Genomic DNA, 121,896 nt, shown 5'->3' with positions numbered 1-121,896 from the left:
CTGTGAGTCTGTTTCTATTTTGTGAATCAGTTCATTTGTATCATTTTTAAGATTCCAGATATACATGATATATATAGTATTACTCTTTCTCTGTCTGACTTACTTCACTTAGGGTGATCATCTCTAGGTCCACCCATGTTACTGTAAATGGCATTGTTTTGTTCTTTTTATGGCTGAGTAGTATTCCACTGTATATATATATAGCACATTGTCTTTATACATTCATCTGTTGATGGACATTTAGGTTGCTTCCATAGCTTGGCTGTTGTAAATAGTGCTGCAGTGAACATTGGGGTGCATGTATCTTTTCGAATTATGGTTTTCTCTGGATATATGCTCTGTAGTGGAATTGCTGGATCATATGGTACTTCTGTTTTTAGTTTTTTAAGGAACCTCCATACTATTCTCCATGGTGGCTGTGCAGATTTACATTCCCTCCAGTAGTGTAGGAGGGTTCCTTTTTCTCCATACCTGCTCTAGCATTTATTATTTGTAGACTTTTTGATGATGGCCATCCTGACTGTGAGGTGATAGTTCATTGTAGCGGTGATTTGCATTTCTCTAATTTGCATATCTCTAATAATTAGCGATGTTGAGCATCTTTCATGTGCATTTTGGCCACCTGTATGTCTTTATTGTGGTTTTTTTTTTTTTTTTTTTGCGGTATGCGAGCCTCTCACTGTTGTGGCCTCTCCCGTTGTGGAGCACAGGCTCCGGATGCGCAGGCTCAGCGGCCATGGCTCACGGGCTTAGCCACTCTGTGGCATGTGGCATCTCCGGACCGGGGTACAAACCCGTGTCTCCTGCATCGGCAGGCAGACTCTCAACCACTGTGCCACCAGGGAAGCACCATTGTGTTTTTTTTAATTTGAGCTTTTTTCTCCTTTGTCACGGTTTTTTTTTCCTTTTAAAAAAATTTTATTTTATATTGGAGTACAATTGATTTAATACCATGTTGTGTTAGTTTCAGGTGTACAGCAAAGTGATTCAGTTATACATATACATATATCTGTTCTTTCTCAGATTATTTTCCCATTTAGGTCATTACAGAATATTCAGTAAAGTTCCCTGTGCTATACAGTATGTCCTTCTTGTTTACCTGTTTTATACATAGTAGTGTGTATATGTTAATTCCAAATTCCCAATGTGTCCCTCCCTCATCTATCCCCTTTTGTATCATAAATTTTGTTCTACATCTGTGAGTCTGTTTCTGTTTTGTAAGTCACTTAATTTGTATCATTTTTTAGATTCCACATATAAGTGATATCGTATTTGTTTTTCTCTGTTTTACTTCATTTAGGATTATAATCTCTAGGTCTTTACATGTTGCTGCAAATGACATTATTTCACTCTTTTATGGCTGAGTAATATTCCGTTTGTGTGTGTGTGTGCGCGCACGTGTATACACACACACACACACACACCACATCTTTATTCATTCATCCGTTGATGGACAGTTAGGTTTCTTCCATCTCTTGGGTATTGTAAATAGAGCTGCTGTGAACATTATGGTGCATGTATGTATCTTTTTAAATTAGAGTTTTTGCCTTTTGTAGATATCCGCCCAGGAGTGGGATTGCTGGGTCGTGTGGTAGCTCTGTTTTTAGTTTTTTAAGGGACCTCCATACTGTTCTCCATAGTGGTGGTACAAATTTACATTCCCACCAATAGTGTAGGAGGGTTCCTTTTTCTCCATACCTGCTAGCATTTGTTATTTGTAGACTTTTTGATGGTGGCCATTCTGACTGGTGTGAGGTGATACCTCATTGTACTTTTGATTTGCATTTCACTAATAATTAGTCATGTTGAGCCTCTTTTCATATGCCTTTTGGCCATCCTTATGTTTTTTTTTTTTTTTGAGGTTTTTGTGTCTTGTCACCGTTTTTTGTTTCCTTTATTTAAAATTTTTATTTTGTACTGGAGTATAGTTGATTTACAATGTTGTGTTGGTTTCAGGTGTACAGCAGAGTGATTGTTATACATGTATCTATTCTTTTTCAGATTATTTTCCCATTTAGCTTATTACAGATTATTGGGTATAGTTCCCTGTGCTATACACTGGGTCCTTGTTGATTATCTGGTTTATATATAATAATGTGTATATGTTAATCCCAACCTCCTAATTTATTTCTCCCCCCACCTTTCCCCTTTGGTAACCATAAGGTTTTTGTTTTTGTTTTTGATCCCAGCAGGGTACTCCTCTCTGTTCACTAGAGCTATATGCTGTAGGGGTGCCCCCTGTGGGGGTTGCACAGCTCCTTCTGTTTTGTCAGGTAACTGTTATGGGTAGTCTTGTAGGCGTGGCTGGTCACTGGTCTGGTTGTTTGCTGGCCCTGCCTTGTATAGAGGCTGCTGGCCACTGCTTGCCTGGGCTGGGTCAGGAGGTGGCCGGCTGCACAACCCGGCGGGGGGGCAGGGGCGGTGCACTGAGCCTAGTGCTGGCCTACTGGCAGGCACAGCCAGGTCCTAGGGTCTGGCTGCAGCGTTCAGGGGTCCCAGATCTGGTGTCAAACCACTCGTGATTGGGGCCAGTTCCTGACCCAGATGGCTGTGGGGTCCAGGGTGTCCCAAAATTTGTGTTCACCTGCTGGTGGGCTGGGCTGGGGTCCAGCTGGTCCCAGGGCTAGTGCTGGCCTGCTGGTGGTGGGCCTGGTGTGCAGTTTTATTGGGGCTGGTGTCTGCCCGCTTTTGGGTGAGGCTGGTCCGTAGGCTAGAGCAGGCTCCCTGGTGTGCAGTACTGGCAATTATAAGGTTGATGCCTGCCCACTGGTGGGTGGGGCTGGGTCCCAGGGTCTCTGGGGGTCCTGGATCTAGTCCCTGTGCACTGGTGTGTGGTGCAGGGTCCTCGGCCCTCTGGTGGAAAGGGCTGTGTCCAGGGGTGGCTGTGGGCTCAAGGGGTCTTAGGGCAGCCTCTCTGCCAGTGGGTGGGGCTGTGTGGCCACCTGGCTAGTTGACTGCCCTGAGGTTTCCCAGTGCTCTTGCCTACAGGCTGATAGGCGAGGTCAGGGCTGCGTCCTGAGGCTCATAAGCTAGATGGAGGATTCCAAAATAGCACTTGCCAGCACCAGTGTCCACATGGTAGAACAAGCTCCCAGAATGCCTGCCTCCGGTATCTATGTCCCCAGGAATGTTGCCTCCTGCCTCTCTGGGAGACACACCAAGATCAGCGGGTGGGTCTGACCCAGGCTCCTTTCAAATGACTGTTTCTGCCCTAGGTCCCAGAGTGTATGTGTTTCTGGTCCTTTAAGAGTGGGGTCTCCATTTCCTACAGCCCTCTGGGACTCTTGAAAGGAAGCCCTGCTGGCGCTCAAAGCCAAGTGTTTCCGGGTTTCAGCTTCCTGGTGCAGCACCCTCGGGCTGGGGAGCCTGATGTGGGGCTTGGACCCCTTGCTTCTCGGGGAAGACGTCTGCAATTGTAATTTTCCTCGCATTTGTGGGTCAGCCACCTGGGGGGTTGGGTCTTGACTGTACTGTGACTCCACCCGTCCTACCCATCTTGTGGTTTCTTCTTTCTGTCTTTAGTTGTAGAAGATCTCTTCTGGTAGGTTCCCGTCTTTTTCACTGATAGGTGTTCTCTAAATAGTTGTCATTCTGGTGAGAAGAAATGAGCTCACGGTCTTCCTACTCCAACATCTTGGCCAATTTACTTTCCTTAGACTTTTTGATACTTGTGATTATAAAATTATTACATGGTCATCATAATATAAGAATAATTCTAAAAATTCAGTCACGGTTTAGAAAATAAAGATTATCTGTAATTCCATCAATTGGATATTATGTAAACTATGACTTTTGACAAAAATTAATAATATCACGTAGTTCTTACACAATTTACTTAACCAACCCCATTAGTGGTAAGTTGTTTCTAATTCTTCACTGTGGCAAACAGTACCTTGACTGGATGATACATGCTTCTTTGCACACCTAATGATGTCTTTGTGAAAATTTCCCAGGACTGGACCACATTTAGACTTTGATTAAATGTTGCCAAATTGATCTCTAGCAGTGTGAGAAGGTCCCCGAGCACTGGGTATTATCATTTTTCACATTTTTACTGTAGTATCTGTTCGAACAGATTCCTGTTGAATTCAAGCTAGATTAGATTAGTTCAGCATTTTATAAATTCATGAATTTTATTTAAAGCCAGCATATTAAGTTAATAAACACGTATGGTTAGATTTCTTAGATAAATAAATACTAAGTTTAATGTGTATTATACAAAGGCAATATTTCAAATTCCTTCTTCAGTGAAGTCAATCCTGCTGGTGGTACTTTCTTGTGAAAATGCTGAACATGCTGAGAAATAGTGAAGATCTCTACAAGAATTGAGTAGCTGTAGTAATTACTATATTTTCTTTAATTGATTCTTATGACCTGGACCTCTAAACAGAAAATTACAATGAAAGAAATCACTACCAATGGAAAATACATTAACTATATTACACGTCTAGTTTAAAAGTAGGAAATAAATAAACCACAGGTAATGCAGGGCAGAAATAAGAAATAATGTCACCAGGCAGTTCTGTCAGCAGTATAGGAACTGAGTTTGTGGAACTGATTACTTAATGACCAAAGATGAGACAGTGAAATAAATCAATGCAAGAGCAAAGAATAAAGGGGAAGGGTAGCAGTTAACATCAGGTAACCCTAAATTTTATTATATCCATTAAGCAAGGAAAAGGACCCTGTGAAACTATAATAACCAAATGCTATGTTTTAAGACACGAAAAAAATTAAAATATACAGCTTATAGACACTCAAATATTAAAATAAATTTGCCTTCTAGTAGCTCAAAATATCATAATTGAAGTTAATTTCTCATTCCTTATGTAAGATAATACATCAAATTCAGAAAACAAGGGATTTGCAGTTATGCATTGTTTATGTTCAGTAAAAATCTTTTAGATTTTAATATTCATTTTTAAAAAGTGCATAGCAGGTACACCAGAGGATTCTCAAAAAACTTCTAAAACTCAGTATATTTTCCTTATCTTCAGCAAATTAATCTATTAAAAATGAATCAGGGACTTCCCTGGTGGTGCAGTGGTTGTGAATCTGCCTGCCAATGCAGGGTACACGGGTTCGAGCCCTGGTCCGGGAAGATCCCACATGCCGTGGAGCACCTAAGCCCGTGCGCCACAACTACTGAGCCCATGTGCCATAGCTACTGAAGCCCGTGCCCTAGAGCCCAAGCTCTGCAACGAGAAGCCACTGCCATGAAGAAGCCTGCGCACCACAACAAAGACCCAACGCAGCCATAAATAAATAAATAAATGTAAAAATGAAACAAGTTTTTTTTTTTTTTTTTTTTTTTTTTTTTGCGGTACGTGGGCCTCTCACTGTTGGGGCGTCTCCCGTTGCGGAGCCCAGGCTCCGGCCACGCAGGCTCAGCGGCCATGGCTCACGGGCCCAGCCGCTCCGCGGCATGTGGGATCTTCCCGGACTGGGGCACAAAGCCGTGTCCCCTGCATTGGCAGGCGGACTCTCAAGCACTGCGCCACCAGGGAAGCCCTGAATTGAATTTTCAAATTCTCTTTTGGCAGGATAAAAACACCAAATACCTATTTAAAATTAATTTTGAAAATGTAGTCTCAAAGCAAAACACTGCCCTTGAGTTTCCTCCATAATACTGAGTTCTCTACAAACATATCCATTATACTTCAATAAATTAGTTTTAAAAATTATGTACACTTCAGTTTTTATGAGAACCTTCTATACTTTATTAGAAAAGATATCTCCAGTCGAATATGTTAAGAAGAAAGATAGCTCAAATATTCTAGAACTGTAAAATTTCAATTTTTCCCCCATTGCTTACATATTGGTCTATTGGGCTTACAAACAGCAACACTCTTGGGCTGATACTGTTAAGAACTTTGCTTAAATTTTGAGGACAGAAAAATAAAAATTTCACAAGTCAAAAATGAATCATGAATAGATTATATGCTGATGCACACTATAAGATAGATTCTACTTAAATAAATTAAAGCAATAGTTAATGCAAAATAAAAATGGAATGCAGGCAACTTGAAAATAAGTTTAACGTATATTAAAAATTAAAATAGCACTCTATGTAAAAGTACTGTCATATGCATTCCTTAAAAAGCTGTGTGTATATCTAGACTTCAAAAGCGAAAAGTCAGAACGAGCACTGCACAGTGAAGATGCAGAAAGTTTTACCAGAGATATTTTTGTTTACTAACAGAGACATATAAGCAACTTTCTATTCCTCAGTTAACTGTTCTCCCCAGCCCCCAGTACCCAGCAAATCAACTCTAGTCCCAGCTAAGCACAGCAAGTATCTGATGGAGAACACTGATATCATCTGGTAAAGTCATTTCAGAAAGCCTCAAATCCATAGCTTCCAGTAGAGGACGTTTCCATATGGAATCTTAGCACTGGACTCTAGAGTTTTGCCTAGTCTGAACTTGCGTTTTATGATTCTTTACATTTTTAATAGCTTTGTAAGTACTTCTACATAATAAATTACCTTTCTTATTGATGAGATCATAAGTTTTTGAGCTGAAGTTTTCCCACAGACAACCACCTTTGTATGGTTTCCCCCTGCGTGTTTGGAGTGTGTGAGATAAGAGAACCAGAGACAGCACATGCCTCCTTGTGGGTATGACACCTGTAAGGGTTTCCTTCAGTAAACCTGCGACTGTGAGAGGTCAGCGTGCTGGGACGGGCAAATCTTTGTCCACTCCTATCTTAGACATAGGACTTCTCTCCGCTATCTGTCCATGTTGTTAATCTTGAAATTGTGGAAGTTGTAAGTGGTCAGTGACATACATCACACTTAAAGGGTTTTTTCTCACCACAGTGAATGCAACTGCGGATGAGTACCTGGCACTTTTGAGCAAAAGCCTCTATCACATAATTCATTTATATGGCTTTCTTACATTGAGTTTTCAGCTGGTTATACTGGGTGAACACATTTCCACACGTGTGGCAGAGGTAGAGTTTGACTCCCTTGTATGTATACTCACGTGCCTTCTCAAGCTGCTGGCTTGTAAAACCACTTTTCCATACACGTTACACATCAGCTTGCCCTTGGAAGACCTCTGATCCAGCTCTTTCCTGGAGCTTTCCAGCTCGTAAGGATTCTTGACACTGGCTGTATTAAATACAGTGTGTTTTCCCTCAGAGTATAGTTGAACTGTGATTTTCCACATTTTCGTTTCACTGTTAAGAGTTTGCACAGAGACATCTAGTAATGGAAATGTATTTCATCAACTCAAGTTCTGAATTATTTCTTTGTGCAACTTGTTCTGTTACAAGTGTGGACAATTTACTTGCATCTAGAACTGTTTCAACAGATGCATTCTCTGACCGTCACTGAGGTATCATACTCTTTTATTCTGCCCTGTTTTCTGGGAGTGGAAAGCTTTCTTTTGAGTTTGAGATAACATCTTTGCTAAAGCCTCTTGTTGAGGATTTGCCTGAACTAAATCTGGCTGTTTTTTTTTTTTTTTTCCGGTACGCGGGCCTCTCAGAGTTGTGGCCTCTCCCGTTGCGGAGCCTGTGCTCCGGACGCGCAGGCTCAGTGGCCATGGCTCACGGGCCCAGCCGCTCCGCGGCATGTGGGATCTTCCCGGACCGGGGCATGCAGGCGGACTCTCAACCACTGCGCCACCAGGGAAGCCCCTGACTTTGTTTTTATTTCCAGTTTTTAATCAAGAGCTTTAGAAGTTTTTTTTTCTTCTTCCCCTTTTAGGTGGCTTGATTTGATTCAGTAATTTTTAAAGATTTAATGTCTTGCAATTAGAAAACTGTGGCCTGTATAATTGTTTTAAAAATTCAGGTTTTCTGGGTATATTTTTTTTTGGTTAATGTTTGGTGGACATTTGAAAAAATATTTAGTTCACGTGAGATACAAAATTTTATTATATGGAGATTTAACTGCCGATTATAATATTTCCTATTTTGTCTGTTTTGCATGTCAAAATTAGACAGGTGTGTTCAAGTTTTACACACAAAATTTAGGAGAATTCTGATGTCACCTTTGTTTATTGTTTATCTTGATAATCTTTTTAAACCCTCTCATCCCCATGTTTCTTTTTTCTATATTTCTTGCTTCTTCCCTGTCTGCTATGTTCGTTCCTTGTGGTATGCCTTATTGCATCTCCTGGATCTAGAATTCACATTTCTTATGTTAGCTCTTCATCGCTATCCCTTTCCTCTGAATTCTAGAATAGTTTCTCTATTGACTCAGTTTTGTGAAATCTCACTACCTATATTTTTAGTTTACAATTCCATAAAAGTTACTTTTCATTTGAAAGCAACCATCCCTGATCTGATTAATCCTTTTTGAGAGATATGACATAGCTGTAAATTTCTGTTTGGAATTAAAATTAGAAATCAAAGTTTGCTCTTCTTCTCTGATTCTGTAGAATGAAGTCCTTTTTTCAGGAGGCTAAACGTTTCTATATGTTCGCTGATTTTTAAGGAAAATTTTAAAAGGTTATGTGGGTCACACTGCTTTAATCTTTTAATCCTTAACGAAAAAGCAAGCGTAAAGCTTTCTACTCTTTTCTGTAGCTTCTTCTTAGTTAGAAAATTACTTGATTACAGAGTATAGGAAAGACAGGGAGGTTGAATGTTTTGCTAAGCATTTGTTTCTAGCCAGTCAATAAGCAAACACCAGTGGCTGCTGCTTTTAGGTATTTACAGCAGGGTTGAAAATTGCTCCCTGGAATCTTGAGCTAGGCTAAGGAAGTTTTTCCTCCATGCTCGTATGGCAGCTTTAAGTTACTGGGTGCATCGTGCTCCTTATCAATGTGGCCAAACCAGTTGTATTAAGTACCTCTCTTATTTAGTCAATTGTGGTGCAAGTGAGACAGGAGGCAGTTGCCGCAGTCTCCCTGCTTTCTGACCATCACAGATCCTTCTATTTGCCTGCTGCTCAGAATTTGGGGGTCTTCATGGCCTCCGTTGGGGAGCCCAATAGACTTGAGTTATAGGTTAACTTTCACTGGCAGCTAAAACTGTGGGTTCTTGATATTGGTTGCTACCGCCCTCAGTACACACCCCCCCCCATCTGCATCCTGTCATTTCCTTCTCCCTGAGAGCACCCTTCCCTGTTCTCCAGCCCTTAAAAATGTTTTCATTAGTTATTTCAGTAGAATTTGGGAAGAGAAACTCAAATTCTAATCTTGAAATAGCAGTACCCCTGCCAGCTGTGACCATTTCATTCGTTGTGAAAGTGTAGGAAAGTGTAGAGGGAATGCAAGCTATTTCAATACACTAATCCAATTTTCTCCTCCCCCAACCCCAAATGCCTTTCAAATAAAGACCCTTTTTTTGAATCATGTACACCCAAAGCAGACTATTTTTAGTGACTTAAAAGAAGTCATAATTGGGGGATGGGATTTAGAAATGGCTATGTTAGTGGTTCTTGATCAAGGGACTAGAACTACCTCAAAACAGATTCAGTCCCCAAGAGAATAAATGCATAAACAAGTCAAAAGGAAGCAAAGTAATATAATATATAGTAGGTAACATTTTGCTCTCGAATCGCAATGCAAAACCGAAGGAAGCTAGGCTGCATCACCTGATTTTCCTGCATTCTCTTTTTCTTACCGCTAGAACGTCATGAGAGGCTGGTGAAAAGCACACCCACCCGACTTCCCTGTTGGCACAGTGGTTGTTAGTCCGCCTGCCGATGCGGGGGACGCAGGTTCATGCCCCGGTCCGGGAGGATCCCACATGCCGTGGAGCGGCTGGGCCCGTGAGCCATGGCCACTGAGCCTGTGCGTCCGGAGCCTGTGCTCCGCAACGCGAGAGGCCACGGCAGTGAGAGGCCTGCGTACCGCAAAAAAAAAAAAAAGCACACCCACCACTTTTCCAAAGGGCAGGACAAGTGAGATGATTTCACAGCTCTAAGAGTATGGAACTGGCGAACCAAAAATCTCACCCACATATTATATACCCTATTAAAACCTCTGAAACCTCCGCCACGAAACACCACCTGGATAGTGTCCTAGAAAAAGGCCTGTAGGCCAAAGTCAAGTCAGGAAGTCTCTGGAGGAATTGGGGTAGGAGACAAACCACACCCAGCACACTTCCGTGGGGGAAACTGAGCGGTCAGTACCTGAAGAGAAATCATTATATGGGTAGTGGGATTACAGACAGATGATGCAGTTCTCTCCGATGCCTAATTAACAAAATGAGCAGCACAAGGAATCACTATTGTGGTAACCAGATTTGAAGTAATCTTCTATTTCAAAAACAGATTGTTTAAAAGGGACAACACAGGATGTGAGAAGTGATGAGAAAGGAAAGAAGACAGTAAAAAAATACTTCACATACTATTTTTAGTTATCTTTGATGTTCTATGTGTTACTTTACACTAAGATGTGGTGGAGGGTAACCAAGTACCTGATGAAGTAAAGTTTCCTTGTAACTTCTGAGAGGGAAGGAGGGAAAGTATATATGCAGATTAAAGATGTAAGAAACATAACAATCAATGTCAAGTATTCTATTTAGACCCTAATTTAGACATGCTTATAAAAAAACCCTGTGAGACCAGTTGGGAAACTTAACACTGGATATTTGATATTATCTTATAAGGTGTGATAGATGGTGCTTTTTAATAAACTTAAAAGTTTATTTACAGATGAGTTGCTGGGATGTCTGGGGATTTGTTTCAAAATAATGGTGGGGGTGGTGGATGAGAATATAGATGAAATAAGTCTGCTTATATCTGGATAATTTTGGAAGCCGGGTAATGAGTGGGGGATTACAGGATTCTTCTGTACTTCTGTATGTTTGCAAATTTTCTTATATTTAAATAATGTAGTGGGAGTGATTTTGACTTTAAATATGCCTAATCACTGAAAATACTATCTACCATACTTCATCTGCAGTATTTTCTGTGCACAAGTTGGGAAGGGTGACTACAGACCCTAGCAAGAGGAAGGTGATTATATCCCTTTGAAAACCTAACTACAGATGACATAAAGATATAAGAAAATCACTCATTCTTTGGTAAGTGATATATATTAAAGTGGAATGAAAAATGTAAATTTTTAACATATCCCACTTTTTTTAACATCTTTATTGGAGTATAATTGCTTTACAATATTGTGTTAGTTTCTGCTGTATAACAGAGTGAATCAGCTCTATGTATACATATATCCCCATATCTCCTCCCTGTTGCGTCTCCCTCCCACCCTCCCTATCCCACCCCTCTAGGTGGTCACAAAGCACCGAGCTGATCTCCCTGTGCTATGCGGCTGCTTCCCACTAGCTATTTTACATTTGGTAGTGTATATATCCCACTTTTATATAAAATTTGCTTATTTATACTTTCACCCAATTTTTAAGTTAGAGTAATGTACTAATACTTAATAACCCACATCTAACATTACTACATGTTCTAATAGAAGAATAGAAAAGATTAGATTTCTAAGACAGCATATTTCAGTCCAGAAATATATGAGTATTGGAACTAGGACTGGTTTGATATTGTAAATCATTTCTAATTACACAGAAAGGATGCAGAATGTAGTGTTTGCTTTTAGTTTATTAATTTATTTCTCAGGGATCTGACTTTCCAAATATGTTCTGTTTGGAGATACGATGCATGCATAGCCTTTAAAAATGCCTTTGTACAATTTCGCCTCAAAATAATTAAATTCACAACATACACAGAAATCTAAGACATGGTATTTACAAGATTTAATAAATTCTTGCTGTTTTAGGGAAGAAATTGAGCAAATCTTTTACAGTGGGGAAACATGGACAACTGGGTGTCATTATAAACAAGAGATCTGAATTGTTCAGTGTCAAAGCCACGTTTCATGGCTTTAGAAATTAAAATTGAGTCGTCATTCTATTAATCTCTGAATGCTCAAGCCATGCAGAATCTACTTGTATTAAATATTTGGGGATGCAAATAACAGGAAAAAATATGCACGTCTGGTGAATGAAATCATCATCAGAATTACCTTTTACAATAAGAAAATACTGTTAATAATTCTTTCAAAAAGATACAGTAGTGGTGCAACAGACAGTGCCAAATTTATTTTGATTTTAAAGTAACATTACATTTGTCATTTTTCTCTACGGATATACAGACACACACTGTAACGACTCGTTCAAAGTCTGAACAGTGATTACAATATTAAAATATAAATCAATTTAAACTATAAGGGGACATCTTCACATTCCAGGGTACATCACTGATATTTTCAAAGGACAGTTTTTCTATGCCTTATATTCTTGCTTTTTGTTTATACTGTCAAAAACATTACAATTACCTTTTAAAATACTATATAAAATCGAGTTGCCACAGAAAGTTGGAATATGAACCCCCTAGATAACTGGGACAAAGCAATGTCAAAACTGAAGGAAACATTGATCTCTTTTATAATAAGTACTAAAATTGAGACCAGCTCCTTAAAAATTATTAAACTGCTCATCACACTCCCATTTTTTCAGGGAAATAAACAAATTAGCAACACTTTCCCCACCATCATTAATCTGCTCTAAAACTACCTTTTCTACCACGCACTTCTTATTTTAAATTGCGCGCCTCTGTACTCCCTCAAACAAGGTCATTATTGGAAACATTTTACAATGCTTAGAAAGTTTCTGACTCATCTTTTACCACTTTAAACTTTTAAGAACTACCTCAAAATGTAAGGGGCAATGTACTTTAACAAAATGACAAAGGTGCTTTCTACAAACCCAGTTTACAAAACAGTGAAATAATGTAAAATGTACAGTCAGCTCTCTGTGTTCCCAGATACATCAAACTGGTTGTATTTTAAGAAAAAACCTTTTTTTTTTTTTTTTTACTAGAAACAAGAAGTGCACCAACTGATCCTAAAAGCATAGGCACCTCAGCAGCCAGATCCTTTTGAAAAGGCATCTTGAAAGTTGACTGAATTCTTGTTCAAACTTGTCATAGGCAAGAAGTAGTCTATATATGGGACACAGTTAAATATATCAAATTTATCAGTGTCAAATAATTTTGCTTATTTTAAAAACTGAATACAGCCTATGTTGGCGTATGAAACTTGTGCACAACCAGAAATGAACATATACAAAACTTCCTTAAAAATCAATCGCTGATGTCTCAAACCCCACCCTCTACACCTATCAAATAGACTGATTGCTCATATTTCCTGGCAGGTGAAAACAATGATTTACTAGATCTATCACCAAAGGACTGGAACCATGCATCTACTGTATGATGATAACAGTTCAGTAATCTGGATGTATGTTCATGCAATAGTTTTAAAGTCATCTACATGGTTTTAATAAAGCATCAAACGGTTTTCATACATGCTACTTTCATTCTCAACTGACAACTGCCAAGTTAATTGCTGCCACTTCAGCATTATCACTAAGAATACTGGGTAAACCTTTAGCTAGAACATCAAGCAATATATGTATTTTTCCCCTAAATTGTTACTTAATACCAAGTGGGGTTGACCATCACTAAAGAGATGTGAAACCATACAAAGGCAAAAGCATGGGCATATTACAGGACAGTAGGACTGATTGATAGACTTATTGGAGACTGACAGACACCAGTGTTACTACAAAAGCCTTTAAAGAGTGAATGCTGTTTTCAGGTCAATGCTTTTAAGCCCATCTGCTTTCTCACCTTTATTTTCACAGTTTTACCACAGTTGTTATATGAGAGATGTTTTATCAGTGTAAGTACATAGCCACGCTGACTTTGTGAGACAAGTAGATATTCTTCAGGACATTTTCCACATATGAAAAAATGTTTTCAAAGCAGGTACAGTGTGAAATTGTGATTTTGATGATAAGCTATGATAAGTTATTATGCCTTTGGTTTCATTATGCTATTAAGTGCAGCTTGTTTTTCCAGGTCTGCCAGAGATTACTGCTAAATTAGCACAGTGACAGCGTGAAGCTTGTGTGTGTGTGTGTGTGTGATAGAGAGAGGGAGAGAGAGGAGAGAAGGGGGACGGCTGGTATGGGAGAGTATATATACTCCTCAGGTTATTATATAACCTGAGGTAAAATCCTTTAGGATTAGGAAACCTACCAGTTTCATTGCTGTTTATATTTACCCAAATAGGGGGAAGATTCCAAAATCCAATTCTGAGCTTGGAAGAAAAGTCAACAATGGTAAAGACCTTAATTCAGTGTCCTGTTAATAATTTTCTAGTGGTGCACTTTAGTAAGTCAAATGATTTTATGTCTTCAGTTATTTATACCCTAAAGTTCTAGTTTCATAAATAAAGAGTGCTTTAGTATCACCTGAACTGTCTGAACAAACTCAGTATCATCTCTGAATACAGTATTGTTACATTTTAAAAGTTCTTAGTTTCAAAGTCTGTTGTATTCACCTTTCTCTCAGTCGTTATTTCTTGACTAGCCTTCTCTTCCTCCCCAAATAACGCAGCGTGCAACTTTATGATATTGGCCAACTATAATGTTCCTCACACTATTTTGTTAACATATGTGCAAATATATCTTTATTGAACAACTAATATTAATTTTTTTCAGCTAAATTAGGATTATGGCACAAAGTATTATCTGTGCTGTAAACATCATGGACTCATCACAAATTGGAAGGAGGGGGAAAAAGGCTCTAGGGACTGCACACATTTCTTATAGAACCACAGCTGAGCTCAAGATTCCAAGTGGATTTTGGAATGGATTTACATTCAGCATACGTTCACTGTGCTATTGGTGAAGCGCAGTTTTACGAGAAGGTCATTCATAAAATCATAATTTGTAAGGACTTGGTTATTTTAAAAACCAGTGGCCTAATAAAAGCATGCAGTAACTTAAAAAATATATCTATTATGCGGCATAATTAGGTCTTAGTTACCAGTGTTGGTATAGCTTGATGAATCACTGTACAAGCAAAAGGGATCTTATTGCCTCTGATTGTACTTTCGAACAAAGGGCACGATATGCCTAATTCCTGACTGCTACAAATCACATTTTAAAACATTTTGTTTGTGTGTTTGAAATTACCCCTGAAAAAAGCAGCAATTACAAATACCCTTGTTATTTTGCCCCCCCAGGAAAACATCCTCTGGTTGCTTCTCCCTGTCCGTCCTTCTCTTCAGTAGGAAGCAACAGGAAGAAGCCTGGGGAGCCTGGGTTTTCCAGAGAGCTTGTGACCAGGTAAGTCTGCTCTGGCAATTCACAGTTTGTCTGCATAAACTGTAACATGTCACATCATGAATCAAAGTTCTAGTTTATAAAATAAGGGTAACTTATTTTATAAGTAACTTTAACAGCAGTAACTTTAACAATTGGGGTTGCACAGAAGAGCTCTTGACTTCTCTGTGTACATTCTTTCAGGAGTGAATCCTTTCCCCATTTCAAGTATCCCTTTCGATCTGTAACTCTGCAATGAGTTAAGAAAGGGGGAAAAAAACCCTCCCCATTTTTTCTTTATTGAGCACAAGCGGCTGCATTGTCACCCCCCCCCCCCACCATGTTATATGAAATGAAAAGGCTGGGCAGATGAACAGATTCCCCAGGTTTCCTTTTTTTCTAATGGGCGCTCAAAGCTTCACTCTCAACCTAGTGCAGACTCTTGGGAATTCAAGTGTACCGTGGCATCTCACACTGCTCACAGCGATTTAGTGCGGGGTGGTTCAGAAAGGTGCAGCTATCACAATTCCATGGAGCCCCTTCATAGTCTTCATCTCGGGGTTGTGTCCGAGGACTCTGTTTGGAGCTACTTGGATGCTCTGAGAGAAGGTAGGAATAAAAGAGAGAAAACAGAAAACAGAGTGAATTTTTTTCTAAGTATCATCGAAATGGAAATTCAAAATTACCCCCCAGAAGCAAGGAAAGTGGTATTGTGAAATGACAAAGCCAGCAGTATACATAGCTACTAGAAATGCAGAACTAAATAGTAAGTTTATGATATATTTTCTACTTTGTTCTCAACAATTTACTTTTTTCCTACAAGTAGATAGAAGTCCAGTACAGACTACCTTCCAAGTTAATTAATCATCTCTCGATAGTGGATAGTTATGCTATATTCCAGCCAAGTGAAAACAATGAGAAATGTTATATAGCATGTTAAATTAGTTCTGAAGTTTTCCCTCACAACTTCGGCCCGCCCATGACTCCACGCCCCCGTAGTACTAGTCATACTATATCAAACATCGATTAAATGTGTGCCTTCTTCCATGAGACTTTCAGCTCCACAATATGCATGTTTTTAATCATAATGACTTATAAGTGGTGTGACAGTTCATAAAAAACATTCTATCAATCATAGGGTGGATGGGTATGTCGATCCTTTGATAAATTCAAAATAGCTGTCCCTGTTTTACAAATTCAGGTTTTTCCAGGACCAGAGGCGTAGCTCCAGGAACAATCCAATCCAAAGCCCACAATCCTTCACCATTCCCCAATCCCAAAAACCTCCCCTATTTATCTTAAGAGGCTTGTAGTAGTGGGGGGTGGGGTGGATCTGGCCTTAAGGAACAAAGTCCACCTAGGAGAAGCTTGCATTTCTCCTCCTATGCCTTTGAGATGCCAAAGGTCTAGCCGGTCTACTCCAGGAATGCTTATCTAGGCCATTTTCAAAATGCAGATTTCAAAGGTAACTAACTCTCATCAACAAGAAAAAAATAAAGGGGGGCTAGGTAACAACATGGAACTTGGCTTGTCATACAGACCATAGAGTCAATTTGACTAGAAGTCAAATAAGATGTTACTATTCCTGTTACAAAATTTGTCAGCCAGAAAATAAGTTGATATGATGAAACTTTAAAGGTAAATGAGATGAGAGTTTTTAGGTGAACTCTTGAGGAATAATGTTTTAGGACTGCCTACACAGAACAGTTTCTCCAGATTTTTGGTAACTTTTGAAACTGCTAAATTAAGCAATGGGAATTCACTGAATATTCGGATCATTTCCAAATAAGATACGAGAACATTAACTGCTAAACAAGTCTGTTTGCGTTCACTGGACATGTCTTGGGACCCACTAAAGAAAGAAATTAATTAGGTTATTAAAGAAAGAAAGTAGGTTATAGGATATGTTCATAGTTTGTCATACCAGCATTTCCTGACTGGCAAACAGTTCATAATTACTTCTTAGATTTTGCTAGAAACCAAGGCTTTACGGTTACGAATTCTAATTAAAATATGTAAGTACTAAAAACTCGTAAGGAAAAACATCTTTGTATGCAAGGAAAAAGAAGGGGCATAAGGAATGAAAATGTGTTTTGTTAAGAGAACAGAAAGTAATTTGTCATAAAGCTGGTTATTTCTAAACGGGAAAGAAAATAAGGGAGAAATTAATACGAATATAGAAAGTTGTAGAAGGTTTGTGAGAAAGGAATTCTATGGGTGGTCAGGACTAAGATTAAATTTGAGCGTGTAGCTGATTCGCTTTGTTATGAAGCAGAAACTAACACACCATTGTAAAGCAGTTATGCTCCAATAAAGATGTTAAACAAAATAAAATAAAAAGTACACTAAGAGGAAATCTTAACAGAAAAAATGTAATACTTTAATGTTAAAGGGAAAGTGGTGCAAAACCTGAACTTGTTATCTCTGTTAAGAGTACAAAGTTTTCTTATAATATTAATCTGCTTTTGATAAGATATTGTAAAGTCCAAAACTTTCAAGTTGAAGTTGTTTTTTATTTATTTACTTGGCCTTGTTTCCTAGATACTATTATTTTTAGAGGACTCTGTCCCATGTGGTGGCCACTAGAAATGCAGCCACTCTGAACTGAGGTGTGCTCTAAGTGTAAAAGGAAGATTTAGTATGAAAGAATGTAAAATAAAATACCTCACTAATTTTATATTGATTTCATAGTGAAATGTTATTTCACTTTTCTCTTTTACTTTGGCTAATAGAAAATTTTAAATTATGTGCGTGGCTTCAACTGTTATTTCTATTAGACAGCACAGCCTTAGAAACTCAGTAGAGAGTAATTTCTTAAGGGAAAAAAAAAGGTTGGCCTTTACTTATGAGAACTCTACATGGGTTAACACATGTGTTTGGACATTTTGCACAAACTCCAGACACACAAGTACAAACCATCTGCAGCTGCTGCCTGGGTGTCATGGATGTCCTCCTGTACTCTGGAGGTCACGCTAATTCTTCGGGCTTTCCTCTCAACTGTGCAGGTGTCTGATGAGTCTGCATGAGAAGAAGCAAAGCCAGGAAGAAGGGATCAAGCTGTGCATTAGAAGAGCGGACAGGCTCACAAGGACCTTTCGCAGAACACACACAGTTGAGTATTTACTCTTTTACCTCATGCTACCTTTAGTTCTCCCATGAAGGTAAGTCCCATATTTAATACTGCTCTTACAACCTATCCAGAGCAGTGGATAAGGTGGTATCCACTTTTTCCATCCTCTCTAATTACTTGGAATAAATGACTTATTTCACCAGTTTCCCACTTTCTAGTGAGTTAGGGGTGCAAACTCAGTATAATTAAATGTCAATATGAACACAAAATTCGGGAGATGATACTTTAGCAATTCCCTGATTAAGCAGTAGTTACTAGAAAATTATGGGTTTAAAGTACACCACCCATATAAGGCTAACCCAAGAACACATTGCATTAATGGTAACAGTAAACCATAGTAGCAGTACTTGAAAAATCAGAACCAACTCAAAGTAATACTATATACTGATAATACATACTCCCCAGTCTTTCATAAATTCCAGTTACCTGTGTGTGCAAAAGCCTAGCAGACACTTCACAACATGGACTGCAGGCACACCAATTACCAATTTCTTGCGAGAATACTGTTTCTATTAATGTATAGGCAGTTAGTGAGTAGCGTTTTGTATTAAGTAAAAACAAAAAATGGCAGACTTCATATGATTTACCCTTAAGAACCGAAGAAAGATCTTACATTTTGTAATCAGTTTGGAGCCCATAAGCAGCCCTCTAGTACAACCTACCTTTGGAAATCAGTGCTCCACAATCTTAAACACTGTTATCAGAGTAAAACAAAAGCAGAGTGAACATCTTAGGCTCCAGAGACTAGACTAAGGTAAAGTTCTACTTCTTAGAACTGTTAACCACTTTTATAGCATCACATACCTCCTTCTCGCTGACTCTTACAACAACCCTGTACAGAAGCACCGCTCTGGATCTGAACAAGGTCAGGTGGCCAAGACAACCAGGACCAGCGCTCAAGTTAAGTTGTACCACACCAAGGTCAGTGCTCTCGCCACTATGAGTTACCAATGTCAAGGTTGGGGGTGGGGGGACAACTTTCTGAATCAGCTGAGGCAGCTTATTACACACACACTTGCGTTGCTTAACTACAAAGTCTGGTCCAAAAAGATTTCTCAGTCTCCCTTTCTGTCTTTCCTTCTTTCTCTAATTATCACACTTATTATTCAGATAAACATCTATATTCCACTTGGATATTCTAGGTCTTCTGCATTTCCATATGAATTTTAATTTCTACCAAAAAAAGAAAAAAACAGTAAATCTGGTATTGCACCAATCTGAAAAGAATAGCTACCTTAATAAAACTGATTTAATAACAGACATGGTTTATTTAGGTCTTCTTTAATTTCCTTTGGCAGTGTTTTATAATATTCAATGTACATATCTGGTGAAACTTATTAGTGTCATTTAAGTGTCATTTTTTGGATGGTATTGTAATTATCCTTTTATTTCCACTTTCCAATTGTTGGCTAATATATATAAATATGGTTTTTGGATCCTGACCTTATATCCCAAAACCTTGTTAAATTCACTTATTAGTTCTAATTTTTGGTATCCTTAGATTTTCTTTGCAAATAATCATGTCATCTGCTGAATTTTATCAGATGGTTTTCAGTATCTAATGAAATGATCATATGCTTTTTCTCCTTTACTTTCTTAATATTGCATTCCTGAGGCTAAACCCAATTTGGTCATGATGTATTATCTATCTTTTGTTCTATTGGGAATACTTTATTAAGTTTATGTTATGAGGGTTATTGATCTGTAACTTTGTTTTCTTTTGGGGAGGTAGGTAATGGCTATCAGGTTTTAGAATCATGGTCCTGCTGGCTACATAAAGAAAATCGGAAGCATTCCTTCCTCTTATTTTCTCAGAGTTTGTATGATTGGCATTATCTCTTCCTTAAATATTTGATAGAATTCACCCACTGGTGCAACCATCTGGGTCTAAAGTTTTCCTTCTGGGAAAACTTTTAATAATGGATTCAATTTCTTTAATTACATATATAACTAGTTATAGTTCCCTTTTCATCTTGTTCTCAGTATTTTTCAAGATGTGTCCATTTCATCTACAGTGTCGAGTTTACTGGCATAAAGATGTTCACTGCATTCCCTTATTTTAACAGGTAGCCTCATCTTTCATTGCTGATTTTGGTAATCTGTTCTTCGAGATCAGTCAACCTGAGAGTTTACTGACTTTGTTTATCCTTCAAAGAAGTTTTGGCTTTTTTTGGCTTTGATGCCTTTCTCTGTCGTTTGTATTTTCTGTCTCATTGATGTTTCTTGTATTTTCTTTCTTTTCACTTCCTTTGTTCTATATTCTTAGGGTAGAATTTTATGTCATTGACATTAGATCTCCTTGTCTTATGTGAGCACTGAAGGCTATAAATTTCCTTCTAAGCACTACTTTAACTGTTGTAAAGAATTTGGCCTTGCTCAAAGAAAGCTCTAGCTTTGGCCCCAGCTCCTGGCAGATAACCTCTAAAATCCTGAAATTTCACAAGAGACAGGAGTGTCCTTGTTAATTATGGTGGGCCCTTCAGACCATAGAGTTTATGCTAATAAGGTGGCTCACAGTGGACATATCCCTTAAACAGGGTGATTCCTCCCACAGCCCTTGAATCAATTAACCGGATTACCACTAGGCAATGCTTCCTTAGTAGATACAAATCTGGTACTTGGTAGTCATCCACTAAGATTCTTTGTACCATTTTTAGACAGCAGTAGGCTATTTTAAATGCAGAGCAGTCAAAACATCCACAGTATTGGCTTGGCCTAACAATTCATTCAGGTTTTTCTGTAACATCTTACAGAAAAGCCTGAACGAACTGGCCAACCCAATAGTATTAAACAATAAAAAGAACATGTACTGCATTGCCACCTATAAATGAAATCCTTAAAACACTCTGTACCGAGTGTTGAACACAAAGCTGTTTAGGTTAGGTAACATTATTTTGTGTAGAATTAAAATTCTCTGATTAATCAGTTTGATGTGATTTTAAAACGTTACCCCTGTAGGTAACTTTTGTAAGTAAGGCCTTCTCCAATATTGTATGTCCTCATGATCAACCTACCTTGAGTTCTTTAAACCAAAGAGGATTAAGATATGAAATGCATACTTGACCGCAGGCTTGAGAAGTATAAGAATGATTTTTTAAGATACTGCAATGCTAGTTATACATTTGGTACATAAAACTCAAAGGAAAAGATTTAATACCACACAGAAATGATTTAATAACTATGCAAAAGTGATTCCTCAAATCTTGGTCATGTAGGATTTCCTTTGTCCTAGTCCCAATCTAAGTGTTATGCCCGCCTGTTGAGTACACAAGGATTCTTTTGTGGCCTGTCAATTAAATAATCGTAGATCTACTGCAGATCAAACTTCCCATTCTAAAATAAAACCTTTAAAATTCCCATTACACTGTAAGAATTATCTTTTAGGACTATAGTTTTTATAATGCTGAGTAAATTTAAACTATATTATATACAGTTTCCATTTATTTTGGGGGAAGGGAGACAACAGAGCAGAGTAGAAGAACTTGAGCTCACCTGCTCTCACCAAGCCACCAAAATCACAACAAAATGCTGAACAACAATCAACAAAAAACACTGGAACCTACCGAAAAAGATATTCTACGTCCAAAGGCAAAGAAGAAGCCACAAAGAGATGGTAGGAGGGGCACTTTCCCCATATAATCAAATCCCATACCCACCAGGTGGGAGACCCACAAACTGAAAATTAATTATATGGCAGAGGTTCTCCCAAAGGATGAGGGAATGTAAATTGGCATAGCCACTGTGGAAAACAGTAAGGAGATTTCTCAAAAAACTAAAAATAGAGCTACCATACAATCCAGCAGTCCCACTCCTGGGCATAATATATCTGGAGAAAACCATACTTCAAAAAGATACATGTACCCCAATGTTCACTGCAGCACTATTTGCAATAGCCAGGACATGGAAGCAACCTAAATGTCCATCGACAGAGGAACTGGATAAAGACGATGTGGCACCTGTATACAATGGAATATTAATTACTCAGCCATTGAAAAGAATGAAACAATGCCATTTGCAGCAACATGGATGGACCTAGAGATGATCATACTAAGCAAAGTAAGTCTGAGAAAGACAAATATCATATGATATCACTTATATGTGGATTCTCAAAAAAGGGTACAAGTTCACTTATCTACAAAATAGAGAGTTATAGATAGACGTAGAAAACAAACTTGGGGGTAAGGAGGGGAGGGATAAATTGGGAGATTGACACAGACAGACACACTACTGTATATAAAATAGATAACTAATAAGGACCTACTATATACAGCAGAGGGAACTCTACTCAATATTCTGTAATGGCCTATATGGGACAGAATCTAAAAACGAGTGGATATATGTATGTATAACTGATTCACTTTGCTATACATCTGAAACTAACACAACATTGTAAATCAACCATACTCCAATAAAAGTTAACAAAAACAAAACTCATGGGGATCAGAAACCAAAAATCTACAACAGATACACAAAAGAGAAAAAGCAATCCAAACACAACACTAAAGATAGTCATCAAATCACAAGAGAACAAAAGAGGAAAAGACGTGCAAAAACAAATCCAAAACAATTAGGAAAATGGCAACAAGCACATACATATCAATAATTACCTTAAACGTAAAAGGACTGAATGCTCCAACAAGGAGACACAGACTGGCTGAACGGAAACAAAAACAAGACCCCTGTATGTGCTGTCTCCAAGAGACCCAATTCAGTTCTAGGAACACAGACTGAAAGTGACAGGATGGGAAAAGGTATTCCATGCAAATGGAAGTCAAAAGAGACCCAGAGTAGCAATTCTCATATCAGACACAAGAGACAAAGAAGGACACTACATAATGATCAAAGGACCAATCCAAGAAGAAGATATCACAATTGTAAATATCTATGCACCCAACATAGGAGCACCTTAATAAGGCAAATGCTAACACAGCCTTCAAGGGAGAAATTAACAGTAACACATTCATAGTGGCAGACTTCAACACCCCACTACATCAATGGACAGATCATCCACACAGAAAATCAATGAGAAAACACAGGCCTTAAGATGACACATTAGACCAGATGCACTTAATTGGTATTTATAGAGCATTCCATCCAAAAGCAGCAGAATACACATTCTTCTCAAGTGCACATGGAACATTCTCCAGGCATGCTGAGCACAAACTGAGCCTCAGTAAATTTAAGAAAATTGAAATGATATCAGCATCTTTTCAAACCACAACACTATGAGATTAGAAATCAACTACAAGAAAAAAAGTGCAAAAAACAAACACATGGAGGCTAAACAACATGGTACTAACCAACCAATGGATCACCGAAGAAATCACAAAATGCTTACGGACAAATAAAAAAAAAAGCACAAAGATCTAAAACATATGGACACAGCAAAAGCAGTTCTAAGAGGGAAGTTTATAGCAATATCATCTTACTTCAGGAAACAAGAAAAATCTCAAATAAACAACCTAACCTCACACCTAAAGTAACTTGGAAGAGAACAAACAAAACCTAAAATTAGTAGAGAAAGAAATGAGACAAAGAAAAAATAGAGAAGATCAATGAAACTGAAAGCCGGTTCTTGGAAAAGGTAAGCAAAATTGATAAACCTTTAGCCAGACTCATCAAGATAAATAAAACTAGAAATGAAAAAGGAGAAGTTACAACAGACACCGCAGAAACACAAAGCATCCTAAGAGACTACTACAAGCAACTCTATGCCCAAAAAATGGACATCCTAGAAGAAATGGACAAATTCTTAGAAACGTACAATCTCCTAAGACTGAAGAAATAGAAAATATGAAGAGACCGATCACAAGCACTGAAATTGAAAGTGTGATTAAAAATCTTCCAACAAACAGAAGCCCAGGACCAGAGGGCTTCACAGGCGAATTCTATCAAACATTTAGAGCAGAGCTAACACCCATCCTTCTCAAACTCTTGCAAAAGATAGCAGAGGGAGGAACACTCCCAAACTCAATCTACGAGGCCACCATCACCCTGGTACCAAAACCAGAGAAAGATGTCACAAAGAAAGAAAACTGCAGGCCAATATCACTGATGAACATCGATGCAAAAATCCTCAACAAAATACTAGCAAACAGAATCCAACAGCACATTAAAAGGATCATACACCATGATCAACTGGGATTTATCCTAGGGATGCAAGGATTCTTCAAGATCTACAAATCAATCGGTGTGATACATACATTAACATACTGAAGAATAAACCACATGATCATCGCAATAGATGCGAAAAAAGCTTTTGACAAAATTCAACACCCATGTATGATAAAAACTCTCCAGAAAGTGGGCATAGAGGAAACCTGCCTCAACATAACAAAGGCCATATATGACAGACCCACAGCAAACATCATTCTCAATGGTGAAAACCTGAAAGCATTTCCTCTAAGATCAGGCACAAGACAAGGATGTCCACTCTAACCACTTTTTTGGAAGTCCTAGCCACAGCAATCAGAGAAGAAAAAGAAACAAAAGGAATCCAAATTGGAAAAGAACAAGTAAAACTGTCACTGTTTACATCATACTATACATGGAAAATCCTAAAGATGCCAGAAAACTATTAAGAGCTCATCAATGAATTTGGTGAAGTTGCAGGGTACAAAATTAATACACAGAAATCTGTTGCATTACTATACATGAACAATGAAAGATCAGAAAGAGAAATTAAGGAAACAATCTCATTTACCATTGCATCAAAAAGAAGAAAATACCTAGGAATAAACCTACCGAAGGAGGTCAAAGACCTATACTCTGAAAACCATAGGGCACTAATGAATGAAATCGGAGATGACACAGAAAGATGGAAAGACAGACTGTGTTCGGATTTGAAGATTCAATACTGTTATAAATGACCACACTACCCAAGGCAATCTACAGATTCCATGCAGTCCCTATCAAATTACCAATGACACTTTCCACAGAACTAGAACAACAAATTTTGAAATTTGTGTGCAGACACAAAAGACCCTGAATAACCAAAGCAATCCTGAGAAAGAAAAACGGAGCTGGAGGAATCAAAGCTACAGTAATCAAGACAGTCTGGTACTGGCACAAAAACCGAAATATAGATCAGAATAGAAAGCCCAGAGAAACTCACACACCTATGGTTACCTAATCTATGACAAAGGAGACAAGAATATACAGTGGAGGAAAGACAGTCTCTTCAGTAAGTGGTGCTGGGAAACCCGGACAGCTACATGTAGAAGAATGAAATTAGAACATTCTCTAACACCATACAGAAAAAGAAACTCAAAACAGATCAAAGACCTAAATCTAAGACCAGATACTATAAAACTCTTAGAAGAAAAACATAGGCAAAACACTCTTTGACATAAATCACAGCGATCTGTTTTTGGATCCACCTCCCAGAGTAATGAAAATAGAAACAAACAAAAAAACCCCCAGTGGAATCGAATTCAACTTAAAAGCATTTGCACAGCAAAGGAAACCATCAACAAAACAAAAGTCAACCCCCAGAATGGGAGAAAATATTTGCAAATGATGCGATCGACAAGGGATTAGTCTTCAAAATATACAAACAGCTCATGCAGCTCGATATCAAAATACAAACAACCCAATCATAAAATGGGCAGAAGACCTAAACAGACATTTCTCCAAAGAAGACATACAGATGGCCAAGAGGCACAGGAAAAGATGCTCGACATCACTGATTATTAGAGAAATGCAAGTCAAAACTACAATGAGATATCACCTCACACCAGTCAGAATGGCTACCATCAAAAAATCTAGAAACAATAAATGCTGGAGAGGATGCGGAGAAAAGGGAACCCTCCTACACTGTTGGTGGAAATGTCAAGTGGTACAACCACTGTGGAGAACAGTATGAGGTTCCTTTAAAAACTAAAAACAGAACTACCATATGTTCCAGCAATCCCACTCCTGGGCATACATCTGGAGAAAACCATACTTTGAAAACGTACCTGCACCCCAATGTTCATCGCAGCACTGTTTACAATAGGCAAGACATGGAAGCAACATAAATGCCCATCGACAGAGGAATGGATAAAGAAGGTATGGAAGATGTGGCGCGCGCGCACACACACACACACACACACACACACACACACACACACACACACAGGAATATTACTCAGCCATAAAAGTCTTAAAAAATGATATAAATGAACTTCTTTACAAAATAGAAACAGACTCACAGACTTCAAAAACAAACTTACAGTTACTAAAGGAGAAAGATGGTGGGGGAGGAATAAATTAGGAGCTTGGGATTAACATATACACAACTATATATAAAACAGATACTCAACAAGGACCTACTTATAGCACAGGGAACTCTACTCTGTAATAGAGTTCTGTAATAACCTACATGGGAAAAGAATCTGAAAAAAGAATGGGTATATGTACAACAGAACCAAATTCACTGTACACCTGAAACTAACGTAACAGTGTAAATCAACTATACAAAATAACAATTTTTTTCAAGTTATTTTTTACAAAATAAATTGTATATCGTATTTTAGTTACCTTTGACCTCTAGGAGTTATTTAGTACTTTTTAGAAATTAAGGTTTTGGGGACATTTCATTATTGCCACAGTAACATCAATAGGGTAACTTTTAAAATGCTATCTCTAATGGAAATTTCTTCAGCTTTTTAGGTGAACTGCCAAGGAATTTTCATATTCATTTCTATGACGTCTGTGACATTTCCCTACTTACCTTTTTTAGGTGGCTTGGGTGGTACAACTGGACCAGGTTCTATGTTGTCATAAAAATTATTCATAGCTTTTGGATCAAAGTTACCTATAAAGAAAATAAAATCAGCAAGCATTTAGGACTTTTTCTCCTGTTATTTGAAATTTTTGTTGAGGAAAATATGGAAATAAACATGTAAAAAGGGGAACTGTTTTTCCAGGGTTTCAAAAATCATTATACTATCCTACCCTTCTCCCACTGAAACTGTTTTACCGTTTTGAGAAAATACTCAAGCAAACTACCACTTCAGTGTCTTTCTACAATGTATCACCTAAAGGAACATTTTTCTAACTATAAACCTCATCTCTTTACACAGGATTAAGTATGTGGCGCACATAGGGAGGTAAATGAAGAAGAGAAATGAAAGGATGACAACTGTTTTCTCTGTTTGTTTTGATTTTAATGAACAAAACCATGAGAAAGCTCACGTTTATGTCTTTCATATTAACCTTAAAATTTTATCCATTATAAATTCAAGTATGGAAGAAGCTACACATAAATTTACCAAGATTAATCAAGTTGTTATGATAGCAGCAGCTCAGGGATTCCTATCTTCAAGAAAAGGAGAATCTTAAATGTTCCCTACAGACTTATCAATAATAAAAGATGATATGCTGCCAATTTCAGAATAACAGATAGAACAATCTCACCTCTCTCAAAATGTTCACTCCCTGATACAGTGTCTGTTTCAGCCCCTTCTCCTGACATGACAACGGCAAGGTCAGTTTTGATCCAATGCCAACTTTGGGTCCTACCTTCACATCTGTGAACCCATCATCACAATCTGCCAGTTCTGCATAATTCCAGTTAAGCTTTGAAACTGTATACATGTTTATTTACAGAGGATGATATGTGGTACTGATAGTTCAAATATATTGGATCTCTTGATTTCTAGACCTAATTTTCTCCCCCAACAAAAGTTTTCCTCACCAAAACCAACAATGAAGCTGCTTTTCATCAACTCGCGCACTGATTTGTATCTAATCTAAATGCCCTGCCCCCCAAAATGTCTAGATTCCTTCTCTGGCTTAAAAATTTAGGCTGAAAACTCAGTATAAAATTTTTCCACAGGATGGAGGAGTACAATTTAGTATAAAATGGATATATTTGGACCCCTTATGAAGGGAGATTTAGAACTGCTTAAGCACCAAAAAAGAGCTCTTTGTTGCCCAACAGACACCAAAAACACAGCTCTGCGTTTATAAAACCTCAGTAACAGTTTTCCTTGCAGGTACTATACACAAATGCTTTTAATCCATTTAGATATGCTATTTTTAAATAAGTTTCTGAAAATAATTCCTGTGATGGCTCATGAAAGCCACAATGCTATTTCATTTATTAACTAGATCTTTTTATGCTTTAAGATGCTGCATAAGTATTTCTTCAATTACTTAAGTTACAGCTGATGATCTAATTTCTAGGTCCCATAAGGCTTACTAAAAATATCCCAACCAAATGTTTCAGTGTTTCTTGTTTAGCTTCAAAGAACACATTAAGCAAAAAAATTGATGCAACCTTCTAATATAGTAGCAATAGTTTGTCTAACCCCCACGCAGTAGTTCTTTCATTGCTTAAAGCTACTAGGCTGTAGAGTCCCCTAGGCTTCTGAAATTAACTTCAAGGGTACCCAACCAGATTGCTCAACTTTCACATGGAAATGTGCTTCTGTCTATTGTTCAGAGAGTTCCGTATCTTTTTGGTTCCCCTGCTTCTACTGTATAATCTTGCCTTAAAATGGCAACGGGGTACTTTAAAATACAGTAGAAGCTCTCTTAGCTGCCATAATTAAGAATAGTTAAGTGGTGGTGGGGGAGGGGTGGCTGACTAAAACGGAATTCTTAAGAAAAATTACACGCCAACTTTATTATTTATTTTTGGCTGCACTGGGTCGGTTGCTGCGTGCAGGCTTTTTTCTAGTTGCGGTGAGCGGGGGCTACTCTTCTTTGCAGTGTGTGGGCTTCTCATTGTGGTGGCTTCTCTTGTTGCAGAGCATGGGCTCTAGGCGCGGGCCTCAGTAGTTGTGGCTCGCAGGCTCTAGAGCGCAGGCTCAGTAGTTGTGGTGCACGGGCTTAGTTGCTCCGTGGCATGTTGGATCTTCCCGGACCAGGGCTCGAACCCGTGTCCCCTGCATTGGCAGGCGGATTCTTATCCACTGTGCCACCAGGGAAGCCCAGGCCCACTTTAATGTAACAAAACATATAAACATAGCAATATTTTAATGTTGGACCAAGACCTTTTCTTTATGTATCTGTTGACCAGACTTCTTATATTGTCTTTCTTAAATTAACTACACCCATCATGATGATCTAAAGTGGGGGTGGGCAAACTTTTCCTGTAAAGGGCCAGATAATAAAAGTTTTATAGGCTTTGTGGACCTGTAATACAGTTGTAAGCCCTCAACTGCTGTTGAAACACAAAAGAAGCCCCAGACAATATGCAGACAAATGGGTCTGGCTATGTTCCACTAAAACTATTTACAGAAACAGAGAGCAGGCTAGTTGGCTGCACCCTGATCTATAATTCCCTGTTTTGATTTTAGAATGGAGCAAAAAAGATACTTTAAGAACATTTGAGAATAGAATCCTCTGATTTTCCTCTGTAATCATTTTCAGTTGTTTACACCCATATCTAATTCACAGTCCCTATATATTTCTTTTTTAAGTGTTTGCCTTTGAGTCTTTAAAAAGCAGTTGCCTATGGCTTTTATAGAAAGAGCAGCTTCTCCTGCATTCATGTCAGTTTTGAAAACATTATGCCAGTTACAATACTTCTGTAATTTAAACGGGTTTAAAAACAGGCACAACTGACTCTTGGTAAGCAGACAATTCAGCTGATGCGAGCAATAGTACAGAGACGTGCCAGAATGCAGCCTCTCCTGGCTGTGTATTTTACAGAGGAAAATGAAGAATATCTCTAACCTGGCAAGTAGGGTAAATCAAAGTCAATTAAGCGAGCTTCTACTGTAGTATACTTCTATAAGACAGCCAAAAAAAAACCCCCAAAACAAAATATCTAAGATAGAGTTGAATGTTTTCATGTAACAGATAACATAAAAAACCGCATATGGAACTTATTTTTAAAGTGAGAAATCTGATGTTCTGATTTGGGATCCCTATTTTTACAGATAACTTAGATGACTTATCACATAATATAAATCTACTACGTTTTAGAATTAAACCCCAGCAATTTATAAAATATTCACAGTAAATGACTAAAAGAGGATAAATACAGAGTAACAACATAGAACAGTCTAAATGGTAGAACTTAATGATGAAGTTGCCAAAGTAATACTATTTTTTGATCACCCAAATCTGATCTATGACCATGGAGTGAGGGATCTCTACCAGGACTGTGATCTTTTAAGAGAGTTTTTATCCATTATATCTGTAAAACCAAAATGATTGCTATTTAAGCAGCTTAAAACACCACACTATTACTTATGGTTTACCAAATAATCAAGTCTATACCTCTAGATTGAAGGAGGTCAACTTCTTTCAGTGTACAGTCAACATTTATCTGGAGTTGTCTGTTCATGCTTCTCAATCTTGTCATTTCCTCAGGCTAGTAAGAAAGGACCCAAAATAGCAATTGTGGGAAAGTCATTATCAAGCCCAACATTTAAGAACTGCTATTCACGTTAATCGTTCTGATTGGTTATTACCAAGAAAATGGCCCTAATCCGTTAGAGGACATGTTTAAGAAGTCCTGTATGTTTTTCAAGGAATAAAGTGGTGACATCAATATGGCCACATATAAACAAAATCTGCATATAATGTGGTGGGGCTGTAATACTACACTATGTTCTCTCATACAAATACTACCATATTTTAATCACAAAGCATTGAGAGTATTTTACGTCTACGTTTTCATGGTAAGGGAAACTAAGAATCAACCTTTTAAACAAGCAACGTCCAGGATTTTAGTCTCGTCAAGGCTGGTAAAAATTACCACAGTACTAATTTTAATTAATGCTTATTAATTGTCAGGCACTATGTTCACCAGAATTCTCTCATTCTTTCCTCAAAACAATCTTCCCAGGTAAGTACTGATATCACCCCCAATTTATACATGAGAAAGCTGAGGCACAAAGAAGTTATATCGTTTTCCCAAGGTTATAAGAAACATAATTGATAAAGCCAGGATTTATATAGAGGTCTTCCGTATAAACTTATATAGAAATCTTTGTCTTTTTTTCTAGATCAAAGGAAGCTATTAATCTAGTACATGAAAATTTCAGAAACAAATGGATTCCATTCTTCCTCCAACTCTGTTTCCTTCTGCCTTGACCTTTCCAGCCCAGCCTACTCCCTAGGTCTTTCAGGGGCATACATGAGACTCTGAAATGTGAAGAGAGCCCTATTTTTCAGTTAAATAAAGCTTTTTGGAAGCTGCTACTTCCCTCGAGATTCTGAATTTCCTTACTATTTACATATATGTACAGTAAAAAATAAGAGTTTAGACTCCAGAGGCATGGGTACTGAATCCTTCAGCACAGCACAGCTATTAACCCAGTTACTCAGGTGATTTCAACTACATGAAGTAAAAGATAAATATCTGCTATGATAGGAAGACAATACTGTTAAAAACATGTAGTTTTGCTAAAAACTAAATACAAAAGAAAAATAAGCAAAATGGGTTATCTTAATTACCAATAATGCAAAATATTATGCTGTTAGGACATATTATCAGAATAACTGGGAATGCCCATTACATTAGCAGGTGTCAAAAGTTTTAAATGATTTAACAGGCAGAATATAATAAGAGCTACAATCCCTTAGAATGCTAGGGGAACAAAAAAGTCATTGAGAAATATTTATTAGGGACTGCTTTCCTTTTCTCCTTCCTAGGGGCAAACCATGTGATGTTAACATGCAAAATGCTTACACCTTGTAATTAAATATTAAAAGTTTAAAACATATCTGAGCATTTATATTAAAGATAAAGCACTTGGTCAAGGGTTTCAAAGAGTGATGCTGTCTTCCTAGGAATATGTGAAAGAACCTATTCTTTTCTTTGTAGAATCACTGGGAAAGTACCTAAAGGAGCAAATCCTTCCTATGTATTTGCAGGGGGAAGGGAATGTTTCAGCCACAGCAGTCCTGAATAGTGAAGCTCTGTAACTAAGTATGGAAATATTATAATATACTTTATACTCAAGAGGCTACTATACATGGGCTTATAATAACAAAAAAGCTCTCGTCACCACGCTCATTTCCAAAGACAGTAGAACCACTGGAACTTGCTAAAACTAAGAGTTTATCTGTAAGATTCCTGTGTCTATCTTCATAGCTTCTGATTGAGGGAAAAAAAGTTGTTTCTGAAACATTACTACCATTTGTCCAAAAGTATACGGTATTTTCATGGGGGAGGGGGTTTCAAGATTGGTTGTGTGTAATTCAGACTTGTTTGTAAAGTACCAGGATGTTTTATATCTGACCTTTCCAAGTAAAAAATTCTAAGCTTTTTTCCAAAAGGTGGCAGAAATACCCTGAGTCACCTGTTCCATCAGTTTAAGAAGTTGTCTCAGAGACCAAGGTCGAAGACCACTAATGTTCTTTCATGGTTTGGCCCCAGTTACGTGTCTGGGATTGTGGGTTGGTCCCAAAACCCAATTAATCAGGACAAGATGAATGAAGGGGAAAAACTTGTGGGAGGGAATAACTGGAAGCTCTCTGATTATTAAAATCTTATTTTTCCTTCAAGGTATAACTTAAATTTCCCCCTTCTCCATGAAAGTGTCCCATCTTTGAACCCTACTAGCAAAAACTAACATTTCTATCTCAGAACTCTGAAAGTACTTAATATCACTACTATTTAGTTGGCCAGCACTTCTGATTCACTGTCTTACGTTATCTTTTCCCGCTCTCTCTCTCTCTCTCTCTCTCTCTCTCTCTCTCTCTCTCTCTCTCTCTCACACACACACACACACACACACAAACACACAAACACACACGTACAGGTTCACAGACAGATATATGTATGTCTTTTCACATACAGATGTTGTTAAGAGATGACATCTCCCACAGCATTTAATAAAATGCTTTGCAAACAGGAGACTGAGAAAACTGATGGCCATTATGCATCCTTCACTTCTGCCCTCCTTGGAAAGGTTATTTCACTGCCCCTCTATAATCATCTGCAACTGCACATATAGCTGGTCACAAACCTGCATTTCAGTTTCATGAGGCACACAGGTTTCTAACCAATTTTTTTATACACTACTTGGTAAGAAATTAGTTTGAAACGTAAAGGAGGCAATATGTGCTTAGCAGCAAAAAAGTTAATTCTCTTGTATAATCCTACACGAGTGGGACAATGATAGTGATACCCATTTATTGAGCACCCACTTCACACCAGGCAGTTTACATATACTGCCTCTTTATCTTGACAATAATATTAAAATATACCTCTTATAATTCCCGTTTATAGATAGGGAAAATCAGATACAGAGAAGTTAGAACCAGTGAGTAAAGAGTTATTCTGGCTCCAGAGCCTATGTAGGCACCCTTTCAACTACATCATGGTGCCACGAATGAGCCTCTATGAACAAAAAGGGAATTATGACTAAATGCTTTATTTCTTAATTAATTTCCTACATAATATATACCCTTAATGTTATACATGTTCCTGAAGTTAAAAGGAAATCGTTTTTTCAAAGTATTTCAGATTTGTGTTATGTATATATATATATACCTAAAGCAGATTTCTCCAGTATCTTGTAAACAACATTTATTTTGTAAGAATACTATCTGTTGGGCATTGTATAAATTGTTTAATGTATATTATCTTACTTAATTCTAACAAAAATCCCATGAGATGGGTACTCCCCAGAAAACAAGCATAAAGGAAGTTGCTTATCCAAGGATATATGAGTGACACAGAAGGAGCAGAAAGAAGTAGGATTCAAATTCACACCTGCATTGAGAGCCCAGATCTTAACCACCATGTATAATTGTTCTTCAGCCACGCATTCCTATTAGTCTTCTATTTTACTCTAGGCCTGGCAGTGGAAACACATGGGAATCACACACTCAAATTTCTCACCTCTCAGATATTATCACCCACATGAGCCACTAATCTCTGAAGCTGGGTGATGGCTACACAGGAGTTCACTATACTATTCTGCTTATTTTATGTATGTTTGAAACTCTGTAACAAAAAGTTAAAAATAAATTATAGCATAGGGCAGCAGTTTGACTAACCTCCCTCTTTTTCTAAAGAAGTCTCATCAATAAAAGCTCTCGTGTAAAATCTGGTTTTTTTTTAAAGCACTGATCTATGCTACCTTAGACAATTCTCTACTTCCAACAACAAAGAAATCAATAGGGCTTTAGCAGGGATTTTTATACAGCAAGAAGTTGCTAAAGAAAGTTTACATGGTTATTTTAGAGAAATGACTTCTATGCTAAGAAAATCTGTTTATACTCTACAAGTACCTAAAGGACTCCAAAGTGCCCACCCACCACTGGTGGATTCCCATTTGGGTTATGTTCTTCAATATCTCCCCCAATCAGAGGATATAATTAAGATTTTGATTGGGGAAAAAAAATGAGGCATAGATGTGATTTACAGTATCATCTTTCAGTTAAAGAAAGCTTCGTAGGGCTTCCCTGGTGGCGCAGTGGTTGGGAGTCTGCCTGCCGATGCAGGGGACACGGGTTCGTGCCCCGGTCCGGGAAGATCCCACATGCCGCGGAGCGGCTGGGCCCATGAGCCATGGCCGCTGGGCCTGCGCATCTGGAGCCTGTGCTTCCGCAACGGGAGAGACCACAACAGTGAGAGGCCCGCGTACCGCGGGGGGCGGGGGGGGGGGAAGATAGCTTTGTAATTTTCCATGTGTCTTAAGTAATTAAAACCCTTCCTTCTCACTTCTGATATTGACTATACTTAGGTATTTAGTCAATATTAGAAAAAATTCCATTACATTATTAAATATGCCTTTTTCTCAATAGTTAACTTCTCAGAAACTTCCACTGGTTCCCCATTACCAGCAGAATACAGTTCAAACACCTCCACTATTCTACCTATGCATATTAACCTGTTAAGACATCAGAAATCTCAGCTTAAATGAGGGAACTGTAAAGACTCCTTAAAGTCTGTCTTGACTTCAAGCCTTCATTACCTCATGCTCTTTTTCCCTTCTAAAATGCCTTCCCCTTTCCTCTATGCCTACATAGCAATACTGTACTGTTTAGTATTTTTAGGTTATGCTATAATACTGATTTTCATACAGTTATTAAATTAAAGGAAAAAGGTGAGTTCTAATAACCTTATGAAAATCAGATGAAAGCTAGAGACCTGCTTCCCATATAAACACACATATGAAACTCTGCATATAATTTCAGGGACTCACGGATCTCCTTTGAAGCCACGAACTTCAGTTAAAAACTTCTCTATGAGGGCACAGCTGCAGACATCCTGTCTGCAAGAGGCCTGACATATACACTAACTTCTCTAAACTTGTGCACTCTGAGAAAGAGATTACCCTTAGTTAAGAGACAGTAAGAACATGAGGAATGGCTCCATGAAAAAGTAGAGATTAAGTTCAGCCCTGAAGAGCAGACAGCATTTAAACGTATACACAGAGCTTCAGAAGACCACTGCAGCAGGAGCGTAATGTGAGCGAGCAAAAAGTGTATTGAGTATACACGGATAAACTAGCTGATGCATGAGTTCTCTCATTACCCGTGAGCAGACACAGCACTTACCATACTGTATTACAGTTATCTACTGATGGGTCTATTTCTCCCACTAGCAGGTATACACTAAGCTCCTAGTATAGGACCACATTCATAAACTGTAAAAAAAAATGCTTGTTGAACGAATCAATGTTGAAAGACGAAATGATAGGTTGGATCACAGAAAGCTTGTGATGTCACAGGATTTTAGGACACCTGTTTCCAATTTTTCGGAATTTTTAAAGAACTTTAGAACTCACAAATATTCACCAACATGTTAAAAATATATTACCGAATCTTTTCATGAGAGCAGTTCCTGTTAGGACCGCTGTTAATACTATTATCTTAGTTTCTACAATTATTTACACTAACCAAATTGCTCTGCTTTAAAATATTCTATAGTCAACACTTTCCCAACATGCATATTCATCTTGATCTAACTCATGTGCATTAATGTACTTAGAAAAATAACTTTTAAATGTTTGAAAAATATATATACAATATGCTTAAAAGGATAAATGAATACATGAGAACAATGTATAAAATATTTGGTCAAGGTGTACTTTTCATTTCTATTCGGACAGAAAGCAATTTATAGTGAATGAGATGCTTTACCTTGATAACTGTCAGTATTTGAAAATAGTGATGAGTCTATGGAATTCACACGACAAAGAAAAATAAAGCATCAAATTATTTTGATGAGAAAAGAAGGCAGAAGTCCTTCATCCATTGTTTAAAAAACAGAAACAAAACCAAAACTGTGCCAGGAACAGAACCTAAAAGAAAAACAAACAGCCTGGACAGCCAACATGTCCACCTTCCTATCCATGCATCCTAATAGATCGTACTCACCGTTGGGATCGCAGTGGTGCAGCTGACCCTTCTGAGCCGTCTCTGCATCAGGTCATGCTCCATACTGTTAACTTCAGCCTTCAATTGCTCTAGCTCCTCTTTCTCAAGTTTCAATTGCTTTGCTAACCTCTCCATCCTTGCTCGCTGATGTAACAGCAAGGCTATAGCATTACAGATAAAGTCATTGCAGAAAGTAACATTGAACAAGTGACTGGGAAATTTCTATATGCATTGCTAATGTACGAAATACCTGTAAAGAACCCTGTCATTCAACTTCAGGTGACATTTACTCTCATGTCTTTCTAATGCTATTCTGCCTTCAAATCTGCTTTAATTTAGCTCTTGTAACTTCTGCCAAAATGACACCATCTGTACATTCCTCTTGTTCTACTGTACTTCATTTCCCCAAGATTCTCTTTAACTATACCTGTGTGCGTTTTAAACAGGCTCAAAACCAGGCATATTGAATTACAATCATAATTACTTCCCTTCTTATATACTGAAAGAATACTAAATTATCACATATCTTGAAACAAACTTTTAAAATACTCTATTCTCCTTATATTTAGTTAGGTCCACTGTGAACTAATCCAATAATGTTCTTCATTACCAATCCCACTTCTTATAAATATATTACTTATAAATATTACACCCTTCAGGCCATCCTCTTAGAAAATATTCAAATTTTTCACCTTGATAAACTTTAGTCCACCCTCTATGAATCTTTTTTTCCCACTCTGTAGTTTGTATTTTTGACAATATTGGTTTCACTTCTCTATATTTTTCTCCCAGTGAATGTTCTTCCTAAAAAAGAAGTCTTTTAGAGGTCACTATTATCATGCCTATATTTTTATATTTTAAAGCAAAGTCTGTAGATGATTCTGAAGCACTAACCCTATTCTTAATAGCAATGCTAGTGCCCAATATTTAATAAATACTAAACATTTAATTAAAATTAAACAGCTAATATACATTATTTTATTTTGAATAGGAGACTGCCACCTCACCACAAAGATTAAATTTCAAAAAAAGGGTAAAATTACCTTGTGTATAGGCGTAGTCATCTGATCCAGAACTAGAACTTCTCTGATATTTATGGCTTCCCTTTTCTCCCCCAGAGCCTGGTATCACTGAAATGGGCTGAATAGGTTCTGGGGCTGCAGAACGTTCTTCTTGGTCCACTAAATTTAAAAGATTTTCAGTTGTTGCTCGGCCTACAGTAATTTTAAAAACTGTAGTTGGGTTTGGTATCATCCGAGGAGATGGTGATGGAGCGCAAGAAGGTCCAGTTGGCTGTGTATATGTAATATACACAGGATTGACACTAAATGGAGGTTTTGGTTGACTGGATATCCCTCTTGAAGGAGAACTTGAAGGTGGCGTGGTGGCTGTGTACAATGAGTGCTGATTCCGTGGAGATGGCTGATTACTGATAGGTGAAGGACTCCTATTAATTGCTGTCCCAGATCTCTGAGAGGGTTCCACTGTAATTTCTATCTTCTTCATGGATCCTTTGGGTAAGCTAGATGGTGTATATGGGAGATAGGCTACTGAATGACTTCCCTGTTTCTGATAGCTAGGAGGTCCTTGTTGATATGGATGGGGTGGAGTAGTTGAAGGACTAGGTGGCATAAAGACATGGGAACTAGGGTGGCCCAACTGGGATGGCTGTACTTGATGCTGTGGAGAGCTGAAGGGTGAAGGACATTGAGAAGGTGGTGGTGAATGGTAAGCAGGTTGAGGGATCTGCTGTTGTTTGGGAGAATACTGAGAAGGTTGATAGTTCTGTTGATGCGGATAAACAGGTAAAGGACGCTGGCTATAATGAGGCACTGGGCCCTGTGGTGAGGACTGCCATGGCGTACTCTGAGGAGTTTGTCTTCCTGATGAACTCTGAGATGTCTGTCTAATATAGATAGAACCAGGAGACCCATAAAGATTGCTTGGAATTTGTGGAAGAATTTGTAAAGCTCTTGGTACAGTCTGTCCAGAAGGGAGGTTCTGGGATACTGTAACAGTAATTGGATTTGTACTATACCGAGGTATGTGCATGTATGAAGGAGGTGGCGGTGGTGGTGGTGAAGGCCCTTGCATAGCAGATGGATTCATTCCTGTTTGAATGGAAGATGGCTGTTGAGGTGGCTGTGAAGGAGGAGTAGCTGCACTTCTGTTCTGTTCATTCATAAAAAATGGATTGTAGTTGGGAGTAGCAGCGACAACAGCTGGAGCTGAGTGTGGTTCCTGAACTAAACATATCAGCTGTTTGCCTGCTGCATGCTGTGGATCAATATGTCCATCGCTTGAGCTATGTACCAGTGTTCGACCACCGTTAAGTTGCACTCCATCTCCTGGGTGGTAGCTACTAGGAGAATGAATACCCAGGTTAATATGCAAAAGGCGATTTCTATTCATCCTGTTGTCATCTGGACTGTGGTATTCCATATATAAGTATTTGCTACTCTCCTGGGAAAGCGCGCGGCAACAGGCTTCAAGATTGTTGTTGTTCTAGGGGGAAGAAATGGTAAAAATAACATTGGCAAAATGGACAAATCCTAATAGTGGGAAGTCAAGCTTTGCCACAGAATTATGTAAATATAACTGTCACAGAATAAGTAGAGAACAGTATTTTAAACACAAAAAAGCTTTATGGTCATTGACCCTGAAAAGGAGATCCCAAACAATCCATATTATTTTACAGACATTTAGCTCACATAACTAGTACTACGCCGCTACTGCTACTGCTACAGAAATGTAAAGTACCTACTAATGAACACTGTGACTCAACCCCAACTTTTCTGACTCCAAATCCAGGACTCATCTTACACTTGTTGCATCTCAACAAATTAAAATGCTGGGCTAATCTTGGATTCACCACACTTGCTGTAATATATAAGTATAAGTAATATCCATCATTAATATTTAAACTGATAAACATGAAAATAACCATGCATTAGTTTTCAAAAGGTAATGAAACCCCAAACAGAAAAAAGTTATAATAAAAATTCCTAAAGACTCAAAACAACAAAAATTCTAAAGCAGCCTTTACTTTTCGTTTAACCAAAGTTAACCCTATCTAACTTCAACTGTCTGTTTCATTATGGAAGATTAAGTTAAAAAAAGATATCAGTATAAAAACAAATCCACTTTCTTTTTTTTTTTTTTTTGTGGTACGTGGGTCTCTCACTGCTGTGGCCTCTCCCGTTGCGGAGCACAGGCTCCGGACGCGCAGGCTCAGCGGCCATGGCTCACGGGCCCAGCCGCTCTGCGGCATGTGGGATCTTCCCGGACCAGGGCATGAACCCGTGTCCCCTGCATCGGCAGGCGGACTCTCAACCACTGTGCCACCAGGGAAGCCCCAAATCCACTTTTTGAATTACGGTTCCGTGACTTTGCCAAATTATGGTAATTTAACACAAAACCAGGTCTTCACTGCCTTAATGAAATTCATTCACACTCCCACAGTCTCAAAAGTTTTTACCTGCTCAAACGTAGCTTGGTAAACTTCCAAAATCTTTTAAAGATTTCAATTTTTTGAATTATATACACACACAAAGATGGTAAACAGCAAACTGGCATTTTAGATGTTCCAAGTGACAGTAATCAAACTAATAAAAGGTTTCCTCTTTTGAAAATTTTAAGGTACTATAAGATAGTTTTCCATTAAAATTCAGAATTATTTTATTGGCCTAAAACACAATTATTCATTACCTTTGAGATAATCTATTGAAGTTTCCCAATTATCATCACCTTCTCCGTATTTCATAAATATATATACAGATATGCACATATACACATATTACTATATTCTAGGGAAAAGTACATTTTATATAAAAATGAAAGCAAACACTTCACTTCTGCTGAGAACCAAATAAAGCTAAATGTAAAACAGGACATAAAATGTTTTAATTTTAGAGCTGAGAGGACTCTTAGGGTTCCCATCTACTCCAACTCAACTCATTTACAGATGAGCAAAGAGATGCCTGGGAAGTTACATGACTTGATAACAAGCGCTTAACTAGTTAACTGGAGAGCCAGTTCTAGATTCTTGGTCTTCTGACTCCCAGTGCTCTTTCTACTATCACACAGTAATTTCAAGGGACAGGATGTTAGGCCAAAAGTACATTACTATACTGAAACTTTAGGAAGTAAAAGAAAATTCAGTCAAGCAAACCTTTGGAAAATGAATTCTCAGAAATTCAAAGAATTGCTTTATCAAAAACTCCATAATAACTTTTATCCTTCTCCTTATATAAAACTTTTGATACTAAAATTCAAGTACTTTTTAAAATACTTTCTGAGCCAAGGAAAAAAGTAATTGTTGAAATGTAAGAAAACAATTAAATTTGGGCTTTTTCTTATCCTGCTTGAAACCATGCTGATCAAGGGAAGGAAGACAGATATTAAGAGAGAAGACAGATATTGCTAGACACTATGCAAATTTGGAGCCAAAGGATTCAAACTGATTGCCAACAAGACAATGTCACTGACAGATATCTGAAGGGGAAAAAAAAAGATTATTAGCTCCTTCAAGTTTTTTAATAAACCTATGGATTAAAAGGAGAACAAAAACTAGAGTTTTATTTGAAACCTAAGCAGTAACAGACACTTCACTATTTAACATTTTTATTCATTATCCTAAAATTTCATGTTTTCTACATTGAATTAGGTTGCCTAATTAGTACTGCCACAAAAAAGATACAAATTTAAATGATGCAAAGTTGGAGTTGTCAGCCTATTCAAATGTATGTTTACAGTGACAAGCTGAGTACATTTTCTTAGGAAGAAAAATTTAAAACCACAAATGCAAGATATTTAAGTATAAAAATACCACCACAATAGATTCAAATGTCACATGTGACCTGCTAAATGTCTTAAAAAGAAAAAACAAAGGATAAAAAATTTATCAAACGATAAATATGAAGAATAAAGAAATAAAAATTGTTTAGCTGGATAAAGAGGTCAGAAGTTTTAAGAAGATATATGTGAACACTCATGAAAGGACTGAGCCTAAAGCATCATACCCCTAAAAAGTGGTCCTAAACTGGGGGATGATAACCTAAGAGAGGCTTTAATGCTTGTGTATTAAATGCAAACTACTGGACAGGGAGGGAGGGATAAATTAAGAGTTTGGGATAAAATAGATAAACAAGGACCTACTGTATAGCACAGGGAACTATACTGTATTCAAAATCCTGTAATAACCTATAATGGAAAAGAATCTGAAAAAGAATGGATATATGCCTATGTATAACTGAATCACTTTGCTGTACACCTGAAACTAACACAACATTGTAAATCAACTATACTTCAATTAAAAGGAAAAAAAGGCAAACTACTGAGTCTTATATACTTTAATGCAAACAGAGAAACCTTCCAGAGCCAGCAGGTGTTAAGTGTCCATACTGATAAACAATATTAATCCCAAAGGAACAAAAAAGTAAAAGACTTAGAACAATGTAAGTTATCAACAAATGTTCACTGAGTTGAATTTAAAGTTCCATTCTTTCAATTTAGTAAAACGAAAACAATAAGCCTTGAAAAAATAAAGGGCTAAATAAAATTAAGAAAACAAGGTGGGGGCCCTAGAATAAGTTAGGAAGGTAACTGCTAGGAAGGTGATTTAAACTAGAAGGGTTTCACTCCAGTGGGAAGTACCTTTGCTCTACCAGAGACCAAAATGGGGCTAAAGTAAAGAGTGAAAATTCAGACTGGGAATGTTATGGTAGAAAAAATAAAGACAAGCTATAACACAAAAACGAGACCTAGTAGAAGGGCTTGCAAACAAAGGAAGCACCTCTGTTACCACCACTGATCTGTGAGTCTCTATTTGCAATTAACCTCAACTATATATAGGTTTACATTATATCCTGAGCAGCTCACACTGTAAGGGAGAAGCTTGCATATTATGCAGTAACATAGAGTTTGGACTGATTGTGTAATTACGGAAGTCCAGTGAGCACGACAGAAATACCGCTCCCAAAAGTCAACCAACTAGGGAAATGCTGTAACCCAAAACACACTGCAATTCTGTGAAGGATGATGCAAAACTCAACAGGGGGAGTGTTAGGCCTATTTCTGTGGCCCCTTGAGTGGGAAGAGACGTTCTATCAGAGATGAAAGATTTATTTCAATAGAAGACAACAAGACAAAAGTAATGTGATTAAAGAAAGTAGCCTTCCACTTAAAATTAGATATTAGTTAAGCATTTACTAACTAGAAAAACAGTAAGAAAGGGAGGGAACTTTCTAAAAACTTTAAAAAGTAGGCTAAAAAAGTATATAGTTTAAGAAGTTATAATGATAAATTTGAAATCCAAATTCAACTCTTAAGGATTTGGGGACTGATGACAACCCCCAAAATTTAAGAAGTGAAATGCATGAAGAATCTTTTTGCTACACACCTTTATTCTTTTCTCTAAATCACTGGTTCTCAATGGGGGAGATTGTGCCTCCCATGGAACATGGAGATTTTGTGTCCCATGGAGACATTTTTGGTTGTCACAACTGCAGGGATACTAATGGCATTTAGTGGGTGGAAGCCAGGGATGCTACTAAACATCCTACAATGCACAAGGCAGACCCCCACAACAAACAATATATCCAGCCCAAAATGTCGACAGGGCCAAGGTTGAGAAATCCTGCTCTAAATGTTCCCCCAACATAAACAAGAAAACTTAACTGAGTTCTAGTCACTACAACACAAAGTCACCTCTAATAAGGTAAACTGTAACTTTAATATCACTATCATTGGTGGGTAATCTACCTGTAACATGCACTGAGACACCACACCCTCCGGAATCTCAGGGAAACGTTGTCGGAGGTCATGGAGAACCTGCATATCAAGCTGTGGACTGTTTTGCGCCATGCCAGAGCAAATGGTGGTCAAGCTTCTCTTATGAAATGGATGCTAATCGGTCTTCCAATAGTAATGATCTTCCAATACTGCAGTCATTTTCTATTAAAAGAAATTAAAGTATGGTTAAATTTAATTACATATTTCACTTTATTCAAATAGAAACCATCAATACATTAAAATGAGCAATCTAAAATAAGTATACCAAATTCTAAAGTTGGAAAATGGACAAATTCTACTTAGCCAAAGACTTTTCTGATGGAATATATAGCTAATCACTGGTTTAAAATCAAGAACGACAGAATTCCCAAACCTTCAGTTCCATTTTAATGCTTCAAAAATGAAAAAAGCAGCAGCTAGATTAAAAATACAGAGTATTATTATTTGGCAACCATATTTTTCTAAGTCTTGAGAAATCCTACTTATGTATAATCACTCATGTTTTCCTACGGGCTATCATATCAGTCCTCTAAAGCGGGATAATCATTTTGATGTCTGAAGTAATAAAATCAGGCAACAGGAATTGATAATAACACCACAAACCACACATGTCCTGTTTGCCTTACATGCTCCCTGTACTTTGAAGCCAAAAGGCTTGAATTTGAACTCTGAGTAAAGCAAACCCAATGTCTAAATGAAACTACTGGGCAAACAAAAATGGAAATGCAGAATCCTTTGCTTTCAAAGATGATGCTGGTGGTCCATCAGTAGCCAGACTTGCCTAGCTAAGGTTTCACCTAGTTCTGGTGCAACTGACACAGGTGCAAAGATGCCAGGATTTGGGGGCACAGTTTGAGTAGAGGCAAGTCACCCCCAATCTCACTGGTATTAGTCAAGTTAAGCACCCATGTAAATAAAGGCAGCTAGTGAAGTAATAATGAAATCATAAATCAAGTGGCACCATCAAGGTCAATTAACTTACCCATTTTTCATCTATCTCTCCCATTTTTATGACGGGAAAAATGTACAGTGTATACCATACAATCTCATAATATTTCTGCTGTGATCACTCATGAGATGGTAAAATATTTTTAAGACTGAGAATTAAACACCTGCATCTTCGTAAGATGCACGGAAATCATGATTTTAAGATGCAAGTCTAAACTACACAATAAGGGAGGGTCATCCCACACCAAATCCATTTCTTGCAAACAGGCCCTGAAACTTTAAATAATACCATTACCTGGGGCAATGTACAGAACTACAGAGAATTCTTTTTTTTTTTTTCGGTACGCGGGCCTCTCACTGTTGTGGCCTCTCCCGTTGCGGAGCACAGGCTCCGGACACACAGGCTCAGCGGCCATGGCTCACGGGCCCAGCCGCTCCGCGGCATGTGGGATCTTCCCGGACCAGGGCACGAACCCGCGTCCCCTGCATCGGCAGGCGAACTCTCAACCACTGCGCCACCAGGGAAGACCCAAGAATATTTTAAAACCTTAAAATGCTGCAGGAAAATACTGAATTACTTTTGCTGCTTTATAATTAAGTATATAATTAAAAAATAAATACCATGTAATCTCAAATTTGACTTTCATTATAAGCAGGGAATTTCATTTTGCATGCAATCTCTTGACTTTTACTGGGCATCGAGCTCTCTTTTCTTCCTTCTAAGCCAAGACTGTCAAGAGTAATTATACTCTTTGTGTCTACAAGGTGGCAACAAAGCCCCTACGGATAAGACTCTGCCTAACCTCAGGTATAAATAGCTATTAGGGACTGCTTTAATGACTTCCAACATCAACATGGAGGATATCTAGTGAATCTAAAGAAAAATCAAAATATGGGAAAAGAATAAAGATAACTTCCAATATGCACATATATATAGGCTTTCTGGCCTCCATATACAATTCTGCTCTCTGCAATGCATTCCTTAGTCTGCTCTAATCTGGCTCAAATCACTGTTCCACTGAAATACTCTCTTCATCATCTCTCTGCTGCTAAATTCAGAGGATTTATCTTCTGGCTCCTATGCCCCTTGACCTTTGCAGCATCTGACACTACTGATCATTCCTTCCTTTTTTCAGCCTCTATGACATCACACTAGCCTGGTTTCTTCCCACCTCTCTTGTCACATTAATGCTTGCCTGGTTTGGGCCCTAAGCCGCCTCGTCTTCTCATTCTACATCCTTGTGCCTAGTGATGACCTCCACTACTAAGGTTTCAAAAACATTTAAAGGCTGATGATTCCCAAATTGCTATTAAGCACCATGCATGCGCTCTCTTAAGACTCCAGACACATAGAGTCTACTGCCTACACACAGCACCATCTGGATAAACCCAAAGACATTAGTCAATATGTACAAAAAGGAACTCCTTACCACAATCCTTCCCCAAACACTGTGTTCTCTCTATGAATGTTACTACTATTCACTCAGTTAACAAAACTAGAAACCAGAGCGTGCTCCTTGACTTCCCATTCTTGCACAACCAACTAAACAAGAATATTAAATCAAATGGGTGATGGTGTGCACCCTGGTTCTGCCATTTAGTAGCATCTAGGAAAGATACTCAGCTTTTAAGCCTTTGAAGCTTCATATTTAAAAATGGAAATAATTGTAGGATTGTAGTAGAATTTAAAAGGCAAACAGTAGTAAGTCAGGAAGCATTAGTTACTATTATTCAGGGCATGTCTGAATATTGTTCTCATCAACATTATACTAGCAACTTCCTGCTGCTCTTCCCACCTCAGGTCTTGCCTTCCCCCACATCACAGCCAGAGTATCTGTTTTCTAATCTCAACCAAACAGCGCTATGTGTGATCCTGTGCATGGATGTCCCACACTGCCTCCTCTCAGGGCATTAGCCCATGATCATCCATCTGCCTGAGATACTTTTCTATCTTCCTCCCTCCCACTGCTTCTCCGAGCCATACTGATACCGTACATGTCAGTATTGGTGGCACCTCCTCTAAGAAGGCTTCCACTGACAGTCACCACCACCCCCCGCAACTTAGTCCGGCTGCCGTAACTCTCTACCTACTCTGGGCTAAAGGACCCTCCACTATGCTTCCACAGCAGGCTGTGCTTATCCTCACAGGAGCACCAAACACACTATACTGGAGCCACCTGTGTATCTGAAGGTCTCACATGTGGAACTGTAGCTCCACCTAGAATGTGTTATGCCAGAAAGTGGGGACGTACTCAAAGAATGATGGGAGCTTGTTACAAGAACCTGAAAGTCAGCTTGAAGAGGCTCCCACTGACCAAATCTGTGACAATTTGAGCACCAAAACAATTAAGGACAGTAATGAATTACAGGCCTGTAGAAAAGCGGAACCCGTGAGTCCTTAGCCCAATAATAAATAGTTAAATAGGCACACACACAAACAAAGGCAAAGGGAGGGCTTTTGCTTAGTGGAATCCAACTGGTAAATGTGTGCAGGAAGTGCTGGAGCTGGAAAAATCATCATTTTGCAGCCATCACAGTACAGACTACTTCAATAAAGAATCATCAATGGATGCTAAATCTAGGGGGAAATTTGGATGAAGTTAGGCTATATTAATGGTCTTAAAAGTGTCTCCCCAGAGAACTGCTTATTAGCTGCAAAGGAAAATTTAACTATATAGTAGATAAATCAAACAACATCTTGGATAATCAAAATTAACATCACCAATGAGGGACAGATGGACAGCACACGCCTCCAGATGTGATACTGTGAGAAGAATATATCACTTTATAATATTCCAGTTAGGACTATGTAATCTGAAACTATTCATTAAAAAATAGACAAAACCAAAATGAGAAATGTTCTGTTAAAAACAAAAAGCAGGGAGTGGGAAGGTGAAAATGTCATCTTAAAAAAATGCCAACGTCATAAAAGACAAATGCTAGAAAAATCAAAGATTAAAGGAGATACTAGAACCATGACAACTAAATCTAATGACTGATCTCAGACTGGATCCTACACTAAATGGAGGAAATGTTATAAAATAAATGAATGGATCAACTGATAAAATTCAATGTGGATGGTACATTAGGAAAAGTATTCTACCAATGTTAAACGTATTGAATTTAATCAATTTACTGACTTGGTAATTGTGCTGTGGTTATATACGAGAATATCCCTATTTTTAGGAATTAGGCAATGAAGCATTCAGGAGTAAAGGGCAACTTTACTTTCAAATGGTTCAGGAGAAACAATCAAATATATGTATATGTGTGCATATATACAAACATGCACACACACACATGTGCACAGAAAGAGGGAGCAAGTTACAAAAGCGCAAAGGAAAAGGACTTACAACAAGATGGCAGAGTAGGAAGGCCCTGAGCTCACCTCCTCTCATGGGCACACCAAAATTACAACTATTTACAGAGCAACTATTGATAAGAAAGTCAGGAATCTACCAGAAGAGATCTACAACTAAAGATATAAAGAAAAAACCACAACAAGATGAGTAGAAGAGGTAGAGTTGCAGTATACTCAAGACCCAAACCCCCAGGTGGGCAACCCACATACAGGAGGAGAATTACAACTGCAGAAGTCCTCCCCAAGGAAGGGGTCTGAACTCCACATGGGGCTCCCCAGCCCTGTCATCCTGCACTGGGAAGACGAGCCACCAGAACATTTGGCTTTGAAGGCCAGCAGGGCTTTCCTTCCAGAGAACCAAGGGCAGTGGGAAACAGAGACTCCACTCTTAAGGGCACACACAAAATCTCACATGCTCCAGAAACCAGGGCAGAAACAGTAATTTGAAAGGAGCCTGGGTCAGACCCACCTGCTGACCTTGAAGAGTCTCCCAGAGAGGCAGGAGGCAATTGGCACTCACCCTGGGGACACAGACACTGGTGGCAGTCATCTGGGGGAGCTTGTTCTACCATATAGACACTGCTGTTGGCAAGCATCACTTTGGAATCCTCCATCTAGCTTATGAGCCTCAGGATCCCACAGAGTCCCTTCCCACATGCCTGTAGGCACCAGTACTGGGATGCCTCAGGCCAAGCAACTAATCAGGTGGGGATGCAGCCCCACCTACCAACAGAGCAGCAGTAGCCACAGGACCCACTAGGCCCCTTCCCCACCCACCATCAGGTCAACAACAGCTCTTAGACAACTTGAGCCCCTCAGCCAGCCACGCTGGGATCCAGCCCCACTCGCCAGTGTGCCAGCACCAGCTTTGGACACCACGGAACCTGCAGCCAGTCGAGTCAAGAACCGGCCCTACTTACCAGCAGGTTGACACTAGATCTGGGAACCCCGGGCCCACAACTACCCACCCCTGAACACGGGTCTGCCCACCAGTAAGCCAGCACTAGCTCTAGAACACCTGGGTTTCTGTAGCCAGTTGCCTCGTGACCTGGCCCACCCAACCAGCAGCTGGCAACCACTGCACAAAGCAGGACCTGGTGCCCAACCAGACCAGGAGCCAGCCACACCTAGCAAAGTGACATAGTCAGCCTGCCACAACAGAAGGACCCACACAGCCCACACCCCTAGAGAATAACAGCTCTGGTAACCAGAGGGGAGAGTACTGCTGGAACACTTAGGATGTCTCCTACAAAAGGCTACTTCTCCAAGGTTGGGAAATATAACCAATCTACCAGATACACAGAAATAAAAATGGCAGTCAACAGAGCAACATGTTCCAATCAAAGGAAAAAGATAAAACCCCAGAAGAAAAACTAAATGAAGTGGAAATAAACCATCTACCTGATAAAGAGTTCAAGGTACTGACCATAAAGTTAATCAAAGAATTGGGGGAAGAATGGATGAACACAGTGAGAAGTTTAACAAAGAGTTAGAATACATAAAGAACCACAAACAGAAATGAAGACTACAGTAACTGAAATGAAAAATACACTAGAAGGGCTTCCCTAGTGGCGCAGTGGTTGAGAGTCCGCCTGCCAATGCAGGGAACACGGGTTCGTTCCCCGGTCCGGGAAGATCCCACATGCCGCGGAGCGGCTGGGCCCGTGAGCCATGGCCGCTGAGCCTGTGCGTCCGGAGCCTGTGCTCCGCAATGGGAGAGGCCACAACAGTGAGAGGCCTGTGTACTGCAAAAAAAAAAAAAAAAAAAAAAAAAAAAATACACTAGAAGAAATCAGTAGTAGACTAAATGATACAGAGGAATGGATCAGCGAACCAGAAGACAGAGCAGTGGAAATCACTGAGCTGAACAGATTTAAAGAAAAAAAAAAGAATACAAAGAAATGACGACAGTTTAACGGACTCCTAAGATATCATGAAGCATACTAACATTCGTATTATAAAGGTCCCAGAAGGATAAGACAGAGGGAAAGGGGCAGAGAACATATTTGAAGACGTAACAGCTGGAAACTTCCCTAACCTGGGAAAGGAAATAGATATCCAGATCCAGGAAGCAAAGAGTCCCAAACTGGATGAACCCACAGAGGTCACACCATGACACAATCAAATTAAACTGGCAAAAATCACAGACAAGGATAGAATATTAAAAGCAGCATGGAAAAAGCAAGAAGTTACATACAAGGGAACTCCAATAAAGCTATGAGCTGTTTTTTCAGCAGAAACTCTGCAGGCTAAAAGCAAGTGGCATGATGTATTTAAAGTGATGAGAGGAAAAAACCTACAACCAAGAATACTCTACTCGGCAAGCCTCTCATTCACGTTTAATGGAGAGATCAAAAGTTTTACAGACAAGCGAAAGCTAAAAAAGAGTTCAGTACTACAAAACCAGCTTTACAAGAAACATTAAAGGGCCTTCTCTAAGAGAAAAAGAAAAGGCCACATCTAGAAATGTGAAAATTATGAAAAGATGGGATCGGATCAAGATGGGCAGAGGAGTAGGACGTGGATCTCACCTTCTCCCAAAAATACATCAAAAATACATCTACATGCTGAACGATTATCACAGAACATCTACTGAACTCTGGCAGAAGACCTCAGACTTCCAAAAGGACAAGAAAATCTCCATGTAACTGAGTAGGACAAAACTAAAAAAGAAAAAAAAACAAAAGAGAGAGAGAGGAATCAGGAGGGATCCTGAGCCCCTGGGAGGGAGCTGTGAAAGAGGAAATGTTTCCAAACATTGGGAAGTCCCCTCACTGGCGGGAAGATCATCTGGGACAGAAGCAGAGCTTCGGAGCCTCAGAAGAGAGTGGAGAAACCAGTTTGCAGAAGGCAAAGCGGAGTGAGACCTGCAAAGACGGTCAGTGCCAACACCCAGCACTCCCCAGCCTGAGACGCTCGTACACTGGGGCAGGCAGGGGCTGGGTGCTGAGGCTCGCAATTCGGAGGTCAGACTTGGGGAGAGGACTCAGGTTGGCTGTGTGGAGACAGCCTGAGAGGGCTAGGGTGTGATGTGCCACAACCAAGGGAGTATGGGAAGAAGACTGGGCCTGCCACAGAGGCAAGGTGCTATTGTTGGGGGGCACGCAAGGAAAGGGGCAGGACCACCATAGGAACTTCTTTCTCCGTGTGTACTATCAGGCAATAGGGCACTGCCTGCACAAGCTCTGGGGTGGGCACGAGCCACAGCTGCCACATCAGACTCGAGAGGTGGGTGCTGATTGCTGCCACTACCGAGAATTCTGTGAACAGACACCAACCACTGTCCCCGCATTCCTGGGAGCATGCGCAGGCCACTCACCTTCACACCCCCATCAAGGGAATAACAGCTAGCACATACTGAGGAAAGAGACAGCAAGCATCCAAAGCAAAAGCAGCCCTCACGCCAAAACAATATTAAACCCACACAAGCTTCACGGGGACACTCCCACATAGAAACAGACCTCCAAGATTACAGGAGATAATTGTTCTCCTAAACGCACAGAGTAAGAGAAATATAAGCAAAATGAAGAAGCAGAGGAACTACTCCCACTTAAAAGTCCAAGAGAATTCCCCTGAAAGAACAAACAATGAAACAGTCCTCTTCAGTCTAACAGACACTGAGTTCAAAAAAAGAGGTAAGAAAAATACCAAAGGAATGAAGAAAGGCTATCAACAGAAATGCAGATTACTGTAAAAAGGACCGAGAAACTATAAGAAGGAGCCAAGAAAAATTAGAAAATTCATCTGCCAAGACAAAAGCTGAACTAAAAGCAATGAATAGCAGAATGAATATTGCAGGAGAAAGAATAAGCAATCTAGAAGATAGAAAAATGGAAATTAATCAAAACGGCACACAAAAAGAAAACAATATAAGAGACCTATGGGATAACATAAACATGCCAATCTACGCATAATAGGGATTCCAAAAGGAGAAGAAAGAGAAACGGGGATTGAAAATGTATTTGAAGAAATTATGGCTGAAAACTTCCCAAACCTAAAGAAGGAACCAAATATCCAGCTATAGGAAGCACAGAGGGTCTCAAACAAGATGAACCCAAACAAACCTACACCAAGACATATTGTAATAAAGATGGCCAAAGTTCAAGAGAGGATTCTAAAGGCAGCAAGAGAAAAACAGAGTCAATTACAAGGGAACCCCCATAAGGCTATCAGCTGATTTCTCAACAGAAACACTGCAGGCCAGAAGGGAGTGGCAAAATATATTCAAAGTTTTGAAAGAGAAAAACCTGCAGCCTAGAATACTCTACCCACCACGATTATCACTGAGAATAAGAGGTGAGATAAAGAATTTCTCAGACAAGCAAAAACTAAAAGAATACAGCAATACTAAACCTACCTAAAAGAAATAATGAAAGGTCTTCTCTAAATAGAAAAGAAGTAAGAAGATATTAGGAAGGAGTAAATCACAATTGGAAACTAAATTACTTAAATAAGCCAGTATACAGATCAAAAAGGGGGAAAAAAACCTACTTGTGAAAGTGTTGATAAACAGAAGGAATGGCAAAAGGGTAAACATGAAGATGTAAAAAAGGACATCAGAATCATAAAATGTGGGGAAAGAGAGTTAAAAAATGTAGATTCTTTTTTTTTTTCTTAGAATGTGTTTGAGCTTATATGACTATCAGTTGAAAAGAAGCAGATATAGGAAGGGATTAACATACCTGAAAAACAGGGCAACCACAAATCAAAAACATACAATAGGTTCACAAAAACCAAAAAGAAGAGAACACAAGCAAAAAATCAAACCACAAAAAGAAAAACAGAAAGAAAAAGATAGGAACAAAGAAGAAACATAGAATCCACTGGAAAACAAGGGTTAAAATGGCAATAAACACATATGTATCAATAATTACCTTAAATGTCAAAGGACTGAATGCTCCAATCAAAAGACATAGGGTGGCAGACTGGATAAAAAAACAGCAGCCTACAATATGCTGCCTGTAAGAGACCCACCTTAGGGCAAAGGACACAGAGATTGAAAGTGAGAGGATGGAGAAAAATATTTCATGCAAACGGAAATGACAAGAAAGCAGGAGTCGCAATACTCATATCAGACAAAATAAACTTTAAAACAAAGGCCATAAAGAAAGATAAAGAAGGATACTACATAATGATAAAAGGATCAACACAAGAAGAGGATCTTCCACTCGTGAACACATATGCACCTAATATAGGAGCACCCAAACACATAAAACAAATACTAACCAACATAAATGGAGAAATTGAAGGGAATACAATAACAGTAGGAGACTTTAACACCCCACACATATCAATGGACACATCTTCTAGAGAGAAAAATCAATAAGGCGACAGAGATCCTAAATGATACAACAGTTAGACTTAATTGATATTTTCAGGACATTACATCCAAAAAAACAGAATACACGTTCTTTTCAAGTACACATGGAACATTTTCTAGGACTGGGCACATACCAGGGCACAAAACTAACCTCAACAAAGTGAAGAGTACAGAAATTGTTTCTAGCATCTTCTCGGACCACAATGGCATGAAACTAGAAAAAAACCGCAAGAGAAGAAATGACCAAAAAAAGACTACATGGAAACTAAACAACATGCTACTAAAAAAACCAATGAGTTGGGACTTCCTTGATGGTGCAGTGGTTAAGAATCTGCCTGCCAATGCAGGGGACACGGATTTGATCCCTGGTCTGAGAAGATCCCACATGCCGTGGAGCAACTAAGCCCGTGCACCACAACTACTGAGCCTGCACTCTAAAGCCTGCGAGCCACAACTGCTGAGCCCACACACCACAACTACTGAAGCCCACGCGCCTAGAGCCCGTGCTGTGCAACAAAGAGAAGCCACCGCAATGAGAAGCCTGCACAACGCAACAAAGAGTAGCCCCCACTTGCTGCAACTAGAGAAAGCCTGTGCACAGCAACGAAGACCCAAAACAGCCAAAAATAAATTAATTAATTAATTTAAAAATACCAAAAACAAAAACCAATGAGTCAATGACAAAATAAAAAACAAAATTAAAAAATACCTTGAGACAAATGACAATAAAAACACAATCATACAAAATCTTTGGGATACAGCAAAAGCAGTTCCTAAGGGAAGTTCATAGGGGTACAGGCCTTCCTCAAAAAACAAGAAAAATCTCAAATAAACAACCTAACCTACCACCTAAAAGATTTAGAAAAAGAACAAACAAAACCTGGGGGGACTGGTTCAAGATGGCAGAGTAGAAGGACGTGCTCTCACTCCCTCTTGCGAGAGCACCGGAATCACAACTAACTGCTGCACAATCATCGACAGGAAGACACTGGAACTTACCAAAAAAGATACCCTACATCCAAAGACAAAGGAGAAGCAACAATGAGACGGTAGGAGGGGCGCAATCACAATACAATCAAATCCCGTAACTGCTGAGTGGGTGACTCACAAACTAGAGAACACTTATACCACAGAACACTACCCACTGGAGTGAAGGTTCTGAGCCCTACATCAGGCTTCCCAACCTGGGGGTCCGGCAATGAGAGGAGGAATTCCTAAAGAATCAGCCTTTGAAGGCTAGTGGGATTTGACTGCAGGACTTAGACAGGAATGGGGGAAACAGAGACTCCACTCTTGGATGGCACACATAAAGCAGTGTGTGCATCGGGACCCAGGGGAAGGAGCAGTGACCCTGGGGGAGACTGAACCAGACCTACCTGCTAGTGTCAGAGGGTCTCCCACAGAGGTGGGGGGTGGCTGTGTCCCACCGTGAGGACAAGGACACTGGCAGCAGAAGTTCTGGGAAGTACTCCTTGGCATGAACCCTCCCAGAGTCCACCATTAGCCCCACCAAAGAGCTGGGTAGGCTCCAGTGTCGGGTTGCCTCAGGCCAAACAACCAACAGGGAGGGAACCCAGCCCCACCCATCAGCAGACAAGTGAATTAAAGTTTTGCTGAGCTCTACCTACCACCAGTCCCTCCCATCAGGAAACTTGCACAAGCCTCTTAGATAGCCTCATCCACCAGAGGGCAGACAGCAGAAGCAAGAAGAACTACAATCCTGTAGCCTGTGGAACAAAAACCACATTCACAGAAAGATAGACAAGATGAAAAGGCAGAGGGCTTTGTACCAGATGAAGGAACAAGATAAAACCCCAGAAAAACAACTAAATGGAGTGGAGATAGGCAACCTTCCAGAAAAGGAATTCAGAATAATGATAGTGAAGATGTTCCAGGACCTCGGAAAAAGAATGAAGGCAAAGATCGAGAAGATGCAAGAAATGTTTAACAAAGACCTAGAAGAATTAAAGAACAAACACCTAGAAGAATTAAAGAACAAAGAGAGATGAACAATACAAGACCTGAAATAAAAAATACACTAGAAGGAATCAATAGCAGAATAATTGAGGCAGAAAAACGGATAAGTGACCTGGAAGACAGAATGGTGGAATTCACTGCCAAGGAACAGAATAAAGAAAAAAGAATGAAAAGAAATGAAGACAGCCTAAGAGACCTCCTGGGACGACATTTAACGCAACAACACTCACATTATAGGGGTCCCAGAAGGAGAAGTGAGAGAAAAAGGACCTGAGAAAATATCTGAAGAGATTATAGTCGAATACTTCCCTAAACATTGGAAAGGAATAGACATCCAAGTCCAGGAAGGGCAGAGAGTCCCATACAGGATAAACCCGAGGAGAAACACGCCGAGACACAGTAATCAAATGGGCAAAAATTAAAGACAAAGAAAAATTACTGAAAGCAACAGGGAAAGACGACAAATAAGATACAAGGGAATTCCCATAAGGCTAACAGCTGATTTCTCAGCAGAAACTCTATAAGCCAGAAGAGAGTGGCATGACATATTTAGAGTGATGAAAGGGAAGAACCTACAACCAAGATTACTATACCCGGCAAGGATCTCATACACATTCGATGGAGAAATCAAAAGTTTACAGACAAGCAAAAGCTAAGAGAATTCAGCACCACAGCAAATGCTAAAGGAACTTCTCTAAGTGGGAGACACAAGAGAAGAAAAGGACCTAAAGCACAAACCCATAACAATTAAGAAAATGGTAATAGGAACATACATATCGATAATTACCTTAAATGTGAATGCATTAACTGCTCCAACCAAAAGACACAGGCTCGCTGAATGGATACAAAAACAAGACCCATACATATGCTGTCTACAAGAGACCCACTTCAGACCTAGGGACACATACAGACTGAAAGTGAGGGTATGGAAAAAGATACACCATGCGAATGGAAATCAAAAGAGAGCTGGAGTAGCAATACTCATATCAGATAAAATAGACTTTAAAATAAAGAATGTTACAAGAGACAAGGACGGACACTACATAATGATCAAGGGATCAATCCAAGAAGATATAACAATTATAAATATATATTTATATTTGCAAATATAATAGATATGCACTCAACAAAGGAGCACGTCAATACATAAGGCAACTGCTAACAGCTATAAAAGAGGAAATCAACAGTAACACAATAATAGTGGGGGACTTTAACACCTCACTTACACCAATGGACAGATCATCCAAACAGAATATTAATAAGGAAACACAAGCTTTAAATGACACAACAGACCAGACAGATTTAACTGATATTTATAGGACATTCCACTCCAAAACAGCAGATTATGCTTTCTTCTCAAGTGTGCACGAAAATTCTCAAGTATGGATCACATCTTGGGTCACAAATCAAGCCTCAGTAAATTTAAGAAAACTGAAATCATATCAAAAATCTTTTCTGACCACAACGATATGAGATTAGAAATGAATTACAGGCAATAAAATGTAAAAAACACAAACACATGGAGGCTAAACAATATGTTACTAAAACACCAAGAGATCACTGAACAAATCAAAGAGGAAATAAAAAAATACCTGGAGACAAATGACAACGAAAACATGACGATCCAAAACCTATGGGAGGCAGCAAAAGCAGTTCTAAGAGGGAAGTTTATAGCAATACAATCCTACCTCAAGAAACAACGAACATCTCAAATAAACAATCTAACCTTAAACCTAAAGGAACTAGAGAAAGAAGAACAAAACCCAAAGTTAGTAGAAGGAAAGAAATCATAAAGATCAGAGCAGAAATAAATGAAAGAGAAACAAAGAAAATATCAAAGATCAATAAAACCAGAAGCTGGTTCTTTGAGAAGATAAACAAAATTGATAAACCATTAGCCAGACTCATCATGAAAAAGAGGGAGAGGACTCAAATCAATAAAATGAGAAATGAAAAAGGAGAAGTTACAACAGACACCCCAGAAATACAAAGCATCCTAAGAGACTACTACAAGCAACTGTATGCCAATAAAATGGACAACCTGGAAGAAATGCACAAATTCTTAGAAAGGTATAACCTTCAAAGACTGACCCAGGAAGAAATAGAAAATATGAAAAGACCAATCACAAAGTAATGAAATTAAAAGTGTGATTAAAAATCTTCCATCAAACAAAAGTCCAGGACCAGATGGCTTCACAGGTGAATTCTATCAAACATTTAGAGAAGAGCTAACACCCATTCTTCTCAAACTCTTCCAAAAAACTGCAGAGGAAGGAACACTCCCAAACTCATTCTGTGAGGCCAACATCACCCTGATACCAAAACCAGCCAAAGATACTACAAAAAAAGAAAATTACAGACCAATATCACCGATGAATATAGATGTAAAAATCCTCAACAAAAAAAAAAATCCTGAACAAAATACTAGCAAACAGAATCCAACAACATATTAAAAGGATCACACACCATGATTAAGTGGGATCTATCCCAGGGATGCAAGGATTCTTCAATATACACAAATCAATCAATGTGATATACCATATTAACAAATTGAAGAATAAAACCATATGATCATCTCAATAGATGCAGAAAAAGCTTTTGACAAAATTCAACACCCATCTATGATAAAAACTCTCCAGAAAGTGGGCACAGAGGGAACCTACCTCAACATAATAAAGGCCACATACGACAAACCCACAGCAAACATCATTCTCAATGGTGAAAAACTGAAAGCATTTCCTCTAAGATCAGGAACAAGACAAGGATGTCCACTCTCACCACTATTATTCAACACAGTTTGGAAGTCCTAGCCACAGCAATCAGAGAAGAAGAAGAAATACAAATTGGAAAAGAAGTAGAACTGTCACTGTCTGCAGATGACGTGATATTATACATAGAGAATCCTAAAGATGCTACCAGAAAACTCCTAGAGCTAATCAATGAATTTGGTAAAGTTGCAGGATACAAAATTAATGCACAGAAATCTCTTGTATTCCTATACACTAATGATGAAAAATCTGAAAGAGAAATCAAGGAAACACTCGCATTTACCACTGCAACAAAAAGAATAAAATACCTAGGAATAAACCTACCTAGGGAGACAAAAGACCTGTATGCAGAAAACTGTAAGACACTGATGAAAGAAATTAAAGATGATACAAACAGATGGAGAGATATGCCATGTTCCTGGATTGGAAGAATCGATATTGTGAAAATGACTACACTACCCAAAGCAATCTACAAATTCGATGCAATCCCTGTGAAATTACCAGTGGCATTTCTTACAGAACTTGAACAAAAAATCTTAAAATTTGTATGGAGACACAAAAGACCCCAAATAGCCAAAGCAGTCTTGAGGGAAAAAAACAGAGCTGGAGGAATCAGACTCCCTGACTTCAGACTATACTACAAAGCTACAGTAATTAAGAAAATATGGTACTGGCACAAAAAAAGAAATATAGATCAATGGAACAGGATAGAAAGCCCAGAGATAAACCCACACACCTATGGTCAACTAATCTATGACAAAGGAGGCAAGGATATACCATGGAGAAATGACTGTCTCTTCAATAAATGGTGCTGGGAAAACTGGACAGCTACATGTAAAAGAATGAAATTAGAACACTCCCTAACACCACACACAAAAATAAACTCAAAAAGGATTAGAGACCTAAATGTAGGACCGGACACTATAAAACTCTTAGAGGAAAACATAGGAAGAACACTCTTTGACATAAATCACAGCAAGATCTTTTTTGATCCACCTCATAGAGCAATGGAAATAAAAACAAAAGTAAACAAATGGGACCTAATGAAACTTCAAAGCTTTTGCAAAGCAAAGGAAACCACAAACAAGACAAAAAGACAACCTTCAGAATGGGAGAAAATATTTGCAAATGAATCAACGGACAAAAGATTAATCTCCAAAATATATAACCAGCTCATGCAGCTCAATATTAAAAAAACATACAACCCAATCCAAAAATGGGAAGAAGACCTAAATGGACATTTCTCCAAAGAAGACGTACAGATGGCCAAGAAGCACATGAAAAGCTGCTCAATATCACTAATTATTAGAGAAATGCAAATCAAAACTACAATGAGGTATCACCTCACACAAGTTAGAATGGGCATCATCAGAAAATCTACAAACAAGAAATGCTAGAGAGGGTGTGGAGAAAAGGGAACCCTCTTGCGCTGTTGGTGGGAATATAAATTGATATAGCCACTGTGGAGAACAGTATGGAGATTCCTTAAAAAACTAAAAATAGAATTACCATACGACCCAGCAATCTCACTACTGGACATATACTCAGAGAAAACCATAATTCAAAAAGACATATACACCCCAATGTTCACTGCAGCACTATTTACAATAGCCAGGTCATGGAAGCAACGTAAATGCCCATCGACAGACGTATGGATAAGCAAGATGTGGTACATATATACAATGGAATATTACTTAGCCTCAAAAAGTAACGAAACTGGGTCATTTGTACAGACGTGGATGGATCTAGAGACTGTCATACAGAGTGAAGTAACTCAGAAAGAGGAAAAGAAATATCGTATATTAACACATATATGTGAAACCTAGAAAAATGGTACAGATGAACCGGTTTACAGGGCAGAAATTGAGACACAGATGTAGAGAAGAAATGTACGGACACCAAGGGGGGAAAGTGGCCGGGGGTGGTGGTGGTGTGATGAATTGGGAGATTGGGATTGACATATGTACACTAATATGTATAAAATGGATAACTAAAAAGAACCTGCTATGTAGAAAAATAAATAAAATTCAGGAATTCAAGAAAAACCAAAAAACAAAACAGAACCTGAAGTCAGCAGAAGGAAGGAAATAATAAAGATCAGAGAGGAAATAAATAAAATAGAGATTAAAAAAAATAGAAAAAATGAAGAAAACCAAGAGCTGGTTCTTTGAAAGGGTAAACAAAATTGACAAACCTCTGGCCAGGCTCACCAAAAAGAAAAGAGAGAGAACGCAAATAAACAAAATAAGAAATGAAAAAGGAGGAATCTCAACCGATACCACAGAAATACAAAAAACCATAAGAGAATACCAAGAACAATTATATGTCAACAAATGTGACAACCTAGAAGAAACGGACAACTTTCTTGAAACATATAGCACACCAAAATTGAATCAAGGAGAAACAGATAATTTGAACACACCAATCACTCGAAGTGAAATAGAATCTGTAATTTTAAAAAACTCCCTACAAACTAAAGTCCTGGACCAGTTGACTGGACTGGGGAATTCTTCCAAACATACCAGGAAGAACTTACACCAATCCTCAAACTCTTGCAAAAGACTGAAGAGGGGGGAACACTCCCAAAGACATTCTATGAAGCCACCATCACCCTGATAACAAAACCAGACAAAGATATCACCAAAAAAGAAATTACAGGCCAATAACTTTGATGAATATAGATGCAAAAAATCTCAATATATTAGCAAACCGAATCCAAAAATATATTAAAAAGGTCATACACCACCACCAAGTGGGATTCACCCCAAGTTCACAAGGATGGTTCAACATATGCAAATCAATCAACGTACTACATCACATTAACAGAAGAAAAGTCAACAACCACATGATCATCTCAATAGATGCAGAAAAAGTAGTTGACAAAATTCAACATCCATTCATGATAAAAACTCTTAACAAAGTGGGTATAGAGGGAACATACCTCAACATAATAAAAACCATTTATGAAAACCCCACAGCCAATATAATACTCAACAGTGAAAAGTTGAAAGCCTTCCCGCTAAAATCTGGAACAAGATAAGGATGCCCACTCTCATCTCTTCTATTCAACATAGTACTGGAAGTCCTAGCCACAGCAATCAGACAAGAAAAAGAAATAAAAGGTATCCAGATTGGAAAGGAAGAGGTAAAACTGTCACTATATGCAGATGATATGATACTATATATAGAAAACCCTAAGGACACCACAGAAAAACTACTAGATCTGATAAGTGAACTCAGCAAAGTAGCAGGATACAAGATTAACATCCAGAAATCAGCTGCATTTCTTTACACTAACAATGAAATATCAGAAAAGGAATGTAAAAAACAGTATCTTTCAAAAATCACACTAAAACAAAACCAAAAAGAAACCTAGGAATAAACCTGACCAAGGAGGTGAAAGACTTATACACTGAGAACTATAAAACATTAATAAAGGAAGTTAAAGAGAATTCAAAGAAATGGAAAGATATCCCATGCTCTTGGACTGGAAAAATTAATATTGTTAAAATGGCAATACTACCCAAAGCAATCTACAGACTAAACACAATCCCTATCAAATTACCCATGACATTTTTCACACAACTAGAACAAATAATCCAAAAATTCATATGGAAACATAAAGACCCATTATTGAAAAAGCAAGCCTGAGGGAAAATACAAAGCAGGAGGCATAACCCTCCCAGACTTCAGACAATACTACAAACATACAGTAATCCAAACAGTATGGTATTGGTACAAAAAAACCCCACATACGGATCAATGGAACTGAACAGAGAGCCCAGAAATAAAGCCACACACCTAAGGTCAATTAATCTTTGACAAAGGAGGCAAGAATATACAGTGGAGAAAAGAGAGTCTGTTCAGCAAGTGGTGTTGAGAGAGTTGGACAGCTGCATGTAAATCAATCACGTTAGAACACACACACACACCATGCACAAAAATAAACTCAAAATCACTTGAAGACTTAAGACATAAGACATGACACCATAAAACTCCTAGAAGAGAGCACAGGCAAAACATTCTCTGACATAAATCGAATCAGTGTTCTCTTAGGTCAGTCTCCCAAGGCAATAGAAATAAAACCAAAAATAAACAAATGGGACCGAATCAAATTTACAAGCTTTTGCACAGCAAAGGAAACCATAAAAAAATGAAGAGACAACCTACGGAACAGGAGAAAATATCTGCAAATGATGCAACTGACAAGGGCTTAACTTCCAAAATATACAAACAGCTCATACAACTCAACAACAACAAAAACAAACAACCCAATTGAAAAATGGGCAGAAGACCTTAATAGACATTTCTCCAAAGAAGACATACAAGGACTTCCCTTGTGGTCCAGTGGCTAAGACTCCGCACTCCCAATGCAGGGGGCCCACGTTCGATCCCTGCTCAGGGAACTAGACGCACATGCTGCAACTCAGAGTTCGCATGCCGCCACTAAAAAGATCCCAAATGCTACAATGAAGGTCCCGCAGGCAACAAAGATCTCACATGCCGCAACTAAGACCTGATACAGCCAAATTAGTTAATTAAATAAAATAAAATAAAAAAGACATAGAGATGGCCAGTAGGCACATGAAAAAATGCTCAATGTCATTAACTATCAGAGAAATGAAAATCAAAATTACAATGTGGTACCAGCTCACACTGGTCAGAATGGCCATCATTAAAAATTCTACAAATAACAAATGCTGGAAAGGGTGTGAAGAAAAAGGAACCCTCCTACAATGTTGGTAGGAATGTAAGTTGGTGTAGCCACTATGGAAAACAGTATGGAGGTTCCTCAGAAAACTAAAAATAGAATTACCATATGATCCAGCAATCCCACTCCTAGGCATATACCCAGACAAAACTATAATTCAAAAAGATACATGCACCCCTGTGTTCATAGCAGCACTGTTCACAATAGCCAAGACATGGCAACAACCTTAATGTCCACTGACAGATAAATGGATAAAGAAGATGTGGTACATATATACAATGGAATACTACTCAGCCATAAAAAAGAATGAAACAATGCCATGTGCAGTGACATGGATGCAACTAGATATTATCATACTAAGTGAAATATGTCAGAAAGAGAAAGACAAATACCATATGATATCACTTATATGAGGAATCTAAAATATGACACAGATGAAACTATCTACAAAACAGACTCAGGGCTTCCCTGGTGGTGCAGTGGTTGAGAGTCCGCCTGCCGATGCAGGGGATACGGGTTCGTGCCCCGGTCTGGGAGGATCCCACATGCCGTGGAGCGGCTGGGTCCATGAGCCATAGCTGCTGAGCCTGCGCGTCCGGAGCCTGTGCTCCGCAACGGGAGAGGCCACAACAGTGAGAGGCCCGAGTACTGGGGGAAAAAAACAAAAAAAACAAAAAACAGACTCAGACACAGGAAATAGACCTGTGGTTGCCAAGGGGGAATGGGAGAGGGACAGGGATGGACAGGGAGTTTGGGGTTAGGAGATGCAAACTATTAAATTTAGAATGGATAAACGACAAGGTCCTACTGTATAGCACAGGGAACTATATCCAATCTCCAGGGATAAAGCATAATGGAAAAGAATATAAAAAGAATATATATGTTTATAACTGAGTCACTTTGCTGTACAGCAGATATTAGCACATTGTAAATTAAGTATACTTCAATAAAAAAAGGAAAATTATGAAAATAAAAAGCTCATTGGTAAAGGCAAATATACAGTAAAGGTAGTAAATCAACCAAGTACAAAGCTAGTAGAAGTTCAAAAGGCAAAAGTAGTAAAATCATCTATATCCTCAGTAAGGGATACAAAAACAAAAAGGTGTAAAATAATATGCCAAAAACAGTAATTATGGGGGGAGACGAGTAAAAATAAAGGGTTGTTAAAATGCATTTGAAATTAAGAGATCAGCAACTTGAAACAATCATGTATATATATTGATAGCTATATATAAACTTCATGGTAACCATAAACCAAAAAATCTATAACAGATAGAACACAAAAAGGAGAAAGGAATCCAAACATAACACTAAAGATAGACATCAAATCAAAGGGTAGGAAAAAAAAAAAGGAACAAAAAATAACCAGAAAAATAACCACAAAACAACTTACAAAATGGCAGTAAGTATATACCTATCAATAATTACTTTATTTATTTCATTTTATTTATTTATTTATATTTTTGGCTGCATTGTGTCTTCCTTGCTGCGTGCCGGCTTTCTCTAGTTGTGGCAAGCGGGGGCTACTCTTAGTTGTGGTGCATAGGTTTCTCATTATGGTGGCTTCTCTTGTTGCGTGTGGATCACAGGCTCTAGGCATGCGGGATTCAGTAATTGTGGTGCATGGGCTCCAGAGCACAGGTTCAGTAGTTGTGGCGTACAGGCTTAGTTGCCCCACGGCATGAGGGATCTTCCCGGATCAGGGCTCGAACCCGTGTCCCCTGCATTGGCAGGTGGATTCTTAACCACTGTGCCACCAGGGAAGCCCCTCAATAATTACTTTAAATGTAAATGGACTAAATTCTCCAATCAAAAGATACAGAATGGCCGAACAGATACAAAAACAAGAACCATATATATGCTGCCTATAAGAGACTCACTTCAGATTTCAAGACACACAGACTGAAAGAGAGAGAATGGAAAAAAGTATTCCATGCAAATGGAAATCAAAAGAAAGCCAGGGAAGCAACAGACACATAGATCAACAGAACTGAACAGAGAGCCCAGAAATAAACCCATGCACATATGGTCAATTAATCTATGACAAAGGAGAAAATACAGTTTCTTCAATAAATGGCACTGGGAAAACTGGACAGTTACATATAAAGGAATGAAATTAGAACATTTTCTCACACCGTATATAAAAACAAACTCAAAATGGATTAAAGACCTAAATATAAGACCAGAAACCATAAAACTCCTGGAGGAAAACATAAGCGGAACACTCCTTGACATAAATCATAGACAGATCCATTTTCTGGATCTGTCTCCTAAAGCAACAAAAAACAAAAACAAAAATACATAAATGGGACATAATTAAACTTAAAAGCTTTTACACAGCAAAGAATACCATCGACAAAAGAAAAAGACAACCTACTGAATGGGAGAAAATATTTGCAAATGATACGCCTGATAAGGAGTTAATATCCAACATATACAAAGAGCTCATACAACCCAACAACCAAAGAAACAAATAACCCAATTAAAAAATGGACAGAAGACCTGAACAGACAATTTTCCAAAGAAGACATGCAGATGGTCAACAGGCACATGAAAAGATGCTCAACACTGCTAATCGTCAAAGAAATGCAAATCAAAACCACAATGAGATATCACCTCACACCTGTCAGAATGTCCATCATCAAAAAGACAACAAATAACCAGTGCCGGCAAAGATGTAGAGAAAAGGGAACCCTTGTACACTGTTAGTGGGAATGTATATTGGCACAGCCACTGGAGAAAACAGTATGGAGGTTCCTCAGAAAGCTGAAAATAGAGTTACCATGTGATCCAGTAATTGCACTCCTGGATATATATCCAAAGAAAACAAAAACACTAATTTGAAAAGATACGTGCACCCCAACGTTCACAACAGCATTACGTACAATAGCCTAAGTGTCCATCAAAAGATGAATGGATAAAAATGATGTGAGATATATAGATAGATAGATAGATATAGATATAGATATAATGGAATACTACTCAACCATAAAAAAGAAAGAAAATTTGCAATTTGCAACAACATAGATGGACCTAGAGGGTATTATGCTTAGTGAAATGAGTCAGACAGAGAAAGAGAAATATGTATGTTATCACTTATATGTGGAATCGAAAAAACTAGTGAATATAACAAAACAGAAACAGACTCACATATATAGAGAATGAAGCAGTAGTTACCAGTGGGGAGAGGAAAGGGGAGAGGGGCAAAATAGGGGCAGGGGATAAGAAGTACAACAAACTACTATGTATAAAATAAATAAGCTACAAGAATATATTGTACAGCACAGGGAATATAGCCAATATTTTATAATAACTATAAACGGAGTATAATCTATAAAAATTTGAATCACTATGTCATACACCTGAAACTAATATAATATTGTAAATCAACTATAACTCAATTTTTTAAAAAAGAACACAGGAAAAAATGTTAACAGTACATGGATCTGGATAAAGGGTATATAGTGTTCTTTGTACTATATTTATTATTATAACTTCTTTAAGTTTAGAATTATTTTCCAAATACAAAGCCAAAACAAGACAAAAACCAAACAGAAAGCCTGTAGTTCTATTCAGGGATTATCCCTTGTTCACCACTGCATTTCCAGAACCTGACCTAGTACCTGCTCAAATGTTTGTTAAATAATGAAGAATCGATTTCATTATACTGAACCAGTCTAGCTAGCAAGAAAGAAAAATATATAGATGAAGCTTGCCCCCTACCTTCTGCACACCCCACCTCCCAATAAAATATTGGGGAATCAGAGATCAACTACATAATGACTTGTGAATGCTTAGAGAAATGAAAAATAGGTTTACGTTACTGAATCAGTGGGTATATTTTTCTAGTTTGCCCCTTTTATTTTTTATTATTATTTATTTTATTTATTTATTTTTGGCTCCATTGGGTCTGTGTTGCTGTGCGCGGGCTTTCTCTAACTGCAGTGAGCGGGAGCTACTCTTCGTTACGCTGTGCGGGCTTCTCATTGCGGTGGCTTCTCTTGTTGCAGAGCACGGGCTCCAGGCACCCAGGCTTTAGGAGTTGTGGCTCACGGACTCTGGAGCGCAGGCTCAGTAGTTGTAGCACATGGGCTTAGTTGCTCCGCAGCATGTGGGGTCTTCCTGGACCAGGGCTCGAACCTGTGTCCCCTGTATCGGCAGGCGGATTCTTAACCACTGCACCACTAGGGAAGCCCCTAGTTTGCCCCTTTTAAAGCACCCCAAATCTGAAACGCGAAGCAATTCTAACAGTTTAACAATCTAGGCTTTAATTTAAAATGTAAACTATTTAAAGTCCTTAGCGTTTAACTTTTTTCTGAAACAAGGTTTGAATTTTCCACCTTTTTGATCAAAACAAACACTACCTGCCATTTTCACAGTAAGCTGATCTATAGTTTGCACTAGCCACAGGAGTCCTAACTGGACTAGTAACCTTGCCAAGTCACTGAAGCACTGCCTTACAGTGCAGTCCAATAAAAACATAATGTGATTCATTTTAAATGTTCCAGTAGCTACCCTAAGAAAGTAAAATGAAACAGGTGAAATTAATTCTAATATACTTTATTGAATCCAAGATAGCAAAAATACTTTTGTTTTTAACATGAATTCAATATAAACATCATTGATATTTTACATATTTTTTTTCAAACTAAGTCCTTGGAGTGCAGTGTGTGTTTTATATTTACAGCACATCTCCATTCAGACTGGTCACGTTTCAACTGCTCAGCAGCCACCTGTAGTTAGTCATGACTACCTTACTGGTCAGGGCAGCTCTAAGGCTTAGGATTTTCATTTAAAATAGAGGCTAAGAGCTACAACTCTTAGATTCCCTAATTCAGTACCTCCTTTGAGGGTATACAATTGACTGGGCATAGGGCCTAGCACAGACTAGGTGTTCAATGAGTATTTGCTAGGTGACATGAACAAAATGCAATTCATTGAATTTAGTGATAGGAATGAACTTAGGTGATCAAATTTGCTTGTATTTATTTACAGAAACAATAACACCTTTCCTACCAGGAAAGGATTCCTCAATATTTGACGGACTAACCATATTCAGAACACTTGATGGCTATTTAACCATTGTCAATAAAGAGTTTCTGAAGCATTCAAAGTCTTAACTCAAGCTTTCCTAGTGGCTTCAAAGAACCGTTTTTATTCATTTCTCAACCCTAATTTCAAGTCTTTAAAATATAAGGGCAATACAGTTTGCCTTCTTATGAGAAAGAAGAAAAAGCGACAAGGGTCAGTAAGAACAAAGATGTTTCAGATGTCAAGAGCCTAGGATCCATAGGTTACTGCAGAGCTTTTGGGAGTTCCTAGCTCTCGGCTAGCTTTATTAGCCTTCAGAACCTCAGGCGCTACTAAGACCAAAGTTACTATTAATTTTATCACTATTGTTATCAGCTACCATTTATGAACAACTATGCCCTGAAAGGTGGCTACAATTACCTCCATTTTACAAAGAAGAAATTAAACTCAGAGAATGGGCATATGGCAGAATCGTGACTCAAATCCAAGCCTGCCTTCTCCAAAGTCTTTTCTTTCCACTATGTCATTGGTAGGTATCAAGGACATTCCCAGCAGAGTGATGATGAGCACCCTTCTTTCACTAGCTGGGGGGAAAAAAGACAGGAAACCCTCATCAGTTTATCATCCAAACAGAGGGTTACAGGTGTGTGGGATTTGGAGGGCTGAGAGGGGAGGAAAGAATCCTTTTACAAATAAGCTGTTTTCGGACATACAAGAAACAGAGCTGAAGGGGAAAAGTTGCCATTTTCTTTTTTAGTGGTTACAAATACTTGCCTTTGGAAAAACATTAAAAAACATCTTTAAAATTGAAGCCAACAACTTACACACCCACAAAGACGGCTACCATCTGAAAAGATGATTAATAGTAGACCTACTTTTCACAACAAGTAGGAATCTAAACTGATAAAAACTTACTCTCCTCAAGGGATTACGACAGCGATCTTAAAAGTGATTAGCACTCTGCTCTGTACAAACATTCACTCACGTAAGCACTAAATGATGTGGATAATCATTAAGTATTGTAAGTATTTCACAATATATAACATTCTCAAATAAATTTAACTTTCTGAGGATTATAAAATACTAAAATACTTTTTAAAAAGTTATTTCCTTTCTGCTCACTGGGAGGTTAAGCCAGCAGGTAGTTTACAAACAGAAAATATTCCGACCAATAAGATCAGCCTGTTTCTTAAAAAAGCAAAGTTTTACAGTAAAATACTACATTGTATTTTTGTATTTAATCCCATAGAATACAACTAAAATGACACATTGCCATATATGATCTCATATTAGATTTGAAAGTGATGCATATTAAAACATACAATCTATTCTTGCCCATATATATTAATGTATTCAACAACTATGCAAAATACGTTCAGACATTGTTATTTAACAATATTATAATGGGCTGCTACTTTTTATATAATATTAAAGTGATGAGTGATGACTTGACACCTTAAAACCAGCCAGAGCAAGTAGCACCTGAACTGTACTGGCTAGGCTAGGATGTGACCAAACTCCTGGGACACCCATGAAACACCCCCACTAAACCACAGATGGCCACAGCTGTGGACTGTGGAGCTGAGTAGGCAGTAACCCTAGATCAAGAAGAAATATTGAAGGTATAAACCCTACGAATGTCACACTGTTCGAAAGCCACATAAACCAGGAGATTTTGTAGCGTTGAGCCTTCGTTGCCTGTTAGCTTTGCGGGGACTCCTAATTTCTCAAGGCAGTACTGAGACTGGGGGCTGGGATGGTAATGCTTAGCAGTGGAATCACTCTAAGGCTTCCTCCAGTGGTGCAGCTACCCTCCTAATTCAGGAGTGTCAGCATAAGGCACAGTGGGATCTCTTCCTCAAAATGCAGGTGCTGGGATTTCTCTCAACAGAATTCCTCCTTCCAACCAGAGGAAGCTCCCCTAGAGCTCTGCTCTGATGCCATGATTCTCTACGCTCTAGAAAATGACCTCAACACCTAGTGCTTTGTTTCCACAGCCTTCTCTGAGCTCAGCAAATATTCAGGGCTGTTATGGCCCTGACTGTTTACCCCTGCCAAAACTTTAGCTCACTTTCTACAATAATAATCACAGGTTATAAACCAGTGTGGTCTCTGGGCCAAAATCAGCCCACCAATCTGTTTGGTTTGGCCTTGGCATATTAAAAAAAAAAAAAAAGGTTGAGCCACACTTTAAAATAGGAAAATATGACATAAAAATTTGGATATCTAGCCTTTCTCTGAAAAATCAGATCTAGCAATAGTAGTCAACAACTAGCTGAAGCTGAAGCGCGGCTCACTTGTTTAGAAAGGACACATTCTCTCCAGCTTGCCTAGTCCCTACACTCCCTTGCGTGTCCCAGACACGGAGGCCTGGCCTTGCTCTATTCACTGACATATTTGCTGGGTCTCTGACACCTGAAATGTGTTCAACAGAGAGGTTTCAAGATAGTACCGTACATATTAGTCTAGTCTAGTGTGTCTCAACAGTATGCTATTGCTGTGGTAATTTGAGGCACAATAATTCAACATGCAAGCCTGCTCCATGTGTCACAAGGTGTTCAGCACCCTGGTCCCTCCTGTAAAATCCCAAGAGCACCCCCAAACGGCCCCAGGAGAGGCAACAGTATCTTAGGCTGACAACCACTGCTAGCATGTCAAATTTAGTGATGTGAGCATTTCCCAGATTTGAAGAAAAGTTAGCCTTATCTTGAGAGAAGTTTTAAGATAAAAAAACTAAAGGAATCATTCATTTTTCTGACTGGTCTGGTCCAAGTAGTAACTGTTGAACAGAAACATATACACTAGTATAAAACTTTGAACCTTCATCCATTTTCTTGTTGAGGGGAGGTTTTGATTTTAGAGCACACTTACTTTTTAATTTTTTTATTTTTTTGCGGTATGAGGGCCTCTCACTGCTGTGGCCTCTCCCATTGCGGAGCACAGGCTCCGGACGTGCAGGCTCAGCGGCCATGGCTCACGGGCCCAGCCGCTCCGCAGCACGTGGGATCCTCCCGGACCAGGGCACGAACCCGCATCCCCTGCATCGGCAGGCGGACCCTCAACCACTGCGCCACCAGGGAAACCCCTAGAGCATACTTATTGAGCCATATCTATGTACCAGGCACTGTGCTAAGTGCTTTATCTCATATAATCCCCATTATCATCCCATGGGAGAGGTAATATCATCATTCACATTTTACAAATGAGGAAATGCAAGGCTCAGAAAGGGTAAATAATTTGCCTGTGGTGACAAAGTTAACAAGCAGAAAGCTAAAACATAAACTTGAAGTCTATGCTTTAGCCATTATTCTCCTGTACTATAGGCTACATGGTAAGATTTTGATGATGTCATAACTCTTAAAGACACTGTAAAGTTTAAACCAAAACTTGCTTTTAAAAAAGAAGAGTTTCGGGCTTCCCTGGTGGCGCAGTGGTTGAGAGTCCGCCTGCCGATGCAGGGGACACGGGTTCGTGCCCTGGTCTGGGAAGATCCCACATGCTGCGGAGCGGCTAGGCCCGTGAGCCATGGCCGCTGGGCCTGCGCGTCCGGAGTCTGTGCTCCGCGACGGGAGAGGCCACAACAGTGAGAGGCCCGCGTACCACAAAAAAAAATAAAAATGAAAAAGAAGAGTTTCTGCACCAGACTGTGAATTCTTCAAGGTAAATAGCAACAAGGAGTGACTGATATTGGAGCATAACAAATGATCTTTTACTGGAGGGGTAAAAATTCCAATTTCAGAATTTTTCACACATATATGTAAAGATTGTACCAAACAACAAGTGAGAAATAGGAATATGATAGTTATTATTTCCCTTAAGTTAGAGCCTTCCAAATAATTTCTAAAACTATCATCCTACAGGATTTTCATTACAGTAGAAACCATTTTGAAATAGTCACATATTCACTTCATCTATCTCATATTCTGTTATATTCTCAAAAGAGACTATGGACCAAAATAATATTCATATTAAAACACTCATCAAAGGAATTTTCAAGTTAAGTATAACCTCCCACCGGAAACAAACAGAAGCATATTCAGATAAAATTTAAGCGTAATGCCCCTCCCCACAAGTGAGCATCTATTTGCCAGCTGCTACCTATACAGGACGCACCACACCATACAGGGCCACTCCCTGCCTTCCCCCACCAACCTCCCCAACAAAAATAAAGGTACTTGGGGGCTTCCCTGGTGGCGCAGTGGTTGAGAGTCCGCCTGCCGATGCAGGGGACGCGGGTTCGTGCCCCAGTCCGGGAGGATCCCACATGCCGCGGAGCAACTAAGCCCGTGAGCCATGGCCGCTGAGCCTGCGCGTCCGGAGCCTGTGCTCCGCATCGGGAGAGGCCACAACAGTGAGAGGCCCACGTACCACAAAAAAAAAAAAAAAAGAAGAAGAAGAAGGTACTTGGGATCTCCTCCCAATTCCGAGGTTGGTAACAAAGAGGTAGGATATTAAAAGATAAACAAAGCTGAACGACCTTATATAGCGGTAACTGAGAAAAGAAATGGGAACGCCTTGATTCTTACTTATTAGAAATATTTTGTTCAATTAAGAATGAATTGGTGGTGGGAGAAAAAATGGTATCTAGGTTAGAGAAATCAAAGGTTTCCTTTAGAAAGTGACTTTAAAAATATCTCAAGAACATTCTAGAAAAGGCAAAATTATAGAGACAGTAAAAAGATCAACGGTTGCCAGAGGTTTGTGGGGAGGAAGGGAGGGTTCATAGGTGAAGCACAGGAGATTTTTAGGGCAGTGAAATTATTCTGTATGATACTGTAATGGTAGATACATGACATTATGCACTTGTCAAAACCCACAGAACTTTATAATACAAAGAATGAACCTTAAAGTATGCAAATTTTAAAAAATCCTTTAGAAAGTCAGGGGGTCCCAGGAAGGAATGGAGACCATATAACAGAATCTAACTGTATTACAAATGTATGAAACAGTATCACTGCAGGGGATGGGGGGAAAGGTGCTGACTGAAAGAACTTTGGAAATGAGTGGAGTCTGTAAGACTAAAGGTAAAAGGAACTGTACATAAGCATTGTATTCTAGCTGATAAAGCTGTTTCCCATGGGGGTACAGGTTAACAATTCTGATATTGTTACCCATCAGGGTATCAGGTTAACAAAACTGATATACAACTATACATGTACACTGGGACTGAACAATTAAGTAAATGGATGGTGAATGGTGGGAGCCAGATTTCTCACTGTTGGAGTGGGAGGTTACAGAAAAGCAAGGGGAGGAGGCTAGAATGACCTATGTAGTAATGGATTAGAGCTGGAGACATCAATATGAACTCATGTTTACCTTAATACTGATATATATTCAGAAATGAATGCATAGAAATACTTATAAATATGCATAAATATACAGGTAATATATACACAGGATTTCAGCTAAGAAGGCCTAGAAACAGCAAAACTCTAGTAGCAACAAGCACACCTAGCACCCAGATCTTGATTTCCAATAGCATTCTCTAATAAAAGAAACCTGGACTTTGTGGAGAAACTGCTGATTCTAGAACTGGGATAGGGGATATACAGGATGAGCCTGGAGAATCTTGTAGTACCAGAAAATAAGGAAGTGTCCGAAAAAAAAAACAAAAAACACCCCATGACGATGGGGGCATGTCAGAGTGACACAGAAGCCAACCAAAAGAGCTCCCAATGGCCAAAACAGCAAAAATTTGAGCAACAAAATAAATAAGGTAGTATTGGATTATGACCCAAAATATAAAACAAATATCTGTAAGCCCATACTGACATAAAGAAATGACTGAATAAATAAATAAATAAATGGGGGAGAAGAGACAATCTCCCATGGAGAATTCCCAGTAACTTACGTAGAAGAGCCTCAAGGAGATGGAGCAAAACTTCCCACTCCTTAAGTGTGGACTACACTTAGTGACTTATTTCCAAACAACACAGCATGGAACAAAGTTTTTACAAAAAATAAAAAAGTAACTTCACAGTGGAGAAACTTGACAAACATTTTCAGCCAGGTGACCAGAGTCAACATTAATAGTGATAAATCATTGTACCCTTGATATAATGGAATGAGAATGGCACTTTACCTCTGTGGTCTTCCTCCTAAAAACCCATAACCCCAGTCTAACCATGAGAAAAACATCAGATAAATCCAATTGAGGGACATTCTACAAAATACCTGATCAAATTCTCCTCAAAACTGCCAAGGTCATCAAAACAAGGGAAGTCTGAGAAACTGTCACAGTCAAGAGGAGCCTAAGGAGACGTGACGATTAACTGTAATACAGGGCCCTGGTGGGATCCTGAAAGAGAAAAAATACATTAGGTAAAAACTAAGGAAATCTGCATAAAGTATAGACTTTAGTTAATAACACTTTTAATATTGGCTAGTTGTAACAAATATACCATGCTAATGTAAGCTGTTAATAATAAAGGAAACTGGGTGCAGGGTATAAAGGAACTGTCTGTATTATCTTCTCAATTTTTCTGAAAAACTAAGACTGTTCCAAAAAAATAAAGTCTATTTTTTTAAAAATTAAAAAATTACCCTGGCACTGGACTCTTACTCACATCTCCAGCTCTCAAAGCACCTTCTTTTCAGTAGACTTGAAATCTGACAAAATGAGGAGCTAAGTTATCCTTTTATTAACTTCTTAACTCAATACAGAAAAATGACAAAAACTCATAGACTTCTGGTGACTTAAAGTAACAACAGACAGGATGCTAGGCCACACTTTTAGGGCAAGCAGTTCCTTCCCAAGTATCATCACAAACGGAACCTTCTTTTCCTTTAGGTCACAAATATCTTCTACAGTAATTAAATTCTCCATTTGTCTTTCTGAGAGCACTTCAGAAAGACAAAAAGATAGTCCACTGCCTGTTTTCTTAAGGCTTTTGTAGCACACCTGGCTGTGACTTACCATCATGAGCCCCCCATTCTATCTAGAGAAGAAAGGATGAAGCCCAGAACTATCAAGCATCTATAAAATTTTCAATTGCATAGCCAAAATAGTATACAACTTTTAAAAAACTGCTACTTTAAGGAAAAAAAAAAAGCCCTTACTGGTTTATTTTGACAGATGAGCATTCTCTCTCTCCATCATTTAGAAACTATCTTCGTTCTCGGTAAACCTAATAATTCAATGTTAACCTTATCATTTTAGGGCAAATACTGGCTTGTATCAGAGCCATGATGCATATAAGTTTCTAATTAATCTACTGACTCAACCTCATTTTATAACCACAGTAGAGCTAAAATAACATAGCCTGTTTATAATGTATTTTTTTAGCACTTTACTATACTTTTTCTTACTTTTTAACTTCTTAGTTACTTTATCTTAAACAGTACCTGAAAAATGAACTTCAAGTATGAGCAAGAAGTACTTGCACCTATCCGAAGGCTGTTTTCTACCACGTGAAACAGCCTTTTCTGATCTCTGATGTGACAACGCAAAATCCACCCCACATTCACCCCACATTCTCCCCATCAACTTGAATCAGTTTTCTCTCCTTCCTAAATGCCTACAAAAGTTATTGTCTGTTTGTTACCACCAGCACTTGAAATAATGTTTACCAACTTTTTATTTTCCTCTAGGTTTTATAACTGTAAACCTTGAGAATGAAAACCAAACATGTTCTTTTTTTATTTATTATTATTATTTTTAACATCTATATTGGAGTACAATGGCGTGTTAGTTTCTGCTTTACAACAAAGTGAATCATTTATACATATACATATGTTCCCATATCTCTTCCCTCTTGCGTCTCCCTCCCTCCCACCCTCCCTATCCCACCCCTCTAGGCGGTCACAAAGCACAGAGCTGATCTCCCCGTGCTATGCGGTTGCTTCCCACTAGCTAGCTATTTTACATTTGGTAGTGTATATATGTCCATGCCACTCTCTCGCTTTGTCACAGCTTACCCTTCCCCCTTCCCATATCCTCAAGTCCATTCTCTAGTAGGTCTGTGTCTTTATTCCTGTCTTACCCCTAGGTTCTTCGTGACATTTTTTTTCTTAAATTCCACATATATGTGTTAGCATACGGTTTTTGTCTGTCTCTTTCTGACTTACTTCACTCTGTATGACAGACTCTAGGTCCATCCACTTCATTACAAATAGCTCAATTTCGTTTCTTTTTATGGCTGAGTAATATTCCATTGTATATATGTGCCACATCTTCTTTATCCATTCATCCGATGATGGAAACGTAGGTTGTTTCCATCTCCGGGCTATTGTAAATAGAGCTGCAATGAACATTTTGGTACATGACTCTTTTTGAATTATGGTTTTCTCAGGGTATATGCCCAGTAGTGGGATTGCTGGGTCATATGGTAGTTCTATTTGTAGTTTTTTAAGGAACCTCCAAACTGTTCTCCATAGTGGCTGTACCAATTCACATTCCCACCAGCAGTGCAAGAGTGTTCCCTTTTCTCCACACCCTCTCCAGCATTTATTGTTTGTAGATTTTTTGATGATGGCCATTTTGACTAGTGTGAGGTGACACCTCATAAGACCTAAATGTAAGGACAGAAACTATCAAACTCTTAGAGGAAAACATAGGCAGAACACTCTATGACATACATCACAGCAATATCCTTTTTGACCCACCTCCTAGAGAAATGGAAATAAAAACAAAAATAAACAAATGGGACCTAATGAAACTTCAAAGCTTTTGCACAGCAAAGGAAACCATAAACAAGACCAAAAGACAACCCTCAGAATGGGAGAAAATATTTTCAAATGAAGCAACTGACAAAGGATTAATCTCCAAAATTTACAAGCAGCTCATGCAGCTCAATAACAAAAAAACAAAGAACCCAATCCAAAAATGGGCAGAAGACCTAAATAGACATTTTTCCAAAGAAGATATACAGACTGCCAACAAACACATGAAAGAATGCTCAACATCATTAAGCATTAGAGAAATGCAAATCAAAACTACAATGAGATATCATCTCACACCAGTCAGAATGGCCATCATCAAAAAAATCTGCAAACAATAAATGCTGGAGAGGGTGTGGGGAAAAGGGAACCCTCTTGCACTGCTGGTGGGAATGTGAATTGGTACAGCCACTATGGAGAACAGTACGGAGGTTCCTTAAAAAACTGCAAATAGAACTACCATACGACCCAGCAATCCCACTACTGGGCATATACCCTGAGAAAACCATAATTCAAAAAGAGTCATGTACCAAAATGTTCATTGCAGCTCTATTTACAATAGCCAGGAGGTGGAAACAACCTACGTTTCCATCATCGGATGAATGGATAAAGAAGATGTGGCACATATATACAATGGAATATTACTCAGCCATAAAAAGAAACGAAATTGAGCTATTTGTAATGAAGTGGATGGACCTAGAGTCTGTCATACAGAGTGAAGTAAGTCAGAAAGAGAAAGACAAATACCATATGCTAACACATATATATGGAATTTTAGAAAAAAAATGTCATGTAGAACCTAGGGGTAGGATGGGAATAGACACAGACCTACTAGAGAATGGACTTGAGGATATGGGAAGGGGGAAGGGTAAGGTGTGACAAAGTGAGAGTGGCATGGATATATATACACTACCAAACGTAAAATAGCTAGCTAGTGGGAAGCAGCCGCATAGCACAGGGAGATCAGCTCTGTGCTTTGTGACCGCCTAGAGGGGTGGGATAGGGAGGGTGGGATGGATGGAGACGCAAGAGGGAAGAGATATGGGAACATATGTATATGTATAACTGATTCACTTTGTTATAAAGCAGAAACTAACACACCATTGTAAAGGAATTATACTCCAATAAAGATGTAAAAAAAATCGAATGGTTTTGATTACAAAACTGTGCTAAGACCCTTTAAGGGCCATACGTCCTTAAATTTAAATGACTCTATACTGCGTCTATACAGAATCTTTATTGAGTCTAATTTATTCTCTGGGAAAGTAAAAGAACGTTTGAAATTTCCACACCCCAAGTGAGCACCACACCTTCAGTACAAATCCCAACAGTGAAGGGGGTATATTTTTTTTCCTTTGTATTCCTTTCCTTTCCCCACCATCCACCGCCCCCTCGCCCCCCGCCGCTGTACCTTCTCAGAACTTGAACTGCTCACTCAGGACTGGGAGGCCCTCCCCATAACCCAATCCACAAAATCACTAATCTACCACTCAAGAATAACTTTAACTTCCTCAAGAAGGAAAAAAAAAATACTTTACTATAGGCCTTAGTGAAATAATCTAAAGAGTCTTACTAGCTAAAAAAGAAAGCAGAGTCTTCTTTCCCCAGTAGAGGGTATTAACTACTCAAGAACTAACTAGATATTTTAGGTTAACCAACTAGCCTTAGTGAATGAGGAAAAAGTTCTTCCAGAGAGAAAAGTTTCAGCTAATTTGGCAATTTTTAATTTAATAACTAATCCATGCAATTGTAATCAATGAATAATAAAAGCATTAGGGTGAAAAGTGGGGCTTTATGAAGGGATCAGGCTGTCAACACCTGACCTCTCGCACAAATCAAACAAACCAACTACAAAAGAAATTTTTTTAGACAACTGGGAGAACTTGACCATGGACTAGTAAGTATTGTATACACAATTAAGGAATCATTACCAGGTGTGCTGTACATGACAATGCATTGTGGTTATGTAAGAAAATGTGTTGTTTTAGATACATGTTATTTAGGGATGAAATAATGTCTTGGATATGCCATAAATTCTCAGCAAAAAAAAAAGCTATAGGGGGAAGATGAAAGATGTATGGAGAAATGTTGATGTCTGCAGCATAGAGGATCACTGAACTTTTTATTTGTGTACATTTGGAAATGTTCACAAATAAAAATTTAAAAATAAAAACAATCAACGAGGAGTCACGACAGAGTCCTTTAAGGAGAAAAAACCCAATGTATTCAAAATAATACTTAAAAGCTGATGATTTTCATTCTTTTTTTGTACAGAGATCACAGAAAAAGAAGCTAAAGATATAAAACTACTGAGAAGGTTCTTAAGGCAGTCCAGAGGTAAAATCCTTAAAGAGCCAAAACCATTATATTTAAACGTCAATTAACATTAACTAATATTATGATTAATAATACTAATTAGTAATTATAATTATCAGCATAACTTATAATTAACTATAATATTAAATATAAACTTAAATATTTACTGAATCTTATTATATGCAAGGCCCTGCAATAAGTGATAAAGCAGGGATTCCCTGGTGGTGCAGCGGTTAAGAATCCACCTGCCAATGCAGGGGATATGGGTTCGAACCCAGGTCAGGGAAGATCCCACATGCTACAGAGCAACTAAGTCCGTGCGCCGCAACTACTGAGCCTGTGCTCTAGAGCCCATGAGCTTCAACTACTGAGGCCCACACACCTAGAGGCCGTGCTCCGCAACGAGAAGCCACTGCAATGAGAAGCCCGCACGCTGCAATGAAGAGTAGCCCCTGCTCGCCACAACTAGAGAAAGCCCGCACACAGCAACAAAGACCCAACTCAGCCAAAAATAAATAATAATTTAAAAATTTATTTTAAAAAATAAGTGATAAAGCAAAAGGGTGAAGCCCATGCCCTGTCTTTTTTTTTTTTTTTAATTGCCCATGCCCTGTCTTAAAGCTTACTCTTGAGCTGGTGAAAAAGAACATATGTACTCTGTACCCTGATAACAAAAAGAGTTCAGAGAAGGGAAAGATGAGTTCATGTAAATCAAGTTTACTGAAGAAAAATAATCGAAGTGGACAACAGAAATGATGCAGGATTAAAAGAGAAGGAAAAGGGAAAAGTGCAAAGGTTTGAAACAGGACATTCAAAAGGTACTGGTACCACTCACAATTCTACCAACATTATTATTTATTTATTTTTGCGGTACCCGGGCCTCTCACTACTGTGGCCTCTCCCGTTGCGGAGCACAGGCTCCGGATGTGTATGCTCAGCAGCCATGGCTCGCGGGGCCAGCCGCTCCGCGGCATGTGGGATCCTCCCGGACCGGGGCACGAACCCGTGTCCCCTGCATCGGCAGGTGGACTCTCAACCACTGCGCCACCAGGGAAGCCCTTCTACCAACATTTTGAAGCATGACAGTTTTGTGAGTGAGACTGAGAGAAAACTGATGAATCAACTTCCAAGAAAAGAATCCTTGGACAGGGACAAAATAAAAAAAACAAACCACACACAGACACAATAGTTCTCAAGAGAAAATGGAATATTACTAAATTTGAGGAGGTGGCATCCTCATACCCTTAAATAAGTAGTAACTGAACACTATGTAATTGAACATGCTCCAAGCAAACAAGGGCATTTGACATCCACATTCCTAACGTAAGAAAACTGTTCAATGTTTTCATTACAAGGATTTTGAAAATGAGATGTGAGTACCATTCAGAAGCAGAAGCACCACCAGACATATAGAAGCACTGACTCTACTGCTAGGAAAAGGGTCTGAGGCAGAAAAGCTTTTTGCTCTCCTTAAGATTCAAAGGATCAGAGCAAACGAGATTTTGGCTAGGATCTTATAAAGAGCGATTAGGAAAGAAAGGAAGGCTTACAGAAGATACCCAGTAAGGAAGTTAGACAGTTTGAGTCTAACCATAAGAGTGACAAGAAAGATGGCAAGTGCACTGGAAAAAAAAGAGGCATCTTTCTTAGAATCAGAAAAATTGAGGCATGTGTAAAGAGAAGGAAAGGGACTGACTATACATGTGGGGTGAGAAAAGACTAGTGACAAAGCAAGCTTTCCAACAGGGCAGAGGAGTTGGCAAATTCCAGGGCTGGTGTGAGCATATTCTAGAAATGGGGTGGGCTGAGAGGCAGTGAGGATGGGATATGAAGGAGTAATATCCCAATTGTCTCAATCTTCAGGACATGAGTCATGAGGTCATTATATTACATGGTGTACAGAAAGAAGAAAGCATAACATGACAAAACTGGGAAGTCAGTGAGCATCTACAGGCAAGCATTAACAGGCCACAACAGCTGAAATAAAACACTATAATAATCATAGACGACATAAGCCACTCACCAGATGTGGAGCCACAGACAAGTTACTTAACCTCTCTTAGGCCCTGTTTCCAAATCCTTTGCTTAATACCACACCTCACAAGATGTAGGAATTAATTTATGCAGAAGGAAAATGTTTGTAACTTGTAAAGCACCATATTCATTCAAGAGGATGCTCGAGAGCTTTCATAATACAGCAAACAAGAAGCTCAGCAGAACTGCCTCCTTTTTTTCTATTTCACAAAGACATATATTATGTCTACAAATATGTACACTAAAACAGAAGTCATGACACTTATAGTATAACTAGGAAAACATTCTTTTCTATGAAAGGAAAAAAACTTAGTTGATATTGTACATCCCAATTTCAATAGTAATTAAGAGGGATTTCATGTTCTTAAAGTCATTCCAGAGACTTATTTTTAACTGAAACTTAAACACAATAAACCTGTCCACTGTCAAGGACTAGAAACTGCCCTAGGTGGAAGAGACTAAAATCCTGAATCCTGAATAATCAGGTAACAACTTATTTATACTTTCACACACACACACAATGTAACCTTTTAATGAAAATGTGCAAAGTTATCCAAGTGAGTACAGCTACATCAAACAAAATTTAAAGAGAACTAGGGGCTGAGTCTGACCTAGAAAACAAGACAAAATCATGTTCTGCCATAAAGAGCTAATGGGAAGACTCCTTCTCTTGGTTATGGCATATTAGGTAATTTGAACCAATCTTTCCTTTTTTTTTTTTGCAGTACGTGAGCCTCTCACTGTTGTGGCCTCTCCCGTTGCGGAGCACAGGCTCCAGGCGTGCAGGCCCAGTGTCCATAGCTCGCGGGCCCAGCTGCTCCACGGCATGTGGGATCTTCCCGGACCAGGGCACAAACCAGTGTCCCCTGCATCGGCAGGCGGACTCTCAACCACTGTGCCACCAGGGAAGCCCAAACCAATCTTTCCACTGAAGACAAATAATAAAGTTGGACAAAATGTAAGAAATGACTTTCTTAAAGGATCAAAGAACCAACAGGATAGTGCTTTCAGATATATTAAAGGACTGGAATTCAGAGAGGTGAGCACAACAATCCAGAAGAAACCAGAAGTTAAACTGTATCTGACAGATGGGTAGGCCCAGAGAGACAAAAGGAAAATCCTCTTCGCTACCCTCATGTTAGGAACCTAAAGGGCTGCACCTTAGAAATATGGGTGAACCGGAAATTGAACAGTCCATAAATTGAAAGCAATTTAGCCTTGAGTCATCCAGTTGGCCCAGAGAAATCTCAAAAGCTGAGATTTGACTAAGTAATCCTAGATTCCCTCAAGCAGATGCCCCCCCCCGCCCCCCCCAAAAATCCTTCCTGTAAGATATCATCCTGGTCTCAAATGATTTCTCAAGTAATTTTTCAAATCCAATGCCCAGCAAACAATTAAAGACAACTGGGCACATGGGAAAACAACAGACATAAGATCAAAAGCCACAGAAATATAAAACAATAAACACTCACAGAGACTCCAAATATTGGAATTACGAAACACACACTTTGGTTCAAGGAAATGGAAGCCAAACTGAAAAGTCTCACCAATGAACTAGAAACTATAAAAAGTGATATACCAGATTTTTATAAGAAGCAAACAAATTTTGTTACTGAAAAATACAAAAACTGAAGTTAATCATCCAATGAACAGGTTTAACAGCCAATGGACACAGTTGAGACACTGAATCAGAGACAAGTCAGTGGAAAAAAAGCTCAGAATAAATACATGATAAGCAATATGGGGATATGGTGTGAAGGTATAACATCCGACACAGTTAATTGGAATTCCAGAAGGAAAGGAAAGACAGTATAGAGTAGAAGCAAAACTTGAATGGCTGAAAATTTCCAAAAATGATTTTAAAATGTCAAACCACAAATTTAAGGATGTCAGTGAATTCCTAGCTGAAAATCAGCAGACAAAGAAAAAGTTAAAAGCATCCCGAGGGGGAAAAAGATTACTTTCAAAGAAGCAACAGTTACATGGATAGCTTAATTCTCAACAACAAAAATGGAAGCTAAAAGACATATGTAATGGAATCCCTAAGTAGCAGAAAGAAAAACAACTGCCAACCAAGTATTCCACTGCAGAGAAAACACCCATCAAGAATGAAAATTAAGAAGGCGGAGACACAATGGTGCAGTAGAAGAAAGTGAGCTGACCTTTTCTTACGAAAACACCAAAATCACAATTAACTGCTGAATGACCATTGACAAAAAAATGCTGGAACCTCCCAAAAAAAGATATACTACATCCAAAGACAAAGAAGAAGTCACAGTGAGATGGTAGGAGGGGCACAATCACAATAAAATCAAATCCCATACCCGCTGGGTGGGTGACCCACAAATTGGAGAATAATTATACCACAGAACCTCTCCTGCAGGAGTGAAAGTTTTGAGCCCCACGTCAGGCTCCCCAGGCTGAGAGTCTGGCAACGGGAGGAGGAGGCCCGAGAGAATCTAGCAGTGAAGGCCAATGGGGTTTGATTGCAGGAATTCCACAGGACTGGGGGAAACAGAAACTCCACTCTCAGAGGGGGAACACAAGGTCTCGTGTGCACAAGGAACCAGGGAAAAAAAACAGTGACCTCATAAGAGCCTGGGCCAGACCTTCCTGCTGGTATTACAGGGCCTCCTGCAGAGGTGTGGGGCTGCTGTGGCTCAATGCAGGGACAAAGACACTGGCGGCAGTAGTTCTGGGGAGTACTCATTGGCATGTGCCCTCCTGGAGGCTGCCATCTTCTCACCAAGACCTGGCCCCATGCAACAGCCTATAGGCTCCAGTGCTTGGATGCCTCAGACCAAGCAACCAAGAGGGCAGGAACACAGTCCCACCCATCAGCAGACAGGCTGCTTAAAGTCTTCCTGAGCCCACAGCTGCCCCATAAGCACAACCCCTGACATGGCCCTGCCCACTAGACGGACAAGACCCGGCTGCACCCACCAATGGGCAGGAACCAGTTGCTCCCACCAGGAAGCCTGCACAAGCCTCTGAGACAGGCTCATCCACCAGGGGGCAAACAGCAGAAGCAAGAACTACAACTCTGCAGCCTGCGGAATGCAAACGGTAATCACAGAAAGTAAGACAAAATGAGACAGTAGATGAATCTGTCCCAGGTGTTAGAACAAGATAAAACTCCAGAAGAACAACTAAGTGAAGTGGAGACAGGCAATCGACCCAAAAAAGAATTCAGAGTAATGATAGTAAAGATGATCCAAGATCTCAGGAAAAGAATGGAGGAACAGACCGAGAAGATACAAGAAATGTTTGACAAAGACCTAGAAGAACTAAAGAACAAACAAACAGATTAATAATACAACAACTGAAATAAAAAATACACTAGAGGAATCCAATATCACAATAAGTTAGGCAGAAAAAAGGATAAGTGAGCTGGAAGACAGAATGGTGGAAATCACTACTACAGAATACGATAAAGAAAAAAGAATGAAAAGAAATGAAGACAGTCTAAGAGACCTCTGTGGAAACATTAAATGCAACAACAATCACATTAGAGGAGTCCCAGAAGGAGAAAAAAGAGATAAAGGACCTGAGAAAATATCAGAAGAGATGATAGCTGAAAACTTCCCTATCTTGGGAAAGGAAACAGGCACCCAAGTCCAGGAAGCACAGAAAGTCCCAGGCAGGATAAACCCAAGGAGGAACATGCAGAGACACATAATAATCAAATTGAGAAAAATTAAAAACAAAGAAAAAATATTAAAAGCAAAAGGGAAAAGCAACAAATAATATACAAGGGAACTCCCGTAAGATTTTCAGCTGATTTCTCAGCAGAAACTCTGCAGGCCAGAAGGGAGTGACACAGTATATTTAAAGTGATGAAAAGGAAAAACCTACAACCAAGAATACCCAACAATGCTCTCATTGAGATTCAACAAAAAAATCAAAAGCTTTACAGACAAGGAAAAGCTAAGAGAATTCAACACCACCAGACCAACTTTGCAACAAATACTAAAGTAACTTCTCTAGGCAGAAAAGAAAAGGCCACAACTACAAACAAGTATATACAAATGAGAAAGCTCACTGGTAAAGGCAAACATACAGTAAAGGTAGGAAAGCATCTACACACAAATATGTTATCAAAACCGGCAATGGTGAGGAGAGCACAAATGCAGGAAACGGGAAATAACGTTTCAAATTAAGAGACCAGCAGCTTAAAACAATCTTGTTTATATATACAGACTGCTATAGCAAAACTTCATGGGAACCGCAAACCAAAAATCTATAAGAAATATACACACAAAAGAGAAAAAGCAAGGAATTCCCTGGCGGTCCAGTGGTTAAGGTTCTGTATTCCCACTGCAGGGAGCACAGATTCAATCCCACATACTGTGTGGCGTGACCAAAAAAAAGGAGACAGAGACAGAGAGCTATCCAAACACAACACTAAACAACGATCAGAGCAGAAATAAATTAAACAGAGATGAAGAAAAAAACAGAAAAGATCAATGAAACTAAAAGTTGGTTCTTGGAAAAGATAAACAAAATTGATAGACCTTTAGCCAGACTCATCAAGAAAAACAGGGAAAGGGCTCAAATCAATAAAATTAGAAATGAAAAAGGAGAAGGTACAACAGACACCACAGAAATACAAAGGATCATAAGAGACTACTACAAACAACTATATGCTAATAAAATAGACAACCTAGAAGAAATAGACAAATTTTTAGAAAAGTACAATCACCCAAGACTGAACCAGAAAGAAATAGTAAATATGGACAGTCCAATCACAAGTACTGAAATTGAAACTGTGATTTAAAAACTCCCAACAAACAAAAGCCCAGGACCACATGGCTTCACAGGCAAAATCTATCAAACATTTAGAGAAGAGTTAACGCCTATCCTTCTGAAACTTCTACAAAAATTGCAGAGGGAAGAACACTCCCAAACTCATTCTATGAGGCCATCATCACCCTGATACCAAAACTAGACATAAATAATACAAAAAAAGAAAATTACAGGCCAATATCACTAACGAACACAGACATAAAAATCCTTAACAGGGCTTCCCTGGTGGTGCAGTGGTTGAGAGTTCGCCTGCCAATGCAGAGGACACGGGTTCGTGCCCCGGTCCGAGAAGATCCCACATGCTGCGGAGCAGCTGGGCCCGTGAGCCATGGCCGCTGAGCCTGCATGTCAGGAGCCTGTGCTCTGCAATGGGAGATGCCCGCGTACCGCAAAAAAAAAAAAAAAAAAAAAAAAACCTTAACAAATTACCAGCAAGGCGAATACAACAACACAATTAAAGGATCCTACACCGCAATCAAGTGGGATTTATCACAGGGATGCAATGATTTTTAAATATCCGTAAGTCAATCAGTGTGATACACCACATCAACAAACTGAAGAACAAAAATCACATGATCATCTCAATAGATGCTGGAAAAGCTTTTGAAACAATTCAACACTCATTTATGATAAAAACTCTCCAGAAAGTGGGCACAGAGGGAACTTACATCAACCTAATAGAGGCCATATACAACAAACATATATACAGCTAACAACATACTCAACAGTGAAAAGCTGAAAGCATTTCCTCCAAGATCATGAACAAGACAAAGATGTGCACTCTCACCACTTTTATTCAACGTAGTTTTGGAAGTCCTAGCCACGTCAATCAGAGAAGAGAAAAAATAAAAAGAATACAAATCGGAAAAGAAGTAAAACTGTCACTGTTTGCAGATGACATGACACTATACATAGAAATCCTAAAGATGCTACCAGAAAACTAGTAGAGCTCACCAGTGAATTCGGTAAAGTAGCAGGATACAAAATTAACGCACAGAAATCTCTTGCATTCCTATACACTAATGATGAAAAATCTGAAAAAGAAATTAAGGAAACACTCCCATTTACGAGTACAACAAAAAAAAGAAAATACCTAGGAATAAACCTACCTAAGGAGACAAAAGACCTGTATGCAGAAAACTGTAAGACACTGATGAAAGAAATTAAAGATGATACAGAGAGATATACCATGTCCTTGGATTGGAAGAATCAATATTGTGAAAATGACTATGCTACCCAAAGCAATCTACAGATTCAATGCAATCCTTATCAAACTACCAATAGCATTTTTCACAGAACTAGAACAAAAAATTTCACAATTTGTATGGAAACACAAAAGACTCCGAATAGCCAAAGCAATCTTGAGAACGAAAAACGGAGCTGGAGGAATCAGGCTCCCCAACTTCAGACTATACTACAAAGCTACAGTAATCAAGACAGTATGGTACTGGCACAAGAACAGAGATATAGATCAATGGAACAAGGTAGAAAACCCAGAAATAAACCCAAGCACCTATGGTCAATTAACCTAAAACAAAGGAGGCAAGACTATACAATGGAGAAAAGACGGTCTCTTCAATAAGTGGTGCTGGGAAAACTGGACAGCTACATGTAAAAGAATGAAATTAGAATATTCTTTGATACCATACACAAAAATAAACTCAAAATGAATTAAAGACCTAAATGTTAAGACCTGATACTATAAAACTCTTAGAGGAAAACATAGGAAGAACACTCTTTGATATAAATCGCAGCAATATCTTCTTCGATCCACCTACTAGAGTAATGGAAATAAAAACAAAAATATACAAATGGGACCTAATGAAACTCAAAAGCTTTGGCAAAGCAAAGGAAACCATAAACAAAACATAAAGGCAACGAACAGAACGGCAGACAATATTTGCAAACGATGCAACCGACAAGGGATTGATCTCCAAAATCTACAAACAGCTCATGCAGCTCAATATCAAAACAAACCCAAACAACCCAATCAAAAAATGAGCAGAAGATCTAAATAGACATTTCTCCAAAGAAGACATACATACAGCCCAGAGACACATGAAAAGATGCTCAACACTGCTAATTATTAGAAGAATGTGAATCAAAACTACAATGATATATCACCTCATACCATTCAGAACGGCCATCATCAAAAAGTCTACAAACAATAAATGGTGGAAAGGGTGTGGAGAAAAGGGAGCTCTTCTACACTATTGGTGGGAATGTCAATTGGTACAGCCACTATGGAGAACAGTATGGAGGTTCCCTAAAAAACTAAAAACAGAGCTACCAGATGATCCAGCATTCCCACTCCTAGACATACATCCGGAGAAAATTATGGTTTGAAAGGATACAGGCACCCCAATGTTCACTGCAGTGCTGTTTACAACAGCCAAGTCATGGAAGCAACCTAAATGTCCATCGACATATGAATGGATAAAGAAGATGTGGTACATATATACAATGGAATATTAATCAGCTATTAAAAAGAATGAAATAATACCATTTGCAGCAAAACGGATGGACCTGGAGATTATGATACTGAGTGAAGTAAGACAGAGAAAGACAAATATCATATGATATTGTTTACATGCAGACTGTAAAACAAATGATACAAATGAAATTATTTACAAAACAAACAGACTCACAGACTTAGAGAACAAACTTACGGTTACCAGGAGGGTAAGGGTAAGGGTAAGGGTGAGGGGAAGGAATAGTTAGAGAGTTTGGGATTGACATGTACACACTGCTATATTTAAAATGGATAAACAGTACTTCCCTGGTGGTCCAGTGGTTACGACTCTGTGCTTCCACTGCAAGGGGTGAAGGTTCAATCCCTGGTCAGGGAACTAAGATCCCACATGCCGCCCAGTGCAGCCAAAAAAAAGGGTAACCAAAAAGGACCTACCATATAGCACAGCAAACTCTGCTCAATATTATGTAACAACCCAAATGGGAACAGAACTTGAAAAAGAATAGACATGTGTATATGTATAACTGAACCACTGTGCTGTACAAGTGAAACTATCACAACACAGTTAGTCAACTGTACTCCAATATAAAATAAAAAGTTAAAAAAAATTCAGAGTTTGAGACTGATATATACACACTACTGTATTTAAAATAGATAACCAACAAGGACACATTGTATAGCACATGGAACTCTGCTCAATATTCTGTAATAACCTAAATGGGAAAAGAACTTGAAAAACAATACACACATTTTTAAAAAAAGAGTGAAAATGAAATATATTTTCTGACAAATAAAAACAGAATTCACAATTCACTAAAAAGTCATAAAGCAAAAAAACTGACCCAAAATGGAAGGTCACAGATGCAGAAATGAATGAAGAACCATGAAAGTTTAAGTAAGAATGTGAAAAATCTAATGGGGCATTGATTGTATAAAATAATAATGTCCTGTGGGGGTTAAAATACGTACAGCAACTTATCTTCCAACCCACTAAATTATATACATGGAATATGTACAGCTTTTTGTAGAAAAATATACATACAGAATATTAAGTTACAGGACAAGAGCATGTATGTCAGGAGATCAGTAAGCGGAACAGAGGTATTTTAACGTTCTTGCTTCAACCAGGAGGAAGATAAAACTATCAGTTAACACTAGACTTTGATAAGTGACCTATGCATGCTGGAAGTGCGAGTGCAACCATGAAAATAATTAAAATGAACATGTGATATCTGAACCAATAAAGGAAAATTGATATAAAAACAATCAAATAAAAGGAAGAGAAAAATAAAGAACGGGTGGGACAAAAATGTGCTGCTGTATTTAATCTCAAAATGTCAGTACTTACATATATACAAATGGACTGAATGTTCCGAAAAAAGAGAAAGATTATCAGACTTAAAAAAACAATCTACAAACATATGGTCTCTTTCAAGAGACACATTTAAACATAAGCATACAGAAAGGCTGAAAGAAAAAAAAATATATCATGCAAACACTAGCCAAAATAAAGATGGTATAGCTAAATTAGTTTCAGAAAAAACAGACATCAAAGAAAAAGTATCACTACAGTTAAAAGAGTCACTTCAACGATGATAAAATGTTTAACTCACCAGAACATAATTAACTAAATTTATATGCACTTGGGACTTCCCTGGTGGACCAGTGGTTAAGAATCTGCCTTCCAATGCAGGGGACGTGGGTTCCATCCCTGGTCAGGGAACGAAGATCCCACATGCCACGGGGCAACTAAGCCCACGCACTGTAACTACTGAGCCTGTGCGCTCTGGAGCCCACACGCCAGAACTAGAGAGTCCACGCACCACAACTAGATAGAAGCCCATGTGCCGCAAAGAAGAGCCTGCACACCACAACGAAAGATCCCACGTACCCCAACTAAGAACCAACACAGCCAAATAAATAAATAGTTTCTAAAAATTTACATGCACTTGATATAATGACCTCAAATTATATATACAGGAAAAGCTCACAGAACTAATAGGAGAAATACACATACATTAGTATCATAGTGGTGGATTTTAAGGTATCTCTCAGTAGTTGAAATAAGCAGACAAAAAAAATCAGTAAAGGGCTTCCCTGGTGGCGCAGTGGTTGAGAGTCCACCTGCCGATGCAGGGGACACGGGTTCGTGCCCTGGTCTGGGAAGATCCCACATGCTGCGGAGCGGCTGGGCCCGTGAGCCATGGCCGATGAGCCTGTGCGTCCGGAGCCTGTGCTCCGCAATGGGAGAGGCCACAACAGTGAGAGGCCCACGTACCGCCAAAAAAACAAAAACAAAAACAAATCAGTAAGGATAACACAACACAATTAACAAATCTGATTGATGGGCATATATAGAACTCTGCATACAACAGCTGCAGAATATATTCTTTTCAAGGTCTTACATATTTACAAAAACTGATCACATGTTGAGCCATAAAGTAAATCTCGAGAAATTTAAAAAGACTGAAATCACTCAGAGAAAGTACTCTAAACCAGAAAACAATTATAAAATATGCAGTTAGAGAATTCTTATATTAGTGGAAATTAAAAAATACACTTTAAAATAACCCATTGATCAAAGAAGAAATTACGATGGAAATTAAAATATGTTGTGAAACTATAATGGAAATACTACATATCAAAAATAATGGGATGCAAGTAAAGACATACTTGAAATGTGTAGTTTTAACTGCATATGTTAGGAAGGAAGTAACGGTGCAAATTAATACCTAACCACCCTTGTTAAGAAGTTAGAAAAATAAAAGCAAAAGGAATCCTAAAAAAATAATAAATATAAAAGCAGATATTAACAAAATAAAGAAACACCAACACAGCTGGTTCTTTTGGAAGAATTACTGTAAGTGCTAATCCTCTAGTAAAATTCTTTTTAAAAAGAGAAGGAGGAAAAAAAGATACATATACCCAGTATCAAGAATGAAAAAGGCCCGAGAGAAATAAAAACATATGTCTGCACAAAAACTTGTACATGAATGTTCATGGTAGCATTACTCATAATAGCCAAAAACTGAAAACAACTCAAACATCCATCAACTGATGAATGAATAAATTAAATATGGTATATCCATACAGTAGCATGTTATCTGGCAGTAAAAAGAAATGAAGTACAGTTGACCCTTGAACAACACAGGGATTAAGGTTGCTAACCCTCCACACAGTTGAAAATCTGAGTATAACTTATAGTTGGCCCTCCACATACGTAATTCCTCTGTGTACACAGTTCCTCTGTATTCACGGTTCCACATCTGCAGATTAAACCAAATGCAGACTGTGTCGTACTACAGTGTTTACTACTGAAAAAAGTCCCCATATAAGTGGATCCACACAACTCAAACCCCTGTTGTTCAAAAGTCAACTGTACTGATAATATGCTACAACATAAGTGAACTTTGAAAACATTATGCTAAGTGAAAGAAGCCAGTGACAAAAGACCACAAATTGCATGATTCCATTTATGTGAAAATTTCAGGAAGAAAACCTACAGAGGCAAAAAGATTTGTGATTGCCTAGGGCTGATGGGGCAAGAAGGAGCTCGGGGAAAATGGGGAGTGATTGCTAATGGGTGCAGCATTCCTTTTTGTTCTGAAATTGATTATGCTGATGGTTGTGCAACTCTGTGAATGTTATAAAAACCGCAAAATTGTACACTTCGAGTGGGTGAAATGTGCGGTTATACCTCAAAGCTATTAAGAAAAGAAAGGAGGAACATTCAGTAAGGAATCTGTAGACAATAAATGATAAAAGGGCATAACTGTAATGCCCATAATTTGAAAATTCGGATAAAATGGACAAATATTTTAAATATATAACTTACCAAGTTGTAAGAAGAAATAAATTCATACCAAGCATCTTTTCCCACAATGGTATAAAAGTAGAAATCAATTACAAAAAGAAAACTGGAAAATGCACAAATAGTGGAGATTAAACAACATGCTACTGAAAGACTAAAAGATCAACAGAGAAATGGAAAAATACCTTGAGACAAATGAAAATACAACACACCAAAAATTATGAGATGCAGCAAATCAGTTCTAAGAGGGAAGTTCATAATAACTGAGGCCTACCTCAAGAAACAATAAATATCCCAAATAAATAACAAAATATTACACTTCAAGGAACTAGAAAAAGAACAAAGTTCAAAGTTAGTAGAATGAAGGAAATAACAAAGATCAGAGTAGAAACAAATAAAATAGAGGCCAAAAGACAAAAGAAGAGATCAAGGAAACAAACAGCTGGTTCTTTAAAAAGGAGACAAAATTAACAAACATTTACAACAGATACCACAGAACTATGAAGGATCATAAAAGACTACAATGAACAATTATACACCAACAAATTGGACAACCTAGAAAAAATAGATAAATTCCTACAAACACACAACCTTCCAAGAATGAATCATGAAGAAATAGAAAATGTGAATAGACCAATTACTATTACAGAGACTGAATCAGTAACCAAAAATCTCCCAACAAACAAAGAGTCCAGGACCTGAGAACTTCACTGGTTAATTCTATATTCAAAGAAGAATTAATACAAATCCTTCCCAAACTCCTCTAAAAATAGAAGAGGAGAGGACACTTCCAAACTCATTTTACAAGGCCAGCATTAGGCTGATACCAAAACTAGACAAGGATAGCACAAGAAAATTACAGGCCAATATCCTTAATGAACACAGATGCAAAAATCATCAACAAAATATTAGCAAACCAAAGTCAACAATACATTAAAAGGATCATACACCATAATCAAAGGGGTTTATCCCAGGGAGGCAAGGATGGTGCAACACCTGCAAATCGGTCAGTGTGATACACTACATTAACAAAATGAAAGATAAAAATCATATGATCATCTTAACAGATGCAGAAAAAACATTTGACAAAATTGAACATTCATTCATGATAAAAATTCTCAGCGAAGCGGGTACAGAGGGAATGAACCTAAACATAATAAAAGGATGTATGTAACAAGCACACAGCTAACACTATATTCAACAGTAAAAAGCTAAAAGTTTTCCTCTAAGATCAGGAACAAGACAATGTCCACTCTCATCACTTTAATTCAACATAGCATTGGCAGAACTAGCCACAGAAATTAGGCAAGAAAAAGAAATAAAAAGCATCCAAGCTGGAAAGAAAAAAGTAAAACTATCAATTTTTGCAGACGACATGAGATTATATATAGAAAACCCATAGGATTCCATCAAAAAACTGTTACGACTAATAAACAAATTCAGTAAACTTGCAGGATACAAAATCAATACACAAAAACCCTGTTTCTTTACACTAATAATTAACTATCAGAAAGAGATGTTAAGAAAATAATCCCATTTACAACTGCATCAAAAAGAATAAACTATCTAGGATAAATCTAACCAAGGAGGTTAAAGACCTATATACTGAAAACTACAAGACACTGACAAAAGAAACTGATGACAGAAATAAACAGAAAGATAGTCTATGCTCATGGATTGGGAGAATTAATACTGTTAAAATGTCTATACTACCTAAAGCAATCCACAGATTCAATGAAATCCCTGTCAACATTCCAATGGTATTTTTCACAAAAAGATAAACAATCCTGAAATTTGTATGGAATCACAAAAAACCTCCAATAGTCAATCTTGAGAAATAAGAACAAAGCTGGAGGCATCATGTTTTCTGGTTTCAAACTATATTAAAAAGTTATACTAATCAAAACAGTATGGAGGGAGACCTTCAAGATGGCGGAGGAGTAAGACGTGGAAATCACCTTCCTCCCCACAAATATATCAGAAATACATCTACATGTGGAACAACTCCTACAGAACACCTACTGAATGCTGGCAGAAAACCTCAGACTTCCCCAAAGGCAAGAAACTCCCCATGTAAGTCAGTAGGGCAAAAGAAAAAAGAGACAAAAAAAGAATAGGGACAGGACTTGCACCCCTGGGAGGGAGCTGTGAAGGAGGAAAAGTTTCCACACATTAGGAAGCCCCTACACTGGCGGAGACAGGGGTGGGGGTGGCGGGGGTGGGGGAGCTTCAGAGCCACGGAGGAGAGTGCAGCAACAGGGGTGGAGAGGGCAAAGCGGAGCGATTCCCACACAGAGGATCGGTGCCAACCAGCACTCTCCAGCCCGAGAGGCTTGTCTGTTCACCCACCGGGGAGGGTGGGGGCTGGGAGCTGACGGTCGGGCTTCGGAGGTCAGATCCCAGGGAGAAGACTGGGGTTGGCTGTGTGAATATACCCTGAAGGGGGCTAGTCAGCCACAGCGAGCCGGGTAAAAGTCTGCAACAGCCTAAAAGGCAAGAAACCACTGTTTTGGGGTGTGCGGGGAGAGGGGATTCAGAGCACCACCTAAACAAGCTCCAGAGATGGGCACGAGCCGCAACTATCAGAGCGGACACCAGAGATGGGCATGAAATGCTAAGGCTGCTGCTGCAGCCACCAAGAAACCTGTGTGCAAGCACAGGTCACTATCCACACCTCCCCTCCCGGGAGCCTGTGCAGCCCACCACTGCCAGGGTCCCGAGATCCAGGGACAACTTCCCTGGGAGAACACATGGCACGCCTCAGGATGTTGCTACGTCATGCTGGCCTCTGCCGCCGCAGGCTTGCCCCGCACTCCGTACTCCTCCCTACCACTGGCCTGAGTGACCCAGAGCCCCCTAATCGGCTGCTCCTTTAACCCGGGCCTGTCTGGGCGAGAACAGACGCCCTCAGGAGACCTACCCACACAGCCGGGGCCAAATCCAAAGCTGAATCCCAGGAGCTGTGAGAACAAAGAAGAGAAACGGCAACTTCTCCCAGCAGCCTCAGGAGCAGCGGATTAAATCTCCATAATCAACTTGATATATCTTGCATCTGTGGAATACCTGAATAGAGGAGTCATTCCAAAATTGAGGTGGTGGACTTTGGGAGCAACCGTAGACCTGGGGTTTGCTTTCTACATCTGATTTGTTTCTAGATTTATGCTTATCTTAAGTCAGTATGTACAAGTTATTATCACTGGTAGATTTGTTTATTGATTTGGTCGCTCTCTTCCTTTTTTTTATATATAGAATTATGTTTTTCCTTTTTCTCTTTTTGTGAGTGTGTATGTGTACGCTTCTTTGTGTGATTTTGTCTGTATAGCTTTGCTTTTACCATTTGTCCTAGAGTTCTGTCTGTCCGGTTTGGTGTGTGTGTGTTTTGTTTTCTTTTCTTAGTATACTTTTTAGCACTTATCATTGGTGGATTTGTTTCTTGGTTTGGTTTCTCTCTCTTTTTTCTCTTTTTTTTTAATTACTTTTCAAGTTTCTGTTATTTTTAATAATTATTTTTCAATTTTTACTTTAACAACAATTTTATTTTATTCTTTCCTTTTTTTTTCCTCCCTTTTCTTCTGAGCCATGTGGATGACAGGGTCTTGGTGTTCCGAGCGGGTGTCAGGCCTGTGCCTCTGAGGTGGGAAGGCCGAGTTCAGGACACTGGTCCACCAGAGACCTCTCGGCTCCACGTAACATCAAATGGCAAAAGCTCAGCCACAGATCTCCATCTCAACACTAAGACCCAGCTCCACTCAATGACCAGCAAGTTACAGTGCGGGACACCCTATGCCAAACAACTAGCAAGACAGGAAAACAATCCCATCCATTAGCAGAGAGGTTCCTAAAATCATAATAAAGACAGAGACACCCCAAAACACACCACCGGACACAATCCTGCCCACCAGAAAGACAAGATCCAGCATCATCCACCAAAACACAGGCACCAGTCCCCCCAACCAGGAAGCCTACACAACCCACTGAACCAACCTTACCTTCTGGGGGCAGACACCAAAAACAACGGAAACTACAAACCTGCAGCCTGCAAAAAGGAGACCCCAACACAGTAAGTTAAGCAAAATGAGAAGACAGAGAAACACACAGCAGATGAAGGAGCAAGGTAAAAACCCACCAGACCAAACAAATGACGAGGAAACAGGCAGTCTACCTGAAAAAGAATTCAGAGTAATGACAGTAGAGATCCAAAATCTTGGAAATCGAATGGAGAAAATACAAGAAACGTTTAACAAGGACCTAGAAGAACTAAAGAGCAAACAAACAATGATGAACAAGACAATAAATGAAATTTAAAGTTCTCTAGAAGGGATCAATAGCAGAGTAACTGAGGCAGAAGAACGGATAAGTGACCTGGAAGATAAAATAGTGGAAATAACTACCACAGAGCAGAAGAAAAAAGAATGAAAAGAATTGAGGACATTCTTACAGACCTCTGGGAGAACATTAAACGCACCAACATTCGCATTATAGGGGTCCCAGAAGAAGAGAAAAAAAACGGACTGAGAAAATATTTGAAAAGATTACTGTTGAAAATTTCCCTAATATGGGAAAGGAAATAGTTAATCAAGTCCAGGAAGCACAGAGAGTCCCATACAGGATAAATCCAAGGAGAAATACGCCAAGACACATATTAAGCAAACTATCAAAAATTAAATACAAAGAAAACATATTAAAAGCAACAAGGGAAAAACAATAAATAACACACAAGGGAATCCCCATAAGGTTAACAGCTGATCTTTTAGCAGAAACTCTGCAAGCCAGAAGGGACTGGCAGGACATATTTAAAGGGATGAAAGGGAAAAGCCTACAACCAAGATCACTCTTCCCAGCAAGGATCTCATTCAGATTCGACAGAGGAATTAAAACCTTTCCAGACAAGCAAAAGCTAGGAGAATTCAGCACCACCAAACCAGCTTTACAACAAATGCTAAAGGAACTTCTCTAGGCAAGAAACATGAGAAGAAAAAGACCTACAATAACAAACTTAAACAACTAAGAAAATGGTAATAAGAACATACATACAGATAATTACCTTAAATGTAAATGGATTAAATGGTCCCACCAAAAGACATAAGACTGGCTGAATGGATACAAAAACAAGACCCATATATATGCTGTCTATAAGAGACCCACTTTAGATCTAGGGACACATACAGACTGAAAGTGAGAAGATGGAAAAAGATATTCCATGCAAATGGAAATCAAAAGAAAGCTAGAGCAGCAATTCTATCAAACAAACTAGACTTTAAAATAAAGACTATCACAAGAGACAAAGAAGGACACTACATAATGATCAAGGGATCAATCCAGGAAGAAGATATAAAAGTTGTATATATTTATACACCCAACACAGGAGCACCTCAATACATAATGCAAATGCTAACAGCCATAAAAGGGGAAATTGAGAGTAACACAATCATAGTAGGGGACTTTAACGCCCCACTTTCACCAATGGACAGATCGTCCAAAATGAAAATAAATAAGGAAACACAAGCTTTAAATCATACATTAAAAAGAAATAACTTAGTTGATATTTATAGGACATTCTGCCCAAAATCAACAGAATACAGTTTCTTCTCAAGTACTCATGGAACATTCTCCAGGACAGATCATATCTTGGGTCACAAATCAAGCCTTGGTAAATTTAAGAAAACTGAAATCGTATCAAGTATCTTTTCCAACCACAACACTATGAGACTAGCTATCAATTACAGGAAAAAAATCTGTAAAAAATACAAACACATGGAGGCTAAACAATACACTACTTAATAATCAAGAGATCACTGAAGAAATCAAAGAAGAAATCAATAAATACCTAGAAACAGATGACAATGAAAACATGGCGACCCAAAACCTATGGGATGCAGCAAAAGCAGTTCTAAGAGGGAAGTTTATAGCAATACAATCCTACCTCAAGAAACAAGAAATATCTCAAATAAACAACCTAACCTTACATCTAAAGCCATTAGAGAAAGAAGAACAAAAACCCCCCAACTTAGCAGAAGGAAAGAAAGCATAAAGATCTGATCAGAAATGAAGAAATGAAGGAAAGGAGAGCAAAGATCAATAAAACTAAAAGCTGATTCTTTGAGAAGATAAACAAAATGAATAAACCATTAGCCAGGCTCATCAAGAAAAAAAGGGAAAAGACTCAAATCAATAGAATTAGAAATGAAAAAGAAGTTACAACTGACATTGCAGAAATACAAAGAATCATGAAAGATTACTACAGGCAACTATATGCCAATAAAATAGACAAGTTGGAAGAAATGGACAAATTCTTAGAAATGCACAATCTTCCGAGACTGAACCAGGAAGAAATAAAAAATATAACCAGACCAATCACAAACACGGAAATGGAGACTGTGATTAAAGATCTTCCAACAAACAAAAACCCAGGACCAGAAGGCTTCACAGGCGAATTCTATCAAACATTTAGAGAAAAGCTAACACCCATCCTTCTCAAACACTTCCAAAATATAGCAGAGGGAGGAACACTCCCAAACTAATCCTACAAGGCCACCATCACCCTGATACCAAAACCAGACAAAGATGTCACAAGGAAAGAAAACTACAGGCCAATATCACTGATGAACATAGATGCAAAAATCCTCAACAAAATACTAGCAGACAGAATCCAACAGCACATTAAAAGGATCATATACCATGATCGAGTGGGGTTTATTCCAGGAATGCAAGGATTCTGCAATATACGCAAATCAATCAATGTGATAAACCATATTAACAAATTGAAGGAGAAAAACCATATGATCATCTCAATAGATGCAGAGAAAGCTTTTGACAAAATTCAACACCCCTTTATGATAAAAACCCTGCAGAAAGTAGGCATAGAGAGAACTTTCCTCAACATAATAAAGGCCATATATGACAAACCCACAGCCAACTTCGTTTTCAATGGTGAAAAACTGAAACCATTCCCTTTAAGATCAAAACAAGACAAGGTTGCCCACTCTCACCACTCTTATTCAACATAGTTTTGGAAGTTTTAGCCACAGGAATCAGGGAAGTAATAAAAGGAATCCAAATCAGAAAAGAAGAAGTAAAGCTGTCACTGTTTGCAGATAACATGATACTATACATAGAGAATCCTAAATATGCCACCAGAAAACTACTAGAGCTAATCAATGAATGTGGTAAAGTAGCAGGATACAAAATTAATGCACAGAAATCTCTGGCATTCCTATACACTGATGAAAAATCTGAAAGAGAAATTAAGGAAACACTCCCCTTTACGACTGCAACAAAAAGAAGAAAATACCGAGGAATAAACCCATCTAAGGAGACAAAAGAACTGTAGGCAGAAAAAGATAAGAAACTGATGAAAGAAATTAAAGATGATACAAACAGATGGAAAGATATACCATGTTCTTGGATTGGAAGAATCAACATTGTGAAAATGACTGTACTACCCAAAGCAATCTACAGATGCAATGCAATCCCTATCAAACTGCCAATGGCATTTTTCACAGAACTAGAACAAAAAATTTCACAATTTGTATGGAAACACAAAAGACCCCGAACAGCCAAAGCAATATTCAGAAAGAAAAATGGAGCTGGAGGAATCAGGCTCCCTGACTTCAGGCTATACTACAAAGCTACAGTAATGAAGACAGTATGGTACTGGCACAAAAGCAGAAATACAGATCAATGGAACAGGACAGAAAGCCCAGAGATAAACCCACACACATATGATCACCTTATTTTTGATAAAGGAGGCACAAATATACAAAGGATAAAAGACAGCCTCTTCAGTAAGTGGTGCTGGGAAAACTGGACAGCGACATGTAAAAGAATGAAGTTAGAACACTCCCTAACACTATACACAAAAGTAAACTCAAAATGGATCAAAGACCTAAATGCAAGGCCAAACACTATAAAACTCTTAGAGGAAAACATAGGCAAAACACTCTATGACATAAATCACAGCAAGATCCTTTTTGACCCACCTCCTAGAGAAATGGAAATAAAAACAAAAATAAATGGGACCTAATGAAACTTCAAAGCTTTTGCACAGCAAAGGAAACCATAAACAAGACCAAAAGACAACTCTCAAAATGGGAGAAAATATTTGCAAATGAAGCAACTGACAAAGGAGTAATCTCCAAAATTTACAAGCACCTCATGCAGCTCAATATCAGAAAAACAAACAACCCAATCCAAAAATAAGCAGAAGAACTAAATAGACATTTCTCCAAAGAAGATATACAGACTGCCAACAAACACATGAAAGAATGCTGAACATCACTAATCATTAGAGAAGTGCAAGTCAAAACTACAATGAGGTGTCACCTCACACCATTCATAATGGCCATCATCAAAAAATCTACAAACAAAAATGCTGGAGAGGGTGTGGAGAAAAGGGAACCCTCCTGCACTGCTGGTGGGAATGTAAATTGATACAGCCACTATGGAGAATAGTATGGAGGTTCCTTAAAAAACTAAAAATAGAACTACCGTACGACCCAGCAATCCCACTACTGGGCATGTACCTTGAGAAAACCATAATTCAAAAAGAGTCATGTACCAAAATGTTCAATGCGGCTCTATTTACGATAGCCAGGGCATGGAAGCAACCTAAGTGTCCATCCACAGACGAATGGATAAAGAAGATGTGGCACATATATACAATAGAATATTACTCAGCCATAAAAAGAAACGAAAGTGAGTTATTTGTGGTGAGGTGGATGGACCTAGAGTCTGTCATACAGAGTGAAGTAAGTCAGAAAGAGAAAAACAAATTCCGTATGCTAACACATATATATGGAATGTTTAAAAAAAAAAAAAAAGGTTCTGAAGAACCTAGGGGCAGGACAGGAATAAAGATGCAGACATAGAGAATGGACTTGAGGACATGGGGAGAGGGTAGGGTAATCTGGCACGAAGTGAGAGAGTGGCATGGACTTACATATACCACCAAATGTAAAACGATAGCTAGTGGGAAGCAGCCACGTAGCACAGGGAGATCAGCTCGGTGCTTTGTGACCACCTAGAGGGGTGGGATAGGGAGCGTGGGAGGGAGGGAGACGCAAGAGGGAGGAGATATGGGGATATATGTATAGTTGATTCACTTTATTATAAAGCAGAAACTAACACATCATTGTAAAACAGTTATACTCCAATAAAGATGTTAAAAAAAAAAAAGTAATACACGTCCTGAAAAATGGCTTAGGCACTCCTCCACTCCCACCCTGTGACCTCTGTTTCGGACTTGGGTCTTTGTGCTGTTTTTCAGGGACTGCTTTGAGTTTAGCTGTCCTGATATACATAGTGGTGGTACCGTTGAAAAGGACCTCAGAGTTGAGGATAGGATGAATATCAAAGTCATAATTTAATTTTAAAAAAAACTGTATGGAATTGGCATAAAAACAGACACATAGATCAATGGTACAGAACAGAGAGTCCAGAAATAAACCCACACATATAGGATCAACTAATTTATGACAAAGGAGCCAAGAATATACAATGGGAAAATGAGTCTCTTCAATAAATGGTGTTGGGAAAATTGGACAGCCACATGCAAAACAAAAAACGGACCACTATGTTACACTATACCCAAAAATTAATTCAAAATAGAATAAAGACATGACTGTAAGACCCAAAACCATAAAACTCCTAGAAGAAAACACAGGCAGTAAGCTCCCTGACATAGGTCTTGGTGATCATTGTTTGGATCTGACACCAAAAGCCAAGGCAACAAAAGCAAAACTAAACAAGTGAGATTACATCAAACCAAAAACGCTTCTGCACAGTGAAGGAAACATCAAGAAATGAAAAGGCAACCTACAGAATGGGAGAAAATATTTTCAAATCATCTGATAACGGACTAATATTCAAAATATACAAAAAACTCACACAACTCCACAGGAAAAGAAACAATCTGATTAAAAAATGGGTAGGGCTTCCCTGGTGGCGCAGTGGTTGAGAGTCCGCCTGCCGATGAGGGGGATACGGGTTCGTGCCCTGGTCTGGGAGGATCCCGCGTGCCGCGGAGCGGCTGGGCCCGTGGGCCCGCTGAGCCTGCGCGTCCGGAGCCTGTGCTCCGCGGCGGGAGAGGCCGCGACAGTGAGGGACCCGCGTACCACAAAAAAAAAAAAAAAAAAAAAAAAAAAAAATGGGTAGATGTGAATGGACATTTTTCCAAAGAAGACATATAGATGGCCAAAAGGTACATGAAAAGGTGCTTAACATCACTAATTATCCGGGAAATGCATATCAAAACCGCAATGAGATACCACCTCACACCTCTCAGAATGACTATTATCAAAAAGACAAGAAATAACAAGTGCTAGCAAGGATGTGAGAAAAGGGAACCCTTGTGTACTGTTGGTGGTAATGTAAATTGGTGCAGCCACTATGGAAAACAGTATGGAGGTTCCTCAAAAACATCGAAAATAGAACTACCATACAATCCGGCAATTCCATGTTTGGGTATTTATCTAAAGAAAACAAGAACACTAATTTGGAAAGCTATATGCACCCCCATGTTCACTGCAGCATTATATAAATTATAAAATAGCCAAAATATGGAAACAACCTAAGGGTCCATCAAGGAATAAATGGATAAAGGAAACTGTGGTGTATTATTCAGCCTTAGAAAAGAATGAAACCTTGCCATTTGTGACAACATGGATGGACCTCAAGGGCTCTTCAAGGGCGTTATGCTAAGTGAAAAAAGTCAGAGGAAGAAAATATCATATGGTCTCTATTATATGCAACATCATATAGTCTCTATTATTTGCAGAATCTTAAAAAGAAAAAAAAAGCTCATAGATACAGAAAACAGATTTGTGATTGCAAGAGGTGGGAGTGGAAGAAATGGGTGAACTTGTTTTGTTTTAGTTTAAATAAATAGAAAAAATAAATTTTTTAAAAGAAATAACAGGTACCTTCCTTAACTCTTTTTACAAGTCCGCCAAAACTGGACAATAAAACAAAATTAGAGGCCAATCTGACTCAAGAACAAAGGTACAAAGTTCCTATGTTAAGTAAGAGGAAAATGTGATAATGACCAAATTGGGTTTATTCCTGGAATGCAAAGTTGATTTGGCATTAGGAAATCTATCGATATAATTTGATTCGAGAAGTAAAATAATATATTAACAATAGGAAAAGCATTTGATAAAATCGAGTATCACTCATGATATGAGCTCTTACCAAACCACAAACAGAATGAAACTTCAATAGAGTTACAGGTAAAAAATTACACCAAGTATCATATTTAGAGTAGAAATGTTGAAAGTTTTCCCCTTGAGAAAGGGAACTAGAAAATACTGCCCTCTACTACCACTTCTATTCACTTAGTTTATCTTATAATATAAGTACTAGTCAGAACACTAAGAAACAAAAGTGTCACAGTTTGAAAGGAAAAAACAAGATTCCAAAAGATAAATTCCTAAAAGTAATAAACGTTTAGCACAACTGATAGATACAAGCTTGATATACAAAAGTCAATTGTATTTTTATAAACAAATGAAATCTATAAAAACTTACAATATCAAAAAGTATCAAGATCTAGGAATAAAACTTTCAAAAGTTGTGAATGACTTTTGGAGAAAATTATAAACATTACTGAGAAAAATTAAAGAGGACCTAAATAAATGGAGTGGTATATCATGTTCATGAATTAGAAAGCAACATGATAAAGATGTCAATTCTTCCTAAATTGCTCTATAGATTCCATGCAAATTCAGTCAAAATCCCTCGGTATATTGTGTCAGTGTGTGTATGTGTGATGTGTGGGAAGTTCCAATATGATACTAAAATTCACATAAATGTGCAAAGGGCCAAGAATAGCCAAGATGCTCTCAAAGGACAATTGGGTGGAAGAGCTTGTTCTACTGAACATCAAGACTTACGACAAACCTACAGTAAAGAAGACAGTGTGGTATCAGTGCAAGGACCAATGGAACAGGACAGCCAAGTAACACAACCAGAGACACAGGAATATCTGATTCTTGACAACAGTAGGGAAAAGACAGTGTGCTGGGCCAATTAGCTATCCATGTGGAAAAAAGGAATATTGTCCTCTTCCTCACACGATGCACAAAAATTACTTTCAGGTAGATGTTAGACCTATATAAGAAGGCTAAAACAATAAAGTTTCTGGAAGATGACAGAGAACATCTTCAAGACCTTGGGATAGGAAAGGATATTTTAAACCGAACCTGGTGTCTAGTTTAAACATAAAACACTGATAAATCAGACTACATTAAAATTTAAAACTTTGGTTTATCAGAAGACACATTAAAAATGAAAAAGCATGCCCCTGCAGTGAGTGAGGGTTCATTTCTAGCATACAGTAAAGAACTTCTACAAATCAGCAAGTCAAAATAGGCAAGGGAGTACATGACACATTTCTGAAGGAATACCACCCAAAACAGTTATAAAAGCACAAACCTCAGTCACCTAGATCTAGTTTTAAATCTGACACTTTCCCTAAGATTTACAGACTAAAAGATTTTTACTATATATTAATATTTTCAAAATTGTTTAGTTGCCTGTATTAAAGTAAGCCAGTTTTCTCATTCTTTCTCTAGTCACAACTCTAAAACAAATATGTATCATTGAAAAAGTCCTGTTTAAGAAATCTTTGCCCACTCCAAGGTCAACAAAGACATTCTCCAAAAACTGAGACCTACCTACATACCCATCAACAACAGAATGATATATTCACATAATGAAATATACAGTAATGAGAAGGAATAGTTAACAACTATATACAATACAGATAAATCTCACATTCATAATGCTGCAAAAGAGAGTACAGTAGGATTCCATTTATATAAAATACAAAAGTAGGCAAACCTAATCTTTGATGTTAAAAGTCAGGGAAGGGCTCCCCTGGTGGCGCAGTGGTTAAGAATCCACCTGCCAATGCAGGGGACACGGGTTCAATCCCTGGTCCGGGAAGATCCCACATGCCGCAGAGCAACTAAGTCCGTGTGCCACAACTACTGAGCCTGCGCTCTAGAGCCCGCATGCCACAACTACTGAAGCCCGCGCGCCTAGAGCCCGTGCTCTGCAACAAGAGAAGCTACTGCAATGAGAAGCCCGCGCACCACAACAGAGTAGCCCCCACTCGCCGCAACTAGAGAAAGCCCTCGTGCAGCAACGCAGACCCAATGCAGCCAAAAATAAAATAATAAATAAAATTAAATTAAGGAAAAAAAGTCATGGAAACGGTGGGGGGATGATAGGGCGGCAAGTGACCAAAAGGGCAAACAAAAGGGGCTTCTGAAAGTGGCTGGTCATGTTCACTTTCTTGATCTGGCTGCTGGTACACAAGTGTGCTCAGTTTGTGAAAATTCACTAAACTGTTCACTACTGATGTGTACTTTCTGTACATATATTAAATTTTAATAATTTTTTGATGTGTACTTTCTGTAAATATATTAAATTTTAATAATTTTTTAAGTGTGAAAGAGTACCTATTTTTCAAAATTGGTTAGGGGATATGAGAGCAAAAAAGTTTGAAGTCCACTACTTCAGGTCAAAGCACAGAAATTAAATAACTTAACAAAAACTAAAAAAGCAGGTATTAGACAACATGCTAATTACCAAAAAATATTGATAGAGCTGTCAAACCAACTAGAGACTCTCAAACTTACAGTAACAATGGTTTGAAACTATTTGAACGCTGAAAGATAAACTGATTTATACCTAGATTAGTGACTAATGCTGATTCATAAAGATCCAAGATAAGCAAATTGACCTTATAGGTTTTTTTTTTAATTTATTTTATTCAAGTACAGTTGATTTACAATGTTGTGTTAATTTCTGCAGTACAGCAAAGTGATTCAGTGATATATATATATATATATATATATATACACATTCTTTTTTTTTCTTTTTTTCCCACATTCTTTTCCATTATGGTTTATCACAGGATACTGAATATAGTTCCCTGTGCTATACAGTAGGTTTCTATTAAATAAAAGGGTTTCAAATCTTAGAAATGAATAGATTCACACATCTAGTCAAATCTCCTAATTTTATATACAAACGAAGAAACCCTTGTCCTTTGAAGTTGGGTGATTTGTTCAATGTCATAAGCAGCTCTTGATAAGTAGAAACAACTGAAACTATTTAATTAAGTTCTCCCCTCTGCCAATTTTCTCTAAGTACTAGGGGATTTCCACCCACCAAGAGTACTTGTTTACTGACAGTGTCCCTCAACACATACCATATTCAACTGAAACATTTTCATCCAAATTTTACCAACTCAAAATTAATTTCTTTGCCATCCATGACTAATAGCCAAAACCTATTTCTGGGGCAGAAAAGATAAGACTTTCTAAAGTAAAGCTCATGATGTGCAACCTAACAGATAACTTGCTGTTTACACTAAGTGATGACTGTGACATCAATCTTAAGGCATATGTCACAATTTAGAATGACAATGGCACCTATAGCATACGGTACCCTGAAAAAGACAAAATAAAATCAATCACGACCACAAACTGAAGCCAACACATATAAATAAATGTGCTAAATTAGTAACAAATTATTGTCCCAACTTAATATTAATTTCTCAATCAAAATTATAAGTACTTTCTGCAATTCATTCCAGTTAGCTTCTACATCCAATATGAAGCATGCTTTTTATATATCTTTAACATTTTAAAAAGAATGTCTTGTCACTCTGAAGCTAAATCCACCAAAAGTGAACAGTACATAAAACCCATTTAGTCCAACATATTTTTCAATTATAAAAATGCTTCAATCTCACCCTAACACCATAGCATTCTTTCCTCTATCACAGGACTCCTCTTATTTCAAACTATAAAGTTCAGTGCCAAGATGACTCCCTGAAGTTGCCAACCCCAGGGGAAACACCTGGCCTTTTGAGGATCTGCAGAAAGCTTACATCACAAAATGGTTTTATGGCCACAGAAACTTATTCACTAAAGATTAAAAATGACCTAACAACTAAATGCAACATGGTACCCTCGAATGGATCCTAAAACAGAAAAGGACATTAGTGGGAAAACTAGTGAAATCAAATAAAATCAGTTTAGCTAATAATAATATACCAATGTTAGTGTCGTAGTTTTGACAAACGTACCATCACTGTGTATACCTGGATGAAAGGCATATGGAATTCTGTACTATTTTTGCCTATTTTTTTTAAAAAATAACTCAGTGAGAACTACCAAAAGTCAAAAGTTTGCATCTCAATTCTGACCCAATCACATGTCCACAGTCAGTATCTTCAAGCAATGTTGTCTCCACATCCCTACAAAGCCTAAAAAGGGGATGAGGAGAGGTTCCCAGAAGGGACTCTTTAAATGCCACCTATTTCTCCAATATTACTACATAAAATAAACCCCAGAAAAGCCAAAAACACACACACACAAAAAGATGCTTACTTTAGGCAGGGATGAAAATGAAAAGGTATGAAACTATTTCTCAGTGGAAAGGGAGGAGAATAATCCTATTTAAGTACAAAAAAGGGACTTCCGGGCTTCTCTGGTGGCGCAGTGGTTGAGAGTCTGCCTGCCGGTGCAGGGGACGTGGGTTCGTGCCCCGGTCGGGGAGGATCCCACGTGCGGTGGAGCGGCTGGGCCCGTGAGCCATGGCCGCTGAGGCTGCGCGTCCGGAGCCTGTGCTCCATAGCGGGAGAGGCCACAGCAGTGAGAGGCCCGCATACTACAAAAAAAAAAAAAAAAAAAGAGGGACTTCCCTTTATTGGTCCAGTGGCTAAGAGTCTGCACTCCCAATTCAGGGGATCCGGGTTCGATCCCTGGTCGTGGAACTAGATCCCACATGCCGCAACTAAAGGTCCCACATGCTGCAACTAAGACCCGGCGCAGCCAAATAAACAAACAAATAAATAAATAAATATTAAGTACAACAGATATGGGCAGTGGACAGCCAAGTAGAGAGGGGTATTCTGGCAGTCCTAAAACAGTAAAGGTTAATAATATATATATAACATTTCTCATGCACTCACCAATGGGCCAGCTACTGTTTTAACTGCTTTATATATATTAACACATTTAATCCTCCCAAGAACCTTGTAAAATAGGCAGTACTTATATCTACATTTTACACATGAGAAGTTCTGTAAGTGATGGAACAGAGACCGAGGGCAACCACTACACTGGCAACCACTACACTACACAGCTTCTTGAGGAGCCAAGCCAGGAAAAAGCTCCTGCCTTCTAGAGACCAGGTCCCACTACTTACCCTGTCCTTAGCCTCCACCAGAAGAAAGCCCTCTGCCCAAGGCTTGGGAGTGCTTGCTGGAATCGTGAAGGAATGTGACCCCACCACGCCATCTTCAAGATTGTGTTCATAATCTTTAAGTACCTGATGCACTCAGTGCAGATTCTTGTTGAGACACTGTTATACATAGAAGTTAGCTTTTATAGTACTATCAGTCTTCAAATTCAGATATGCTGGGCTGGCCTGGGAATCTAAAGGCCATATGTGACATTATTTCTGTGGGAAAATGGTGCTGACTTCCTAAAAGAAAGTCTTAACCATTTAGAAATTAAGGCTCTGTCTACACAGGCTCTGGCCTTATAGTTAAACAAATTTCAATAAAGACTGTGATTACTAAAATAATCCAGTTTTGCTCATAACGTCAAAGTGGCACAGTTCCTTATACCTAACATAATAGGAATGGTGTTACTGAAAAAAATTAGTTTAATATTTTATGAATTTCCTGCACTATGGCCAATTTTGGATGTATCCAGCAATGAATATACTGCTCTCCCTGGCCCCCCCTAAGCTTTGCATTTAAAAATTATTAACAAATAAATATATCTTACACACACACACACACACACACACCCAGAACAGAATGGGTGTTATGTCAGAAGGTAGCTAAAGTAGTAATAGCAGCAGTAATAATGATGATGACAAAGTAGTAATAATAGCAAGAAAAACTAACTCTTTTTGAGCATTTACCATTGCTAGGCATGTTCTACATACTGTACATCCTCTGTACATCTCATTTAATCCTCATGAAAATCCTGTGAGGTAGACATTACACTATCCCAACTTCAAAAATGAGGAAACAGGTCAGAGATTAAGCAACTTGCCCAAGATCACAGAGCTAGTTAGTGTCAAAAGTAAGATCTGAACATTTGAGCATTTTACCCCTAGAGATTTTATTTTTAACCACTGCAATCTGTGTGTAATTAAATAATCTAGTAAACTCTTAAAATAAACAGTACTTAACTCAAATTCATTTTTAAACAAGATTGGTTTGGAGACCAAAAAAAATGGTCCCATCTCGCCTTTTATTAGAAATATGTCCTTCAACCAAGCTAAGACTGAACACATTTATGGATAACAAATTCTAAATGTATTTTGCTTTGCTTTTATCACTTTGAAATCCCTCAATTGTTTGAACCATACAAACGGTGGTAACAGCATGCAACTTCAACAACAAACTAATAAAACTTTACTTTAAAATCTTTTGATTAAAATAAAACACTGTCCATGTTTACCACTAAGTAAACTTGGGTAGAATAACTGTAGGAGTTCCAATACCCTTGAAAAGTTTGAGAACAGCAGCAAGAAATAGCGGGAACAAGATATTCCTTTTATGACAAAGAAAAATTCTGTTTTTTCCACAACACTGTAACATCTGCTCTAAGGACAAACATTCACCACAAACATTAACCTGGGATAGACTGAACTTCAATTGTATTTCAAAACATGTGCCTAAATTCAGAAATTCTCCACTGACCATCTAAAAAGACCAACCGTTTATCTCCCAGAAGAGCCACCTGATCCACATAACAGATAATTTTGGATAGCTTAACCTGTGCTCCCTACCAGCCCATGAGTAATTAACAAAAAGCATGCAACCCCTAACAACTTCTGGAGCACAAGCTGTTTTTTTAAATCACCTACTTGAACCTCAGAACTTGCCTTCCCAGGAAACAAAGATCTAAGGTGCCAGATTTCCAAGCTAGTCCACTAAAGCTTAAACATCCATAAGGTTACAGGTATAATAAAATACCGAACCTGCATGGGCAATGTTTCTATGGGAAAACCCATTTAACAGTCAACTTAGAATAAAAGAATATCCCTGCCCCAATAAGCCTTGGAAGTAAAAAAGAATCCTTCCCTCCTCTAACTGGGAGTCAGCTCCCCTAGGACCACAGGCCTAGGCTTCCATGATCAAGGCCAAGGAGGAGGAAAGGCATGAAAGAGGGCAGTCGACAGTGCATCAGGCTTCAGAGTTAGAAGGACAAAAAGGTAGAGCTGTAGTGGAAGGAGATCCTGGGATGAGGAAGGCACGACCTACTTGGGAATAAAGGATGAATGGTGGGATGGCAGCTAAAAGGAGCAAGGAAAAAGTGTGTGAGGGTCGGGGTGGGCTGCAGAAGACAATGAGGGAACAGTGGCTACTCCTGCAGCAGATGGGCTTTTACAAACTTTCCTCCTTAATGCTTCAGAGAGAGAAGGAAAAGAAGCCGTGGCAAGGGTCTTGACACTGCCTCCCTCTCTCTGGCTACTCTCATTCTCCTTTGCAAGAGAGAATGGAGTGGGTAAAGGGCTCCTGTCTGGGTCCCTCTTGACCTCCTAGAGCACAAGGGTTTGGAGAAGGGGAGTGGACTCAGAGAAGTTTCCTTGCCCTCCTCGTCATCATTGATTCTGCCGAAGACTTCAGTGTCAATTGAGAACTAATGGAAAGCTCCAGATACCAGCAGGAACAGCACCAGAAAGAGAGGAAGCAGAGGAAGGAGAGAAATTTGAAGCAGGAGAGAAGTGGGATGTTAGAGGGTCAGACAAATAAATTAATAGAACTGCCAATAAATTAAACTATAATAAATGTTCTTAAATATTTAGGATTAATTCATTTTGACAGTTTCAGAAATTTCATAGGACCATTTCACTTTTAGACAAATGAACATTTGTGGTCATGATAATAAACTGAGGCTTATTATAAGGAAGGTATGAAAATAAACTTCTAAATACATATGAGACAATCTCCTGGTGTCTTTTCTTTATATAGTGGCAATATAAATCATTTCAGAAAGGCTTTTTTATTTACTTGGTGAGCACTCAGTTACATTATCATTTGTTGACTTTTTCACCTCAGTAGCCCAAATACGGTAATTACCTTCACAAGTAAGGAATATATTTAACCCTTTCTTGGGAGTATAACTATTATGAAAAACTTGCTCTTTCATTACCAAACATCGCCCGTGAGGATTTCAAGATATTACATTTCAAGCAAAGCTCTAAACTCCATAAAACATAAGCAGATGCGTCCTGAGGAGCACAGGACTGTTTTTTCTTCCAGCCTCTTATGCCCATGTTTCTAGAACTTCCAGCCAGGGATAATTAATTCGACTGGTAAACCTAACCAAATGACCTGGTAGAGGATGAGTGCCAGCACTTAGCATTCTTTTTTTTTTTTTAATTTCAGCTTTCAGCAGCTACTCTTCCAGTTGAACTCTCTCTTGAGCAGAGATAATGGCCAGGTAGGCAAGTTCAGCATCAAGTCAAAGATGCAAGAGCAGAGACCAGTGGGGGACAAAAGTGACCAATGACCATGCACTGGGAAGATGTTTCTACTGTTCCACCAACGTCTCAGGTCTTTCACTCCCTAGCCCCATAAAAGATTATGCTGGATCCCAGAACAGCTGCTGTATTTTCTGCAAACCACAAACTGGGTCCAAAACCTCTGTACTAAATTAAAGAGAAGAAAAACATCTGCTATCAAGTACTTCACTTGCTGGAGAAGGTGGGTGGGTGGGTAGGTGTGCGTAAACCTCCAAGTTATGATAAAGCAAATTCAAATCCTTATAAACAGTTCATATTTTATTTTAGTAATATAATTTGAAAAGCTACTCAGGACCAGAATAAACAAGATATCTGATCTTTGAAGTATCCTGGGCATGCTGAAACTGAAGGCAAAGATACTGAAAACATCTGAATTTCAGATAGGTCACTACCGACTACTAGGAATCCTCACTAATCAGCAGACTTCTGCTAAAATGTTAACCTCTGGCTAGAAAATGGAAAAATCTGCAAAGAAAAAAAAATGAGATTATCTTCAGCCAAGGACACTGAACGCTTTCAAGATTACCAACAGAATTGAAAGGTTTCTTTGTAACAAAAATTTCCATTTTCATAAAATATGTATTAATCAGCACATACACTTATGCAGAGTATAGTAGAAAAATCACATATTCTACAATCAGACACACATGAGTTTGGGTTCTAGCTCCACAATTTACCAGCTATATGACCTACTCAGAAAAGTTACTGAAGAATACTGGAGGTTAGTGTTTATCTGTACAACAAAGATAACATCTTTAGCACAGGGTAGCTATGAGGATTAAATGCAAACATACGTAACCCACCAAGCCCAGTGCCTGAATACTCAATGTTAGCTCCCTTTGCTCCAACACAAACTGTACAGTGTGTTGACAGTGTGTCAAAGAAACATGTGGGAGAAAATTCAGAGTGACAGAACACAGATTATTACGTTCGGTCAAATATTAAGATTAAAATCACATATGTAATATTTACCTTCACTAAAGTGTGGAAAAGAAGCTAAGTTTGTCAAATTGTTCTTCTTTCCCATTCATTCTTGTTCTTTTACACACCAGAACTAAATACATCACACGCCAAAATTGTTGTCTGGTTGACAAACGTTGCTGATGAACATGGAATTGATAAGCCCCGTCTGGACCAAAGGTGACAAGTTTTCTTAAGCAATTTAAATAAATTACGTTTCAGTAAGGACATAAATGCTTTGCATCAACGGTATGAACTTCTGACTTTATATGCAGCTTACTTTATAACCCACCTTGTCCCCCATCCCATCCCCCCAAATTCTGCTTTTAGGCACCTTAATAAGCCGGCACACAGCACTAAACTATAGAATTCCACCTGGGAATAACTCTAATCTGTTGTTGGACCTCAGAGGACTGCTTGTGTGATCTTTAAATGAACGTCAACAGTATCTTCTCCTTACTCCACACCTGCCAACAATCATTGCAAACCTCTTTCAGAACAATTACTACTATCACTACTAACCATTCCCAGGTCTCAACACCCTCGACAACCCCAACCTTGGTGCTGCTAGTCTTCATTCCCAAGCGCTTTGCTGGGGCTTGAAACCAGTCCACAGAGGTTCACTACTTGTAATGCCCAGGGTCCGGCGAGGAACGACATCATCCCTCTCGGCTCGGGGGGCGAAGGCCAACCCAGGCCCCCGGCCACTCCCTCTCTCCTCGGCCTCCAGGGGCGTCCCGGGAGGGCGCGGGCGCGTCAGGCCCTGCGCAAACCTCCGGCAACCCCGCATTTCCCGGAGTCCGCCGCAGCCCCAGGCCGAGACGAGCCCTCGGGACACCCGCAGACCGGCACACGCCCAGCGCCCGGGAGAGGGGTCACCGGGACGACCCCAGGGCCACCCCCGACGTCCCGGCTCGGGCAGGTGCCGGGCCTCCTCACGGACACTCACCCGCAGCCGCTGCTCCCCGTCCGCCGCTGCCGCCGCCTTGCCCTCACGCCAGTCGCCAGCTCCCACGGGGGTCCGGCCCCGGCGTCGCTTCTCCGCCCGACCCCCCCTTGGGTGCGCGCTGCGCGGGGCCCGGGTCCGGTGAGAGGAGGAGCAGCCGCCGCCGCCGCCGCCCCCTTTCCTCCCTCCTCCTTCAATGCGTCCCTCCCACCGAGACCCGCCTCGTGTTTCCTGGATCCGGTCTCGGCGAGAGCTTGGCAAGCGAACCTCCGGCTTCAGGGTTCGCATCGAGCGCCGTCGCTCGCCAGGCACAAAGATGGCGCCGCCGGGGGACTGCCGATGGCGATCTCGCGAGGTTTCCCCCACAACCACGGGAGGGCGGGGACCCACAGGAAAGGCGGTCAATGAGGGTAACCTAAGCTGACTTCACAGCAAACGCTACCCCATATCGGAAACGTGCGGCACCAGGCGAACGTTATTGCGCCTGCGCGCGGAAGGACGAGAACGCATGCCCAGAGCAGCCCCTGAAATAGGACCCAGTTCTCCGTGTTTTACCTGTTTCCTCTGGAAGCGCGGGGCGGAGAAGGAGGGGGCGGAGCAACCAGGACCGAAACCAGGGAAAGGATTGGGCGGGACCCGGAGGCGAAGTGAGAGAAGTCCCTTAAGGCTTGGTCATCCCTCCAGAGCACGAACAGCTTACACACTTTGGCGTCTCCGGGAGTCCTCCAACCCTTTCCTCTCCCTACTCTTCCTGTCACCGAGTATTCTTTGCAAAGTCTCAGCTGCCCCTTCATCCTGTTGTCGGTTCGCTTGCTGTATGCAACCATAGCCCTCCTGTTTCTCACATCACCACCTAACTTTCTCTTTCATTTTGGCACTACATGAGCCTTCCAAATCTCATACTAAAATAGCTGCTTCTGCTCCTGATTTATTTTTCCTCGCTCATTCATTTATTCATTCATTCAAACCCTCTGTTTTTCAGAGTTTCCTATGTGCCAGGTACTGAGGAAACAGATGTGCTCTGACCTCAGGGATCTGTTGGCCTAGGATGGAGATGGGTGAGAAAAAAACAATGCTGACAGTTCAGTACAGTGAATTCTGTGATAGAAATGAGTACAGAGAGTAGTGACAGATATTGGAGGCGGGGTGTCACGAAATTATCAAAGAGAAAATTCTTGAGGGGAGTCTCACAGTCATGGGATTTAGTCCAATGAATCAGTCGGGGTGATGTCAGGAAACAAACCACCTCCAGTATTTTCACGGAGAGAAGTTAATATAAAGAACTGATAATTATATAACCAAAAAGGCAAGAAGAGAACCCTTAATATATTGTTGAGGTAGCAACTGAAGGAAGCAGCTACTATGCCTAGAACTAGTGGAACCAAGGAAAGCAGTTGGGATTATTACAGTCATTACAATTTAGATATTTAGACCAGGGGCCTTGTGGAGCTGAAACTCAGACCTCTGAGGAGGAAGCAGCATCTGCCGATGCTGGTGTCTCTGAGGGAGGCTCCAGATGCTGTGTCTGCAAGTGTGGGGAAAACTGCAAACTGCATCCAACTGCTGCTATGGGAAGGAACTGCCACTGTCCTGAGAGCTTCCAGTCTCCCTGCAGCCTGGGAATGAGGATGAGACACATAAAGCAGAGCTGAACCGGGCCCACATTCTGAAGCAGAGCAGCTCCAGTGTTGAGAACCACTCATTTTAGAAGCTGGATGTGGTCAGAAAGGGAGCCATTCGCTCCTGTCACACACCCACGCATAGTGGGAACTAGTGTGTTAAAACATTTGTAGAAAACCTGCTTCAAGTTCAGGGTTTCACACCAAACAGAGCTGCCCCAGCCAACTCACAAAACCATGAGTGAGCAATAAATGTGTATTGTAGTATGGCGCTGAGACTTTTGCTTATTACATGGCAAAAGTGGAACAGCAGCTCTAGCCACAAAGTGAGCAGTTAGTCTCCTTCTGTCTTCTTGCCCCACCATCCCTAGATTGCCATCCTAGTATATTTGGTCCAGAATGGCTCAGCACCACATGACATTCCAGTCATTAGGAAAAGGAAGGCCTACCCATTTTCTTTAAGGGCACTATCCGTGGGTTGTTAACATCACTTAATCATATTACTGTATCTACCCGCAGGGTAGACTGGGAAATGGGGTCTCATTCTAAGCGGTCTTGTCCCCAGCTAAAAATTCTCTGACTTTAGAAAAAAGGTTGGGAGGACAACCAGCAGCCCCAGAAAATAATCAAAACTCAGATCTTGACTTAAAATTATTTCTTCCCTCTCCCAATTGGGTCCTGCCCCCAGTGAGGAGCTTGAAGTCAAAGAAGCAGGTATAACCCTTATCTTTCTGTTCCTTAGGCTTCTATTTCTCCCCCCCTGTTTTGCTAACCACAGTTTCTTCTCCTCTAGGGAATAAGAGGGTGGGAATGGAGGTGGGCAAATTATGGCTTTACAGGTACAATCATGAGATAGCTTTGTCCTCTCTGGATATGACAGGTGTCTAAAGTCAGCTCTCTCTCTCTCTCCCAGTTTCATTTGGGCGTTCTTCTTAGGCTCCCACTGGGAAGATCTGATAGCACATCCTAGGACACAAATGATGCTCTTTCTTCTATCGGGCCTCTCTCTCCTCAGCCCCTCGTCTCTTTTACTTTTTGATGCTGCTGTAAGTCCTCTCTAGGCTGTCAGTTCTTTCTATGTGATAGGCATTCAAATGCTGCCTCTCTCATGGGGTGAGTATGATTCTTCAGCACGTTCCTCATGGCACAGTTGTTTGATATGAATCAAGCTTTTCTAACTTCTTCTCACTTCCTGCCGTTTGTAGAATACCCAGAACTTCTTACTTCTGGTATCTCCTCATCCATCGGCAGAGCACAAGCAAGAGGCTCAAGCTTTTTTGCTTTCTGCAAAAGTCACTTGATCTGTGGAAAACTCACAAATCGTGGCCATGTTGAACAACAGACATGCTACCCTGTCCCTGCTGCTCGGCAAGCTTCCTGCCTTCAGAATTCCTCTGGCAAGAAGCAGGCAGCAGTGTCTATATCAACACAGCTCTCCAAACTCCAAAGATACGTGGTTGGCTCTCCCTAATATTCTCTCTCTAGATTGGACCTATAGGTAGCTGCAGTTCAGTAACCAAGCAGCTGGAGAGTGATACATCTTGAAGACACTCCTCCCTCAGCTCAGAAGTCCCCTCACTTGGCCTCGCCTTCCCCAATGGGAGAGAAAATCTACAACACTCTCTCAAGGATGGTAACTAATACAAATCTCCCTTCTAGTCTTCTCTTTTTTAAGCTGGAGGAAGTCACAGAGCCAGTCTTGCCACCTCCTGTTGAGCCTTTAGGGAAGACCCTAGAAGCGCTCTCCCAGAAGTTCGTTGCAGCACTATTTACAATAGTCAGGACATGGAAGCAACCTCAATGTCCACTGACAGATGAATGGATAAAGAAGATGTGACACATATATACAATGGAGTATTACTCAGCCATGAAAAGGAACAAAATAGTGCCATTTGCAGAGACGTGGATGGACCTAGAGATTGTCATACACAGTGAAGTAAGTCAGAAAGAGAAAAACAAATATTGTATAATATCTCTTATATATATGTGGAATCTAGAAAAATGGTACAGATGAACTTATCTGCAAAGCAGAAATAGAGTCATAGATGTAGAGAACAAACTTATGGTTACCAAGAGGGGGAGCGGGGGATGGGATGAATTGGGAGATTGGAATTGACATATATACACCACTATGTATAAAATAGATAACTAATGAGAACCTACTGTGTAGCGCAGGGAACTCTATTCAGTGCTCTGTGGTGACCTAGATGGGAAAGAAATCTAAAAAAGGTGGATATATGTATACGTATAACTGATTCACTTTGCTGTACAGCAGAAACTAACACAACATTGTAAAGCAACTATAGTCCAATAAAAATTAATTTAAAAAAATACTGTGGTAGAATTTGGAATGTATCGTCTTCAGCTGTATCAGACACATGTACCATTTCAGATATTTTTGGTTTCACTTGTTGAATTAATAAACTATCGCCATGTAACCAAACCACTTTAAAACATAATAGTTGGGCTTCCCTGGTGGTGCAGTGGTTGAGGGTCCGCCTGCCGATGCACGGGACGCGGGTTCGTGCCCCGGTCCGGGAGGATCCCGCCTGCCGCGGAGCCGCTGGGCCCGTGGGCCATGGCCACTCGGCCTGCGCGTCCGGAGCCTGTCCTCCGCAGCGGGAGAGACCACAGCAGTGAGAGGCCCACGTACCACAAAAAAAACAAACAAACAAACAACAACAACAAAAACCATAATAGTCTAATATAATAACCATTTTATTTGCTCATTGTGCAATAGATTCTCAATTTGTGTTGGGCTCAGCTGGGCAGCACTTCTTCTGGTCTCACCCAAGGTTACTTATGGTGATAAGAATAGAGGCGATTTGAGGGCTTTCCTGGTGGTCCAGTGGCTAAGACGCCACGCTCCCAATGCAGGGGTCCTGGGCTTGATCCCTGGTCAGGGAACTAGGTTCCACAAGCCGCAACTAAGAGTTCACATGCCACAACTAAAGATCCTGCACACAGCAACGAAGACCCCACGTGCCTCAACTAAGACCCGGCGCAGCCAAATAAATAAATAAAATAAATATCTAGTTTTTAAATGTTAAAAAAAAAGAATAGAGGCAATTCTTGGCACCAACAAGGACTCCCTCTCACCAAGTCACCTCAGCTCTACAGAGTATGGTCTAAGATCTAAAATGTTAGCTGGGCCTTTAATGGGCCATTCATTAGACTGTCTGCTTCTGAATGATGAGGTATATGATGAGACCAGTGATTCTCATGGTCATGTACAACTCCTTTGCAGTAACACGGGTCCATTGGTTTCAGGCAATACTGTGTGGGATACCACATCAATAGGTGACCGTTTTGTAAACTCTTGAATGATGGTGCTGCTGGGGGAACTGTGAATAGGAAAGGCAAACTCATAATGAGAGTCTGAATCAGTTCTGGAAAGAATGAACTTCTGCCCCACTATCACACACACACCCCTTGTGGAAGGGATCCAAAGTAATCAATTTGCCCAGGTGGCTGGCTGGTCTCCTTTAGAAACAGTGCCATAATATGGCTCAGTGTTGGTTTCTGCAGGTGGTGGATTGGGCCAGTAGTAGCTAATTGTGCCTTAATTAGAGGGAACCCTTGTTGGACCTGAAGGGCCAGCCTGGGTTCTGTTGGCAGGATCATTTGCTGTGCCTTCTTGTAGAATAAGCCTACGAGGAAACTTATTGGGGAAATCTGGATTTGGGGTGCCAGCTGTTTATAAGCATTATCTGGGACTCTGAGGCTGATAAGATGTTACAGTCCTTCTGTGAGGGAAGGAAGTCCCATGGGAAGCTGAGTTTGGGTGCAACCCACCCTTCTGGGAGAAGGGCAGATGTCTGGTTCCAGTTAGCTTTTTGCCTGCAACCCAGCATGAATTTTCAGGGTCAACTTCAGACAAATTTGTACTAAAAATACTATATTTAAGTTATGTTAATTTTCACTTCTGTGTAGACCCCTTGATTTATTTTTACCTTGTGATTTGGTGATTCTCAATGGGAAAGGGGTTCCTTATAATCTAAAATTTCCCCTATAATCTACTTTGCTTCCCACCTAAGCTTCATTTAGTACTTGCCCCTGTACTGGCCAGTACTCTAAATAATGAGTGTGTCAGAATGCCTTCTGAGCTTGCTGGAAGACCTAAAGGTAGCCTCCCCTCACTTTCCCTATCATAACGAACAACAGAACTGAGCCTCTTTATACAAAGACACCTAAAGAGGGGAAAAATTATTAATTAAGTGCAAAGGACAAAGAAGGAAGAGACACCAGTTGCCCATCACCCCCACCGTTTTACCCTTGGTCCCAGGACAGGACATGCCCATTGTTTCAAAATTCTCCGACTTACGAGTTGTATATCTGGTGATGCATAATGGGTTAGTTCTCCTCCTGGAACGTGATTCACCTATACTCACCAGGACTCTTTTTGGAACAAGCCAGAGGAATAGCGTTGCGTCTCAGGCTGTCACCCCGGATGCATATAGTACACCAATCTCAGCGACACCAGCTGGTGGCCAGGATCAATCCTTTCATATTCCTCCCTTTCTCTGCTAGACCCCACTACTAAACACCAGTGCCTCCATCCAGTGGGTCAACTCCCCCACTGGATCAACGCTACCAAGGCAGTCATCTCGGGAGAGCTAACCTTTCTCTCAGAAGAAAGAGTTTCATTAAAATTGGCCTAACATCTTTTTCTTGTTTGGAGTCAAAAGTCAATTAATAATAGGGATAGAAACATTTAGGGAGCCAGTTCTCTAAACCAGTACAAAAAGTACAAAAGTACATTACAAATAGACAATATGTTCCATATTTACTGCTAAATAAATGTATTGTGACTTTCCTTAATGCTAGATCAGCTCAATGGTGCTGTAAGAGAATCCTCATACACAGGCTGACAGAGCCCACCTTCCTCAACTGTTAAGTTGAAAGAATCACAAATAGATTCCTTTTTAAAAAAAATCTCTTCTCTAGGAAGCCATCAAAGTAGGTTTGCTACAGATCCAGTGGGTGGATACTGGTGGATGGGACCCCTCCGAGACGGGAAAGGAAAACACCGTTTTTGGCTAGGCAGGTAGAAGAGAATGAGCGGGTAGGTGAATTAGGAAGAATTCACATGGAGTGATCTCACTAAGATTACAGCAACGGTACAGAACATTTGTAGTGAATACTGTGATGCTCCACCAAGATCCCCTCTTCAGGGTAATGTATCTATTCCTGAATTGCTGCGGCTACTGGTTCTCCACAGCTTACATCTATGTCCCTCGCTGGGAATTGCCTTTGCCTTCAGGCGTACGCCTCACAAAGGTTATGCACTCTCCCGGTGGATGGCCCACAACCAATGACTGGCTGATGTGGAGCTATAAAGGCTTAGCATCTTTGCATTCATTTGAGACAACTCTGAAGGACCATTCCAGCTCCAGAGCTCCATGTGAGACAGGCTGAAACCTTGGTTGCAACTTCATCATGGATCAGGGTCTCCCTCTCTCCAATCTTGTTTTCCTCACATCCTTACAGGTGTATTTTCCAAGAGGATTTCTCAATCACCTTCTGCACTCAGTTACTCATCTCAAAATCTGTTTCCAGAGAACTTAATCTTAGACCTCTGTATAGTAAACCTATGTATAATTGCACTGAGTTGTTTTATTTGTCTAGTATCTACCAACCCTTCTTCTAGTAATTCTCTCAGATTTCCCTTGCTGGGGGATGGAGGAAACTACTCTCCTCTTTAAATGTACTTGCCTTTAGTGAAGTTGCCTCCACCTCCAGCTCCGAGGATGATCATAGTACTCTGGCCATTCAGAGCCTCAGATTCCTCAGATCACAGTAATTCGTTCAGAGGTGGGTACATGATTTAGGCAGAGCCAATCAGATGCAATGAGGCTCTTGCTGGGACATCCAGGGAAGACACTCACTTTTTTCTGAGTGTTTAGAAGATCTGGAGTTTCTATAGCCGTTTCATGACTGCTGTGGGAACTCCTGCCTAAAGAATCGTACCAACTAGGGCTTCCCTGGTGGCGCAGTGGTTGAGAGTCCGCCTGCCGATGCAGGGGACATGGGTTCGTGCCCCGGTCCGGGAAGATGCCACATGCCGCGGAGCGGCTGGGCCCGTGAGCCATGACCGCTGAGCCTGCGCGTCCAGAGCCTGTGCTCCGCGGCGGGAGAGACCGCATTGGTGAGAGGCCCGCGTACCGCAAAAAAAAAAAAAAAAAAAAAAAAAGAATCATACCAACCAAAAGGAAGTGAACTGAGACATGAAGAAAGAGAAAGAGACAGAGAGGAACTAGGTTTGGGGAACATCATTTGAACTCCTGCATCACACAGTACCTAAAACCAGCCCTATGCTCTATACTATTCAGTTGCACGAACTAATACATTTTCCTTTTGCATAAGCCTATTTGGGATAAATTTTCTGTTGCTTGCAAACAAAAGAATCTAAACTGATAAACTATGGATGAATAAGAAATTAATGGTTTGAATATTCAAGACAATGATTGAGTATAGGGAAGGCAAAGTGACCAAAAATATTTATATTCTGTATTACTAAAATATCCTTGTCTAGTGCTTACTGCCCAACACATAATAAGCTCTCAAGACTTAAGTGTTCAATAAGCATCTGTTACATTAACTGTGATTCTGCAAAAGGAACCTGGAGAACCTAAGTGACACAGTGAGTTTGGAAAAAGGGAAATTTTAAATGCCTTCTCACCAAAAGTGATTTATTGATTGATACTGCTTACAAAATATTGTAACTGAAAATCTTCTTTGCTCTTGGGAAGATCATAGCCAACTCGTCAATACACATAAAAAATGCTTTTGTTTCAGCCATTTCCTCTACCAGGTGGTCTTGAGGTCTTTCTGAACCACACAGTTTCCTTTTCATAGTAAACATGGGTTAGTAAAAAAAAGATCTTTGACAGATGAAAACTGAGATTAAGTGAATTGCCTAAGGTAATAGGTAACCTGTCCAGTTAAGATGGGCGTTTGGGTCTTCCCTTCGCAAATGCAATAAGCTCTCTGCCAGGAACATCAGAAACAGCCAGTGCCCTTTATTCATGGCTATAGGAATTCATTCATTGTTCCACATACATTTACTGAGCCAGGTTCTGAGAAAACAGAGATGAGTAAAACAAAGTCCCTGGCTTCAAGGTATTTCCCAGTTTTTGGAAGAAGTGTCACATAAATAAGCGTAATGGAGTGTAGCAAATGAAGCCATGGTTCATGCCTTTGGTGTTCTAGAAACTATGGGTCTGGAGAAAGTGTTTGGGAGAGTGAAAGTTTGCAAAAGTTATAGGAAGTAGTCAGTCGTCTGGGGAGATTGTCC

The 121,896-nt window shown here is 39.3% G+C and overlaps 2 protein-coding genes across 6 annotated transcripts; one reads left to right on the top strand and one right to left on the bottom strand.

Moving 5' to 3' along the window:
- Positions 1 to 13,649: 13,649 nt before the first annotated feature.
- On the top strand, positions 13,650 to 32,036 carry LOC307179877 (uncharacterized protein). Its single transcript, XM_079909604.1, has 6 exons — positions 13,650 to 13,753; positions 14,060 to 14,109; positions 15,018 to 15,120; positions 18,102 to 18,207; positions 19,067 to 19,147; positions 31,174 to 32,036. The coding sequence occupies exons 1-6, from the start codon at positions 13,731 to 13,733 to the stop codon at positions 31,189 to 31,191; spliced, it is 381 nt and encodes a 126-aa protein (XP_079765730.1). The 5' UTR covers positions 13,650 to 13,730; the 3' UTR covers positions 31,192 to 32,036.
- Positions 15,545 to 113,253, bottom strand: TAB3 (TGF-beta activated kinase 1 (MAP3K7) binding protein 3). Of its 5 annotated transcripts, XM_079909582.1 has the most exons (10): positions 112,984 to 113,253; positions 73,588 to 73,711; positions 67,834 to 67,997; positions 43,268 to 43,459; positions 37,549 to 39,010; positions 36,506 to 36,666; positions 30,443 to 30,536; positions 26,940 to 27,023; positions 18,013 to 18,114; positions 15,545 to 15,695 (listed from the first exon to the last, which is right to left on the bottom strand). In XM_079909582.1, the coding sequence occupies exons 4-10, from the start codon at positions 43,367 to 43,369 to the stop codon at positions 15,547 to 15,549; spliced, it is 2,154 nt and encodes a 717-aa protein (XP_079765708.1). In that variant the 5' UTR covers positions 43,370 to 43,459; positions 67,834 to 67,997; positions 73,588 to 73,711; positions 112,984 to 113,253; the 3' UTR covers positions 15,545 to 15,546. The 5 variants fall into 5 exon arrangements, 4 of the variants coding, with proteins under 4 accessions (XP_079765708.1, XP_079765707.1, XP_079765709.1 ...); XM_079909581.1 differs by lacking the exon at positions 67,834 to 67,997; XM_079909583.1 differs by lacking the exons at positions 67,834 to 67,997; positions 73,588 to 73,711.
- Between the last annotated feature and the right edge of the window lie 8,643 nt (positions 113,254 to 121,896).

This window comes from Stenella coeruleoalba (genome assembly GCF_951394435.1).
Source record: "Stenella coeruleoalba genome assembly, chromosome: X".
In the NCBI taxonomy this organism is placed as follows: Eukaryota; Metazoa; Chordata; class Mammalia; order Artiodactyla; family Delphinidae; genus Stenella; species Stenella coeruleoalba.
The sequence above is the reverse complement of the archived record's forward strand: the minus strand, read 5'-3'. Positions and strand labels throughout refer to the sequence as shown.

What these genes read in the sequence shown, in the direction of transcription:
- LOC307179877 (XM_079909604.1), top strand. Translation starts at nt 13,731, where the DNA reads ATGAAAAAATGTTTTCAAAGCAG. An exon ending in TCCAGAGAGCTTGTGACCAG is followed by an intron (nt 15,121 to 18,101) that starts GTAAGTCTGCTC and finishes TCAACTGTGCAG; the next exon opens with GTGTCTGATGAGTCTGCATG. An exon ending in CCTTTCGCAGAACACACACA is followed by an intron (nt 18,208 to 19,066) that starts GTTGAGTATTTA and finishes AACCCTGTACAG; the next exon opens with AAGCACCGCTCTGGATCTGA.
- TAB3 (XM_079909582.1), bottom strand. Translation starts at nt 43,369, where the DNA reads ATGGCGCAAAACAGTCCACAGCTTGATATGCAGGTTCTCCATGACCTC. An exon ending in TGACCTCCTTCAATCTAGAG is followed by an intron (nt 27,024 to 30,442) that starts GTATAGACTTGA and finishes TTTTCTTTATAG; the next exon opens with GTAACTTTGATCCAAAAGCT. An exon ending in CCAGGCAGCAGCTGCAGATG is followed by an intron (nt 15,696 to 18,012) that starts GTTTGTACTTGT and finishes ACCTTCTCTCAG; the next exon opens with AGCATCCAAGTAGCTCCAAA.